Source organism: Rutidosis leptorrhynchoides, chromosome 10 (genome assembly GCF_046630445.1).
Source record: "Rutidosis leptorrhynchoides isolate AG116_Rl617_1_P2 chromosome 10, CSIRO_AGI_Rlap_v1, whole genome shotgun sequence".
NCBI lineage: Eukaryota > Viridiplantae > Streptophyta > Magnoliopsida > Asterales > Asteraceae > Rutidosis > Rutidosis leptorrhynchoides.
Window position 1 is genome coordinate 210557141 of NC_092342.1, and position 133067 is coordinate 210690207.

General features: G+C 33.6%; 3 protein-coding genes, 1 long non-coding RNA gene and 4 pseudogenes across 6 annotated transcripts; 2 read left to right on the forward strand and 6 right to left on the reverse strand.

The window, feature by feature from the left end:
* LOC139870788 (desmethylxanthohumol 6'-O-methyltransferase-like) overlaps positions 1 to 2575 on the forward strand; it is an 18986-nt pseudogene extending 16411 nt beyond the window's left edge.
* Positions 2576 to 4645: 2070 nt separating this feature from the next.
* Positions 4646 to 7401, reverse strand: LOC139873009 (peter Pan-like protein). 3 transcript variants are annotated; one of them, XM_071860933.1, is made up of 8 exons: positions 7318 to 7401; positions 7163 to 7223; positions 6609 to 6791; positions 6269 to 6499; positions 6072 to 6164; positions 5799 to 5986; positions 5375 to 5568; positions 4646 to 5057 (listed from the first exon to the last, which is right to left on the reverse strand). In XM_071860933.1, the coding sequence occupies exons 2-8, from the start codon at positions 7178 to 7180 to the stop codon at positions 4948 to 4950; spliced, it is 1017 nt and encodes a 338-aa protein (XP_071717034.1). In that variant the 5' UTR covers positions 7181 to 7223; positions 7318 to 7401; the 3' UTR covers positions 4646 to 4947. The 3 variants fall into 3 exon arrangements, with proteins under 3 accessions (XP_071717034.1, XP_071717035.1, XP_071717036.1); XM_071860934.1 differs by having other exon boundaries at positions 7314 to 7338; XM_071860935.1 differs by lacking the exon at positions 7163 to 7223 and having other exon boundaries at positions 7318 to 7345.
* A 16553-nt stretch (positions 7402 to 23954) lies between these two features.
* LOC139871809 (uncharacterized) lies at positions 23955 to 43618 on the forward strand. The gene is made up of 3 exons (XR_011766774.1): positions 23955 to 24285; positions 42915 to 43017; positions 43134 to 43618. It is a non-coding gene; the product is annotated as an uncharacterized lncRNA (long non-coding RNA).
* Positions 43619 to 45259: 1641 nt separating this feature from the next.
* Positions 45260 to 48015, reverse strand: LOC139870789 (peter Pan-like protein; annotated as a pseudogene).
* A 655-nt stretch (positions 48016 to 48670) lies between these two features.
* LOC139870790 (peter Pan-like protein) lies at positions 48671 to 50405 on the reverse strand. The gene is made up of 6 exons (XM_071858564.1): positions 50388 to 50405; positions 49754 to 49939; positions 49428 to 49658; positions 49275 to 49367; positions 49057 to 49197; positions 48671 to 48685 (listed from the first exon to the last, which is right to left on the reverse strand). Exons 1-6 carry the CDS (start codon positions 50403 to 50405, stop codon positions 48671 to 48673), a joined length of 684 nt encoding a protein of 227 aa, XP_071714665.1.
* Positions 50406 to 51030: 625 nt separating this feature from the next.
* LOC139870792 (peter Pan-like protein) lies at positions 51031 to 98423 on the reverse strand (annotated as a pseudogene).
* Positions 98424 to 98458: 35 nt separating this feature from the next.
* LOC139870793 (peter Pan-like protein) lies at positions 98459 to 100332 on the reverse strand. The gene is given in 7 exon segments (XM_071858565.1): positions 98459 to 98470; positions 98986 to 99126; positions 99204 to 99296; positions 99359 to 99589; positions 99685 to 99782; positions 99785 to 99869; positions 100315 to 100332. Coding segments are annotated over 7 exon segments (678 nt in total).
* Positions 100333 to 100367: 35 nt separating this feature from the next.
* LOC139870794 (peter Pan-like protein) lies at positions 100368 to 107059 on the reverse strand (annotated as a pseudogene).
* Between the last annotated feature and the right edge of the window lie 26008 nt (positions 107060 to 133067).

Below are 133067 nucleotides of genomic sequence, written 5' to 3' on the forward strand. Positions count from 1 at the left end.
CCTAGCTTGAATATAGTTGCTTTATACTATTACAGTTCTTACATTCAACCAATCTTTGAATCAAATATCATGTATTTGATTTGACAGTATCTGCGTGATTTTAGAAGCATTTGTTTCAAAGATGTTTGTTTAAATCTTTCAAAACGTAGTATTATATCGAATATCGTTACTTAATATTTAATTTTGTTTTAAAAAATATTTTTGTTGCAGGTTCTGAGAAGTTAAAGGATCAAGCTATGATCACAGGTTGGATATGTACTTTGTGTTGTTGGAAGTACCATCGAATTTTTTATGATATTCTAATATTGTGTTACTTCATTTATTTGCAAAGGTGGATGCCAGAAATTTAACCTGTGATGATGCTAATGTTCTCAGGTGTGCCCATGTTCTCTGTTTGTATGACTTCTAAGTGCTTTCTCAATTTTTAGCTCTTTATTTAATTTATTACTATTTTGTGTATGTGTAGATCATAATTTACATCTCTATTTTAAATTTTAAAAATGGTGTTTATGGTAACCTATCATTTTACAGTACCCCTTCCCCAATGGTGACCCAGGTATAAATAGCTACTGAAATGATCTTGCATCTTCCTAAGTTATTAGTTTATTATCCTTACTAATATATATCATTATCCCCATTATAATTATATGGAATTTTGTAGTTGTCAGGTGTGGCCCCTCCACCAATATGTAGAAATATGCTACCAAATGGTCCATTCTCAACTTCTTCAAGTGCTGATGCATCCCCAAGGTCAACTGTGAAATCTACCATCTAAGCTCCCCGAAGAAAGTTTGTAGATGAGGGGAAGCAAACAAAGGTTATTAATTTTTTACATTGTTTGCGTTCGTTTTATTTCTTTCCACATGATGTTTGTTAAAGGTGTCAATATCTACCATTTTTAAATTAGAAAGTTGGATATGGATGATGTTTTTGTCTGTAATGGGTCAAGCGTGCAAATGAAAAAAAAAAAAAAGATTTTGTGAAAGGGATTGAAAGTTGACCTAAGTTTAAATTTAATGCATACAACTGCATAAGTCTGTTTCTCAGAAACATATGTATTTGACTCGCTTATTATTCAAGTGACAAGCGCGATTCAGGCAGATCCTAACTTATAAGTAGTAGGATATTTAGAAAATTGGTTTGTTCTGTTCCCATTTACACTGACACTACTTATACTTGCCATAGAACCCGTTTCTGTTACAAGTCCGATGCTTCTTCTAGGACCAGAATTAAAAAACAATCTTGCTGATATCTGAAAAACACAAAACATGTTATAGAGAGAGCATTAAAAACATGCCCAGCATGTTAACATTAATTAAATGTGGCAAAACGAATTAAAACAAGCTTGGTCAAACGGGTCATTATTGGTTGTTTTCGTAAGTTTCGACTCATAACAGTCAAAGTTAGGATGAGCAGATGAGTGTTATTGTAGAAAATATATATATTGTTATTCATAATTATTTAACTTTTTTGTATCTTTCGCTCTTTATAAATTAGAAGTCCTTTGCATCTTCGGATGAGTAGTGTTGCAGGTAAGACTCTTGCACTAGGGCAATCGAATAAACTTAAGGTGACTTTTGACCCATTTGACATATTTCCGTTTTAGGTACATTTTTTTATTTGACCTCTTGAGGATAAAACACATGCCTGATTGACTCATTTATTAATAAAGTGTAGATGGGTCAGATGCTAACATTGTTTACTAGGAGGTTTACACTGTATATAAGTGTACGACTCTTACCATCAACAGATACAAACGGACCCAGGGCTACCATAAGTATAGTAAGTCATTTTTGTTTGTTAGTATTATTATGAGATAACGAATTGCTAATTATTGTGGTGTTGTATTATTGTTCAAGTAGGATGTTTGGTGTGGATTGCGTATATTTATTAATGATGGGTAAATATAAAATAATTAAATATATTTTTTGTGAATATTCAATGTTGAATCATGAGTAGGTATGTACCAGTTTCTATGCAGCCGATTTTTGTAGACTTTATGTCCATGAGGAATGTTTATCCAACTTTCAAAGCAACTGTGGTAAGCAATAACAGCAATATTCATCATTTGTATATAATGTATAATGCGGTAACCCATTTTGAATGTTGCAGCTTAGCTGGTAGTGTTCAAATTAGGCCGTCTTTTTGTAGTGTTACTGCAGCAACACTTTAAATTTTTTCTATACAGATTTCTGTTTCAGGTCCGTTTATGCTTTATTGTTTCAAGTTAATCACATTTTATCTCAATTTATTGTGGCAGCTTGTTATCAATCAAATCAATTCTATATTCATATTCGTTGCTTATATTTACCTGTTTAAACATATTGAAAGTGAACACTCCAATTCATTTCATCTACATCAGGTAAGAGTCTGATACTTACTAATGTCAATTGTCGAAATTAGTAATGCATTATTGAATTCGTATTTTGTTTCAATGTATGTTTTAAACGTAATCACAAAGTCTGCTGATTTGTGTGTGTGTGTGTGTGTATACAGTGGCGATTGTAAGATCAAAACCAAGTGGGGTCTTATACAATTTGATTGGTACTTTGTGAATCTTTTTTCTAAAGAATGATCTTTTACTTACAACCGTTAATTTTTAAAATATACAGGGTCATATCTTTAAATTTAGTGGTGTCCCGTACAATTTGAGTAGTGTTGTATAAAAGTCTTTTTTACACCAGTGGGTTCTTAGGACCCCACTCACAACAAGCTAAATTCGCCACTATATATATATATATATATATATATATATATATATATATATATATATATATATATATATATATATATATATATATATATATATATATATATATATATATATATATAACCAGTTAACCCCAAAAAATTTATGTCAGGTACATTACTACATAAATAACATGTTTATGAATTACCTTTATTCTCTTGAATGTATGATAGCTATTTCATTGACACGCAAGGTTTACTCTTACACTTGTGAATGGTGTATGTTTATCTGATTCTTTAATCCTTAGGAATTCATATGAAGGTCATAAATTGTGATGGAGTAACTGGATACGCCCCATAAAAGGCTTCACTAACCAATGGATGAAATATTGTTCGATGTGGCCATTAAAGCTGGAAGGTTGTCAGTTACAACTGCTACAAATTACATCTGATTCAACTTACATGTTGATGAATACTGAGAGATAATGGAAATCCGAATACTAAAACAGCATAATGTTATGACTACAACTGTCCAACGATTTAACATTCGTCACCCAACAATCAAATATTAGATGTTGTAAAGTTTGATTTTTTTTTAAGTCAATACGGTCCCCTTTATTTTGCATTTAACACATGGTATGTTGTTTTTGTATGATACGAAATTTTTATTGTCGGTTTTTTTTATATAAAGCAATACTTATATTATTGAAACAAACATACATGTGCAGCAAGCAGGCCATAACATCAGGCCCAACATATCACGAATACATCCTCAGTGTTGTATAATGTTCTATAACTTTTTTTGCTATATTGCACCTTTTATTTGGAAGTTATTTAAAGATATTGAAGTTGATCTTTACATTTTCATCATTAATTTTGAGTTTATTTTTTTGCAGACCAGAAATGAAAACACTGAAAATGTTACATTAATGTTTGTTGGCTCATTACAATAAATAACTTAATAAGAAATTTCTTTTAAGAATAAATGAAAACACTGAAAATGTTACATTAATGTTTGTTGGCTCATTACAATAAATAACTCAATAAGAAATTTCTTTTAAGAATAATCTATAAAATATTCCCGCGAATGCGCGGGTTATAAACTAGTTATTATTATAAATATCGATAAATATATCTTCCGTGTGTTGTAATTCCTTAGTTGTTAGAGATATGCTTTGTATTTACGGTTGGTACAATATTTTGTGCTTTTTCAGTTATTGACAAATAAAAAAAATTTAGATTTAATTTTTGTGGACCAATTTTTGCACATTCTCTTGTTGAGTCATGATAAGAAGATTAGTTAGCAGGATAATTCACTCTAAATGTTCTTTGCTTTTTTATGTATACTTTATATTTATATTCCTATTATTATTAATATCCTCTATCCTCTATATAAAAGGAGTGCAAATTTTGGCCCGGTTTCACCCTCTTCATGCTTATCAAATGACAAAAAAACAAAAAAATTACTAAAGTACCCCCAAACAATGTTAAACATGTCAATTTTTCATGAGTAAAAACCGTAAAATTATTATTTAATTAAAAAAAAACTTAAACAAAATTCACCCAAACTTTTAACGGTCCACATCTTTCCGTTCGCTTCGAGTTAAATTTTTTCGAAATCACCGTTCAACTCGAAATAATTTTACGAACACAACATAACTAGGTATGCGCGAAACGGACTGTTTTTAAAAAATGCTAAATATTTAGGAATATTTTTTATACATTTACATACAGGTATAATAAACAACCCAAACTAACCACATCATTTCGATGGTTCTTTTCTCCTTTTTTATGCGGTTTTTCCGACGCTAAAAACGTGGAGCCTCATTACACACATTGGGTAATAACCACGTGTTTCCAACCATAGCGGTAGCAACACGTATTTAATTCTGTAAATACATAACGTTAAATATGAATATGCAACTCGAAATGGTCCGCCACATCGCGTGAGCCGGTATTTTCCTAATTTCATTCTAACTCTAACTCTAACGACATGCGTTGTATACCAGGCATGAATTGCGGTTTACGAGAGCAAACAATCAGTTTCTTTTATCTGACCATAGAAGGAAGACTCGCTAGCTTTTATAGTGTCTAGCTTTAATAAAAAAACACTCAATTAAAATCCTGAAAGGAGCTACAAAAAAAAGAAAAAAAAAATAGTTCTGCATACCTCACTTGCTAATGCAGCGAATGAACAACATACCTATTGATTTGTATTGTGAATCTGATGATTTAAACACGAAAGATAAATATTCTACGCTAATCATCCGAGTTGTCTTCCTCACTTCCCTCGCCATCTCCTTCTGAATCATCATCATCCATGTCGTGCTCCACACTTTCTCTTACCTCTTTCTTCTCACCACTAATTCCTGCAATAAACAAAGAACATCCTGAATATTAATTAACATAGGGAAATTTGCAGATTTTTTTCATATTAATGATGCTATTGAAGATCACAAATTTATCTTAACCATAATTAGACAACTTAATAATAGTTAAGTACTACTAATATTCAACTGTATGTTGGGTAAAACGTTCTAAGTTACAAGGAACTGCTCTATTTTATTATGTTGCAATAAAAGAGAAAATTTAAAAAAAAAAAAAAAAAAAAAAAAAAACCTATTGCATAAATAACATAACATATACTAATATAGTATGTGATGTGATTAGGCAAGTAAAAAGTTACCTTGCTCACTAAAAATTACAGTGCCAGCACATAATCCATCCTCAATCTTAATAAGCTGAAGAGTCATCCTGGGTCCAATTTCTTGAATCTTCACAGCACTTTTAGTACAAGCCTTATTAATTCTACCAAGATCAGATGCTAAGTTTACGGTTGCCGCCTCATCATCTCCTTCACTTTCCGATCCATAAACGGCCCTTTTTAACAAAAATTCAATATTGCATCAGAAAAAAAAATCATCATATCAATCCAGCAGTATAATTTCCATTGAAATTGAAATCTCACTCAAGTTGATATGCACAAACAAACTATAAGAAAGATAACCACTGAGATAACTTTATTTTTAATGGATGTAAACTTCTTTACATTTTTATTTTTAGATTTTTATGCTACTTGGTACAATAACAAGCAAGAGATGGGAACGTACTTTGTGACAAAGTCGCTCACATCTTGAAGGCTTCTAAGATCGGGCACTTGATGATTTTGAACAAACTTTCTTATTCTACGGGAGACACCAACTGGCTGCAATCTAATAGAATAATGCCGAAAATCGATAACCTTTGTGTCCTTGTTGTAATTAAGTAAAACGATTCTCTGGCATGATGATAGTTTAACCTGCAATATTCGGGGTAAGATAAAAAAGATAAGATATAGATACACATACAAATATAATTAAAAATATATATAGATATACACTCACTGTATTAATGTTAATGGCGGGGAAGATGTTTTGAAACATGATAGTCATCAGCTTCAAATGTTGATCCCCGGTCCCAAAATCAGACAACACAATCTGAACAAAAAAATAAAACCTTAAATATGTAGCTAATGGTATCTAAAAAAAACAGATTTATTAAAATGATGAAAAAAAGTATGTACTTAAAATTCGGGAGTTACCAGAGGAGAGTTTTTAAATAAATCTTTTGGAACTCTGGGACCTAACTGAGAATTAGCGATATCAACAGCTAACGAGTACTCTTGAATTTTAAACGTAAGAGTGGGACCCTGTGGTGTTCGTGCAACTCTCAAATAAGGAGAGTTTCCTGTTTTTGATAACATAAGAAAATGAGTAACTCCCATTGGCCCTGCAACATTCAAGAAATCTCTAAGGTTGTTACGCTTCTTCTCCTGCAATTTAAACCACCAGAATAATAAAATACCAAGCGAACGATTTTTAAACCCAAAAAAAAAAAAAAAAAAAACAATGAGATATTAATAGATAACAGCAAGTATATACCTTTAGGTTTAAAGCGGTATACGGAAGCATCATTTTACGCAGATCGGCTTGCAATTGTTTAAGAGAACCATGTAATTTCAACCTTGAAAAAACGAAACTCCTTGGTATTTTATCACCAGTTACAGGATCGACGTTCTGTTGTGGTGGCTTCTTTGCAGGCTTCACAAACCCCATCTTCTTTTTCTGATTAAGATATATATAACTTTTTATATAATAATATAATCTACAATTATTATACGTAAATGTTATGTGACCAGAATAAGAGAGCTATGTGACCAGCACGTGATGGCTTAACAGAATAACAGAGCATCTAACAAAATTAGTTCATTACCTCAGTAACATAAAAATATAAATAGTTGACTGAATCACTGTAAAGTCTGTAATAATCAGTTTATGACATTTCACTAAGATATAATCAACTCAAATCCATTGCTATTCATGTTGATTTTTTAGTTCGATTCCGATTTATACGAATCCAGACTGAACATAATAGTAAACTAGTATCCGTGCATTTTAATGGAGAATAAAAGATTTAAGAGCTGGAAATTACTTACATTACGGAAACGAGCCATCTATGTATAGATAAATAAATAAATTGGTGCCCTAAAACTCAAACTGCACATACACACGCGACTGAGTGGTAAGTGCAAAATTTAAGAAAGATGACTATGATTTAATACAAAGTAAAACAGACAATGGACTTACAGACCTGAATTCTTGAAAAAAATGGTCTTTGTTTACGGTGGTTGAGGGTTTAGATGGAGGCTACGTGGAGAAGATGAAGAAAAGGAGGCCGCAGAGGGTTTGAAATGGTGTTTGTTCTGTTTAATTATTAAAGATGAGGCCCGACGTTTATTGTTTGGGCTGAATCCCAAAATAAATTTTTTTGGGCTGATTGGGCCGGAATCACTACAAAAATTAGCGTTTCCCTGATAAGATTTTAATTAAAAATTGGTAAAATTATTTAAGTGAGTGACGGAATTATTTTTATGAATAAATGACCTTCAAATATAAATATTACTACTAGTTTAAGTCCCACAAGCTTGCAGGTTTTTGTTATTAATTTTATTTATGTGTAATTTATCATGTTATTAATAATACATCTTTTAAATGTTTGAATGTAGTTTTACAAAAGAATATTTGATGTTTATATATAACATATAATAGTTTTATCAGCAGTGTGTTAGACGGAATAGTAAATATGTATTTTCGTAACAACAACAAAACTCAATACCACATAAGTGGTGTATGGGAGATGTGAGATGTAGACAATTCTTCCCCTATCCGAGAATAAAGACAAGTCATTTCTTCACTCAGAGTGAAAACACTCTCAAAAGTAGAGAAAGTCATCCATTTCTCTATGCGACTGATAGAGATATTGCTTCTGAGTGGACCTCCGGCCAATAAGTAGGAAAAAAATTTTGAAAAAATAAAATAAAATAAAAATAAAATTGAGACGCCATGAAAATGGAAAAATCAAATTTTCATGGATTTTAAATCCTGCCTGAAATTTACTTTGGGCTCTGAGAGTCAGTTAAGTCGCCAATAAATCGACGGACTTTTAATTTAAAAGCTACAAATTAAAAAGGTACAATTAAAAAAAAAAAAAAAATACATAATAAAAAGCTACAAATTAAAAACATATAATTTAATCTTCATCGTCGGACTTGTACTCCTTGGCGTATTTTTTGGTGAGTTTGTTACAATATTTGATTATCAAATCATATTGCTCCAGAGGAATGTTGGTACAAACCGGTTGAGATAGAAGCCTTAAACCATCAATGTGATGCCCCGTATGTAGCGACCAGACCAAATCATGTTTGACGGCGCCGACTACTTAGGTCCCGTTACGTGGTCATAAGTCTTTATCATGACGTTTGACCAAAATATGTCGCATTTATTTCATAAGTAAAAGGATGTTTCAAGTTTACAAATGTAGTTCGAAAGACTAGTTACATTACAATGTTTAACGTACGAATGAAACCTATGCGACACAATTTAAAGTAGTCAAAAGACGCTCCAACTATGCATGTATACTCGACATCCAAGCAAGTATCAAAAAGAGTGCGGAAGCATGTATCAAGTAGCTTTCAAGGACCTGAGAAAACATATAGAAAACTGTCAACGAAAACGTTGGTGAAATCATAGGTGTTTTAGTAAACGTTGCATTTGAACCACAAGATTTAATATAATATGATTATCTAAATCATTTGCATTCCAAAGTTATTTGTTTCGCGGGCACCCAATTATCAAACTTAACTGTTTTGCACCCTTTGCGTAGTGTTAGAACATACACTAGACCCGAAAATATATTTCATCCGCTAACGGTAGCGAACCGTCCGAATGAGGCTCGTCAAGCCCATGTGATCACATAATATAAGTTCACGTTTACACCCTGCAAGTGTAACTAATGATAATTGAATTGAGGCTTTTTGTTCAAACCCGTACGTGGAATGTTCGTTTCCGTACTTGTGTTCAAAGTGTAAAAGTATGTAGTATAAAAACCGTATATGTTTCTCATCCCATGATTTAAAAGTATAAAAGTTGTTGAAAGATGGGACTATGATCTCACCTTGAGTGCACGTATGAAAAGTACTTCACAAAGTAACGTGTGCGAAGAATAATGCTAGTCTGGACCTAAACAAATAGGTCGTATCAATAACGGTAAACACGATAGGTCAAAGATGTTCAATTAGTCCTATGGCTCGTTACGACTCGATTATGTAGCATGTGAAATCAAATTGTCAAGTTTCATGCAAGATACAAGTATAGAAACAAGTTAGGAAGGTTGCATAATCATTTGGTTAAGTTTGACAAAAAGTCAAACTTTGGTCGGTCAAAGTCAACGAAAAAGTCAACACGTTCGGGTCGGGTCCCGAACTATTTTTCTGAGGTTTTTAATCATATATGAGCATGTTAGAACAAGTTACATGTGAATCGGAGGTGCGTAGCATAGCAAACATTATTCAAAAATCGACAAAGTTGGACAGACCACTTTGGCGCGCCGCGCAGGTATATGGCGCGCCGCGCCATTACCTGTGCAGAGAATTCTGGCAGTTTTTAAGTTTTATGCACGAACCTAACTTCAACCAATCACCATTTATGACCCGCAAACAACCAAAGCATGTATCTTATATCATCGGAAAGGTATTTTGACAAGAAAAACAACTAAACACATTTCATCCATCACATTTACTTTTACAATAACCAAAATCACATTCAAAGTTCCTCATTAAATGCACTCAAGTTCATAAATGAAATTCGATGATTCGGCAACCAATTTATATGAATGATATGCCGTTTCGAAGGTGATCAAGCATACAATACAACCTAACACTTACAAATAACATTTCATGTCATTCAAAGCATCAAAAGTTCATTTCAAGTTCATCAAACCCTAACCCAAATCCACTAAAACCAATAATCAAGTTTATGAAGTTTTCTAAAATAACCTACACATCAAATTGAAGCTAGTGCTACTAGTAACACATTTAATACTTGCACTTTACCATAACAACAACATTTAAGCAACCAAATTACCAAATCAAACACACCAAAGTTCATATTTAAGCTAGTTACTTCAAATAACGAAATCGAGCATATAAATCATATAATCATGTTAGACTTGAGCCATAGACACTAATTAACAATTTTATAAGTTAAAAACATCAAGAACACAAAATCTAGTGATTTTAGAAAGTTACCCAAACTTGATGAAATCGGTATGGAATCGAAGAGGAAGATGAGAGGATTCCGAATATGCAATTTGTTTAGATGGATGCTTGCTCGATTTGATTTAGATGATGATTCTTGAAATTGGAGAATTTAGAGAAAATATGAAAGTAGAAGAAGAAAAGGTAAATGAAAAAGAAAAGATGGGGGTGGGGGTTGACTAGTCAAAGGCTAGTCACCTCTTTGGCATTTTGGCGAAACTAGTCCCTCAAGTTCGTTTGCGGGTGCGTGAAATACCTAGACGAGATATTTTTAAAACACGTATTAACCGGAGATGTTATAAACATATAACGGGATTTAAATAGTTAAACGGAAAAGTAAACGGAAAAAGGCGGGATGTTACATTACCTACTCCTTAAAAGAAATTTCGTCCCGAAATTTAAGTAGGCGTAGTAGTTGTTGTTTCTTCCTCGGGATCTTGCGTTTTCGGAACCGGGAATAAATGAGGGTATTTCTTTTGCATTTGATCTTGCCTTTCCCAAGTAAACTCGGGTCCCCTTTTGGCGTTCCAACGGACTTTAACAATCGGAATTCGGCTTTGTTTCAATGTCTTGACGGAGGTGTCCACAATTTCAACCGGTTTCTCCACAAAATGAAGTTTGTCATCAATAGTAAGTTCCTCGAGAGGGGTGACGATATCAGGTTCGGCAAGACACTTTTTCAAGTTAGATACATGGAAGGTAGGATGAACGGAGTTCAATTGAGGCGGAAGATCTAAACGATAAGCAACGGTTCCAATACGCTCCAAGATTTTGAAAGGACCAATATACCGCGGATTTAGCTTCCCGTGTTTCCCAAAACAGATTACACCTTTCCAAGGTGCGACTTTTAACATGACGCGGTCACCGACTTAAAATTCAAGGTCGTTGCGTCTTTTGTCGGTATAGCACTTTTGACGACTCCGGGCCGTCCGAAGCCTATCTCGGATTTGAACGATCTTTTCGGTGGTTTCGTGAGTGAGTTCAGGTCCGGTGATTTGTACGTCGCCTACTTCGGCCCAACAAAGAGGAGAACGGTATTTTCGGCCATATAATGCTTCGAATGGGGCGGCTTTTATACTCGCGTGATAACTATTGTTGTAAGAGAACTCGGTGAGAGGTAAGTGCTTGTCCCAAGCTTTTCCAAAATCAACCACGCAAGCTCGTAACATGTCCTCTAAGGTTTGAATTGTACGTTCACTTTGTCCATCGGTTTGAGGATGATATGCGGTGCTCATGTCTAAACGCGTTCCCAACGCTTCTTGCAAGGTACGCCAAAATCTAGAAACAAAACGGCCATCTCGGTCGGAGATAATCGATAAAGGTACACCGTGTCGAGCTACGATCTCCTTTATGTAAAGTTGTGCAAGTTTCTCCATTTTGTCGGTTTCTTTCATAGCGAGAAAGTGTGCGGATTTGGTGAGACGGTCAACAATAACCCAAATGGTATCATAACCGCCCGTCGTTTTTGGTAACTTGGTGATGAAGTCCATCGTTATTCTTTCCCACTTCCATTGCGGGATTTCGGGTTGTTGAAGTAACCTGGACGGTCTTTGGTGTTCGGCTTTGACTTTGGAACATGTTAAACACTTGGCAACATAAGTAGCTACGTCCCTTTTGATGTTCGGCCACCAATATTGTTCTTTAAGGTCGTGGTACATCTTATTGGCACCGGGGTGAATCGAGTATCGTGACTTATGGGCTTCATCTAAAATAAGGCTTCGTAGGTCCCCATAACTAGGCACCCAAATCCTTCCGGCGAAATATCGGAGTCCGGTCTCTCTAATTTCGAATCGAGAGATGAGAATGTTCAAGAGCTCGTGTGAAACGTTTTCATCCTTGAGAGCCTCATCTTGGGCTACCCGAATTTGGCTATTAAGGTTGGTGTGGATGGTGATGTTTAAGACTCGGACACGAAGAGGCACCGCTCTTTCTTTTCGACTTAAGGCATCGGCTACTACATTTGCCTTCCCGGGATGGTAACGAAGCTCGCAATCGTAATCGTTTAAGGTTTCAATCCACCTTCGTTGTCTCATGTTTAGTTGCTTTTGGTCGAAGATGTGTTGGAGACTTTTGTGATCGGTAAAGATAGTACTCTTGGTTCCATAAAGATAGTGTCTCCACATTTTAAGTGCAAAGACAACGGCTCCGAGTTCGAGATCATGTGTCGTGTAGTTTCGTTCATAAATTTTGAGTTGTCGAGAAGCATAAGAAATGACTTTCTTTCGTTGCATCAACACACACCCAAAACCATGTTTCGAGGCGTCGCAATACACAACAAAATCGTCATTGCCTTCGGGAAGTGACAAGATAGGAGCGGTGGTTAGCTTTGTTTTCAAGATTTAAAATGCGAATTCTTGTTCGGTCGCCCAATTGAATTTCTTTCCCTTGTGAGTTAAAGCGGTTAGAGGACGAGCAACCAAAGAGAAATCCTTGATGAATCTACGGTAGTATCCGGCGAGACCCAAGAATTGACGAATGTGAGTAGGAGTAGTGGGAGTCTCCCATTTACTAATGGCTTCGATTTTCGTTGGATCGACTTTAATACCTTGGTCACTTACAACATGACCAAGAAATTGAACTTCCTTCAACCAAAATTCACACTTGGAGAATTTGGCATAGAGTCGTTCTTGTCTTAAAAGTTCAAGCACGAGCCGGAGGTGTTCCTCGTGTTCTTCTTCGCTTTTAGAATAAACCAAAATATCATCGATGAACACGATAACGAATTTGTCAAGATACGGTTTGCACACGCGGTTCATAAGATCCATGAACACCGCCGGTGCGTTAGTGAGACCAAATGGCATTACAAGAAATTCATAGCTACCATAATGAGTTCGGAAAGCGGTTTTGGAGACATCTTCCCCCTTAACCCTTAATTGATGATAACCCGAGCGGAGATCGATTTTTGATTATACACAAGACCCTTGTAGTTGATCAAAGAGGTCATCGATGCGAGGAAGAGGATATCGATTTTTAACCGTCAATTTGTTTAGTTCACGATAATCAATGCACATTCGTAGGGATCCGTCTTTCTTTTTAACAAACAAAATCGGAGCACCTCAAGGTGAATGGCTAGGTTGGATAAAACCACGATCAAGTAGTTCTTGGATTTGACTTTGCAATTCTTGCATCTCGGATGGAGCGAGTCTATAAGGTGCACGTGCTACGGGTGCGGCCCCCGGAATAAGATCGATTTGGAATTCAACCGGTCGATGAGGTGGAAGACCCGGCAATTCGTCGGGAAATACATCGGAATAGTCACTAACAATTGGCACATCATCGATGTGCTTCTCATCGGACTCGACTTTCTTAACGTGAGCAAGGATCGCAAAACAACCCTTACGGAGTAGTTTTCTAACTTTAATGCATGAAACGAGGATGAGTCCGGTGCAACTCTTATCGCCATAGACGATCAAAGGTTCACCATTCTCGATAGGAATTCGGATTGTGTTAAGATCACAAAGGATGTGAGATTTCGTTTTGGCTAGCCAATTCATACCGATTATTACATCGAAACTTCCTAGTTCCATGGGTATCAAGTCAATTTCAAACTCATTACCCAAAATGTTTAACGTACACCCCCGGTAATATTTGTCAGCACTCAATAGTTTTTCGTTGGCCACTTCAATGGTATAAGTGGTATCTAGTGGAAGTGGTGGAGTATTAAAAGAATGAGTCAAAGTCTTGGATACAAAACTCTATCGGGACCCGAATCGAATAAACAAGTAACATAAGTGTTGTTGAGGAGAAACGTACCCGTGACTAATTCATGGTCATCTCGGGCTTCCTCGGTGTTGATGTTGAAAGCTCATCCGCGCGTGTTGGTGTTGGCTTTCTTCTTCGGACACGCATTTCTAAAATGACCCGTTTGGCCACATTCATAACAAGTACCCGATTTTGGTGCATTGGGCACCTTTTGAGCGACGGGAGCGGCACTTCTACAATCGTTGGCCACATGACCACCCCTTTGGCACCGGTGACAAAATAGATTGCTACATTCACCATAGTGGTGTTTGTGGCATTTGTTGCAAAAGGGTTTATTTCCGCCATAACTTTTCTTGGCGTCGGAGGTGAAAGGCTTTTTGGTGAAGTTGTTGTTGTAGTTGTTGCTTGATTGGGGGCTTCCCATTTTCTTTTGTTGCCGCCCGATTTATCCTCGGCCTTAGGTGCCGGAACTACGATTTCGTCAACCGTTTCGATTAATTGGCGGGCCATGTTCAAAGCTTGTTGTAGGTTAGCGGGTTTGGATGACATCACTCCTTGTTTGATGCTCTTTGAAAGACCATCCATATAGAGTTCAACCCTTTGAGATTCGGGGTTCACGAGGTTAGGACACATCAAGGATAGCTCGGCGTATCGTTGATTGTAGGCCTTGAGATCGTTTCCGACCGCCTTTAAAGTTCTTAGCTCTTGTTCGAGCTTTCGGGTTTCTTCACGAGGGAAAAATTCGACGATCATTCTCTCTCTCAAATCGGCCCAAGAGAGGGCGTGAGCTTCATCGGTACCCACCGATTGTACATATGTGTTCCACCACGTGAGGGCGATACCGGCAAAGGTGTGGGTGGAATATTTGACTTTATCTTGGTCTCGACAACCGCTTATGCTAAAAACGGCTTCCGTTTGTTCGAACCATCGAGTGAGTACAACCGGTCCCCTGGTTCCATCAAAAGTGTGAGGTTTGCACCCCATGAAGGCTTTGTAGGAGCACCCTTCGCTTGAGTTACCGGCCCCTTGATTGTTGTTGTGGTTGTTGTTATTGTTGGAGGAGTGATCGGCCATGGCCGCTTCCACGGAGGTGGCTATCATTCGTTGTAGTACTTGTTCGGGAGTCTCATGGCGTGGCACATGACGAGGAGGCATTGTTCCTTCAAAACACAAGAATACCGTTGATTAGTATTCTTAATAATACTAACCATGATATGGAAAAAGGATAGAGAGAAATTTTTCCTTGACTCGCCTTAAATTCTTTATGTCATAATGTCGGAATGTTCATATGAGTCACCGTAATATAATCCCGGAAATTATATTACCCTAATTCATATGTGCATTCGACACTAATTTATATAGTCAAGGTGGCGCGTCAATTGAATCAAGTAACGTGAGATTAAGATTGAATAAGAATTAGATATGATAGACGAGTTCGAGTATAATGCACAAGTAGTCAAGTAATTCCTACTTCAAGTCTATATGCCGGTTGTAGTCTAGACTCACCAATGTACCCTGTGACTCGGGGTCGACACCAATGAACTCTAAATCCCTACAACCAACGCTCTGATACCATCTGTAGCGACCCGATCAAATCATGTTTGACGGCGCCGACTACTTAGGTCCCGTTACGTGGTCATAAGTCTTTATCATGACGTTTGACCAAAATATGTCGCATTTATTTCATAAGTAAAAGGATGTTTCAAGTTTACAAATGTAGTTCGAAAGACTAGTTACATTACAATGTTTAACGTACGAATGAAACCTATGCGACACAATTTAAAGTAGTCAAAAGACGCTCCAACTATGTATGTATACTCGACATCCAAGCAAGTATCAAAAAGAGTGCGGAAGCATGTATCAAGTAGCTTTCAAGGACCTGAGAAAACATATAGAAAACTGTCAACGAAAACGTTGGTGAAATCATAGGTGTTTTAGTAAACGTTGCATTTGAACCACAAGATTTAATATAATATGATTATCTAAATCATTTGCATTCCAAAGTTATTTGTTTCGCGGGCACCCAATTATCAAACTTAACTGTTTTGCACCCTTTGCGTAATGTTAGAACATACACTAGACCCGAAAATATATTTCATCCGCTAACGGTAGCGAACCGTCCGAATGAGGCTCGTCAAGCCCATGTGATCACATAATATAAGTTCACGTTTACACCCTGCAAGTGTAACTAATGATAATTGAATTGAGGCTTTTTGTTCAAACCCGTACGTGGAATGTTCGTTTCCGTACTTGTGTTCAAAGTGTAAAAGTATGTAGTATAAAAACCGTATATGTTTCTCATCCCATGATTTAAAAGTATAAAAGTTGTTGAAAGATGGGACTATGATCTCACCTTGAGTGCACGTATGAAAAGTACTTCACAAAGTAACGTGTGCGAAGAATAATGCTAGTCTTGACCTAAACAAATAGGTCGTATCAATAACGGTAAACACGATAGGTCAAAGATGTTCAATTAGTCCTATGGCTCGTTACGACTCGATTATGTAGCATGTGAAATCAAATTGTCAAGTTTCATGCAAGATACAAGTATAGAAACAAGTTAGGAAGGTTGCATAATCATTTGGTTAAGTTTGACAAAAAGTCAAACTTTGGTCGGTCAAAGTCAACGAAAAAGTCAACACGTTCGGGTCGGGTCCCGAACTATTTTTCTGAGGTTTTTAATCATATATGAGCATGTTAGAACAAGTTACATGTGAATCGGAGGTGCGTAGCATAGCAAACATTATTCAAAAATCGACAAAGTTGGACAGACCACTTTGGCGCGCCGCGCAGGTATATGGCGCGTCGCGCCATTACTTGTGCAGAGAATTCTGGCAGTTTTTAAGTTTTATGCACGAACCTAACTTCAACCAGTCACCATTTATGACCCGAAAACAACCAAAGCATGTATCTTATATCATCGGAAAGGTATTTTGACAAGGAAAACAACTAAACACATTTCATCCATCACATTTACTTTTACAACAACCAAAATCACATTCAAAGTTCCTCATTAAATGCACTCAAGTTCATAAATGAAATTCGATGATTTGGCAACCAATTTATATGAATGATATGCTTTTTTGAAGGTGATCAAGCATACAATACAACCTAACACTTACAAATAACATTTCATGTCATTCAAAGCATCAAAAGTTCATTTCAAGTTCATCAAACCCTAACCCAAATCCACCAAAACCAATAATCAAGTTTATGATGTTTTCTAAAATAACCTACACATCAAATTGAAGCTAGTGCTACTAGTAACACATTTAATACTTGCACTTTACCATAACAACAACATTTAAGCAACCAAATTACCAAATCAAACACACCAAAGTTCATATTTAAGCTAGTTACTTCAAATAACGAAATCGAGCATATAAATCATATAATCATGTTAGACTTGAGCCATAGACACTAATTAACAACTTTATAAGTTAAAAACATCAAGAACACAAAATCTAGTGATTTTAGAAAGTTACCAAACTTGATGAAATCGGTATGGAATCGAAGAGGAAGATGAGAGGATTCCGAATATGCAATTTGTTTAGATGGATGCTTGCTCGATTTGATTTAGATGATGATTCTTGAAATTGGAGAATTTAGAGAAAATATGGAAGTAGAAGAAGAAAAGGGAAATGAAAAAGAAAAGATGGGGGTGGGGGTTGACTAGTCAAAGGCTAGTCACCTCTTTGGCATTTTGGCGAAACTAGTCCCTCAAGTTCGTTTGCGGGTGCGTGAAATACCTAGACGAGATATTTTTAAAACACGTATTAACCGGAGATGTTATAAACATATAACGGGATTTAAATAGTTAAACGGAAAAGTAAACGGAAAAAGGCGGGATGTTACACCGTACAAAACCATCGTGTACGAATCATCAACAACAGGATCATTACAAGGTCAAACACTATATGCGTTTTCAAAACAAGTTTGCATTCATGATAAAAGGTGACGTCATAACCAACGTCAAATGTTTTACAATCAAAAGTATGCTTCAATGAACAGAAGAAAATAGTAGTAGTACGTGACCCTTAGGTCGTTACAAATCATTGTTCAAAAGTATTAAAGTTATGAATGCAAGATAAACAGTTCATGCGGTGATAACTCTAGAGCAGCGGGTGACTACAGCAAGACTATTACACAGCGGAAGCAACCTTAAGCACCTGAGAAAAACATGCTTAAAAACGTCAACACAAAGGTTGGTGAGCTATAGTTTAAGTATAACAGTATGTAAGGTAGGCCACGAGATTTCAGTGCTACAAAGAGCGTTTCAAAACAGTATGATAAAGTATATGTTTAACCGTGGGCACTTGGTAACTAACTTAACGTTTATACCCCCTGAAAGTACACTTGGCGAGTGCGTATGTTTACGAAGTATTAAACACTCGTTAAATGCTAGCGCTACTAGCCCGAGTGGGGATGTCAAACCCTATGGATCCATATCTAAGATTCGCGTTCACCGGTTCAAAAACCAATGACTAAACGTTACCGAGCTAAAGGGAATCTTTATGCCGTTGTATAACCCACACATATATAAAGTTTAAGTACTTGTGCTTAGTATGTAAAACGTAAAATGCACATGTATTCTCAGTTCCCAAAATAGTTAAAGTAAAAAGGGATGCTATAACTCACAGTGGTAAAGTAGTGATAAAGTCGAGTCGGGAAATAAGCAAGTACGTAGGTCCGGAAAGTCCTCAACCAAAGTTAAATAGTACTAAGTCAGTAAATTGACTCAATAGGTTTAAATGTATGTAAATTAGGTCTTAAGGGCCATCATCATTCATCATCAAACATAAAGTATAAAGTAAGTTTCGTTCATGAAAAGAGTTTAAAACAATGGCTGATTCGGTCAGTCACCACGGCCTCTATACCTACTGAAATAAGGTGAGACCAGTGGCCATGGCTCCGTATATGAGTCCTCTAGTTGTGGTAAAAATTCCAGAAGCAAACTCTTCTTTGTTTGACCGTGGCGACGGTCTAAGTGCGAGTAGGTCAGAATTTTCAGCACAACTTAAAAGGACATAGTGACGATCGGAGGGCCATAAAACCTAAACCGTAACTCTGATTAAGACGAGTCCTAAATGAAACTTTATCTACTCGAATAGAGATAACTGAAAATCATCTTTACAGTAGCCTAGGTTGTACGGGTCAGACACATAAACAGTAAAACAGTAGGTTCCGGTGGTTCTTGGTACTCAATGCTTATCACGGTTCTCATCCTTGATGCATATAGCTTCAAGTGTACAACTCGTTGATGTGTTTGCATCATCTTAACCAAGGTTTCACCATCATAACAATTGTGTAAGTCTAAGACATGTAGCACAACTCAATTAAGTGTTGTATGTAGTTTGATGAACCAAAGTTACATCAAAGTCTTAGATTTAACACATACATGAACTATAAAAGTAATATTGAACTATAAACTAGAAAGTAAACTAACTAATCAAAATCTTAAGATATAAAATATAGTTCTTAGTTAGATCTTGAAGATCCAAGACCCAAAAGTCTAGATCTAAAGTTATTAAGTTAAATCTAACACAAGTGTATGAAGTTATAACTAAAGAGTTACACTTCCATGTTCTTGAACTTTCAAGTTAACTTTTGTTCAAGAAAAATGAGATCAAGATTAACTAGTAATACTTGACAAAATCACAACTTTAAAGTACATAAAATGAAGAAATAATCTAAATAAACAAGTAACAAGTCATGGTTGTTCATACTTTAAAGATTCAAACCAAAGTTTGATCCTTAAGAATGTAAACTTTAAGTTTACAAACATGAATCACAAGTATGAGTTTAACAACACATGAACTTTCATCTTTTAAAACAATAAAGGTAGAATCATAAACTAGTAAGTTTATGTTCTTGTGTGTTCTTGTAAATACAAGATAGAATGAAGAATTAAACTAAAAAGTTTGATTCTTGATAACTAGTAAGTAAGCAACAACAAATAAGTAAACAACTACAACAAGTAACAACAATCAAAGACAAGTGATGATGATGATTATGTATGTAAGTTTACGGTTTTAAAGGGAAAAGAAGAGAAGAAAAAGTCTCATGGTACTTACAAGATAGAAAGTAAAATGAGAGAAAAATGTGAAGTAAATGAAGTGTGTGAAAAGTGAGATGAGAGAAAATGAAGAAGTAATCAAAAAAAAAGTTTTGAACTCCCCTAAATGGCCTCAAGGCCGACGGTTTGTAGAGGGAGAAGGGGGAGGGATTTGTCCACAAGATCATTGCATGTAAAGACTTCAAAAGTTGGTTAAAAGATGGCCTTGCATGGGGACTAGGTGTAAGTATCATGTAACAAGTCTTTATGCACTAAACTAACTAGTTGTAACTTAATGTGATACTTGCATTTTAAGATGGGCTAAATAATCCATTAAGTGTGGTATAGTGGGCTTCTAAGTCCATTAATCAAGAGTCCATTAATAAAAGATCAAGTATGTAACAAATAATCCAACAAAAGCCCAAGTAATTAACTAGTAAACTTAGTTAATCAAAAATGATTAATAAAAATTAATCATGCATGCAAATAATATCTTAAATATTATTCGTGAAAAGTTCATGTGTCACAAAGACGTTTCGGGCATTTAAAAGTCGTTCGCGGTAACAAGTAAATGTATATAAACAATACATTCATTTAATCACAAGTATTAATAATAATTATTAATAAATAAACGTTGGAAAATCCAGGGTCGTTACAATCAAACTTCGTACGCATTTGTGCTTCTTTTCGTAACTCCTCCATAATAAGTCTTGTAGCTTGTGCCGAATCATAAAAACAAGCTTAGGCCTCGTCCGAAGAGAACCGAGAAGCCGCATCTGAAGAACTGAAACTTCGAGCACTTTGTGAACTATCACGACCTCGAGGACGACGGATAAGATCTCATCGGAACAAAGGCTCCAAATTTGGTACGTTCGTGGTCGGTGTCGGGTCGGGATCTTCAAGATTAATTGACTTGGGTTGGGAGCGTTTGTTATTGAGCCCTTCATAAGTTAAAAATACAGGACATTCTTTTAGACTGTTCCAAGCATCTTCATATACGAATGGCTTATTCGTTTGAAGCTTGAAGCCTTTTTCCGCATGTTTCATAATATCATAGTCCGACTCTCTACTTTTCCAATGAATTTTAAGCTTTTCGTAAATAGCACTGAAGATCTTTATGTATTTAGACATCTTACTCTATTTTCCCGTTAATTGATCTTGTCGGTGCGGTTCACGAGCCAAAGTGTTGTACTCCGCTCGGACGGTGGCCCAAAATATCCAGGTAGTTTGTGAGTTCCCGATAATGTTATTTTCCAGAAGCTCACGCCCAACACCCCGCTAAAATTTGACTTTGTTCATCAGACCACATAACCTTCGCCCGTTGTCCTTTTGTGTTTCTTCAACTTCTTCGTCATCAAATTGAGTTTCTTGGACCGCATCCATTTCGACGCCCCGATGAATGTTGCGCGATATCTTGAAGTAGTGAATTCCACATATCACGATCAACGCCCCGATGAATGTTGTTCGGTTGTTTGTTTTTGTTTATGTTTGAGATTTCTTTTTAATGTAGACATTTTGTGACAATGATGTAGTGTTTGTAGTGTTTGAAATATTGTTTGTAGTGTTGAAATGGAGTTGAGATTGATATGGTATATAGTATTATGAAGTAGTGTATATATAGAAAATAAATATAGTTTAAATAAAAAGTGGACACTCAGTTGCCCAATGAAGCATACCACCCAGGTTCAATTTCTGGCTATGCCAAATTGTTCAAAAAAGAAGTGTGACTAGAGGGTGCACAGCGAAATTCACCCGGTATCAGGTCTCGCGCTCGGGGGCTTGATTACCCGAGGTTTTACCTTATATGGTGGAGCCCATGTGCTTGTTCATAGGAGAGTTTCCTCGCTTACCAAAAAAAAAAAAAAAAAAGATTTTGTTGCTATCTCAACGGTTATAAAATTTATTTATTTATTTTTTAATTCAAATGATTGGGACCCACTTCGTTCTTCAAACGTTCGTTGCACAGCATAATCAACGACGGTGGTTCAACAGTGGGCTCAACCGCGCCCCGTAGCATCAGTGCCAAAGCTATGGCGGCCAACAGCAGCCACAACCACAACACCGATAAAAGTGGTCTAAACATAAACGACATAAATGAATTTTTAATGTCAAAAGCAAAATGTACAAATCTCATTCAACCTCTGATTGAAAAAACTTCTACAATAGCTGCAAATTGAATTAGTTTAGCACGACCACAGTTAGTACAAGTTGAATAACTTGAGCTTACCACATTTATTATTATTATTAGGATAAAAGAAAAAGAATATGAGCTGAGCGAATATACTTGTTATCCATTCAGCAGTTTGATAAAAAAAGATACTTGTTATTGTAGGATTAACTAGTGAAATGACCCGTGGAATCACGGGTTGCTTAAACGAAACAGTTTGATGATATATTTTAAGTATTAAGTGAATGTAGATGTTAAAGGTATTTACTTTAATGACCCGTGGAATCACAAATTCCGACTAAGAAACTTCTCGTTGTTTTTACAGAGATATTTATGTACTTAATTTAGTAGGATAAATGAACTATATTTATTCTCCCACTATTCTCTTCAAATTTTCATTACAATTATTATTTTCTTTGTCATAAAAGCCTACATTACAACATTTTATTGGGACATGTATTTCGCTTAAAAATATGTAACATAATTAATCCCGTAAAGAAAAAATGTATTTGAATAATAATAATAAAATAATTATAGTTATAATTATAATTATAATAATAAAGTTTGCCTTAAAATGAAGTATTTGTATTTTTAATAATAATAATTAGTAATGACAAATGTCTCTTAAAATTATTTAAAAAATTAAAATACAATTATTATATAAAGGTTGTACAATATGCTTCAAAATTTGTACATATGTTCATAAAATGTTTTATAAAAGATTATACAATTTGTTACAAAGTTTGTACATATGATTATAAGAGTGTATTATCATAAGGCTTGTACATAATGCTTTAAATATTGTATATATGGTCATGAGGTGTTTTATTATAAGAGTGTGCATAATGTTTCAAATATTATACATATGGTTATGAATATGTTTTATCATAAGTTTGTACATAATGCTTCATGTATTATACAATTGATATGTTAATATTATTATTAAATATAATTAATTATTTTAATAACATCAAGTGAGTCTTAAATTTTTTTTCGTTATTTTTAAATTTTGTTTAAGCTTAAATAATTCATATTTATAACATCATCATTATAGAGATTTATTAGGTATTGTAGATATATTTTTAGTAAATAATTATATTTTAATTCTAAATTAATTAAGATTAATGACATCATCCATATTTTTATAAATAGCAAGTTTTAACAAAATGAAGAGTTAAATTGTGAAATGATGACATCATAATTTTAGAGATTTAATAGAAGTTATAGATAGACGTGCAAAGTACAACACATAACTATATTGCTAAATTTATTTGAGCTTTCGGGGTTACACACATATACACCTAGACGTAAAAAAAAATGAAATATATATATATATATATGATGTATATATATTACTCAAGTAACGAAACAAATTAAAAATATTTCATTATGAATTAATTATTAATAGTTAATTAATTAGTTGGATGATTAATGAATATTAATTTATTAAAATTGAATGGAACTTGGTTTTCTTGGTAGATACGTAGAAAACTAAATCGGGGAATAGATCCTCAAGATTTTGGTATTCACCTACTTTTGTTTTTATGCGAATTTAAAAATAATTGAGATACTCCATATCTTTTTTGATATCGATTTAAAAAGTCATGGTCTATTTTTACGGAGTATATATATTAGCTTCTTGTCACTCGCTTGTGGGACTGACTAATGCAAACAAAAACCCAAAAGGTAAGAAACCTCAAAATACTCACTTGACTATCATTCTGGTGGTGGGTCACGAAAAACATTAAACAAAGAAAACCAACAACACAATTCCTTTGTTTTGTTTTTCCGATGAACATATATAGAATAATATTATATAATAATTTGATTATTATAATAAGTTACTTGAGTTTTGGACTAGCATCCATTGACGGTCGTTTGAAGTGTAGTGTGGACTATCCAAAGAGACGGTCATACTTTTGATCGTAAGTTTCTCTCCAACAATCAGTTTCTTCAGAAAAGTATAGTGTGGATTATCCAAAGAGACGGTCATACTTTTGATCGTAAGTTTCTCTCCAACAATCAGTTTCTTCAGGAAAGGTATATCGTTTACTCACTTTGTATTTATATTATTGACAATTATTATGGCCTAACTGGATCTTTGGAAAAGATTAATCATGTGCATGTTTTATTAAATAAGTGATTATTTAATCTTGTAAAATTTGTTCATAAAAATTAAAAGATTATTATTTTAACTATCCGCTGCGTTAATCTGAATTGTTAAAAGTAGACGGTTTTCCATCGGTTATTCAATCAATACCTTACAACCATCACAATCTAGTATTCGGTCAATTTCATATAACTTCACCCTGACCCACCCCACCAGTTCATGATTTACTGAATATGACTACACCATTCAACTCCATTCTGCAGTCTCTTACTTGATCTACACAAACCAAATCCTAATTACTATTATTATTTACTTTGATCAATTTATATCTAATTGAAAAAGTCATATAACCATTTTGGCCCCCAACCTACCCCATCTCACCCGTCCATTTAGTCACGTTTACTAATATGTATGGAGAAGCTTGAATTATATGCATCTTTACCTGATATGACACACCTTTTTCAGTTCTTTATTAAGGTCGTGCTTATTTTTTCTTATATTTTTTAGTAGACAATGAATTAATAGACTATGAAGTAGCTCCTCTATTATGTGCAAGATATTCTCTCAAGTCCAGGACATATATTTTAGAAGAATGAAAAGTGGCACATTGTTGAATGAATAACATTGTTTACGCGATACAACTTAAGGTAAAAAACACTATACATAATATGAGGTTTTAACCATAACATTTATGAGCTACCATAAAAAAGATATGTAAAAGACATAGATGTTTAGGTGGTAATTTCAACCCATATATAAATGCACTAATTCAGGTTATGTTTTATGCATACTAATTTTGATGCCTTAACGATTATATTGATGGAGAAATCATGTAAAGTAATTATATACATATAACTTTGAAAAATCGCATTGTCAAATTTTTTAAGAAACATCTACATTTATTTGAATTTTGCAAAAAGTAGTAAACTTATGCAGAGGCGAAGCCAGGATAGGATTTACAGATGGGGTTGGCTTAGTCGTTAATCGGATAATTACAAAAAAAAGCTACATAAACAAGCCTAACATTATATTCGATATTTGGGTATTGAGGGAGGCTTACAGTTATTTTTGCATAATAATACAAATGAAACTCGGGTCTCGATTGGGCCTTGGGGGTGGCTGAGCACCCCTCAGTCCCCCCTTGTCTCCGCCCCTGAACTTATGATCTGAATTTGTAAACTTACTAACAATGGATATAAGTTAAATAAAACCTCATTCCGTCCAAGAGCTAGATATCGGAACCTTTCCTCCATTGGCAACATTTATGGACCACCAACGATATAATCTAAAAATTTATTCAATTAATAAACATCAGTGTTTTCTAACACGATGGAATGTTGTTGAATGTTGTTGACACTATCACCTAAAGCCTTGAAAAATCTCCACAATATAGTACTTCAAATACAACCCAAAAGGAACATAACTAAATATCAATCAAAAAACACAACACAATTATAGTTCCTAAAAATACTCCGCACTTGGTATTGCATCAAATATTGCCAGCTTCAAACCAATGAATATAAAATTAAGAAAATAATAAGCTAATATTAGTGTATCATATTAGTATCATAGTAGTGAGCCTACAGCTAACCACAGTGACCCTTTACTGATTATGTATCTTATTAGTGTGGTTTTCGACCGAATATGATGCAGCCCTCCACTCTATTAGTGTATCTTATTTGTAGCTTATTAACTACAATTTGACACACCTAACCAGGATTAATTAGAAGCTGACAAACCAGCAAATAGGATTAGTTTTATACATATACTAGTTTTATGAGCCCGTGCGTTGCACGAAAGCTGTAAAAATTAGTATTCGATAACGCTAGTATTCATACTTATCAAATGTAAAATATATATACAATGGAAAAAATCCATTTATTATCAATAACATTTGTATCGAAAACTTTAGTATTAAATACTAACGCATAGATAATGAGCCCGTCCGTTAAAACAATTTTATGATTATTTGAATATGAATCTTACTTATAAATGTTACGGAAAATATTATAATCATATAAATTTAGATAATTAAGTCATATAATTAAGATAATAAAAATAATAGTTATTATTATTGTTATTATTATTATTATGTTAGGTATAAGTATTTAATTTAGATAATTATTGGAGTATTTTATTTACGTATATAATATTTATAAAATTAAGATAAGATGATTATGGACTTAATATTTACGTATATAATATTTATATTTATAATATTTGTAAGATGATTATTATTTACGTATATAAAGCATATATTTAGTTAAGGAAGAGTAATTCTGAGTTATTTTAGGGAGTTATAATTATTTAATTCAGTTTAATTAAGGAAAATAACATGTATGATTATTTAATTCAGGTTAATTAAGAAAATGACACGTAAGATTATTTAATTCAGATTAATTGAGAAATTGACACGTAAGATTATAAGCACGCGCTTTATAATAATGTATAGATATATATATATATATATATATATATATATATATATATATATATATATATATATATATATATATATATATATATATATATATATATATATATATATATATATATATATATAGGGGCGCGATCCATGGCTAAGCTTAGAACGAGTACAAACCGGATAAGCAAATGTGAACCACAAAATATCATAAAACCTCATTCACCTATAAAAAACGCGGAGGGGCAGCATGGTCATTTTACAATTTATCAAATAACAAAAGAAGCAACAGATACTGTAACTTACATACTGAAGAACGTATTAGGGTTTTTAACTGATGAATCTTTTCTTCAGATTTCTTCCTCTCAAAACCAAATCAAACAACAATCTGAATCTCTTCTTCAGCTCTTCTTCATCTCCTTAATCTCTTCTTCATCTTCTTAATCTCTTCTTCAGCTCTTCTCTCTCACTCGAATTCAACAAACAATGGCTATTTTGATGAATCTTCAATAACAATGGCGAATTTCCGATGAATGTTCGATTTACAAGGTTTTCTCTTTAATTTGTTGTTACCTTTATTATTATTATTATTATTATTATTATTATTATTATTATTATTATTATTATTATTATTATTATTATTATTATTATTATTATTATTATTATTATTATAATAATAATAATAAACTTAAAAGTTTTAAAACTTACAAAAAATTAGTGGGAAGCCTAGAGACAATCTGGGCCCCCACACCTCTAGCAATAGCAAAACCTATCCTAGTAAAAATATGAGCAGCAGCACCGGCACCAATATCTTGCGCCATCGAACTCTTCTGAACCCGCTTAAGCAAAGAAATAGCCTCCGTCTCTAATTTCCCAAGGGAAGAAAATGAGAAAGGAATGAAACCATAACCAATCGCCTGACAGCAAGATTCGTACTTGACCCGCTTCCGACGAGCCGCCTCAACCACAGCACGTCCAGGGACAAAGTCAGAAAGCCCAGACTGTGTCAAAGGAGAAGACCCTGTCAAGTCAACACAGACATCGCGACCACAATCCCAGGAATAAAGTAACACATCTGCAGGTCTGAGGGCCTTGCCGTTCCCTCCATACAACCCAATGTCAACCTCCTTTCTCGCAGAAATCCCAGATCGATAACAAACATCAACAAGGGAATCCCGAACAATATTATGTCGATGCTTAATACCCACCATACCAGCACAAGACACCGCGTGATCCCCGAAAATATCCCCAGTAAAAACCCTTGAACAGGCAGAGCATGCCGTCGAGATAGAGAACAATGGAACACCTAACCGGTAGCACAACACACATCGGTAAGTCTTTGAGTTCATCGTCTGACCCAACCCCAAAATAGGGACTGCCCTTAGCCAAGCAGAGGTGTGACCACCCTGCTGTAATTTCCATAAGGCCGATTGTCGGGGAGATAACGAAAAAGTGGATTCTGCAGAAGCGGTAACCTTTGTGAAATAAACATCTGCCAATTTCTTCATGAGTATTGGGGTAGCGACCTCACTCGGATTACCTAAAATATCAAACCCAACCGTATTATTAAACAGACCCAATGCATCTTCAAAAGCATGACCAAGACCAACAATACCCGCATGACGTAGGAGCTTGGTCTGCAACCCAGCAGACTGTAACCGAGAAGCCAGAAAAGCATAATGACGAACATCTCCCGCAGAATAAACACCAAGCCCTCCAAATGCAAATGGTAAGGTGGCAAGCCGCCACTGCCAATCACCAAACCCAGGCCCTGAAGCAGTAACAATACGCTCCAAGGAAGATCGAAGGGCTCCATCGAAAGCGCGTTGAGCCGCCTCTAATATACTAGGAGGACAAGTACGCAAGGTAAAGTAAAGTTTAGAAACTCCCGTACATGCCCTAAGCAACAACAACTCACACTGAGGATCATCAAGCTTAGCAACCTTATCCATAAGCGCAATGGACTTGGTCACCCTTAGCATCACCAGTTCACTACTAAAACCAGGATCGGAACTTGTGGGGCCCCCAGCAACTTAACACCATTTAAAGGCCGAGCAATATTAGGAGGAAAGACACCTACTTGCTGTAGTGACCCGAACTTTTCCATGTTTATATATATTAATTGAGATTGATGTTTACATGATTAAATGTTTCCAACATGTTAAGCAATCAAACTTGTTAAGACTTGATTAATTGAAATAGGTTTCATATAGACAATTGACCACCCAAGTTGACCGGTGATTCACGAACGTTAAAACTTGTAAAAAAAAACTATATGATGACATATATATGGTTATATATATAGTTAACATGATATTATGATAAGTAAACATATCATTAATTATATTAACAATGAACTACATATGTAAAAACAAGACTACTAACTTAATGATTTTGAAACGAGACATATATGTAACGTTTATCGTTGTAACGACATTTAATGTATATATATCATATTAAGAGATATTCGTACATTATAATATCATGATAATATAATAATTTAAAATCTCTTTTATTATTATAAACATTGGGTTAACAACATTTAACAAGATCGTTAACCTAAAGGTTTCAAAACAACACTTACATGTAACGACTAACGATGACTTAACGACTCAGTTAAAATGTATATACATGTAGTGTTTTAATATGTATTTATACACTTTTGAAAGACTTCAATACACTTATCAAAATACTTCTACTTAACAAAAATTCTTACAATTACATTCTCGTTCAGTTTCATCAACAATTCTACTCGTATGCACCCGTATTCGTACTCGTACAATACACAGCTTTTAGATGTATGTACTATTGGTATATACACTCCAATGATCAGCTCTTAGCAGCCCATGTGAGTCACCTAACACATGTGGGAACCATCATTTGGCAACTAGCATGAAATATCTCATAAGATTACAAAAATATGAGTAATCATTCATGACTTATTTACATGAAAACAAAATTACATATCCTTTATATCTAATCCATACACCAATGACCAAAAACACCTACAAACACTTTCATTCTTCAATTTTCTTCATCTAATTGAACTCTCTCAAGTTCTATCTTCAAGTTCTAAGTGTTCTTCATAAATTCCAAAAGTTCTAGTTTCATAAAATCAAGAATACTTTCAAGTTTGCTAGCTCACTTCCAATCTTGTAAGGTGATCATCCAACCTCAAGAAATCTTTGTTTCTTACAGTAGGTTATCATTATAATACAAGGTAATAATCATATTCAAACTTTGGTTCAATTTCTATAACTATAACAATCTTATTTCAAGTGATGATCTTACTTGAACTTGTTTTCGTGTCATGATTTTGCTTCAAGAACTTTGAGCCATCCAAGGATCCATTGAAGCTAGATCCATTTTTCTCTTTTCCAGTAGGTTCATCCAAGGAACTTAAGGTAGTAATGATGTTCATAACATCATTCGATTCATACATATAAAGCTATCTTATTCGAAGGTTTAAACTTGTAATCACTAGAACATAGTTTAGTTAATTCTAAACTTGTTCGCAAACAAAAGTTAATCCTTCTAACTTGACTTTTAAAATCAACTAAACACATGTTCTATATCTATATGATATGCTAACTTAATGATTTAAAACCTGGAAACACGAAAAACACCGTAAAACCGGATTTACGCCGTCGTAGTAACACCGCGGGCTGTTTTGGGTTAGTTAATTAAAAACTATGATAAACTTTGATTTAAAAGTTGTTATTCTGAGAAAATGATTTTTATTATGAACATGAAACTATATCCAAAAATTATGGTTAAACTCAAAGTGGAAGTATGTTTTCTAAAATGGTCATCTAGACGTCGTTCTTTCGACTGAAATGACTACCTTTACAAAAACGACTTGTAACTTATTTTTCCGACTAGAAACCTATACTTTTTTTGTTTAGATTCATAAAATAGAGTTCAATATGAAACCATAGCAATTTGATTCACTCAAAACGGATTTAAAATGAAGAAGTTATGGGTAAAACAAGATTGGATAATTTTTCTCATTTTAGCTACGTGAAAATTGGTAACAAATCTATTCCAACCATAACTTAATCAACTTGTATTATATATTATGTAATCTTGAGATACCATAGACACGTATACAATGTTTCGACCTATCATGTCGACACATCTATATATATTTCGGAACAACCATAGACACTCTATATGTGAATGTTGGAGTTAGCTATACAGGGTTGAGGTTGATTCCAAAATATATATAGTTTGAGTTGTGATCAATACTGAGATACGTATACACTGGGTCGTGGATTGATTCAAGATAATATTTATCGATTTATTTCTGTACATCTAACTGTGGACAACTAGTTGTAGGTTACTAACGAGGACAGCTGACTTAATAAACTTAAAACATCAAAATATATTAAAAGTGTTGTAAATATATTTTGAACATACTTTGATATATATATGTATATATTGTTATAGGTTCGTGAATCAACCAGTGGCCAAGTCTTACTTCCCGACGAAGTAAAAATCTGTGAAAGTGAGTTATAGTCCCACTTTTAAAATCTAATATTTTTGGGATGAGAATACATGCAGGTTTTATAAATGATTTACAAAATAGACACAAGTACGTGAAACTACATTCTATGGTTGAATTATCGAAATCGAATATGCCCCTTTTTATTAAGTCTGGTAATCTAAGAATTAGGGAACAGACACCCTAATTGACGCGAATCCTAAAGATAGATCTATTGGGCCTAACAAACCCCATCCAAAGTACCGGATGCTTTAGTACTTCGAAATTTATATCATATCCGAAGGGTGTCCCGGAATGATGGGGATATTCTTATATATGCATCTTGTTATTGTCGGTTACCAGGTGTTCACCATATGAATGATTTTTATCTCTATGTATGGGATGTGTATTGAAATATGAAATCTTGTGGTCTATTGTTACGATTTGATATATATAGGTTAAACCTATAACTCACCAACATTTTTGTTGACGTTTTAAGCATGTTTATTCTCAGGTGATTATTAAGAGCTTCCGCTGTCGCATACTTAAATAGGGACAAGATTTGGAGTCCATGCTTGTATGATATTGTGTAAAAACTGCATTCAAGAAACTTATTTTGTTGTAACATATTTGTATTGTAAACCATTATGTAATGGTCGTGTGTAAACAGGATATATTAGATTATCATTATTTGATAATCTACGTAAAGCTTTTTAAACCTTTATTGATGAAATAAAGGTTATGGTTTGTTTAAAAATGAATGCAGTCTTTGAAAAACGTCTCATATAGAGGTCAAAACCTCGCAACGAAATCAATTAATATGGAACGTTTTTAATCAATAAGAACGGGACATTTCAGTTGGTATCCGAGCGTTGGTCTTAGAGAACCAGAAAATTTGCATTAGTGTGTCTTATCGAGTTTGTTAGGATGCATTAGTGAGTCTGGACTTCGACCGTGTTTTCTTTAAAAATGATTGCTTAACATTTTTGTTGGAAACTATATATTTTTAACATATGAATATTATGTGATATATTAATCTCTTAACGTGTTTGATATTATGTGATAGATGTCTACCTCTAGAACAAGTCCCATTGACTCACCTAATAATAATGAAGAGTCAAATGTAAATTGGAATAATTTGTGGACTGATTCACAAGTTCCCGAAGAGGAACCGGAAGAAGAGTCGGAACCGGAAGAAGAATCGGAACCGGAAGAAGAATCGGAACCGGATGAAGAAATAGAACCGGTGGGGGAAATAATAAAACGGTTAAGTAAAAGAAAATCCTCAACCAACCGACCAAAGTTAATTATGGTCAATGGTGTTTCCGCCAAGGAAGCAAAATATTGGGAGGATTACCAATTCTCCGATGAATCGGATTCCGACGAGAATTCCGATGATGTTATAGAAATTACCCCAACTGAATTTAAAAAGGCAAAAGAAAATAATAAGGGAAAGGGCATAAAAATAGAGAAATCTAATTCCAACCCCGATGAACTTTATATGTATCGTCAACCCCCGAAGTCCTTAAGTTGTAACAATGACCCGGGAACCTCTAAACCACCAGGTTTTTCTAAACCAATGTGGACAACGACGGTTCGTATTAGGGGAACATCATATATCCCTAGAAACTTGGCAAAACGAACCAAAACCGAAGAAGAAGAAACGAGCGAGTCGGAATAAGATAGTTGTATTCGTGTGGTGTAATATATGGAATATAGTGTTCTTATGCTTTATGATATATGTAAAAATTGCTTGTATTAATAAGTATTTTTTTTATGAATCTAACTCTTGTCTATTTTACAGTTTAAAAATACAAAATGGATAGACAATCCAATATTTTAAGAGACCTACCCGGAGACATGATTGATGAAATCTTGTCTAGAGTCGGCCAGAATTCTTCGGCACAACTATTTAAGGCGAGATCAGTTTGTAAGACATTCGAAGAACGTTCCAAGAATGTCTTGGTTTATAAGAGACTTTCGTTTGAAAGATGGGGGATATCACATTGGGAAACCCATAAGTTACGATGTGTTTACTTTGACGCATATATTGCGGGGAACCCAAATGCTATTTTACGCAACGGGTTAAGAAATTATTTTGACTCAATATATCCGAATATTGGACTTCGTGATTTAGAAAAAGCGGCTAACATGCAACATAAAGAAGCATGTTATGCTTACGGATTAGTAATGTTCGCTTCTCACCAAAGTGAGAACAAGAACATCGGGCTACAACTATTAAACAAAACGTTTCCACAAGTGACGGAGTCGGTAATTGGGGTAAGAAATGAGGTTTTTAGATTATTACGGGACTGTTGGACATTACGTAACCCTCGTCCCTTTGATGACGTTACAACACGCTGTCTTATCAACGGCCATAACGGTTATGTTGCACAAGACCAAGGATGGGAAGTAGTCCTAGTAAAACCAGAATGCATGACTTGTTTCTGGACGTATGAATTACGTGTATTTATTGCCTTTGCTGAACGACTTGTGTACTAGCTAGAATTGTCTTCACAACTATCTTGTATCAAAGTTATTGTGTGCTATATTTCATGCTTTATGTAAAATAAGCGGTATTGTAAGTTTGTAAAATATTGTATAAAAGTTTGAACGCGAAATATTATTATAATCAGTTTTTCATATAGAATTGTAGTAGTTGAATTGTATATTAGCTACTAAGTATGAACTTAACGGGTAGGTACTACCCGAATTTAAACTTATAAAACGCTAATATGAAGAAAAAGCTTTTATAAATGAGTTCATATTATGCTACGAAATACTATTAACTACTCTTAATATTCTGTATGATTAACTTGTTCCATTTAACTATTTTGAAGGAAATGGCACCGACTACTCGACACACCGTGAATATGAATGAAGAGGAATTCCGTACTTTTCTAGCTTCAAACATAGCCGCAGTACAGGCTGCGCTACATACCAACAATAACCTTGGATCTAGCAGTACAGGAAATCGTGTAGGATGCACCTACAAAGAATTCACTGCCTGCAAACCTTTGGAATTTGATGGAACCGAAGGACCGATCGGATTGAAACGGTGGACCGAGAAGGTTGAATCGGTGTTTGCCATAAGTAAGTGTACTGAAGAGGACAAAGTGAAGTACGCTACGCATACCTTCACAGGTTCTGCGTTAACATGGTGGAATACCTATCTAGAGCAAGTGGGACAAGATGATGCGTACGCACTACCGTGGTCAGCATTCAAGCACTTGATGAACGAGAAGTACCGTCCCAGAACCGAGGTCAATAAGCTCAAGACAGAACTTAGAGGGTTACGAACCCAAGGATTTGATATTACCACGTACGAAAGACGATTCACAGAATTGTGCCTATTGTGTCCGGGAGCATTCGAAGATGAGGAAGAGAAGATCGACGCGTTTGTGAAAGGATTACCGGAAAGAATCCAAGAAGATATAAGTTCACACGAGCCCGCCTCCATACAACAGGCATGTAGAATGGCTCACAAACTAGTGAACCAGATTGAAGAAAGAATTAAAGAACAGACTGCTGAAGAGGCCAATGTGAAGCAAGTCAAAAGAAAGTGGGAGGAAAACGGTGATAAGAATCACCAATACAACAACAACAGCAATTACAACAATAATCGCAACAATTATCCCAACAATCGCAACATCAATCGCAACTACAACAAACGGCCCAACAACAACAACAACAACAACAACAACAACAGCAACTACAACAATCATCCCAACAACAATAATAACCGCAACAACAACAACAATCAGAAGCAACTATGCCAAAGGTGTGAAAAGAATCACTCGGGGTTCTGCACCAAATTTTGCAACAAGTGTAAAAGAAATGGTCATAGCGCGGCGAAGTGTGAGGTCTACGGACCAGGGGTTAATAGAACGAAAGGAACAAATGGTGTCGGAACGAGTAATGGCGGAGCAAGTAGTGTCGGAGCAAGTTATGCCAATGTAGTTTGTTATAAATGTGGAAAACCAGGCCACATTATTAGAAATTGCCCGAACCAGGAGAACACGAATGGACAAGGCCGTGGAAGAGTTTTCAATATTAATGCGGTAGAGGCACAGGAAGACCCGGAGCTTGTTACGGGTACGTTTCTTATTGACAATAAATCTGCTTACGTTTTATTTGATTCGGGTGCGGATAGAAGCTATATGAGTAGAGATTTTTGTGCTAAATTAAGTTGTCCATTGACGCCTTTGGATAGTAAATTTTTACTCGAATTAGCAAATGGTAAATTAATTTCAGCAGATAATATATGTCGGAATCGAGAAATTAAACTGGTTAGCGAAACATTTAAGATTGATTTGATACCAGTAGAGTTAGGGAGTTTTGATGTGATAATCGGTATGGACTGGTTGAAAGAAGTGAAAGCGGAGATCGTTTGTTACAAAAATGCAATTCGCATTATACGAGAAAAAGGAAAACCCTTAATGGTGTACGGAGAAAAGGGCAACACGAAGCTACATCTTATTAGTAATTTGAAGGCACAAAAACTAATAAGAAAAGGTTGCTATGCTGTTCTAGCACACGTCGAGAAAGTACAAACTGAAGAAAAGAGCATCAATGATGTTCCCATTGCAAAAGAATTTCCCGATGTATTTCCGAAAGAATTACCGGGATTACCCCCACATCGATCCGTTGAATTTCAAATAGATCTTGTACCAGGAGCTGCACCAATAGCTCGTGCTCCTTACAGACTCGCACCCAGCGAGATGAAAGAACTGCAAAGCCAATTACAAGAACTTTTAGAGCGTGGTTTCATTCGACCAAGCACATCACCGTGGGGAGCTCCTGTTTTGTTTGTCAAGAAGAAAGATGGTACATTCAGGTTGTGTATCGACTACCGAGAGTTGAACAAACTTACCATCAAGAACCGCTACCCACTACCGAGAATCGACGACTTATTTGATCAACTACAAGGCTCGTCTGTTTATTCAAAGATTGACTTACGTTCCGGGTATCATCAAATGCGGGTGAAAGAAGATGATATTCCAAAGACTGCTTTCAGAACACGTTACGGTCATTACGAGTTTATGGTCATGCCGTTTGGTTTAACTAATGCACCAGCTGTGTTCATGGACCTTATGAACCGAGTGTGTGGACCATACCTTGACAAGTTTGTCATTGTTTTCATTGATGACATACTTATTTACTCAAAGAATGACCAAGAACACGGTGAACATTTGAGAAAAGTGTTAGAAGTATTGAGGAAGGAAGAATTGTACGCTAAGTTTTCAAAGTGTGCATTTTGGTTGGAAGAAGTTCAATTCCTCGGTCACATAGTGAACAAAGAAGGTATTAAGGTGGATCCGGCAAAGATAGAAACTGTTGAAAAGTGGGAAACCCCGAAAACTCCGAAACACATACGCCAGTTTTTAGGACTAGCTGGTTACTACAGAAGGTTCATCCAAGACTTTTCCAGAATAGCAAAACCCTTGACTGCATTAACGCATAAAGGGAAGAAATTTGAATGGAATGATGAACAAGAGAAAGCGTTTCAGTTATTGAAGAAAAAGCTAACTACGGCACCTATATTGTCATTGCCTGAAGGGAATGATGATTTTGTGATTTATTGTGACGCATCAAAGCAAGGTCTCGGTTGTGTATTAATGCAACGAACGAAGGTGATTGCTTATGCGTCTAGACAATTGAAGATTCACGAACAAAATTATACGACGCATGATTTGGAATTAGGCGCGGTTGTTTTTGCATTAAAGACTTGGAGGCACTACTTATATGGGGTCAAAAGTATTATATATACCGACCACAAAAGTCTTCAACACATATTTAATCAGAAACAACTGAATATGAGGCAGCGTAGGTGGATTGAATTATTGAATGATTACGATTTTGAGATTCGTTACCACCCGGGGAAGGCAAATGTGGTAGCCGATGCCTTGAGCAGGAAGGATAGAGAACCCATTCGAGTAAAATCTATGAATATAATGATTCATAATAACATTACTACTCAAATAAAGGAGGCGCAACAAGGAGTTTTAAAAGAGGGAAATTTAAAGGATGAAATACCCAAAGGATCGGAGAAACATCTTAATATTCGGGAAGACGGAACCCGGTATAGGGCTGAAAGGATTTGGGTACCAAAATTTGGAGATATGAGAGAAATGGTACTTAGAGAAGCTCATAAAACCAGATACTCAATACATCCTGGAACGGGGAAGATGTACAAGGATCTCAAGAAACATTTTTGGTGGCCGGGTATGAAAGCCGATGTTGCTAAATACGTAGGAGAATGTTTGACGTGTTCTAAGGTCAAAGCTGAGCATCAGAAACCATCAGGTCTACTTCAACAACCCGAAATCCCGGAATGGAAATGGGAAAACATTACCATGGATTTCATCACTAAATTGCCAAGGACTGCAAGTGGTTTTGATACTATTTGGGTAATAGTTGATCGTCTCACCAAATCAGCACACTTCCTACCAATAAGAGAAGATGACAAGATGGAGAAGTTAGCACGACTGTATTTGAAGGAAGTCGTCTCCAGACATGGAATACCAATCTCTATTATCTCTGATAGGGATGGCAGATTTATTTCAAGATTCTGGCAGACATTACAGCAAGCATTAGGAACTCGTCTAGACATGAGTACTGCCTATCATCCACAAACTGATGGGCAGAGCGAAAGGACGATACAAACGCTTGAAGACATGCTACGAGCATGTGTTATTGATTTAGGAAACAGTTGGGATCGACATCTACCGTTAGCAGAATTTTCCTACAACAACAGCTACCATTCAAGCATTGAGATGGCGCCGTTTGAAGCACTTTATGGTAGAAAGTGCAGGTCTCCGATTTGTTGGAGTGAGGTGGGGGATAGACAGATTACGGGTCCGGAGATTATACAAGAAACTACCGAGAAGATCATCCAAATTCAACAACGGTTGAAAACCGCCCAAAGTCGACAAAAGAGCTACGCTGACATTAAAAGAAAAGATATAGAATTTGAAATTGGAGAGATGGTCATGCTTAAAGTTTCACCTTGGAAAGGCGTTGTTCGATTTGGTAAACGAGGGAAATTAAATCCAAGGTATATTGGACCATTCAAGATTATTGATCGTGTCGGACCAGTAGCTTACCGACTTGAGTTACCTCAACAACTCGCGGCTGTACATAACACTTTCCACGTCTCGAATTTGAAGAAATGTTTTGCTAAAGAAGATCTCACTATTCCGTTAGATGAAATCCAAATCAACGAAAAACTCCAATTCATCGAAGAACCCGTCGAAATAATGGATCGTGAGGTTAAAAGACTTAAGCAAAACAAGATACCAATTGTTAAGGTTCGATGGAATGCTCGTAGAGGACCCGAGTTCACCTGGGAGCGTGAAGATCAGATGAAGAAGAAATACCCGCATCTATTTCCAGAAGATTCGTCAACACCTTCAACAGCTTAAAATTTCGGGACGAAATTTATTTAACGGGTAGGTACTGTAGTGACCCGAACTTTTCCATGTTTATATATATTAATTGAGATTGATGTTTACATGATTAAATGTTTCCAACATGTTAAGCAATCAAACTTGTTAAGACTTGATTAATTGAAATAGGTTTCATATAGACAATTGACCACCCAAGTTGACCGGTGATTCACGAACGTTAAAACTTGTAAAAAAAAACTATATGATGACATATATATGGTTATATATATAGTTAACATGATATTATGATAAGTAAACATATCATTAATTATATTAACAATGAACTACATATGTAAAAACAAGACTACTAACTTAATGATTTTGAAACGAGACATATATGTAACGTTTATCGTTGTAACGACATTTAATGTATATATATCATATTAAGAGATATTCGTACATTATAATATCATGATAATATAATAATTTAAAATCTCTTTTATTATTATAAACATTGGGTTAACAACATTTAACAAGATCGTTAACCTAAAGGTTTCAAAACAACACTTACATGTAACGACTAACGATGACTTAACGACTCAGTTAAAATGTATATACATGTAGTGTTTTAATATGTATTTATACACTTTTGAAAGACTTCAATACACTTATCAAAATACTTCTACTTAACAAAAATTCTTACAATTACATTCTCGTTCAGTTTCATCAACAATTCTACTCGTATGCACCCGTATTCGTACTCGTACAATACACAGCTTTTAGATGTATGTACTATTGGTATATACACTCCAATGATCAGCTCTTAGCAGCCCATGTGAGTCACCTAACACATGTGGGAACCATCATTTGGCAACTAGCATGAAATATCTCATAAGATTACAAAAATATGAGTAATCATTCATGACTTATTTACATGAAAACAAAATTACATATCCTTTATATCTAATCCATACACCAATGACCAAAAACACCTACAAACACTTTCATTCTTCAATTTTCTTCATCTAATTGAACTCTCTCAAGTTCTATCTTCAAGTTCTAAGTGTTCTTCATAAATTCCAAAAGTTCTAGTTTCATAAAATCAAGAATACTTTCAAGTTTGCTAGCTCACTTCCAATCTTGTAAGGTGATCATCCAACCTCAAGAAATCTTTGTTTCTTACAGTAGGTTATCATTATAATACAAGGTAATAATCATATTCAAACTTTGGTTCAATTTCTATAACTATAACAATCTTATTTCAAGTGATGATCTTACTTGAACTTGTTTTCGTGTCATGATTTTGCTTCAAGAACTTTGAGCCATCCAAGGATCCATTGAAGCTAGATCCATTTTTCTCTTTTCCAGTAGGTTCATCCAAGGAACTTAAGGTAGTAATGATGTTCATAACATCATTCGATTCATACATATAAAGCTATCTTATTCGAAGGTTTAAACTTGTAATCACTAGAACATAGTTTAGTTAATTCTAAACTTGTTCGCAAACAAAAGTTAATCCTTCTAACTTGACTTTTAAAATCAACTAAACACATGTTCTATATCTATATGATATGCTAACTTAATGATTTAAAACCTGGAAACACGAAAAACACCGTAAAACCGGATTTACGCCGTCGTAGTAACACCGCGGGCTGTTTTGGGTTAGTTAATTAAAAACTATGATAAACTTTGATTTAAAAGTTGTTATTCTGAGAAAATGATTTTTATTATGAACATGAAACTATATCCAAAAATTATGGTTAAACTCAAAGTGGAAGTATGTTTTCTAAAATGGTCATCTAGACGTCGTTCTTTCGACTGAAATGACTACCTTTACAAAAACGACTTGTAACTTATTTTTCCGACTAGAAACCTATACTTTTTTTGTTTAGATTCATAAAATAGAGTTCAATATGAAACCATAGCAATTTGATTCACTCAAAACGGATTTAAAATGAAGAAGTTATGGGTAAAACAAGATTGGATAATTTTTCTCATTTTAGCTACGTGAAAATTGGTAACAAATCTATTCCAACCATAACTTAATCAACTTGTATTATATATTATGTAATCTTGAGATACCATAGACACGTATACAATGTTTCGACCTATCATGTCGACACATCTATATATATTTCGGAACAACCATAGACACTCTATATGTGAATGTTGGAGTTAGCTATACAGGGTTGAGGTTGATTCCAAAATATATATAGTTTGAGTTGTGATCAATACTGAGATACGTATACACTGGGTCGTGGATTGATTCAAGATAATATTTATCGATTTATTTCTGTTCATCTAACTGTGGACAACTAGTTGTAGGTTACTAACGAGGACAGCTGACTTAATAAACTTAAAACATCAAAATATATTAAAAGTGTTGTAAATATATTTTGAACATACTTTGATATATATATGTATATATTGTTATAGGTTCGTGAATCAACCAGTGGCCAAGTCTTACTTCCCGACGAAGTAAAAATCTGTGAAAGTGAGTTATAGTCCCACTTTTAAAATCTAATATTTTTGGGATGAGAATACATGCAGGTTTTATAAATGATTTACAAAATAGACACAAGTACGTGAAACTACATTCTATGGTTGAATTATCGAAATCGAATATGCCCCTTTTTATTAAGTCTGGTAATCTAAGAATTAGGGAACAGACACCCTAATTGACGCGAATCCTAAAGATAGATCTATTGGGCCTAACAAACCCCATCCAAAGTACCGGATGCTTTAGTACTTCGAAATTTATATCATATCCGAAGGGTGTCCCGGAATGATGGGGATATTCTTATATATGCATCTTGTTATTGTCGGTTACCAGGTGTTCACCATATGAATGATTTTTATCTCTATGTATGGGATGTGTATTGAAATATGAAATCTTGTGGTCTATTGTTACGATTTGATATATATAGGTTAAACCTATAACTCACCAACATTTTTGTTGACGTTTTAAGCATGTTTATTCTCAGGTGATTATTAAGAGCTTCCGCTGTCGCATACTTAAATAGGGACAAGATTTGGAGTCCATGCTTGTATGATATTGTGTAAAAACTGCATTCAAGAAACTTATTTTGTTGTAACATATTTGTATTGTAAACCATTATGTAATGGTCGTGTGTAAACAGGATATATTAGATTATCATTATTTGATAATCTACGTAAAGCTTTTTAAACCTTTATTGATGAAATAAAGGTTATGGTTTGTTTAAAAATGAATGCAGTCTTTGAAAAACGTCTCATATAGAGGTCAAAACCTCGCAACGAAATCAATTAATATGGAACGTTTTTAATCAATAAGAACGGGACATTTCACTTGCCTGCTGCGAGGGTCCTCCGTAGGCCAGAAAATTTCTGTTTTTTCAACGTTGAGATGTAGCCCAAAACGAGGCCCATCCTCCATAATCAAATGCAAAACTTTCCCCACCACCAAAGTGTCCCCAATAATAGTGCCATCATCCAAATACCACGCCTGAAGACAAACCTCAAAATTATCTCTGATTTTAGAAACCAAGGGTTGTAAGACCAAAGCAAAAAGCAGCGGACCAAGGGGATCACCCTGTTGCACCCCCTGAGAAGACCATAGTGTGTGGTTCCCATAATACAATCTGGCTGGATTATAGTAGCAAAATTCAACCCACCGAGAAATGCTCGGACAAAGGCGGCGAACTTCACGTAACATGACCGTACGATCAACTAGATTGAAGGCATTTTGAAAATCAACTAATAACATAGAGAGGCCAACATCAGAGCCACGATCCTCAATCAACCGATTCACAGCAAGAAGAATTGCCTCACCACCTGAAGAAACACCAACACCAAATTGAAGACTGAATACATCATACGATATTTCACACTGGGTGTTCGATCATTTGTCTCAATGAATGTTGTGATATGTATTATTGCTGACCTTGAGCCCCACTAGATACATTCATTTTATGAATCTGTAAGTCCCAAATCTCCTATCTTATTATTATAATAATTATTATTATTTTGAGACATTTGTGATTTGAACATTTTGTTGCTATATTCTTGTTTTGGTAGGTTGGTCATATGATTCAAGCTGAGTCCGAGGCATCAATATGCACTTCAAACTGTTCATTCTTAACTCATTGTAGATTGTTTTGCATTTAATTATATAAAATTGAAATATGGACTTATTAATATTGAGTTGTTCAAATCTTGCTCTAAATAGAGAACCATTAAAAGTTACAGTTTGTGAAACAATTAACTTGATGCTTTTTGTTTCTAAAGGTAGCAATCTTGACCCATTGTAAAAGCTTTGAAGAATCTGCCTATGCTAAGTAATGGATGCTTTTTGTTTTTCTCTGGAACTTGAAATTTTTGTTTTTACTAGGTAATTTTTTTGACTTCTTATTGTACTATTTGTTAAGAATATGCATGCATCAGGATATACATTATGTATACTTTTTATTGTGAATGTTATAGTTTCATGGTAGTTTTTGTTACTAGTTTGTGCAGGTACATAATTATGGAAAAGCAAAGTCAACGAAAGTCAATGATAGATGATATTAAAGATTCATGTTCCAAGTGTTTTAAAGTGCAAAAGACTAAAGATATTGAAGATATAGAGTTCAAAGATTGGAAGTGTACATTAAAGATGTTAAGATCAGAGATATTAAAGAAGTTATTTGGAAAAGTCAACTGCAGTCAACAGTCAAGAATTTATTGAAGAATTCGAGCTGCTGTTTGTTGAAGATGGTTCAGGTATGATTTGTGATTTTGGTACATTCTGTGTTTTTTTGCAGGGATATGATCGACATAGACTTAGGTCTAGACAATGGTATTTGTGGATGTATAGACTAAGAGGTTTTTATTTTTTAGGTCATTGATAAAATGTATAGATTTCATGTTTTTCTAGTGTAAGTCATCTATTGTTAAAGTGTTTCGGGTGGTCACTTCAAAACACCCGCCCCTTTTGTAATTTTTTTGATTTTGGTTGATATAAATTTTTTTGGGGTATTATCCCCTTTACCGAAAAAAGACCACATTCTTTTTAAAGATCAACCCATATGAGTTTGATTTTTAGATTGTAACAGATGATGTGTGATTTTTTGAAAACAATTATTATTCATAAAGAAAACATTTATCATTCATAATTCATAAGATAATAATATTCATCAAAATATTATATTTTGTATGAAAATATGATGAATGATAAAAATTATCTAATGAATGATAGAAACAATACCTTATTAATGAAAAACATATCTTACAAATGATAAAATTACCCGATGAATGATAAAAATGCCCGATGAATGATAAAAATACCCGATGAATAATAAAAGTAGCTGATGAATGATAAACGAAGAATGATAAAAGAACATGATGAATGGAAAAAATGATGAATGATAAAAAAAGCATTATGACGAATGATGAAAATCAATTCTTTGAATTGAAGTAGAAACTATTTTGTATGAAAAAATGATGAATGATAAAAAAATACTCGATGAATGATAAAAATATCTTACAAATAATAAAAATATTCAATGAATGATAAAAATACCCAATGAATAATAAAAGTAGCTGATGAATGATAAACGAAGAATGATAAAAGAACGTGATGAATGATAAAAAATACCCGATGAATGATAAAAGTACCTGACGAATGATAAAAGAACGTGATGAATGATAAAATATGAAACCGATTATTTGTATGATAACGTTAATTTGTATGATTATTTGACTGTTTTTTACTGATGAATGATGAAATACGAAACCGATTATTGATTATTTGACTGTTTTTTTATTGATGAATGATGTAATAATACACTTAATCATGATTATTTGACTGTTTGTTACTGATGAATGATGTAATAATACACTTAATACACTATGAATGATAAAAAATTAACTATGAATGGTAAAAATTCACTATGAATGGTAAAAAAAATTCACTATGAATGGTAAAAATTCACTATGAATGGTAAAAAAATACACTATGAATGATAAAAAATACACTATGAATGATAAAAAATATACTATGCATGATGAATGATAAAAATATGCTATGAATGATAAAATACACTATGAATGATAAAAAAAATACTATGAATGATAAAAAATACACTATAGGGTATGAATGATAAAAAAATAGAATGAATGATAATAAAAAACAGTATGAATGATAATAAAAAACAGTATGAATGGTAATAATGAGGTAATGAATGATAATAATTGAGATGCTGAATTATGAAAACGATTGTATGAATATAAAAATATGGTAAGAATCATAAAAAAAGCAGGTAACAAGATAAAAAAAGAGTTGTAAATTTTCTGATAGACTAAACACACAAAAATTATTGATAAAAAACAATAAAATAAAAGGCTGAACATGATGAATGATAAAAGGTATCAATGGATGATAAAAAAACACCCGAAATTAAAAAACTTGGAAATGTATTAGTAGAACAAGTACAAATTATTCTTACACAGTACTAAAAAAAAATAGAAAAAAACATTACAAACAATATGGTCTTCAAAAAAAACTGGAAAAATTTAAACATGAAAAAATTATTCTGAATCAGAATGTTCTTCTTCGAAATCCGCATCTTCATTCTCATCCTCACTTTCATCTTCTAATTCAAAATCGACAACTTTTTTTCTTGCCATGAAGCAAAGACAGTACCAATAACAGGCATAAGACAATCTGGAACCATAGGAAACCATAATTTCTGACCACCAGGACCTTCATCCTCAAGAGAAGCCAGAAAATGATTTTTACAAACTGTGCTAGTACCTATAAAAAAGTAATGCATACTTCTCTTGCCATTTGCTTCTCGTTTGGTGTCAGAAGGGCAAGATATCTGACCTGCCAAATATACGGTAGCGATTATGAATCCATGTATTAAAACCCTCACATATGTAATCATCTAGACCCGGTATGCAAATAGCTTAATATGTTAGAACACCACTGTCACAATTGTCAAAGATATGAAAACAATTTCACTAATGACACTACCACCACGCCAACCAAATTTACATGTTATAGCTTACTATGAACTCAGCAATAGCTCTTAAACAGACCAATAAAAATGATATAGATAGGATATGTTGCACAAGTCCGCTTACTTCTTTGCCATCAGGGTTTCTCATAACAATCCCATCAACAACAAGAGCCTTCCTGGCTTCAGCATATGCATATCAGGATGATCTAAAATTATATGAAAGTTACATATACTATCATTGGAGCATTTTATCAAACATCTTATATGCATCCAATCAAATACTTCCAACCAAATAAACATGTTAACTAAAATTTTCATCAAATATTGAAGTAATGCTAATACATTAACATATAATTTACTGTCAAAAATAATCAATTACAACTAATATAAACATAGCCTAGCCGTTGTACTTAGAACCAAACACAAATACAAACTAAAATCAAACAACGTGATTGTAAAGTGATTATTGAAATAAACTGCAATTTCATTGAGGATTCATATTAAAATAAACAAAATAAATATTGATTTATGCCCTAGATGATAATATATTAAATCACTTAATAATTGATACAACAAATGGAATCATCGAGTAGGATGATGGGGGTTGGGAAACGAAATAAAAATAATCGATTTTACCTTTTTTTGTTGTGGATGATCAGAATCGATTTTAAATTGGACGAAGAATGGTCGCGAAATTGATTTATGAGAAGCTCCGCCATGGATGAGAAGAAAATTAGGGTGAAGTGCAGCGTGATTTTCAGATGACTGAAAAGAATAAATTTAATTTTTAAATGACCATTATACCCCTCCGCTTTTTTCAGTTAAAATTAGACTCTCTCTTTAAAATTATGAAATGTGAGGCCCATATTCACTTATCCAGTTTGTACCCCATTTAGTGCTTATCCCTCGATTGATCCACTATATATATATATATATATATATATATATATATATATATATATATATATATATATATATATATATATATATATATATATATATATATATATCTATGGATGGATGGATGGATTTTGCACTTGATGATTTTGCACAAACTTTCTTATTTTACGAGAGACACCAACTGGCTGTAATCTAATTGAATAATGCCGAAAATCGATAAGCTTCGTGTCCTTGTTGTAATTAAGTAACACGATTCTCTGGCATGATGATAGTTTAACCTGCAATATGTCTTCCAACATTAAAAATAAAAGCTATTGATAAACATACAAACATAATATAAAAAATATACACTCACTGTATTAATGTCGATGGCAGGAAAGATGTTTTGAAAAATTATAGTCACCAGCTTCAAATGTTGCTCCCCGGTCCCAAGACCAGACAACACAATCTAAATAAAAAAGTAAAACCTTAAATGATGAAAAAAGTATGTACTTAAAATTAGGGAGTTACCAGAGGTGAGTTTTTAAACAAATCTTTCGGAACTCTTGGACGTAAAAGAGAATTAGCGATATCAACAGCTAACGAGTACTCCTGAATTTTAAACATAACAGTGGGACCCTGTGGCATTCGTGCAACTCTCAAATAAGGAGAGTTTCTTGTTTTTGATAACATAAGAAAATGAGTAACTCCCATTGGCCCTGCAACATTCAAGAAATCTCTAAGGTTGTTACGTTTCTTCTCCGACAATTAACACCACCAGATAAATAAATAACAAGCGAACGAGTTAAAAAAAACAATACATACAGTGAGATATTAATAGATAACGAGTATATATACCTTTAGGTTTAAAGCAGTATACGGAAGCATCATTTTACGCAAATCAGCTTGCAACTGTTTAAGAGAACCAAGTAATTTCAACCTTGAAAAAACAAAACTCTTGGTATTTTATCACCAGTTACAAGATCCACATTCTGTTGTGGTGGTTGCTTCTTTGCTGGCTTCACAAATCCCATCTTCTTTTTTTGATTCAAATATATATAATATTTTGTAACTTTTTATAGTATATAATCTACAATTACAATATGTAAGTATGTGTTTAAGCAAACGCACGTGCCAAATGTGTGATTACAACAGAACTAACTAAATGAAAGCTATGTGACCTGCTGACGACGGCGTAACGGAAAAAACGGAATGGACGTCTAACAGAATTAATTTGTTACTTGAGTAGTATAAATAGTTGATTGAATCACTGAAATAGTTAGCTTATGAAATGTGAATCAATTTCTCTCTAGTTTCTGTGGTAATTGTTAAACAAATCATTAAGACCAAATAAAGTTAAAACCATTGCTATTCAGGTGGATTTTTTTTAGTTCAATACATATTTATACAAATCCAGATTAACATAACAGTAAACTAGTATCCATGCATTTTAATAAAGAATAAAAGCTTTAATAGCTAAAATCACTTACATTACGGAAGCAAGCCATCTATGTATCGATAAATAAGTAAGTAACTTGGTGCCCTAAAACTCAAACTGCATATAAACATACAAGTGATTGGTAAATGCAAAAATTAAGAAAGATGAATACGATTGGATGAAAAGTAAACGTGAAAATAGAGTTACATACCTGAATTCGATGTGTCTAAGAGACGCGGCAATGAAGGATTTTGAAGGGGTTTTAAAGAGAAACGATGAACAAGGGCAGTGAGAGTTCGTTTAGAGAGTGATGGGGCTTTTAATGAGAGACGATGATTACTGGGTTTTGAAGATGTGGTGATGATGAAGTCTATCAATGACGTGCAGGTTGAAGGTTGTTGATGGTGTGCTGGATGGATCGCTAGGTTTAGATAGTGGTTCGATTGTTTCTGGGCCTCCTGTTTTGGGCCATTATTTAGGCTCATCTGTTGATAAATTAGCTAAAAATGATTTGGGTTTGAGCCCCCAAGAAAATGAGCAACTTTTAAGACTAACTAATCGAGTTTGGTTTCGTTCTATAGTTGTTTAGGTTGTAGACTTGCATAAGGTGGATATTAAGGATGCTCCCTCTTCATCGGCTTTACATCATATGGTTGTAATTGGTGGCACCTTATTTGAGAAAGCAAAGAAAGATTTCAAAGATGTTTAGGTTGAAGGAAAATTTCTTAACCCGAAGACGTCTACAAAACAAAAGAGAAAGTATAGGGTCAGGAAAGTTCTCTGGGAGAGAAGAAAAAATTTAATGTTGATGGCATGTGAGGTTTTTGTGTTTATTTTAGTAGGTGGTTGCTCGTGCTTTGTTATTAGTATTGTGGATGTAGTTTGTTTTATATTGTTGTTCGACTTTGGTGTAGGTTCTTCGCATGTTGTTGACTTTAGTGAGGCTTGTGTTGCTTTCCGCTTTTTCTCGGTTGTAGTCGTGCCTTGTGGCTTTGGTGTTGTATTCGTTTACGAGTCTTCATCATTTGGATGATGTTGCGCGAGTTCTTATATAGTTATAGTTTTTTAGAAAAAAAAAAATGAGAGTTGGATGGATGGATGGATTTTGCACTTGATGATTTCGCACAAACTTTCTTATTCTACGATAGACACCAACTGGCGGTAATCTAATTGAATAATGCGGAAAATTGATAAGCTTCGTGTCTTTGTTGTAATTAAGTAACACAATTCTCTGGCATGATGATAGTTTAACCTGCAATATGTGTTCCAACATTAAAAATAAAAGCTATTGATAAACATACAAACATAATATAAAAAATATACACTCACAGTATTAATGTCGATGGTAGGAAAGATGTTTTGAAACATTATAGTCACCAGCTTCAAATGTTGCTCCCCGGTCCCAAAACCAGACAACACAATCTAAATAAAAAAGTAAAACCTTAAATGATGAAAAAAATGTACATAAAATTAGGGAGTTACCAGAGGTGAGTTTTTAAACAAATCTTCCGAAACTCTTGGACGTAAAAGAGAATTAGCGATATCAACAGCTAACGAGTACTCCTGAATTTTAAATGTAAGAGTGGGACCCTGTGGCGTTCGTGCAACTATCAAATAAGGAGAGTTTCCTGTTTTCGATAACATAAGAAAATTAGTAACTCCCATTGGCCCTGCAACATTCAAGAAATCTCTAAGGTTGTTACGTTTCTTCTCCTGCAATTAACACCACCAGATAAATAAATAACAAGCGAACGAGTTAAAAAAACAATACATACAGTTAGATATTAATAGGTAACGGGTATATATACCTTTAGGTTTAAAGCAGTATACGGAAGCATCATATTAAGCAAATCAGCTTGCAATTGTTTAAGAGAACCAGGTAATTTCAACCTTGAAAAAACAAAACTCCATGGTATTTTATCACCAGTTACAGGATCCACATTCTGTTGTGGTGGTTGCTTCTTTGCTGGCTTCACAAATCCAATCTTCTTTTTCTGATTTAAATATATATATAATTTTTGTAACTTTTTATTTTATATAATCTACAATTACAATATGTAAGTATGAGTTTAAGCATACACACGTGCCAAATGTGCGGTTACAACAGAACTAACTAAATGAAAGCTATGTGACCTGCTGACGATGGCGTAACGAAAAAAACGGAATGGACGTCTAACAAAATTAATTTGTTACTTGAGTAGTATAAATTGTCGATTGAATCACTAAAATAGTTAGCTTATGAAATGTGAATCAATTTCTCTCTAGTTTCTGTTGTAATCGTTAAACAGATCATTAAGACCAAATAAAGCCAAAACCATTGCTATTCAGGTGGATTTTTTTCACTTCAATACCTATTTATACAAATCCTGATTAACATAACAGTAAACTAGTATCTGTGCATTTTAATAAAGAATAAAAGCTTTAATAGCTGAAATTACTTACATTACGGAAGTGAGCCATCTATGTATAGACAAATAAGTAAGTAACTCGGTGCCCTAAAACTCAAACTGTGTATAAACATACAAGTGATTGGTAAATGCAAAAATTAAGAAAGATGAATACGATTTGATGAAAAGTAAACGTGAAAATAGAGTTACATACCTGAATTCGATGTGTCTAAGAGAGGCGGCAGTGAAGTATTTTGAAGGGGTTTTAAAAAGAAACGATGAACAAGGGCAGTGAGAGTTCGTTTAGAGAGTGATGGGGCTTTTAATGAGAGACGATGATTACGGGGTTTCGACGTGTAGGTTGAAGGTTGTTGATGGTGTGCTGGATGGATCGCTAGGTTTAGATAGTGGTTCGATTGTTTCTGGGCCTCCTGTTTTGGGCCTTTATTTAGGCTAATCTGTTGACAAATTAGCTAAAAATGATTTGGGTTTAAGCCCTCAAGAAAATGAGCATCTTTTAAGACTAACTAATCGAGTTTGGTTCTGTTCCGTAGTTGTTTAGGTTGTAGACTTGCATAAGGTGGATATCAAGGATGCTCCCTATTCATCGGCTTTACATCATATGGTTGTAATTGGCGGCACCTTTTTTGAGAAAGCAAAAAAAGATTTCAAAGATGTTTAGGTTGAAGGAAAATTTCTTAACCCGAAGACGTCTACAAAAAAAAAGAGAAAGTATAGGGTCAGGAAAGTTTAGTGGGAGAGATGAGAAAATTTAATGTTGATGGCATGTGAGGTTTTTGTGTTTATTTTAGTAGGTGGTTGCTTTGTGCTTTGTTATTAGTATTGTGGCTGTTGTTTGTTTTATATTGTTGTTCAACTTTGGTGTTGGTTCTTCGTATGTTGTTGACTTTAGTGAGGCTTGTGTTGTTTTTCGCTTTTTCTCGGCTGTAGTCGTGCCTAGTTGGCTTTGACGTTGTATTTGTTTACGAGTCTTCATCATTTGAATGAAGTTGCGCGAGTTCTTATATAGTTATAGTTTTTTAGAAGAAAAAAATGAGAGTTAGATGGATGGATGGATGGATGGATGGATTTTGCACTTGATGATTTTGCACAAACTTTCTTATTCTACGAGAGACACCAACTGGCTGCAATCTAATTGAATAATGCCAAAAATCGATAAGCTTCGTGTCTTTGTTGTAATTAAGTAACACGATTCTCTAGCATGATGATAGTTTAACCTGCAATATGTGTTCCAACATTAAAAATAAAAGCTATTGATAAACATACAAATATAATATAAAAAATATACACTCACTGTATTAATGTCGATGGCAGGAAAGATGTTTTGAAACATTATAGTCACCAGCTTCAAATGTTGCTCCCCGGTCCCAAAACCTGACAACACAATCTAAATAAAAAAATAAAACCTTAAATGATGAAAAAAGTATGTACTTAAAATTAGGGAGTTACCAGAGGTGAGTTTTTAAACAAATCTTTCGGAACTCTTGGACGTAAAAGAGAATTAGCGATATCAACAGCTAATGAGTACTCCTGAATTTTAAACATAAGAGTGGGACCCTGTGGCGTTCGTGCAACTCTCAAATAAGGAGAGTTTCCTATTTTTGATAACATAAGAAAATGAGTAACTCCCATTGGCCCCGCAACATTAAAGAAATCTCTAAGGTTGTTACGTTTCTTCACCTGCAATTAACACCACCAGATAAATAAATAACAAGCGAACTAGTTAAAAAAAAAATACATACAGTGATATATTAATAGATAACGAGTGTAGTGACCCGTCATAATCCATCTGGACGAATACATTACATTTGGTTAAATCGCGAGGTAATTGACCTCTATATGATACATATTACAAACATTGCATTCGTTTTTAAAAGACAAACTTTCTATACATCGAAAGTTGACTGCATGCATACCATTTCATAATATATCCAACTATAGTTGACTTAATAATAATCTTGATGAACTCTACGACTCGAATGCAACATCTTTTGAAATATATCATGAATGACTCCAAGTAATATCTCTAAAATGAGCAAATGCACAGCGAAAGATTTCTTTCATAACTGAGAATAAACATGCTTTAAAGTCTCAACCAAAAGGTTGGTGAGTTTATTAGTTTATCGTAATCAATCATTTCCATAATTTTAATAGACCACAAGATTTCCTTTATTCATTAATCATACACTCGCAAGTGTTTAAAAATCATTCATATGGATTGAACAACTGGTAACCGACATTAACATAATGCATATAGAATATCCCCAAACAAAAATCCATCTGTATAATATAAACTCGAAGTACTAAAGCATACCATTTTCTTGTATGGGGGAGTTAGTGCCCGTAGATCTACCTTTAGGATTCGCGTCAATTAGGGTGTCTGTTCCCAAATTCTTAGGCTACCAAGCTAAAAAGGGGCATATTCGATTGCGATAATCCAACCATAGAATGTAATTTTTGAATACTTGTGTCTATTTCGACAAACATTTATAAAAGCAGTGTATGTATTCTCAGTCCCAAAAATATTTATTGCCAAAGCATTTAAAAAGGGAGCAAATGAAACTCACAATACTGTATTTTGTAGTAAAAATACATATGACGACATTGAACAAGTGCAAGGTTGGCCTCGGATTCACGAACCTATATTATTTGTTTATTCATTAATACATATAATCGTAATCGAACAAATATTTATATTATTATTAGTGATATAGTTTTTATATTAATAACTTATATATATATTTCATTATCTATTCGTTTTGTATAAAAATATTAATATAGTTAGGTTATGTATATTAAATATATTTTTGTATATATAACATTTGCTTGTTGAAACTGGTAGTCATAATAATACTTAAATAATATTTGTCATGTCAAAAATGTTAATATTGGCAATGCTTAATATTACTAATAATGATAGTAATGATATAAAATTTTAGATATGTTAATAATACTAATAGAAATGATACTAATACTAATATTAATAAATTTTATTATTTTCATAATAATACTAATAATAATAATTATAATCATTATAACAATAATAAATGATAATTTTTATCCTAATACTTATATTTGTAATAATAATAATAATAATAATTATAATACTATTAATAACAATATTGATAATTATAATAATGATGATCTTAATAATAATATTAATAATAATAACATTAATAATGATACTAGTAGTAAAAACCGACAATAATAATAATATAGTTGTAAAAATAATAATTTTTAACAATAGCAATGCTAATAATGATAATACTAATGTTATTAATAATAACATTGATAATACCTAATAATGTCATAATACTAAATAATAATAATAACAACAATATTAATAATAACAGTAATCCTAAATAATAATACATGACAATGATAATAATATTAGTAACAATAATGTTATTAATAACTATAATTACTATAATTGTAATAATACTAATAAATGATAAAAACGATGAAAATAATTATAAGACTAATAATAATAATAATAATAAAAATAAAAAGGATTTTGATATAGAAATCTACCTTTATAGCTTTTCCAGAAAAAATGTCATGAACCGGACTCGAACCCAAGACCTCCCGCTCACCCGACTCAACACCCAACCATTACGCCATTTTTGTTTTTCTGGAATAATACTAAACTAATTATTATATAAACCGTAATCCTTTTTATTCCATCTTTCTTCTTCTTCATAGATTCAATCGACCCGTGGTATTATCAGTTATAACCTCAAAACAAATCAGTTGGGTTTAAGCTTAAACAAAACAGAAATAATCTGGTGGGGTGTTTGAAATTAATTTAAATGAAAAAAATTAAATATATATATCCACAGGTCTGCTGCTGTCACGATAAATATAAAAAAATAATAATTTTGATTTTGAATTTCAAGCAGTTTTAAATTATACTTATAACATGAATTATGTTTTAAATCATTCATGTGAGCTTTCTGAATCATTAATTGTTGCATAAACATCAATATGAACTCGAATTTTAAGATGAACAATTCGTTGACTTTTAAAAACCAAAACTTTGACTTCGAAATTGGAATTGGAATTTGATATTAGGAATTGGAACTTCAAATTTTGCAGGTAGTTTGAGTAAAGGAAAACTAACAAGATTGCATTATTACATTTTGAAAATTGAATCAAATTCGAGGTTTGGCTAAAAAGTGGAAGAACAGAGGTTGCCGGTTTTGTTTCCATTTTTCTTGAGTTAATTCGATTTGATAAAAGCTAACAAGGTTTATATTTGAAAATAGTAATGGAAAAATCAAATGTTTTTCCCTAGTTACACCATAATTGAATGGTTTTATAACCCTTGTAGTCGACAGATAATTAGCTAGCCAGGAAGAAGAAAAAAATAAAAAAAAAAAATAAAAGTAGAAAAAGACTCTTAACTGAATTTGGGTTTGATGAATTGTCTTATAGCCATGAAAGATTCGATTAATTAACTTTAACAGACAGGAAACAAAAACTTAAACAGTTTGATGGTGATCAGAAACGAATTTCGTAGGGTTGTACATATTTATATAATTTATATTCATATGATTGTATTTATATTTATATATATATAACTGTGTTTATATATCTGATTATAATTCTTAAGTTTGGAAATTAACAAGTATAAATATATTAATACTTTAATAATTCTAATAATAATATTACTAATAATAATAATATTATTAATAAAGGAATTAATAATAATATGATAGTATTAATACTAATAAAAATGATAATTTTTAGTAATAATAATAATTAATAATCATAACTTTTTAATTAAAATTATAACAATAATAATAACATTAATATTAATAATACTGATATTGATATTAATATTAATAGTAATAATGAAAGTATTAGTAACATTACTGTAACATCCTCAATCGGGCCTAGCTGCAAGATTACTTATTTACCCTTAAGTTCGTGTCGATTAAATATATGTTTTAATTTTAAGTTAAAATTTATTATTAAATAATAATGTGGTTAGGACCAGTTTATGACAAGGGTCACAGAACAGGTTTGTTTATTTAATTTGGACTCCGTTTGAGTTGCCAAATGATGTGCGAAAGATATCAGATAATTGATAAATGCCCGTGTGTTGCACAGTGTGGAAATTATCCACAATTAAGTGTCTAGAGCTGGCCATTTCTCTCACTTTTCAGATTATTCCCAAACACACACCGTTCTTCATCTCCTTCACCTACTTCAAAATATAAAATCTAATCTTTGATCTAGAGCTTAAATTATTCACATCTTCTTGTTCTTTGTGATTTTGTGATCATTTTAAGGTAAGCATCACTTTGATTCATGTCTTGATTCTTGTTTAAATGGGGTTTTTGTGTTCTTGAGTAAAAGTTAGATTTTGATGCTTGAATCCTAATCTTAAGTGTTTGTTGTGTCTAATTGATGTTAGAAATATGTTTTATATAGTTTATATGATGTTTTGGGAGTGGTTTTGGTGTTAAATTTTGCAAAAATTGAGTTTTTGGGCCAAAATGGTAAAAATCAGCGAGCTGGAATGTTCTAGCAGCTCCCACACTTCTGACAGGTCACTCGTACGAGTGACCACACATTTGAGGCTCAACCACGCGGTTTAGGACTCACTCGCACGAGTGAGGTCTTGTCCGCGCGAGTGAGCACTGGTCAGTTTTTGGTAAACTTGAAAAGGCTGTAACTTTCTAACCGTAACTCCGTTTTTGATGAATAAACTATCGTTGAACTTGTCTTGAAGTTTACTATCCAATGATAAGGTTTTAAGAAGCTAGATCAAACTTTATTTTGGTCAGAATTAGGGATTTTAAGTGTATGCCTTGTTTTGCAAGCTTTTGAGTGTCGTTATGGGTTGAACTTATGATGTAGACTTATCATATAGTGATTACATGATTGTAGGTATTAATTTAGTGTATGAATTGATGTTTGATGTTGTGCTTTTGAGTTGAAACTCGTATAAATAGTTGCTGCTACTGTTCTTCATCACTCGCACGAGTGCGCCTTCACTCGTACGGTTGAGGAAGTCACCCGTGTGGTGAACTGTGCGAGTGAGTGGTGATGGAAACTTATAATATAATTATGATGATACGTACGGTTGAGATGTGACTCGTACGAGTCACTGGTCACTCGTGCGATGAACCGTACGGATCAGATTAGTCACTGTAGGATGTTTGGTCATAGACCAAACGTACGAGTAAGCTGTCACCCGTACTGTTGAGTGTTCTCAAACGTACGATTGAGAGTGTTAATGGTACGGTTGACAGACCAGTTGTTAAATGCTTAAGTGTTGGTATTTAGTGTTATTATTTTGTTGTCGGGTTGTTATCGAGACATTATAACTAACTTGTGTATATGTCTTTCTCAGGAGAAAAGGAGAAAGAGAAGGTTCAGTGATTAGGCAGCTGAACACCTTCTCATTTGCTGGTAATCAGTGAGTGAGACTAACTGGAGTATATAGTATATAGTAGCATGTTATATTATGATTGCCATGCTTGTTAGATATACTTACTGATACTGTTAGTTAGTCTGTGATGATGATTGCATGTTAGTTCATGCTTGTCTGCTAGAGCCCAGTGCGTCCCTATTGTGTGGTAGCCTCGGTAGGAGAGATCAACATGCGGGTTGGGTTCCTCTGTGGTAGCCTAGACAACCGTAGTGTATATACATGTGAATGACGCGTCCGTTGCGTGTAGATTATGTATATATATACGGTGGTGGAGGAACTTCTGGTAAGCCCCAGTCCGATCAGCTGGTGGTTAATGGTTTGGCCGAGCCACCAAAGTCTCTGTAGACGGCACTTGGGTGATGTTTGTGTGTTAGACTATGTGACATGATTAGTATAACACTTCTATATGCTATGGCCTGTAGTTAGTCGTACTCACTTAGCTTCGTGCTAATTCCCCTCCATCTCCTCCCTGCAGGTTGTAGCTTTGTAGATATTGCTTTTGGGAGAAGACGGGCATGCTAATGTTATGTTTGACAGTGTTTAACTCTGATGGAGTCTTTTATCATATGAACTGTGTTCTTTTGTAAACCGAATGTAATTACATCTCTTCCATTTAAAACATGTATTTTGTGATGTGGTCATGTGACACTGATAAAGTGTATTTGGTAATTAATAAATAAATGCTTCCGCCACGTATTTAAAAAAAAAAATAGCATTGTCACAAGTTGGTATCAGAGCTTAGTTTAGCAGCATGTGCATTGTGATCTAAATGCCATGTTCCCAAACTTAGTAGAGTCATGTCAAACATAACATGCTGGGGATGGGTTAAGCGAGTACTAGGACAGGTTATGTGTTAGTTGTTAATACTAACCTAGTTAATACTAAGACTTGGTGTGAGTGTTGTGGTAGTGCAGTAATGGCAGATAATGAAGCAAACGCTACTGGCCCTAATTGTAGTGACCCGAACTTTTCCATGTTTATATATATATATATATTAAATGAAATTATTATTTACACGATTAAGTGTTTCCAACATGTTAAGCAATCAAACTTGTTAAGACTTGATTAATTGAAATAGGTTTCATATAGACAATTGACCACCCAAGTTGACCGGTGATTCACGAATGTTAAAACTTGTAAAAACTATACAATGACATATATATGGTTATATATATAGTTAACATGATTTTATTATAAGTATGTATCTCATTAGGTATTTTAACAATGAGTTATATACATAAAAATGAGACTATTAATTTAAGAAACTCGAAAACGATATATATAACGATTATCGTTATAACAACGTCTTACTAGGTACATATGAATCATATTAAGATATTGATACACTTGGTTAATTATGTTAAATGATAAGTAAATATATTATTAAGTGTATTAACAATGAAATACACATGTAAAAATAAGACTACTAACTTAATGATTTCGAAACGAGACATATATGTAACGATTATCATTGTAACGACATTTAACTGTATATATATCATAATAAGATATATTATATATCATAATATCATGATAATATAACAATTTAACATCTCATTTGTTATAATAAATAATGGGTTAACAACATTCAACAAGATCGTTAACCTAAAGGTTTCAAAACAACATTTACATGTAACGACTAACGATGACTTAACGACTCAGTTAAAATGTATATACATGTAGTGTTTTAATATGTATTCATACACTTTTGAAAGACTTCAAGACACTTATCAAAATACTTCTACTTAACAAAAATGCTTACAATTACATCCTCGTTCAGTTTCATCAACAATTCTACTCGTATGCACCCGTATTCGTACTCGTACAATACACAGCTTTTAGATGTATGTACTATTGGTATATACACTCCAATGATCAGCTCTTAGCAGCCCATGTGAGTCACCTAACACATGTGGGAACCATCATTTGGCAACTAGCATAAAATATCTCATAAAATTACAAAAATATGAGTAATCATTCATGACTTATTTACATGAAAATAAAATTACATATCCTTTATATCTAATCCATACACCAACGACCAAAAACACCTACAAACACTTTCATTCTTCAATTTTCTTCATCTAATTGATCTCTCTCAAGTTCTATCTTCAAGTTCTAAGTGTTCTTCATAAATTCCAAAAGTTCTAGTTTCATAAAATCAAGAATACTTCCAAGATTGCAAGTTTACTTCCAAGTTTTCTAAATCCATTCCAAGTAATCATCCAAGATCAATAAACCTTTGTTACTTACAGTAGGTTATCTTTCTAATACAAGGTAATAATCATATTCAAACTTTAATTCAATTTCTATAACTATAACAATCTTATTTCGAGTGGAAATCTTACTTGAAATTGTTTTCGTGTCATGATTCTGCTTCAAGAACTTTCAAGCCATCCAATGATCCTTTGAAGCTAGATCTATTTTTCTCATTTCCAGTAGGTTTATCCAAGGAACTTGAGGTAGTAATGATGTTCATAACATCATTCTATTCATACATATAAAGCTATCTTATTCGAAGGTTTAAACTTGTAATCACTAGAACATAGTTTAGTTAATTCTAAACTTGTTCGCAAATAAAAGTTAATCCTTCTAACTTGACTTTTAAAATCAACTAAACACATGTTCTATATCTATATGATATGCTAACTTAATGATTTAAAACCTGGAAACACGAAAAACACCGTAAAACCGGATTTACGCCGTCGTAGTAACACCGCGGGCTGTTTTGGGTTAGTTAATTAAAAACTATGACAAACTTTGATTTAAAAGTTGTTATTCTGGGAAAATGATTTTTATTATGAACATGAAACTATATCAAAAAATTATGGTTAAACTCAAAGTGGAAGTATGTTTTCTAAAATGGTCATCTAGACGTCGTTCTTTCGACTGAAATGACTACCTTTACAAAAATGACTTGTAACTTATTTTTTCGACTATAAACCTATACTTTTTCTGTATAGATTCATAAAATAAAGTTCAATATGAAACCATAGCAATTTGATTCACTCAAAACGGATTTAAAATGAAGAAGTTATGGGTAAAACAAGATTGGATAATTTTTCTTATTTTAGCTACGTGAAAATTGGTAACAAATCTATTCCAACCATAACTTAATCAACTTGTATTGTATATTATGTAATCTTGAGATACCATAGACACGTATACAATGTTTCGACCTATCATGTCGACACATCTATATATATTTCGGAACAACCATAGACACTCTATATGTGAATGTTGGAGTTAGCTATACAGGGTTGAGGTTGATTCCAAAATATATATAGTTTGAGTTGTGATCAATACTGAGATACGTATACACTGGGTCGTGGATTGATTCAAGATAATATTTATCGATTTATTTCTGTACATCTAACTGTGGACAACTAGTTGTAGGTTACTAACGAGGACAGCTGACTTAATAAACTTAAAACATCAAAATATATTAAAAGTGTTGTAAATATATTTTGAACATACTTTGATATATATGTATATATTGTTATAGGTTCGTGAATCAACCAGTGGCCAAGTCTTACTTCCCGACGAAGTAAAAATCTGTGAAAGTGAGTTATAGTCCCACTTTTAAAATCTAATATTTTTGGGATGAGAATACATGCAGGTTTTATAAATGATTTACAAAATAGACACAAGTACGTGAAACTACATTATATGGGTGAATGATCGAAGCCAAATATTCTCCTTTTGCTTGGTAACCTAAGAATTAGTAAACCGATCTACTAATTGACGCGAATCCTAAAGATAGATCTATTGGGCCTAACGAACCCCATCCAAAGTACCGGATGCTTTAGTACTTCGAATTCATTTTTATCATGTCTGAAGGATTTCCCGGAATGATAGGGGATATTCTTATATGCATCTTGTTAATGTCGGTTACCAGGTGTTCAATCCATATGAATGATTTTTATCTCTATGTATGGGATGTGTATTTAAATATGAAATCTTGTGGTCTATTGTTACGATTTGATATATATAGGTTAAACCTATAACTCACCAACATTTTTGTTGACGTTTAAAGCATGTTTATTCTCAGGTGAATACTAAGAGCTTCCGCTGTTGCATACTAAAATAAGGACAAGATTTGGAGTCCATGTTTGTATGATATTGTGTAAAAACTGCATTCAAGAAACTGATTTCGATGTAACATATTTGTATTGTAAACCATTATGTAATGGTCGTGTGTAAACAGGATATTTTAGATTATCATTATTTGATAATCTACGTAAAGCTTTTTAAACCTTTATTTATGAAATAAAGGTTATGGTTTGTTTTAAAAATGAATGCAGTCTTTGAAAAACGTCTCATATAGAGGTAAAAACCTCGCAACGAAATCAATTAATGTGGAACGTTTTTAATCAATAAGAACGGGATATTTCAGTTGGTATCCGATCGTTGGTCTTAGAGAACCAGAAAATTTGCATTAGTGTGTCTTATCGAGTTTGTTAGGATGCATTAGTGAGTCTGGACTTCGACCGTGTTTTCTTTAAAAATGATTGCTTAACATTTTTGTTGGAAACTATATATTATTAACATGTATATATTATGTGATATATTAATCTCTTAACATGTTTGATATTGTGTGATAGATGTCTACCTCTAGCACAAATCCCATTGACTCACCTAATAATAACGAAGAGTCGAATATATATTGGACTGATTCACAAGTTCCCGAAGAAGAACCGGAAGAAGAATCAGAACCGGAAGAAGAATCAGAACCGGAAGAGGAGGAACCGGAGGAGGAAATAGAACCGGCGGGGGAAATAATAAAACGGTTAAGTAAAAGAAAATTCTCAATCAACCGACCAAGGTTAATTATGGTCAATGGTGTTTCCGCCAAGGAAGCAAAATATTGGGAGGATTACCAATTCTCCGATGAATCGGATTCCGACGAGAATTCCGATGATGTTATAGAAATTACCCCAACCAAATTTAAAAAGGCAAAAGAAAATAATAAGGGAAAGGGCATAAAAATAGAGAAATCTAATTCCAACCCCGATGAACTTTATATGTATCGTCAACCCCCGAAGCCCTTAAGTTGTAACAATGACCCGGGAACCTCTAAACCACCAGGTTTTTCTAAACTGTTGTGAAAACGACAGCTCGTATTAGGGGAACATCATATATCCCTAGAAACTTGGCAAAACGAACCAAAACCGAAGAAGAAGAAATGAGCGAGTCGGAATAAGATAGTTGTATTCGTGTGGTGTAATATATGTAATATAGTGTGCTTATGCTTTATGATATATGTAAAAATTGCTTGTATTAATAAATATTTTTTTTATGAATCTAACTCTTGTCTATTTTACAGTATAAAAACACAAAATGGATAGACAACCCAATATTTTAAGAGACCTACCCGGAGACATGATTGATGAAATCTTGTCTAGAGTCGGTCAGAATTCTTCGGCACAACTATTTACGGCGAAATCAGTTTGTAAGACATTCGAAGAACGTTCCAAGAATGTCTTGGTTTGTAAGAGACTTTCGTTTGAAAGATGGGGGATATCACATTGGGAAACCCATAAGTTACGATGTGTTTACTTTAACGCATATATTGCGGGGAACCCAAATGCTATTTTACGCAACGGGTTAAGAAATTATTTTGACTCAATGTATCCGAATATAGGACTTCATGATTTAGAAAAAGCGGCTAACATGCAACATAAAGAAGCATGCTATGCTTACGGGTTAGTAATGTTCGCTTATCACTAAAGTGAGAAAAAGAACATCGGACTACAACTATTAAACAAAACGTTCCCACAAGTGACGGAGTCGGTAATTGGGGTAAGAAATGAGGTTTTTAGGTTATTACGAGACTGTTGGTCATTACGTAACCCTCATCCCTTTGACGACGTTACAACACGCTGTCTTATCAACTGCCATAACGGTTATGTTCCACAAGACCAAGGATGGGAAGTAGTCCTAGTAAAACCAGAATGCATGACTTGTTTCTGGACGTATGAATTACGTGTCTTTATTGCCTTTACTGAACGACTTGTGTACTAGCTAGAATTATCTTCACAACTATCTTGTATCAAAGTTATTGTGTGCTATATTTCATGCTTTATGTAAAATAAGCGGTATTGTAAGTTTGTAAAATATTGTATAAAAGTTTGAACGCGAAATATTATTATAATCAGTTTTTCATATAGAATTGTAGTAGTTGAATTGTATATTAGCTACTAATATGAACTTAACGGGTAGGTACTACCCGAATTTAAACTTATAAAACGCTAATATGAATAAAAAGCTTTTATAAATGAGTTCATATTTTGCTACGAAATACTATTAACTACTCTTAATATTCTGTATGATTAACATGTTCCATTTGACTATTTTGAAGGAAATGGCACCGACTACTCGACACACCGTGAATATGAATGAAGAGGAATTCCGTACTTTTCTAGCTTCAAACATAGCCGCAGTACAGGCTGCGCTACATACCAACAATAACCTTGGATCTAGCAGTACAGGAAATCGTGTAGGATGCACCTACAAAGAATTCACTGCCTGCAAACCTTTGGAATTTGATGGAACCGAAGGACCGATCGGATTGAAACGGTGGATCGAGAAGGTCGAATCGGTGTTTGCCATAAGTAAGTGTACTGAAGAGGACAAAGTGAAGTACGCTACGCATACCTTCACAGGTTCTGCGTTAACATGGTGGAATACCTATCTAGAGCAAGTGGGACAAGATGATGCGTACGCACTACCGTGGTCAGCATTCAAGCACTTGATGAACGAGAAGTACCGTCCCAGAACCGAGGTCAATAAGCTTAAGACAGAACTTAGAGGGTTACGAACCCAAGGATTTTATATTACCACGTACAAAAGACGATTCACAGAATTGTGCCTATTGTGTCCGGGAGCGTTCGAAGATGAGGAAGAGAAGATCGACGCGTTTGTGAAAGGATTACCGGAAAGAATCCAAGAAGATATAAGTTCACACGAGCCCTCCTCCATACAACAGGCATGTAGAATGGCTCACAAACTAGTGAACCAGATTGAGGAAAGAATTAAAGAACAGACGGCTGAAGAGGCCAATGTGAAGCAAGTCAAAAGAAAGTGGAAGGAAAACGGTGATAAGAATCACCAATACAACAACAACAACAATTACAATAATAATCGCAACAATTATCCCAACAATCGCAACATCAATCGCAACTACAACAAACGGCCCAACAACAACAACAACAACAACAACAACAACAACTACAACAATCATCCCAACAACAATAACAACCGCAACAACAACAACAATCAGAAGCAGCTATGCCAAAGGTGTGAAAAGTATCACTCGGGGTTCTGCACCAAATTTTGCAACAAGTGTAAAAGAAATGGTCATAGCGCAGCGAAGTGTGAGGTCTACGGACCAGGGGTTAACAGAACGAAAGGAACAAATGGTGTCGGAACAAGTAATGGCGGAGCAAGTAGTGTCGGAGCAAGTTATGCCAATGTAGTTTGTTATAAATGTGGAAAACCAGGCCACATTATTAGAAATTGCCCGAACCAGGAGAACACGAATGGACAAGGCCGCGGAAGAGTTTTCAATATTAATGCGGCAGAGGCACAGGAAGACCCGGAGCTTGTTACGGGTACGTTTCTTATTGACAATAAATCTGCTTACGTTTTATTTGATTCGGGTGCGGATAGAAGCTATATGAGTAGAGATTTTTGTGCTAAATTAAGTTGTCCATTGATGCCGTTGGATAGTAAATTTTTACTCGAATTAGCAAACAGTAAATTAATTTTAGCAGATAATATATGCCGGAATCGAGAAATTAAACTGGGTAGTGAAATATTTAAGATTGATTTGATACCAGTAGAGTTAGGGAGTTTTGATATAATAGTTGGCATGGACTGGCTGAAGAAGGTGAAAGCAGAGATCGTATGTTATAAAAATGCAATTCGCATTGTACGAGAAGAAGGAGAACCCTTAATGGTGTACGGAGAAAAGGGCAACATGAAGCTACATCTTATTAGTAATTTGAAGGCACAAAAACTAATAAGAAAAGGTTGCTATGCTGTTCTAGCACACGTCGAGAAAGTACAAACTGAAGAAAAGAGCATCAATGATGTTCCCGTCGCAAAAGAATTTCCCGATGTATTTCCGAAAGAATTACCGGGACTACCTCCACATCGATCTGTTGAATTTCAAATAAATCTTGTACCAGGAGCTGCACCAATAGCTCGTGTCCTTATAGACTCGCACCCAACGAGATGAAAGAACTGCAAAGCCAACTGCAAGAACTATTAGAACGTAGTTTCATTCGACCAAGCTCATCACCATGGGGAGCTCCTGTTTTGTTTGTCAAGAAGAAGGATGGTACATTTAGGTTGTGTATTGACTACAGAGAGTTGAACAAACTTACCATCAAAAACCGTTATCCACTGCCGAGAATTGACGACTTATTTGATCAACTACAAGGCTCGTCGGTTTATTCGAAGATCGATTTACGTTCTGGATATCATCAAATGCGAGTAAAGGAGGATGATATTCCACAAACTACTTTTAGGACGCGTTATGGTCATTACGAGTTTATGGTTATGCCGTTTGGATTGACTAATGCACCAGCTGTGTTCATGGACCTTGTGAACCGAGTGTGTGGGCCATATCTTGACAAGTTTGTCATTGTTTTCATCGATGACATACTTATTTACTCAAAGAATGATCAAGAGCACGAAGAACATTTGAGAAAAGTACTAGAAGTATTGAGGAAAGAAAAACTGTACGCTAAGTTTTCAAAGTGTGCATTTTGGTTGGAAGAAGTTCAATTCCTCGGTCACATAGTGAACAAAGAAGGTATCCAGGTGGACCCGGTAAAGATCGAAACCGTTGAAAAGTGGGAAACCCCAAAAACTCCGAAGCATATACGTCAATTTTTAGGATTGGCTGGTTACTACAGAAGATTCATCCAAGATTTCTCCAAAATAGCAAAACCCTTGACTGCATTAACGCATAAAGGGAAGAAATTTGAATGGAAGGATGAACAAGAGAAGGCATTTCAATTATTGAAGAAAAAGCTAACTACGACACCTATATTGTCATTGCCTGAAGGGAATGATGATTTTGTGATTTATTGTGACGCATCAAAGCAAGGTCTCGGTTGTGTATTAATGCAACGGACGAAGGTGATTGCTTATGTGTCTAGACAATTGAAGATTCACGAGCAAAATTATATGACGCATGATTTGGAATTAGGCGCGGTTGTTTTTGCATTAAAGACTTGGAGGCACTACTTATATGGGGTCAAAAGTATTATATATACCGACCACAAAAGTCTTCAACACATATTTAATCAGAAACAACTGAATATGAGGCAGCGTAGGTGGATTGAATTGTTGAATGATTACGACTTTGAGATTCGTTACCACCCGGGGAAGGAAAATGTGGTAGCCGACGCCTTAAGCAGAAAGGACAGAGAACCCATTCGAGTAAAATTTATGAATATAATGATTCACACTAACCTTACTACTCAAATAAAGGAGGCGCAACAAGGAGTTTTAAAAGAGGGAAATTTAAAGGATGAAATACCCAAAGGATCGGAGAAGCATCTTAATATTCGGGAAGACGGAACCCGGTATAGGGCTGAAAGAATTTGGGTACCAAAATTTGGAGATATGAGAGAAATGGTACTTAGAGAAGCTCATAAAACCAGATACTCAATACATCCTGGAACGGGGAAGATGTACAAGGATCTTAAGAAACATTTTTGGTGGCCAGGTATGAAAGCCGATATTGCTAAATATGTAGGAGAATGTTTGACGTGTTCTAAGGTCATAGCTGAACATTAGAAACAATCAGGTCTACTACAACAACCTGAAATCCCGGAATGGAAATGGGAAAACATTACCATGGATTTCATTACTAAATTGCCAAGGACTGCAAGTGGTTATGATACTATTTGGGTAATAGTTGATCGTCTCACCAAGTCAGCACACTTCCTGCCAATAAGAGAAGATGAAAAGATGGAGAAGTTAGCATGACTGTATTTGAAGGAAGTCGTCTCCAGACATGAAATACCAATCTCTATTATCTCTGATAGGGATGGCAGATTTATTTCAAGATTCTGGCAGACATTACAGCAAGCATTGGGAACTCATCTAGACATGAGTACTGCCTATCATCCACAAACTGATGAGCAGAGCGAAAGGATGATATAAACGCTTGAAGACATGCTACGAGCTTGTGTTATTGATTTCGGAAACAGTTGGGATCGACATCTACCATTAGCAGAATTTTCCTACAACAACAGCTACCATTCAAGCATTGAGATGGTGCCGTTTGAAGCACTTTATGGTAGAAAGTGCAGGTCTCCAATTTGTTAGAGTGAAGTGGGGGATAGACAGATTACGGGTCCGAAGATAATACAAGAAACTACCGAGAAAATCATCCAAATTCAACAAAGATTGAAAACCGCCCAGAGTCGACAAAAGAGCTACGCGGACAGTAAAAGAAAAGATATAGAGTTTGAAATTAGAGAAATGGTCATGCTTAAGGTTTCACCTTGGAAAGGCGTTGTTCGATTTGGTAAACGGGGGAAACTAAATCCAAGGTACATTGGACCATTCAAGATTATAGATCGTGTCGGACCAGTAGCTTACCAACTGGAGCTACCTCAACAACTCGCGGTAGTACATAACACTTTCCACGTCTCAAATTTGAAGAAATGTTTTGCTAAAGAAGATCTCACTATTCCGTTGGACGAAATCCAAATCAATGAAAAACTTCAATTCATTGAAGAACCCGTCGAAATAATGGATCGTGAGGTTAAGAGACTTAAACAAAACAAGATACCAATTGTTAAGGTTCGATGGAATGCTCGTAGAGGACCCGAGTTCACCTGGGAGCTTGAAGATCAGATGAAGAAGAAATACCCGCATTTATTTCCAGAAGATACGTCAACACCTCCAACTGCTTAAAATTTCGGGACGAAATTTATTTAACGGGTAGGTACTGTAGTGACCCGAACTTTTCCATGTTTATATATATATATATTAAATGAAATTGTTGTTTACATGATTAAGTGTTTCCAACATGTTAAGCAATCAAACTTGTTAAGACTTGATTAATTGAAATAGGTTTCATATAGACAATTGACCACCCAAGTTGACCGGTGATTCACGAACGTTAAAACTTGTAAAAACTATACGATGACATATATATGGTTATATATATAGTTAACATGATTTTATTATAGGTATGTATCTCATTAGGTATTTTAACAATGAGTTATATACATAAAAATGAGACTATTAATTTAAGAAACTCGAAAACGATATATATAACGATTATCGTTATAACAACGTCTTACTAGGTACATATGAATCATATTAAGATATTGATACACTTGGTTAATTATGTTAAATGATAAGTAAATATTTTATTAAGTGTATTAACAATGAAATACATATGTAAAAATAAGACTACTAACTTAATGATTTCGAAACGAGACATATATGTAACGATTATCGTTGTAACGACATTTAACTGTATATATATCATACTAAGATATATTATATATCATAATATCATGATAATATAACAATTTAACATCTCATTTGTTATAATAAATAATGGGTTAACAACATTCAACAAGATCGTTAACCTAAAGGTTTCAAAACAACATTTACATGTAACGACTAACGATGACTTAACGACTCAGTTAAAATGTATATACATGTAGTGTTTTACTATGTATTCATACACTTTTGAAAGACTTCAAGACAATTATCAAAATACTTCTACTTAACAAAAATTCTTACAATTACATCCTCGTTCAGTTTCATCAACAATTCTACTCGTATGCACCCGTATTCGTACTCGTACAATACACAGCTTTTAGATGTATGTACTATTGGTATATACACTACAATGATCAGCTCTTAGCAGCCCATGTGAGTCACCTAACACATGTGGGAACCATCATTTGGCAACTAGCATAAAATATCTCATAAAATTACAAAAATATGAGTAATCATTCATGACTTATTTACATGAAAACAAAATTACATATCCTTTATATCTAATCCATACACCAACGACCAAAAACACCTACAAACACTTTCATTCTTCAATTTTCTTCATCTTATTGATCTCTCTCAAGTTCTATCTTCAAGTTCTAAGTGTTCTTCATAAATTCCAAAAGTTCTAGTTTCATAAAATCAAGAATACTTCCAAGATTGCAAGTTTACTTCCAAGTTTTCTAAATCCATTCCAAGTAATCATCCAAGATCAATAAACCTTTGTTACTTATAGTAGGTTATCTTTCTAATAAAAGGTAATAATCATATTCAAACTTTAATTCAATTTCTATAACTATAACAATCTTATTTCGAGTGGAAATCTTACTTGAAATTGTTTTCGTGTCATGATTCTGCTTCAAGAACTTTCAAGCCATCCAATGATCCTTTAAAGCTAGATCTATTTTTCTCATTTCCAGTAGGTTTATCCAAGGAACTTGAGGTAGTAATGATGTTCATAACATCATTCTATTCATACATATAAAGCTATCTTATTCGAAGGTTTAAACTTGTAATCACTAGAACATAGTTTAGTTAATTCTAAACTTGTTCGCAAATAAAAGTTAATCCTTATAACTTGACTTTTAAAATCAACTAAACACATGTTCTATATCTATATTATATGCTAACTTAATGATTTAAAACCTGGAAACACGAAAAACACCGTAAAACCGGATTTACGCCGTCGTAGTAACACCGCGGGCTGTTTTGGGTTAGTTAATTAAAAACTATGATAAACTTTGATTTAAAAGTTGTTATTCTGGGAAAATGATTTTTATTATGAACATGAAACTATATCCAAAAATTATGGTTAAACTCAAAGTGGAAGTATGTTTTCTAAAATGGTCATCTAGACGTCGTTCTTTCGACTGAAATGACTACCTTTACAAAAATGACTTGTAACTTATTTTTCCAACTATAAACCTATACTTTTTCTGTTTAGATTCATAAAATAGAGTTCAATATGAAACCATAGCAATTTGATTCACTCAAAACGGATTTAAAATGAAGAAGTTATGGGTAAAACAAGATTGGATAATTTTTCTTATTTTAGCTACGTGAAAATTGGTAACAAATCTATTCCAACCATAACTTAATCAACTTGTATTGTATATTATGTAATCTTGAGATACCATAGACACGTATACAATGTTTCGACCTATCATGTCGACACATCTATATATATTTCGGAACAACCATAGACACTCTATATGTGAATGTTGGAGTTAGCTATACAGGGTTGAGGTTGATTCCAAAATATATATAGTTTGAGTTGTGATCAATACTGAGATACGTATACACTGGGTCGTGGATTGATTCAAGATAATATTTATCGATTTATTTCTGTACATCTAACTGTGGACAACTAGTTGTAGGTTACTAACGAGGACAGCTGACTTAATAAACTTAAAACATCAAAATATATTAAAAGTGTTGTAAATATATTTTGAACATACTTTGATATATATGTATATATTGTTATAGGTTCGTGAATTAACCAGTGGCCAAGTCTTACTTCCCGACGAAGTAAAAATCTGTGAAAGTGAGTTATAGTCCCACTTTTAAAATCTAATATTTTTGGGATGAGAATACATGCAGGTTTTATAAATGATTTACAAAATAGACACAAGTACATGAAACTACATTATATGGGTGAATGATCAAAGCCGAATATGCCCCTTTTGCTTGGTAACCTAAGAATTAGTAAACCGATCTACTAATTGACGCGAATCCTAAAGATAGATCTATTGGGCCTAACGAACCCCATCCAAAGTACCGGATGCTTTAGTACTTCGAATTCGTTTTTATCATGTCTGAAGGATTTTCTGGAATGATAGGGGATATTCTTATATGCATCTTGTTAATGTCGGTTACCAGGTGTTCAATCCATATGAATGATTTTTATCTCTATGTATGGGATGTGTATTGAAATATGAAATCTTGTGGTCTATTGTTACGATTTGATATATATATGTTAAACCTATAACTCACCAACATTTTTGTTGACGTTTAAAGCATGTTTATTCTCAGGTGAATACTAAGAGCTTCCGCTGTTGCATACTAAAATAAGGACAAGATTTGGAGTCCATGTTTGTATGATATTGTGTAAAAACTGCATTCAAGAAACTGATTTCGATGTAACATATTTGTATTGTAAACTATTATGTAATGGTCGTGTGTAAACAGGATATTTTAGATTATCATTATTTGATAATCTACGTATTGTTTTAAAAATGAATGCAGTCTTTGAAAAATGTCTCATATAGAGGTCAAAACCTCGCAACGAAATCAATTAGTATGGAACGTTTTTAATCAATAAGAACGGGACATTTCAATAATGTCCCTGGAACTGGTATCTTCAGAGCTCCCGATGAAGATGGGCATGTGTCATCGGAAGAGGAAACCTCCCAAGAAATTATAAATCTTCAAAGTCAATTACTATCAGCTCAGGAGAAAATTAAAGAATTAGAACAAGAACGGGCGCAATGGCACCCTAATACCACTGCTCCGAACACAACTTTTCCTTCAAACCCTTATAATCAAGCCGGTGGCAGTTCCCAATCACAGATTCCTCAAACCACCTATCAAAACCTCCAAATGCCATTTCCATTTAACCAGGCATTTCCAAACCAAATGATGTACCCATTTCAAGTTCTCGAGACGAAAAAGAAGTGTACCTATAAACAGTTTCTTGATTGCAAACCTCCAGAATATCATGGTCACACAAACCCTACAATGACCCTTAATTGGCTGAGAGAAGTGGATAGAGCATTAGAAGCCTGTTTTTGTGAACCTGAGTCTAGAGTGTTGTTCGCTAGTAGACTTTTGAAAGGTGAGGCGATGGAATGGTGGGACTCTATTACATCATATTTGCCCAAGGAACATATTAGCCAAATAATCTGGGAACAGTTTGCTGCTAAAGTTTGTGAGCACTACTGTTCTGAATATGAAATGGAAAGGTTGAAAACCGAGTTTCTGAATATGAGAATGACAGAAAGTATGACTATTGATGAGGTTTTCAGAGATTTTACATCGAAGTTAAGGTTTGTTCAGCAATGGGTACCAACTGAGAAGGATAAGATCCAGAATTTTATGCGAGTGATAAAGTCAGAATACAGAACCGTTGCAAGATTTGCAACAACCTTGGCACAAGTTCACGAGATGGCTAAGATTACTGAAGGTGATGTAATTGCAGCGAAAAGAGAAAGTTCAAAAAGTGGATCTTTTGGGGGAAAATTAGAAAGTCAATCGGGTGGGCAGTCAACTCAGCAGTCGAGTAAGCAATCCGATTTTCGTGGTAAAAAGTCAGGCGGGTTTAAATAGAAAAGTAAGTCTGGTATGAGTGGATCGGGTTCAAGTCAGTCTGGGTGGTGTAATGTTTGCAAGTCGACCCATGTAGGTCCGTGTTCTCTAATGACCAGAAGGTGTTTGAAATGTGGAGTGTTAGGTCATGAATCAACAGCTTGTTCTTTTAAGTCTAATGTTTGTTAGAGTTGCCATCAGGAGGGGCATAGATCTACAAATTGTCCATCTGCATTAAGAGCCGGTTCTGGGGCAGGGTCAGGGGCGAGGTCAGCAACTTCTGGGGGATCTTCTGCTTCTACTGCTAGGCAGAAGAAAAAGAATCCTCCAACAGCAGAGGCGAGGGCGTTTCAGATGACGGTAGATGCTGCAACCGCTACCGATGACATCATTACCGGTATGTTCTTGGTTAATTCCTTGCCAGCTCGTGTGTTGTTTGATTCAGGAGCGAATCGATCTTTTATGTCCTTTGGCTTCTGTAATAAGTTGAAGTTGCCTGTTAGGATATTAGATGCGCCTTTGGGAATAGAAGTAGCTGATGGTAAAATGGTTCCATGCACATCATCTCTATCTGGAGTTACCATCGAAATCGACGGCCATTCCTTCCCTTTAACCTGTTTGTTGATGCCTATACCTTGCTTTGATGTAGTCATAGGCATGAATTGGTTAAGAACTAATAGGGCTAATATTAAGTGTGATAAGAATATGATTTCTTTTCGTTTGGTTGATGGATCCCGAGTGATAGCTAGGGGAGAGCGCAGTGGATTTAACTTTCCTATGGTTTCCCTAATGAAAGCTCAGAAGTCGATATTGAAAGGGTGTGATTCATTCTTAGCTTACGTGATTGATGTTAAGAAAGAAAAGAAGTAGGTGATCGATATCCCTGTTGTGTCAGAATTTCCCGAAGTATTTCCAGATGATTTACCAGGGTTACCTCCAGTACGTGAAGTAGAGTATAAAATTGATTTGGTTCCAGGTGCTACACCAGTTGCAAAAGCTCCTTACAGATTAGCTCCGTCAGAAATCCGAGAAATGATGTCTCAAATTCAGGAACTGTTAGCTAAGGGGTTTATTTGACCAAGTTCTTCACCGTGGGGTGCTCCTGTGTTGTTTATGAAAAAGAAAGATGGGTCGCTTAGAATGTGTATAGATTACCGCGATTTGAATAAGAGAACAATCAAGAATAAGTATCCTTTACCAAGAATAGATGATGCTTCTTACTTTTCAAAGATTGATTTACGTTCAGGGTACCATCAGGTACGTGTTGCAGAGACCGACATATCGAAAACAGCGTTTAGAACTAGATATGGTCATTATGAATTTTTAGTTATGCCATTCGGGTTAACCAACGTGCCAGCAGTGTTTATGGATTTAATGAACAGGGTGTGTCGTCAGTATCTTGACAAGTTTGTGATTGTCTTCATAGATGATATCTTGATATATTCGAAAACCGAGAAGGATCATGCTACACATCTGATGTTAGTGTTAGAACTTCTTAAACAGAAACAGTTGTACGCTAAGTTCTCCAAATGTGAATTCTGGTTGCGGGAAGTGCAGTTTCTGGGTCATGTAATTTGTGAACAGGGTATTAAAGTAGATCAGTCTAAGATAGAGGCTGTAATGAATTGGAACTCACCAAAAACGCTGACAGAAATTAAGAGTTTTCTGGGTTTAGCAGGTTATTACCGCAGATTTATCAAAGACTTTTCTAAAATAGCACGCCCATTAAATAAGGTAACCAGAAAAGCAGGCCCATCAAAGATTTATCAAGCGCCGGTTTTAGCTTTACCAGAGGGAACAGAAGATTTTGTGGTTTACTGTGATGCGTCACGTGCAGGTATGGGTTGTGTTTTGATGCAAAGAAATAAAGTTATAGCGTATGCTTCACGACAGTTGAAGAATTATGAACGAAATTACCCTACTCATGATTTAGAGTTAACTGCAGTTGTGTTTGCTTTGAAGCTTTAGAGACACTATTTGTATGGTACACATTGTGAAATCTATACAGATCATAAGAGTCTTCAATATAACTTTTCGCAGAAAGAATTAAATATGCGTCAACGTCGATGTTTAGAATTAATTAAAGACTACGATTGTGAGATTAAGTACCATCCGGGTAAAGCAAATGTTGTCGCAGATGCTCTGAGTCGAAATAAAACCGTCGAAAATGTCAGATTTATGAGAATTGAGATAGTTTCAGACTTGATCGATCGTTTGAAAACCGTTCAGTTAGCAGCTTTGAATGATGAAAACCTAAAGACTGAGCAAATGACTAAAAGAAAATTTGACCTATGCAATGATTCTAGAGGATTAAAGACCTATAATGACTGTATTTGGGTGCCTTTGCTTGGAGATTTGAGGGATTTAATCCTTACAGAAGCACATAAATCTAGACTGACAGTGCATCCAGGCAGTACAAAGATGTACAGAGATTTGAAAACACTGTATTGGTGGCCGACAATGAAGACAGATGTTGCAAGTTTCGTCGAAAAGTGTCATATATGTGCGCAAGTTAAAGCAGAACATCAGAAGCCGTATGGGTCTCTACGACAGTTAGAAATTCCTCAGTGGAAATGGGACCATATAACGATGGATTTTGTAACCAAGTTACCCCGAACCCAGAAAGGTCACGACATGATCTGGGTGATAGTGGATCGTCTAACTAAGAGTGCTCACTTCTTAGCTACTCGTGAAACCGCTTCGCTGCGTGATTTAGCAGAATTGTACTTGAAAGAAATCGTTAGTCGACATGGTGTACCGTTGTCAATAGTTTCTGACAGAGATACTAGGTTTGTATCGAACTTCTGGAACAATTTACAACAGAATTTGGGTATACGTGTGAATCTGAGTACAGCATATCATCCACAGACAGACGATCAGAGTGAACGAACGATTCAAACATTAGAAGACATGTTGAGGGCATGTATCTTAGAATATGGTGGTTCTTGGGATTCACATCTTCCGTTAATAGAGTTTGCTTACAACAATTCCTATCATTCGAGTATCGGAATGCCGCCGTATGAAATGTTGTACGATCGCAAGTGCAGAACTCCTACGTGTTGGTTAGAAGCAGGTGAGAAACAATTTGCAGGTCCCGAAATTGTTCAGATAACTGCAAAAAAGGTTGAAATTGCACGTGAGAAGTTAAAAGCAGTCAGAGACCGACAAAAGATGTATGCTGATCCGCGCAGACGTCTGGTGATATTTAATGTAGGTGATCGTGTATATCTGAAGGTATCACCGTGGAAGGGGGTTATCAAATTTGGTAAACGTGGTAAGCTAGCACCAAGATTTATTGGGCCATTTCCGATCAAAGAAATTCTGAATGATCAAACTGTTGTTTTAGATCTTCCTTCAGAGTTAGCAGGAATTCACAACACATTCAATGTGTGCTATCCGAGAAAGTGCAAAGTAGATGATGAAAATCAGATTCTTCCATTGAAAGACTTGAAAGTGGATTTGAGCAAGAAACTAGTGGAAGAGCCGGTTAGAATAGTAGACAGGAAGGTCACAAAGTTAAGAAAGAAACAGATTCCAATGGTGCTAGTGGAATGGCGGCACAGTATAGGTTCTAACTGGACGTGGGAAATCGAGGAGTTAATGAGGGCGCGCTATCCCTAGTTGTTTGACCTTGACCAGATTTCGAGGACGGAATCTTCTTAAGGGGGTAGATTTGTAACATCCTCAATCGGGCCTAGCTGTAAGATTACTTATTTACCCTTAAGATCGTGTTGATTAAATATATGTTTTAATTTTAAGTTAATATTTATTATTAAATAATAATGTGGTTAGGACCAGTTTGTGACAAGGGTCATAGAACAGGTTTGTTTATTTAATTTGGACTTCGTTTGGGTTGCCAAATGATGTACGAAAGATATCAGATAACTGATAAATACCCGTGTGTTGCACAGTGTGGAAATTATCTACAATTAAGTGTCTAGAGCTGGCCATTTCTCTCACTTTCCAGATTATTCCCAAACACACACCATTCTTCATCTCCTTCACCTACTTCAAACCCTAAAATCTAATCTTTGATCTAGAGCTTAAATTATTCACATCTTCTTGTTCTTTGTGATTTTGTGATCATTTTAAGGTAAGCATCACTTTGATTCATGTCTTGATTCTTGCTTAAATGGGGTTTTTGTGTTCTTGAGTAAAAGTTAGATTTTGATGCTTGAATCCTAATCTTAAGTGTTTTTTGTGCCTAATTGATGTTAGAAATATGTTTTATATAGTTTATATGATGTTTTGGGAGTGATTTTGGTGTTAAATCTTGCAAAAATCGAGTTTTTGGGCCAAAATGGCAAAAATCAGCGAGCTGGAATGTTCTAACAGCTCCCACACATTTGACAGGTCACTCGTACAAGTGACCACGCGTTTGAGGCTCAACCACATGGTTGAGGACTCACTCGCACGAGTGAGGTCTTGTCCGCGCGAGTGAGCACTGGTCAGTTTTTGGTAAACTTGAAAAGGCTGTAACTTTCTAACCGTAACTCCATTTTCGATGAATAAACTATTGTTGGACTCGTATTGAAGTTTACTATCCAATGATATGGTTTTAAGAAGCTAGATCAAAATTTATTTTGGTCAAAATTAGGGATTTTTAAGTGTATACCTTGTTGTACACGCTTTTGAGTGTCGTTATGGGTTGAACTTATGATGTAGACTTATCATATATTGATTACATGATTGTAGGTATTAATTTAGTATATGAATTGATATTTGATGTTGTGCTTTTGGGTTGAAACTTGTATAAATAGTTGCTGCTACTGTTCTTCATCACTCCCACGAGTGAGCCTTCACTCGTACGGTTGAGGTAGTCACCCGTGTGGTGAACCGTGCGAATTGATATTTGATGTTGTGCTTTTGGGTTGAAACTTGTATAAATAGTTGCTGCTACTGTTCTTCATCACTCCCACGAGTGAGCCTTCACTCGTACGGTTGAGGTAGTCACCCGTGTGGTGAACAGTGCGAGTGAGTGGTGATGGAAACTTATGATTTAATTATGATGATATGTACGATTGAGATGTGACTCGTATGAGTCACTGGTCACTCGTGCGATGAACCGTACGGATTAGATTAGTCACTCGTGCGGTAAAGTGTATTTGGTAATTAATAAATAAATGCTTCCGCCACGTATATAAAAAAAAATTATTAGCGGTGTCACAATTACTATAGCAACTATATTTCCAACTTGCATTCAATATATTAATATTACATATTAATTATGTATATTTTATTAATTATGTATATAATGTTTAATAGTTAAACTTTTTTATATATTCCAATATACATATCATAATATTTATTTATAGAAATCATATACATTTATATATATATAGTTTTATTTTAACAATCTCTTTATTACCTTGTATATTATTTTACATGTTCAATTCTAATGATTAAATTATATTTTATTATTTCAATATATTATATATACTTTTACTTATATATATATATATATATATATATATATATATATATATATATATATATATATATATATATATATATATATATATATATATATATATATATATATATATATATATATATATATATGCATATTTATTTATACACCATTGTTCGTAAATCATCAGGCACAGTCCAAAGGTAAATGATTACATGAAAATAGTTTACAAATTTTTAATATTCAACATTACAGACTTTGTTTATCGTGTCGAAAATCAATTAAGAATAAGTTTAAATTTGGTCGGAATTTTCTGGGTCGTCACAGTACCTTCCCGTTAAAGAAATTTCGTCCCGAAATTTGATCGTGGTTGTCATGGTTAACAATAAGAATGTTTTCCTGACGAATATGAGTTGAAAATTAGAGTTTTATCACCAATGAATAATATGGATAAACAATTCGATTGCTCGAAGCGTACGAGTGAAGCAATCACTAAATAGTGAAATGAGAAAAGTAAAGATTTGACTTAACTTTTGACGTAGTCACGTTTGATTTCCGGAATTTAAGGAATTTAGAGATAATCTTCAAAATCTATATAAGATTTGATTCTTCGGTAATTAAGAAAATTAGAATCTTCCTGGATTAATTGCGAGGATCTGTTTCGATTGCTCTGTCGGATATTTCACTATAGATCCACTCCCTTCGCTTTATATTTTGGAGATCTATACTTTTGTTTTTTTCCCGACTTTAAGTCAAGCGAATAATGGTCCAGAATTCGTAGGTACGAAGTTTCGAATGAACATGACTAATGTTCTAAGAGAGAGATTGTAATAGCACGATCTTGATTGGTTAAATTACCAGAATTCAAAAGAAAAAGATAGAATTATCAGGAAAATATGTTCTCGATATATTTAGAGATTAGGTAGAATGTAAGAGTCGTGTAACATGGTACATGATGACGTTATAGTCTATGAATCATCATGTTTCATTAGAACTCAGCATGACTTACTGTAATATAATTTCGTTGATCAAGTGTCATTATATTATGCTAACTCATGCTTCAGTTCCCAACACTACTTCAAAATCATTCATAATTCAAACTCAAATTTTTCAGAATTTTAGAAACTAAAACAGTTTCTTTTATGATGTAATACGGATAACGCGGAGAGATAAATGATTTCAGATAAGAATAGTTATGAAAATATTTCAGAAATATCGAGGATATTCATAATGAAAGATACGATGATATCTCAGAATTTTTAATATCGATGAATGATGAAGAATATTTATCCACAAGAGTTTAGAGTCAGGAGTAAGGTATTCATTAATGACTTCAGCAGATACTGAATCATTTGGATTCTTTGAAGGCAGGTTTAGTCCTTGTGATTTGTACATAGCCTCCTTCATGGTTTGCTCAATTCGATTTTCAGTATCAAAACTTTTGAGCTTTTTCAGTATGTCGCTCTTTATTATCAAACTTTTGACTATTTAAACAGTCTTCAATTTTCGCTGTTTCATCAGCTTTTTCAAAATTCAGAAAACTAATTCGTAGACTTAGAGTGCTGTTCAGAGTTTTAGAATGAGAGATCATAATTCTAAGAGATAAATGTTATATGTATAAATAACTTTTGATGTAGAAACGCTGCAAGATTCAAAATACTGATTGCTGATTTCTCGATACTTGGTATGGCAATTCTCGTTACAAGATGCCTATGAGTTCATGATAAGACTTCAATAGATAAATATAGTGATTTGTCAAAGAGATTTAAGCCAAGGAGCAACGAGGTTACTGATACGTCTGCTGGTAATATGGTGGAATATAAAAGGTTTTCCGTTAACAATAAAAGAGCATGCATATATATCAAGGTTATAATTAGGTTGTTTCGAACGAAAAGTCGAAGTTGACTTGCTGGAGCAGTGACAAAACTGGCTGATTTGAAAAAGAATTGCAATGTTATTTTTGGTAATAGCCATGCCGAAGGAACTAGCACAGATACGTGTTAAACGTTTACTCAGTTTCCGAGAGTTTTTCAGGTGTATAACTATATGCATTAATCTTTTCTTCCATAGATGAAGTGCGGTTGGTTCATCCTTTCGATTGAGGTGTTTTCAAGATTCATAAAAGATTTGAACGCAGATTGGAATTATCAAGATACAATTGAGGTTTAAGATGAAATCAAGTGGCAAACTTGAAGAATTGTTTAGTTTCATATGTTATAATCAATATTTTAATTCATTTTAATTGTCCAATGTTGGTAGTCCACAGTTAGTAATTCAATAATTCATATGTAGTTTAATATATAATATTCGAATTAATTAATACGTATCGTGACCCATTGTATATATGTCTCAGACTCGATCACAACTCAAAGTAAATATATTATTTTAGAATCAACCTCAACCCTGTATAGCTAACTCGAACATTACTGCATATAGAGTGTCTATGGTTATTCCAAATAATATATATAGATGCGTCGATATGATATGTCAAAACCTTGTATACATGTCCCGATATTTAAAATGCGTAAATAACAGTATTTAAATGACGATAAATAAAGTGCGTAAAATAAATAACAGAAATTAAATGACGATAAATAAAATTGCGAGAATTAAAATTGCGATAAATAAATTGCGATAAATAAATGTAATAAGGAATTAACAGTTAGCTAGGAACAGTTAGCTAGGAATAGTTAGCGGGATTCTTAAAAAAATTTATCATAATTAATTTGTTTGTTTCTAACAAATTTTATTTTGTCCAATGTTTTCTTCATTATGCCACTTGTTGGATTCTGATGGATCAAGATCAAAATAGGAAATTGAATAAAAATGGTTATTCTGCGGTGAACGGATACGTATATCGGTGGATGTAAGTAGGATAGTAAATTATTGTTGAATCAGATTTGAAGAATGTACAGTGTAACTTATTAATGTGAAATCTAAATATTCCTCGGGTATTACCTACCCGTTAAAATATTTTCACCATTAACGGTTTGTACAAAAGAATTTTTAATTACAATCTTTATGAAAACATATATACATATATATTTTCTTCGGATGTAATCATGGATTTAATGAGTCAATATGATATTAAACTCATTTGATTTATCGTTAGAACAAGAATATATAATCTCTAAAACATTAGAGATTACATAATCATCGTGTCGAACGAAGATAAGTGATGTAGAACGATACGTAGGATGAAGATAATCGATGCAGGACAAGATGTAGAATGAAAATTATGCTCGAGGTATAGATTGCGATGTTGAGGCATGTGATGTTGAAACTTGGGTTATTGGTGGTACTGGTGTTGATGTTGTTGCTGAAGCTGGTAAGTTTTTGCACCATATTCTCCAAATTGATTACTCAAGCGCGAAGTTTGTTGACTTCTTCTATTATTCCAGAATGATTGTCGGTCGGAACAAGTGGATGAATGAGATCTAGAATTGTAGATATTACGTAATTTGCGAGCTATCCTGGAAATGAGGGTGAAAATGGTGTTTCGGACTGGTTCATCGGTAAGTGCTTAAGGTTCATCGCCAAGAGATGAATTTGGTTGATGGAAAGGATCGCCTTCTTCTCGTCTCCATTGATTAAGTAGGCTATGAACTCATCCCCAATTCATCCAGAATTGATGATGGATGATTGGTTGATTCATTACGGTCACACTACTTTCAGAGCTCGAGTGAAACTCCATATCGGAATAGCTGTCGGAATCCGAAGAACATGAACTAGTGGCGAGTTCCATTTCGTAAGATTGAATAAAGAATTTTTGATATGAAATGATTTCCGGCTATCGGGTGGTATTCTAATTATATAGAATATCTATATATATATAGAACAAAAGATTTCGTAGATTTGTGGAACATGTCAGGCAAAATTTACAGTAACAGATACGCTAAGATATGAATTAGCAGATACGCTAAGATATGAATTTTGTCTATACACTATTCATGCAATCAATGCAGTAAGATGTGTCTAGACTAAGAATGATAAGCAAGTGATTCCCTAAGAATGATAAGCAGGTAATTTTTGACACGAAATGATAAGCAAAACTTTTGACATGCAGACACGATCGAAGTCCAGACTCACTAATGCATCTAAATAACTATCAATTAGACACACTAATGCAAGACCTGATTCGCTAAGGCCACCGCTCTGATACCACCTGTAGTGACCCGTCCTAATCCATCTGGATGAATACATTACATTTGGTTACATCGCGAGGTAATTGACCTCTATATGATACATTTTACAAACATTGCATTCACTTTTAAAAAACAAACTTTCTTTACATCGAAATTTGATGGCATGCATACCATTTCATAATATATCCAACTATAGTTGACTTAATAATAATCTTGATGAACTCAACGACTCGAATGCAACGTCTTTTGAAATATGTCATGAATGACTCCAAGTAATATCTCTAAAATGAGCAAATGCACAGCTGAAGATTTCTTTCATACCTGAGAATAAACATGCTTTAAAGTGTCAACCAAAAGGTTGGTGAGTTTATTAGTTTATCGTAATCAATCATTTCCATAATTTTAATAGACCACAAGATTTCCTTTATTCAATAATCATACACTCGCAAGTGTTTAAAAATCATTCATATGGATTGAACACCTGGTAACCGACATTAACATAATGCATATAGAATATCCCCAAACAGAAATCCATCTGTATAATATAAACTCGAAGTACTAAAGCATACCATTTTCCAGTATGGAGGGAGTTAGTGCCCGTAGATCTACCTTTAGGATTCACGTCAATTAGGGTGTCTGTAACGACCCTGGTTTTTCCAACGTTATTTATTAATAATTATTATTATTAATACGCTTGATTAAACGAATGTATGTTATTACATTTACATGTTGCTTTAATTGCCCGTACTTGAACTTTAAATGCCCGAAACGTCTTTGTGACACCCGGAACTTGCACGAATAATATTTTTAGATATTATTTACATTCATGATTAATTTTATTAATCATTTTAATTAACTAAGGCCTTTAGTTAGTTACTTGGGCTTAAGATGGACTTTTATTGGATTACTTGCTAACTACTTGCAACTTGGGCCTTTTAAGTGTTAATGGACTAGTGTAAGCCCACCCTACTTATAATATGGATTAATCTAGCCCATGTTTACATGTAAGTATGATACTTGAACTTAAACTAGATGGTTAGCTTGGAAATGGAATCTAGTTGCCATAATCCCCATGAACACCATCTTATTATCCAACTTTATGAGCTTTACCTTGCTAATAACCTTAGAACAACTCTCTCCCCCCTCCTTTTGCTGCTGCAGCCGTGAGGTACCATGGATGGGGAGGTATTTTTGGCTTTCAAATTTTGATAACTTGGCTACTAGTTCTCTCACACTTCATTCATTCCAAACACACTTGATTTTCTCTCAACTTTTTCCTCTCTTTTTCTCTCTAGTTCTTGTAAGTAACTTGACTTTTTCTCTTCCTTTCTTCTTGCTAAAACCGAATTTAAACATCACATAATCATCATCATCTTTTGTTGTTTGTTACTTAATCTTGTTGTAGTTTAATTACTTGTAGATTACTAAGTTGTTTACTTACTTACTTACTTGTCTTTCTTTACATGTTTCAAGAATCAACTCTTTAGTTTGATTCTTCACTTATATCTTGTATTTATCAAGAACATCCAAGAACATAATCTATCTAGTTATGTTCTACATATTTTGTTTCAAAAGATTTAAAGTTTATAATCTTTATAATTGTTACTTGTGTTCTTGTTTGTTGTATGTTACTAGAATACCACCTTCATGGTTGGTTTAGGCTTATCATTCATTTTCTTTATTTCTTATTGTTAGTTGCTTACTACACATTTGAACAAGGACATGAAACCAACAAGAGCTTACACTTTGGTGCAAGTATCATGGATCCAACACTTGGTTGTGATCTTTCTTAGTGTTCATGAACTTGTTCATAAACTTACATGTAACCTTGGTCATGATTACTAGTTAATCTTGATCTTATATTTCTTGGATCTAACTTGTTAGTTCAAGAACAACACTTTAAACTCTCTAACTTGTGTTGATTTGACTTAAGAACTATAAATCTAGGCTTTGAGTCTTGAATCTTCAAGACCTAACTAAGAACTATGTTCTACAAGCTAAGATCTTGCTTACTTAAGTTCAATTCAAGTTTGTAACTTATTATTGTTTTAAAAGTTCATGTGTGTGCTAGATCTAAGACTTTGATGTAACCTTGGTTCATCAAACATTATACAACTCTTAAGTGAGTTGATCTACATGTCTTAGACTCACACTTGTGTTGCTAGTGTCTAAACTTAGTTAGAATTACTTTCATTGTTCATGTGTGAGTAGATCTAGGACTTGATGTAACCTTGGTTCATCAAATTCATGTCTTAGACTTGCACTAAGGTTATGATGGATAAATCTTGGTTAAGATGATGTATACACATCCATGAGTTGTGCACTTGAAGCTAGACGCATCAAGGATGAGAACCATGATGAGCATCCAACACCAAGATCACCGGAACCCTTGAAAACCCACTGCATTCTGTCCAAAAGTTTCTGACCTACTGCTTCTGGAACAGACCAGTAGACCTGGGCTGTTCTAACCTTGATTTTTAGATAGAACTTTTCGAGTAGATAACTTTTCATATAGGACTCGTCTTAATCCGAGTTACGGTTTAGGATTTATGGCCTCCGATCGTTACCATGTCCTTTAACGTTGTGCAGAAATTTCTGACCTACTCGCACTTAGACCGTCGCCACGGTCAAACCAAGACGAGTTTGCTTCTGTAAATTTTACCACACTTAAGGGACTCATAGAAGGAGCCATGACCACTGGTCTCACCTTAATTCAGTAAGGGTAGAGGCCGTGGTGACTGACCGAAGTCAGCCTTTGTTTTAAACGACTTTCATAAACGAGTCTTACTTGTTACCTTTTGTTTAATGATGATTGATGATGACCCTTATGACCTTAATTACGTACTTGTAAACCTTTTGAGACAACTTATTGACTTAGTGCTATTTGACTTAGGTTGAGGACGTTTGGACCGTTACTTGCACACCATTTTCCCGACTACTACCTTACCATTACTACTAATCATTGTGAGTTATAGCATTCCCTTTTTACTTTAAATTATTTTGGGAACTGAGAATACATGCGGATTTTATGTTTTACATACTAGGCGCGAGTACTTAAACTTTATATATGTGTGGGTTATATAACGGCAGAAACATTCCCTTTAGCTCGGTAACGTTTAATCATTGGTTTTTGAACCGTGAACGCGAATCTTAGATATGGATCCATAGGGTTTGACATCCCCACTCGGGCTAGTAGCGCTAGCATTTAACGAGTGTTTAATACTTCGAGGTTATACGCACTTGCCAAGTGCACTTTAAGGGGGTACATTAAACGTTAAGTTAGTTACCGGGTGCCCACGGTTAAACATATACTTTTACATACTTTTGAAACGCTTATTGTAGCACTGAAATCTCGTGGCCTACTTACGTTGCTGTTATACTTAAACTATAGCTCACCAACCTTTGTGTTGACCTTTTTAAGCATGTATTTTCTCAGGTGCTTGAAGTCGTTTCCGCTATCTTACTAGTCGTGCTGTAGAACCCGCTGCCTAGAGTTGTTATCGCATGACTACTTATGTTGCATTCAAACTTTTTACTTATGAACTTATGTTATGTAACGACCATTATGGTCACGTACACTTATTTAATGCTTCTACTTAGCGAAGCATACTTTTGATTTGTAAAACAATTGACGTATGTTATGACGTCACTTTTATTTATGAATGTAAACTCTGTTTTGAAAACGCATATAGTACTTAACCTTGTAATGATCCTGTTGATGATGGTCCGTACATGATGATTTAGTACGGGGCGTCACATTTGGTATCAGAGCATTGGTTGTAGGGAATTAGGATGCATTAGTGAGTCTAAGACCGACCCGAGTAGGATTCACTAATAGGGCTAATCTACAACTTGTTAGTTTACTTGTTTCCGCTGAACTTACTGCATGCTGCTGCTTACTGTTACTGCTATATGCCGTATGCTACTACATGATTTCACTACTGCATGCTATTACTTGCTTTCGATTTCATGCTAGTTTCGTACGATTACTGATATTGCCATGCTACTTATTGTTATACATGATTTAAACTGTTGGCCTATTATTTGCTTGCTTTATGACATACTGACATGAAAAATTTATTTTTCCTTGTTCAGATGTCGGACGTTCCACCTACTGACATCCCGAGCGGCTCAGGCCCCGTTGTTCCTCCCACTGCTGCACCTGTTGCTGCTGCTGCTGCTGCTGCTGACATTCCGGCCCCGACACCTACTGGCGACCCCGGCGCCTCTAGTTCTGGAGCTAGCTCTAGTGTGCCTATCCCGGCGTCTTCTTCCAGACCCCTGAGGCAACTGGCTCGCATTGGTGGCATGGAGATCCCCGCGGAGTTCGGGGAAGGACCCTTCCGTAATCACTGGCGCACACCTTGCCGACGCACTGCCGACGGCCGCTTAGCCGTGATTACGCCAGGCCGACACCGACAGATGTTGGCCGCTTTCGGATATGTTGAGCCACCCGCGCCACCACCGCATGATTCAGACGACGGTTCTTCCATCGATGCTTCTTCAGACGACACCTCATCTGACGACTCCAGTGATGAGGAGGATCCCGCTGACCGACCGATTCAGGCACCTTCTACCCCGCCGAAGAAGCGGTATCGCTTCGCTGGCATAATTCCTGGTCGTACTGTCACTGACGCTTATGGTCGGCGTCGTAGGATCACTGCTCGTAAACGGCTGGTGCCGTACCCCGCCGACCCACTGATATTACCATCTCCACCCAGAGCCGGACCATCCACTTCAGCACCACCGGCTCCACCTGCACCGCCAGCACCACCTGCCCCACCATCTTCCTCTAATGAGGAAATGAGGCGGGAGATTGAGATTCTCCAGACTCGAGTTACTGAGCTCGAGGAGCAGTTGGCTCATGTTTTGGACATCTTGTACCCACCATCGCCGTAGGACTTTGTACTAGATTCTGTATTGTAATCTCTTTTGTAATTTCATATTTCACTTATGTAATGTACGAACTTATTGTAATGTATGAACTTATTATCATTAATGAATGGAATTTGTGTTGCTTACTTCTTGCGCAAGTGTTCTATTTACGTTATCATCTCATGGTTTTGTGGTACCTATATCTGCTTGCGTTATTTAATCAACATGTGTTGTGCTGTTTTCATGTTGGTTGTTATATAATGTACTATTATTATTTGCATAATGGATTTTGACTTGAGTCAAAATGTTTGTATAGAACATCATGGCCAACGGGAGATCTATCCCCACCGCGGCACAAATTGAGGAAATGATTAACGAGCGAGTCGCTGCTGCACTAGCTGAAAGACAACCCCAAGCTTCACCACCACCGCCTGTCAATCCACCTGTCGTTCGAGATGGGTGTACTTACAAGGAATTTCAAAACTGCAAGCCACACTACTTCAATGGCACTGAGGGACCCGTCGGTCTCACCAGATGGTTCGAAAAGTTGGAATCGGTATTCAGGGTTAGCAATTGTTCTGAGGCTAACAAAACGAAATTTGCATCTTGCACGCTGTCTGATGGCGCGCTCACATGGTGGAATACCATGGCCCAAGCGAAAGGAATTGATGAGGCGTATGCTACGCCTTGGGAAGAATTTAAATGTGCTATGATCGAGGAATACTGTCCGAGAACCGAGATTCAAAAGATGGAAATCGAATTTATGCAATTGAAAACCGTAGGGAACGACCTTAACAGCTACAACCGTAGGTTTTTGGAATTGGCTCTTATGTGTCCAACCATGGTCACCCCCGAATTTAAGCGTTTGGAGAAATACTTCTCGGGACTTCCTAAGTCCATCAAGGGTAATGTTACCTCATCCAAGCCACCAAGTGTTCCCGAAGCAATGCGCATGGCGCATACTCTCTTGAATCAAATCATCCTTGACGAGCCGGAGAAGGCTAAGTTCGAAACCGTTAGTGGTGAAAAGAGGAAATGGGACAACAACCACAACAACAACAGGGGTAGGAACTATGATCAAAACCCGGCAAAACGACATGAAGGGTTCAGGCAAAACAACAACATACACAACAACAACACCAACCCCAACAACAACAACCGCACCAATCCGAACTACAAAGGAACCTTACCACAATGCAATAGGTGCTACAAGCACCACACTGGGTATTGCAATGTTATCTGTGAGAAGTGCCAACGATCTGGACATGTTGGCAAGGATTGCAAGGTTACCACTTTGAACGTGAAGCCAAACCACAACAACAATGGGCCTAAGAAGTGTTATGAATGTGGAAAGATGGGCCATTTCAGAAACGAGTGTCCTAACAAGCGTAAGGATGGCGGACCACCACGTGCTAGAGCCTTCAATGTTAATGCAAGGGACGCTCGCGACAACCCCGACTTGGTGACAGGTATATTCAAGATCAACAATCTTTTAGCTTCTGTCCTATTTGATACTGGTGCCGATAGGAGCTATGTGTGTAGACATTTTTGTGATAAGTTAGATTGGTCGTTAGTTCCTTTGAAGGAAAGTATGCTTGTCGAGGTCGCCAATGGAAAACTTGAAAAGGTTGACCATATTAGTCGTGGAGCTATTATCAACATAGCTGGTGCAGATTTCGAAATTGATTTGATACCTATCAAACTGGGAAGTTTTGACGCGATCGTCGGTATGGATTGGTTGAGCAAGATAAAGGCCGATGTTATCTGTGGAGATAAAGCACTTCGCATACCACAAGGAGATGGCGAACCACTGGTTATCTATGGAGAGAGATGTACCTCGAAGTTGAACCTCATTAGTTGCGTGAAAGCGTAAAAGATTATGAAGAAGGGACGCTTTGCTGTCCTAGCACATGTGAAAGCGGTAGAAACTGAAATGAAGAACGTGAACGACGTTCGAATTGTGAACGAATTTTCTGATGTCTTCCCAGAGGAATTTCCTGGATTACCGCCGCAGAGAGCAGTAGAGTTTCAGATTGACTTAGTGCCAGGAGCTGCACCTGTAGCTCGCGCACCTTATAGACTCGCACCTTCCGAGATGCAAGAATTACAGAGTCAACTACAAGAGCTATTAGATCGAGGGTTTATCCAACCAAGCTTCTCGCCTTGGGGCGCACCTGTGTTGTTTGTAAAGAAGAAGGATGGATCCTTCCGTATGTGTATCGACTACCGTGAACTCAACAAATTGACTATCAAGAATCGATATCCTCTTCCTCGAATTGATGATCTTTTTGATCAACTACAAGGATCGAGCGTTTATTCAAAGATCGATTTGCGATCCGGATATCACCAGCTGAGGGTGAAGGAAAGTGACGTGATGAAAACTGCATTCAGGACCCGTTATGGTCATTATGAGTTCCTCGTGATGCCATTCGGTTTGACAAATGCACCTGCCGTGTTCATGGATCTCATGAATCGTGTCTGCAAGCCTTACTTGGATAAGTTTGTTATCGTCTTCATAGATGATATCCTCATCTACTCTAAGAGCGAAGAAGAACATGAGCAACACCTTCGGCTAGTGCTTGAACTCTTAAGACAAGAGCAACTTTACGCCAAATTCTCCAAGTGCGAATTTTGGTTGAAGGAAGTACAGTTTTTGGGTCATGTTGTGAGCGACCAGGGTATCAAAGTTGATCCCGCCAAGATTGAAGCCATCAGCAAGTGGGAGACCCCCACTACTCCAACGCATATTCGCCAATTTCTAGGTCTCGCCGGTTATTATCGAAGGTTTATCGAAGGATTTTCTCTGATTGCGCGTCCTTTGACCGCACTGACTCACAAGGGCAAGAAGTTCATTTGGGAACCCACACACGAATCAGCATTCCAAACTTTGAAGAAGAAGTTAACCTCCGCACCTATCCTATCACTTCCTGAAGGCAGTGACGACTTTGTTGTTTATTGCGATGCATCGAAGAGTGGTTTTGGTTGTGTACTGATGCAACGATCAAAGGTTATTGCCTATGCCTCCCGCCAATTGAAGATTCACGAGCGGAACTACACTACACATGATCTTGAACTTGGAGCCGTTGTCTTTGCACTCAAATTGTGGAGACATTATTTGTATGGAACTAAGAGCACTATCTTCACCGATCACAAGAGTCTCCAGCACATCTTCGATCAGAAGCAATTGAATATGAGACAGCGTCGATGGATCGAGACGCTCAACGACTACGATTGTGAACTCCGTTATCACCCTGGCAAGGCCAATGTTGTAGCTGACGCTTTAAGCCGAAAGGAGAGGACGGCACCTCTCCGTGTTAGGGCTCTGAACATCACCATCCACTCGAACCTCAACAACCAGATCAGAGTAGCCCAAGTTGAGGCTCTCAAGGAGGAGAACATATCTCACGAGCATTTGAACATACTTGTCTCTCGATTCGAGGTTAGAGAGTCTGGACTCCGATGTTATGCCGGAAGAATTTGGGTACCTTACTATGGAGATCTACGAAGCCTGATACTTGATGAAGCACACAAATCAAGATATTCGATTCACCCCGGTGCAGGTAAGATGTACCACGACCTTAAAGAACAGTATTGGTGGCCGAATCTTAAGAAGGACGTTGTGACTTATGTTGGTAAGTGTTTGACTTGCTCGAAGGTTAAAGCCGAGCATCAGAGACCTTCTGGGTTACTTCAACAGCCGGAAATCCCACAATGGAAGTGGGAAAGGATCACAATGGATTTCATTACTAAGCTGCCGAAGACGGTGGGCGGATGCGATACTATTTGGGTTATTGTTGACCGCCTCACCAAATCTGCACACTTCCTAGCGATGAAGGAAACTGATACAATGGAAAGACTTGCTCAGCTGTACATCAAAGAGGTTGTATCTCGTCATGGTGTACCTTTATCAATCATCTCCGATCGCGATCCCCGTTTTGCTTCCAGATTTTGGCGTTCTTTGCAAGAAGCCATGGGAACTCGTCTTGACATGAGTACTGCTTATCATCCTCAGACTGACGGGCAAAATGAACGAACGATTCAGACCTTGGAGGACATGCTGCGTGCATGTGTCATTGATTTTGGAAAGGCCTGGGAAAGGCATTTGCCACTCGCCGAATTCTCGTACAACAACAGTTATCACTCAAGCATTAATGCTGCCCCTTTTGAAGCATTGTATGGTCGTAAGTGCCGATCTCCTATTTGTTGGGCCGAAGTAGGCGAAAAGCAAATCACCGGACCCGAGGTAGTTCACGAAACTACGGAGAAGATTGCTCAGATCCAAGCTAGACTTAAGACTGCCCGTGATCGCCAAAAGAGCTATGCCGATCTTAAACGGAAAGACTTTGAATTTAATGTTGGTGATCGTGTAATGTTGAAGGTTGCACCTTGGAAGGGTGTGATCCGTTTTGGAAAACGTGGAAAGTTGAACCCACGATACATTGGTCCTTTCGAGATCTTGGAACGTGTTGGACCAGTTGCATACCGTTTGGATCTACCAGCACAATTGAGCTCAGTTCATCCTACCTTCCATGTGTCAAACTTGAAGAAGTGTCTTGCTGCACCCGAACTCATCATACCATTGGAAGAACTTACTATCGATGACAAACTCCACTTTGTGGAGGAACCTGTTGAGATTATGGATCGTGAGATCAAAACTTTGAAACGCAACAAGATTCCGATTGTACGAGTACGATGGAATGCCAAACGAGGACCTGAGTTTACTTGGGAACGAGAGGATCAAATGATGCGGAAATATCCTCATCTTTTCCCGACTCCTCCATCTACTTCAGCTTAAATTTCGGGACGAAATTTTCTTTAACAGGTGGGTAATGTAACGACCCTGGTTTTTCCAACGTTATTTATTAATAATTATTATTATTAATACGCTTGATTAAACGAATGTATGTTATTACATTTACATGTTGCTTTAATTGCCCGTACTTGAACTTTAAATGCCTGAAACGTCTTTGTGACACCCGGAACTTGCACGAATAATATTTTTAGATATTATTTACATTCATGATTAATTTTATTAATCATTTTAATTAACTAAGGCCTTTAGTTAGTTACTTGGGCTTAAGATGGACTTTTATTGGATTACTTGCTAACTACTTGCAACTTGGGCCTTTTAAGTGTTAATGGACTAGTGTAAGCCCACCCTACTTATAATATGGATTAATCTAGCCCATGTTTACATGTAAGTATGATACTTGAACTTAAACTAGATGGTTAGCTTGGAAATGGAATCTAGTTGCCATAATCCCCATGAACACCATCTTATTATCCAACTTTATGAGCTTTACCATGCTAATAACCTTAGAACAACTCTCTCCCCCCTCCTTTTGCTGCTGCAGCCGTGAGGTACCATGGATGGGGAGGTATTTTTGGCTTTCAAATTTTGATAACTTGGCTACTAGTTCTCTCACACTTCATTCATTCCAAACACACTTGATTTTCTCTCAACTTTTTCCTCTCTTTTTCTCTCTAGTTCTTGTAAGTAACTTGACTTTGTCTCTTCCTTTCTTCTTGCTAAAACCGAATTTAAACATCACATAATCATCATCATCTTTTGTTGTTTGTTACTTAATCTTGTTGTAGTTTAATTACTTGTAGATTACTAAGTTGTTTACTTACTTACTTACTTGTCTTTCTTTACATGTTTCAAGAATCAACTCTTTAGTTTGATTCTTCACTTATATCTTGTATTTATCAAGAACATCCAAGAACATAATCTATCTAGTTATGTTCTACATATTTTGTTTCAAAAGATTTAAAGTTTATAATCTTTATAATTGTTACTTGTGTTCTTGTTTGTTGTATGTTACTAGAATACCACCTTCATGGTTGGTTTAGGCTTATCATTCATTTTCTTTATTTCTTATTGTTAGTTGCTTACTACACATTTGAACAAGGACATGAAACCAACAAGAGCTTACACTTTGGTGCAAGTATCATGGATCCAACACTTGGTTGTGATCTTTCTTAGTGTTCATGAACTTGTTCATAAACTTACATGTAACCTTGGTCATGATTACTAGTTAATCTTGATCTTATATTTCTTGGATCTAACTTGTTAGTTCAAGAACAACACTTTAAACTCTCTAACTTGTGTTGATTTGACTTAAGAACTATAAATCTAGACTTTGAGTCTTGAATCTTCAAGACCTAACTAAGAACTATGTTCTACAAGCTAAGATCTTGCTTACTTAAGTTCAATTCAAGTTTGTAACTTATTATTGTTTTAAAAGTTCATGTGTGTGCTAGATCTAAGACTTTGATGTAACCTTGGTTCATAAAACATTATACAACTCTTAAGTGAGTTGATCTACATGTCTTAGACTCACACTTGTGTTGCTAGTGTCTAAACTTAGTTAGAATTACTTTCATTGTTCATGTGTGAGTAGATCTAGGACTTGATGTAACCTTGGTTCATCAAATTCATGTCTTAGACTTGCACTAAGGTTATGATGGACAAATCTTGGTTAAGATGATGTATACACATCCATGAGTTGTGCACTTGAAGCTAGACGCATCAAGGATGAGAACCATGATGAGCATCCAACACCAAGATCACCGGAACCCTTGAAAACCCACTGCATTCTGTCCAAAAGTTTCTGACCTACTGCTTCTGGAACAGACCAGTAGACCTGGGCTGTTCTAACCTTGATTTTTAGATAGAACTTTTCGAGTAGATAACTTTTCATATAGGACTCGTCTTAATCCGAGTTACGGTTTAGGATTTATGGCCTCCGATCGTTACCATGTCCTTTAACGTTGTGCAGAAATTTCTGACCTACTCGCACTTAGACCGTCGCCACGGTCAAACCAAGACGAGTTTGCTTCTGTAAATTTTACCACACTTAAGGGACTCATAGACGGAGCCATGACCACTGGTCTCACCTTAATTCAGTAAGGGTAGAGGCCGTGGTGACTGACCGAAGTCAGCCTTTGTTTTAAACGACTTTCATAAACGAGTCTTACTTGTTACCTTTTGTTTAATGATGATTGATGATGACCCTTATGACCTTAATTACGTACTTGTAAACCTTTTGAGACGACTTATTGACTTAGTGCTATTTGACTTAGGTTGAGGACGTTTGGACCGTTACTTGCACACCATTTTCCCGACTACTACCTTACCATTACTACTAATCATTGTGAGTTATAGCATTCCCTTTTTACTTTAACTTATTTTGGGAACTGAGAATACATGCGGATTTTATGTTTTACATACTAGGCGCGAGTACTTAAACTTTATATATGTGTGGGTTATATAACGGCAGAAACATTCCCTTTAGCTCGGTAACGTTTAATCATTGGTTTTTGAACCGTGAACGCGAATCTTAGATATGGATCCATAGGGTTTGACATCCCCACTCGGGCTAGTAGCGCTAGCATTTAACGAGTGTTTAATACTTCGAGGTTATACGCACTTGCCAAGTGCACTTTAAGGGGGTACATTAAACGTTAAGTTAGTTACCGGGTGCCCACGGTTAAACATATACTTTTACATACTTTTGAAACGCTTATTGTAGCACTGAAATCTCGTGGCCTACTTACGTTGCTGTTATACTTAAACTATAGCTCACCAACCTTTGTGTTGACCTTTTTAAGCATGTATTTTCTCAGGTGCTTGAAGTCGTTTCCGCTATCTTACTAGTCGTGCTGTAGAACCCGCTGCCTAGAGTTGTTATCGCATGACTACTTATGTTGCATTCAAACTTTTTACTTATGAACTTATGTTATGTAACGACCATTATGGTCACGTACACTTATTTAATGCTTCTACTTAGCGAAGCATACTTTTGATTTGTAAAACAATTGACGTATGTTATGACGTCACTTTTATTTATGAATGTAAACTCTGTTTTGAAAACGCATATAGTACTTAACCTTGTAATGATCCTGTTGATGATGGTCCGTACATGATGATTTAGTACGGGGCGTCACAGTGTCTGTTCCCTAATTCTTAGGCTACCAAGCTAAAAAGGAGCATATCCGATTTCAATAATCCAACCATAGAATGTAATTTTTAAATACTTGTGTCTATTTCGTCAAATATTTATAAAAGCAGTGCATGTATTCTCAGTCCCAAAAATATATATTGCAAAAGCATTTAAAAAGGGTGCAAATGAAACTCACAATACTGTATTTTGTAGTAAAAATACATATGACGACATTGAACAAGTGCAAGGTTGGCCTTGGATTCACGAACCTATATTATTTGTATATTCATTAATACATATAATCGTAATCGAACAAATATTTATATTATTTTTAGTGATATAGTTTTTATATTAATAACTTATATATATTTCATTATCTATTCATTTTGTATAAAAGTATTAATATAGTTAGGTTATGTATATTAAATATATTTTTGTATATATAACATTTGCTTGTTGAAACTGGTAGTCATAATAATACTTAAATAATATTTGTCATGTCAAAAATGTTAATATTGGTAATGCTTAATATTACTAATAATGATAGTAATGATATTAAAATTTTAGATATGTTAATAATACTAATAGAAATGATACTAATACTAATATTAATAAATTTTATTATTTTCATAATAATACTAATAATAATAATTATTATCATTATAACAATAATAAATGATAATTTTTATCCTAATACTTATATGTGTAATAATAATAATACTAATTATAATACTATTAATAAAAATATTGATAATTATAATAATGATGATCTTAATAATAATAACATTAATAATGATACTAGTAGTAAAAACCGACAATAATAATAATATAGTTGTAAAAATAATAATTTTTAATAATAGCAATGCTAATAATGATAATACTAATGTTATTAATAATAACATTGATAATACCTAATAATATCATAATACTAAATAATAATAATAATAACAATATTAATAATAACAGTAATCCAAAATAATAATACATGACAATGATAATAATATTAGTAACAACAATGTTATTAATAACTATAATTACTATAATTGTAATAATAATAATAAATGATAAAAACAATGATAATAATTATAAGACTAATAATAATAACAATAATAAAAATAAAAAGGATTTTGATATAGAAATCTACCTTCTATAGCTTTTCCAGAAAAAAAATGTCATGAACCGGACTCGAACCCAAGACCTACCGCTCACCCGACTCAACACCCAACCATTACGCCATTTTTGTTTTTCTGGAATAATACTAAACTAATTATTATATAAACCGTAATCCTTTTTATTCCATCTTCCTTCTTCTTCATAGATTCAATCGACCCGTGGTATTATCAGTTATAACCTCAAAACAAATCAATTGGGTTTAAGCTTAAACAAAACAGAAATAATCTGGTGGGGTGTTTGAAATTAATTGAAAAAAAAAAAATTAAATATATATATACACAGGTCTGCTGCTGTCACGATAAATATATAAAAAAAATAATTTTGATTTTGAATTTCAAGCAGTTTTAAATTATACTTATAACATGAATTATGTTTTAAATAATTCATGTGAGCTTTCTGAATCATTAATTGTTCCATAAACATCAATATGAACTCCAATTTTAAGATGAACAATTCGTTGACTTTTAAAAACCAAAACTTTGACTTCGAAATTGGAATTTGATATTAGGAATTGGAACTTCAAATTTTGCAGGTAGTTTGAGTAAAGGAAAACTAACAAGATTGCATTATTACATTTTGAAAATTGAATCAAATTCGAGGTTTGGCTAAAAAGTGGAAGAACAGATGTTGCCGGTTTTGTTTCCATTTTTCTTGAGTTAATTCGATTTGAAAAAAGCTAACAATGTTTATATTTGAAAATAGTAATGGAAAAATCAAATGTTTTTGCCTAGTTACACCATAATTGAATGGTTTTATAACCCTTGTAGTTGACAGATAATTAGCTAGCCAGGAAGAAAAAAATAATAAAAAAAATAAAAGTAGAAAAAGACTCTCTACTGAATTTGGGTTTGATGAATTATCTTATAACCATGAAAGATTCGATTAATTAACTTTAACAGACAGGAAACAAAAACTTAAACAGTTTGATGGTGATCAGAAACGAATTTCGTAGGGTTATACATATTTATATAATTTATATTCATATGATTGTGTTTATATATCTGATTATAATTCTTAATTTTAGATATTAACAAGTATAAATATATTAATACTATTAATAATACTAATAATAATATTACTAATAATAATAATATTATTGATAAAGGAATTAATAATAATATGATAGTATTAATACTAATAAAAATGATAATTTTTAGTAATAATAATAATTAATAATCATAACTTTTTAATTAAAATTATAACAATAATAATAACATTAATATTAATAATGCTGATATTGATATTAATATTAATAGTAATAATGAAAGTATTAGTAACATTACTATAACAACTATATTTCTAACTTGCATTTAATATATTAATATTACATATGATTAATTATGTATACAACGTGTAATAGTTAAACTTTTTTATATATTCAAATATACATATCATAATATTTATTTATAGAAATCATATACATTTATATATATATATGTAGTTTTATTTTAACAATCTCTTTATTACCTTGTATATTATTTTACATGTTCAATTCTAATGATTAAATTATATTTTATTATTTTAATTTATTATATATATATATATATATATATATATATATATATATATATATATATATATATATATATATATATATATATATATATATATATATATATATATATATATATATATATATGCATATTTATTTAGACACCATTGTTCGTGAATCGTCGGGCACAGTCCAAAGGTAAATGATTACATGAAAATAGTTTACAAATTTTTAATTTTCAACATTACAGACTTTGTTTATCGTGTCGAAAATCAATTAAGAATAAGTTTAAATTTGGTCGGAAATTTCCAGGTCGTAACAGTACCTACCCGTTAAAGAAATTTCGTCCCGAAATTTGATCGTGGTTGTCATGGTTAACAATAAGAATGTTTTCCTGACGAATATGAGTTGAAAATTAGAGTTTTATCACCAATGAATAATATGGATAAATAATTCGATTGCTCGAAGCGTACGAGTGAAGCTATCACTAAATAGTGAAATGAGAAAAGTAAAGATTTGACTTAACTTTTGACGTAGTCACGTTTGATTTCCGGAATTTAAGGAATTTAGAGATAATCTTCGAAATCTATATAAGATTTGATTCTTCGGTAATTAAGGAAATCAGAATCTTCCTAGATTAATTGTGATGATCTGTTTCGATTGCTCTATCAGATATTTCACTATAGATCCACTCCCTTCGCTTTATATTTTGGAGATCCATACTTTTGTTTTCTTTTCCCGACTTTAAGTCAAGCGAATAATGGTCCAGAATTCGTAGGTACGAAGTTTTGAATGAACATGACTAATGTTCTAAGAGAGAGATTGTAATAGCACGATCTTAATTGGTTAAATTACCAAAATTCAAAAGAAAAAGATAGAATTATCAGGAAAATATGTTCTCGATATATTTAGAGATTAGGTAGAATGTAAGAGTCGTGTAACATGGCACATGATGACGTTATAGTCTGTGAATCATCATGTTTCATTAGAACTCAGCATGACTTACTGCAATAGTTAGCTTATGAAATGTGAATCAATTTCTCTCTAGTTTCTGTTGTAATCGTTAAACAAATCATTAAGACTAAATAAAGCCAAAACCATTGCTATTCAGGTGGATTTTTTTAGTTCAATACCTATTTATACAAATCTAGATTAACATAACAGTAAACTAGTATCCGTGCATTTTAATAAAGAATAAAAGCTTTAATAGCTGAAATTACTTACATTACGAAAGCGAGCCATCTATGTATAGATAAATAAGTAAGTAACTCGATGCCCTAAAACTCAAACTGCATATAAATATACAAGTGATTGGTAAATGCAAAAATTAAGAAAGATGAATACGATTTGATGAAAAGTAAACGTGAAAATAGAGTTACATACCTGAATTCGATGTGTCTAAGAGAGGCGGCAGTGAAGGATTTTGAAGGGGTTTATAAAAAGAAACGATGAACAAGGGTAGTGAGAGTTTGTTTAGAGAGTGATGGCATGTGAGGTTTTTGTGTTTATTTTAGTAGGTGGTTGCTTTGTGCTTTGTTATTAGTATTGTGGTTGTAGTTTCTTTTATATTGTTGTTCAGCTTTGGTGTAGGTTCTTCGCATGTTGTTGACTTTAGTGAGGCTTGTGTTGTTTTTCGCTTTTTCTCGGTTGTAGTCGTGCCTTGTTGGCTTTGGTGTTGTATCCGTTTACGAGTCTTCATCATTTGGATGAAGTTGCGCGAATTCTTATATAGTTATAGTCTTTTAGAAGAAAAAAAATGAGAGTTGGATGGATGGATGGGTGGATGGATAGATGGATTTTGCACTTGATGATTTTGCACAAACTTTCTTATTCTACGAGAGATACCAACTGGCTGCAATCTAATTGAATAATGCCGAAAATCGATAAGCTTCGTGTCCTTGTTGTAATTAAGTAACACGATTCTCTGGCATGATGATAGTTTAACCTGCAATATGTGTTCCAACATTAAAAATAAAAGCTATTGATAAACATACAAACATAATATAAAAAATATACACTCACTGTATTAATGTCGATGGCAGGAAAGATGTTTTGAAACATTATAGTGACCAGCTTCAAATGTTGCTCCTCGGTCCCAAAACCAGACAACACAATCTAAATAAAAAAGTAAAACCTTAAATGATGAAAAAAGTATGTACTTAAAATTAGGGAGTTACCAGAGGTGAGTTTTTAAACAAATCTTTCGAAACTCTTGGACGTAAAAGAGAATTAGCGATATCAACAGCTAATGAGTACTCCTGAATTTTAAACGTAAGAGTGGGACCCTGTGGCGTTCGTGCAACTCTCAAATAAGGAGAGTTTCCTATTTTTGATAACATAAGAAAATGAGTAACTCCCATTGGCCCTGCAACATTCAAGAAATCTCTAAGGTTGTTACGTTTCTTCTCCTGCAATTAACACCACCAGATAAATAAATAACAAGCAAACGAGTTAAAAAAACAATACATATAGTGAGATATTAATAGATAACGAGTATATATACCTTTAGGTTTAAAGCAGTATACGGAAGCATCATTTTACGCAAATCAGCTTGCAATTGTTTAAGAGAACCAGGTAATTTCAACCTTGAAAAAACAAAACTCTTGGTATTTTATCACCAGTTACAGGATCCACATTCTGTTGTGGTGGTTGCTTCTTTGCTGGCTTCACAAATCCCATCTTCTTTTTCTGATTCAAATATATATAATATTTTGTAACTTTTTATATTATATAATCTACAATTACAATATGTAAGTATGAGTTTAAGCAAACGCACGTGCCAATGTGTGATTACAACAGAACTAACTAAATGAAAGCTATGTGACCTGCTGACGACGGTGTAACGGAAAAAATGGAATGGACGTCTAACAGAATTAATTTGTTACTTGAGTAGTATAAATAGTCGATTGAATCACTGAAATAGTTAGCTTATGAAATGTGAATCAATTTCTCTCTAGTTTCTGTTGTAATCGTTAAACAAATCATTAAGACCAAATAAAGCCAAAACCATTGCTATTCAGGTGGATTTTTTTAGTTCAATACCTATTTATACAAATCCAGATTAACATAACAGTAAACTAGTATCCGTGCATTTTAATAAAGAATAAAAGCTTTAATAGCTGAAATTACTTACATTACGGAAGCGAGCCATCTATGTATAGATAAATAAGTAAGTAACTCGGTGCCCTAAAACTCAAACTGCATATAAACATACAAGTGATTGGTAAATGCAAAAATTAAGAAAGATGAATACGATTTGATGAAAAGTAAACGTGAAAATAGAGTTACATACCTGAATTCGATGTGTCTAAGATGAAATGCCCCATTCATATCGATTATAAACGTTACATAATAATTAATTTCATTGCGAGGTATTTGACCTCTATATGATACATTTTGAAAACATTACATTCATTTTTAAAAGACAAACTTTCATTACATCGAAAGTTAACAGGCATGCATACCATTTCATAATATATCAAACTATCAATGACTTAATAATAATCTTGTTGAACTCAACGACTCGAATGCAACGTCTTTTGAAATATGTCATGAATGACTCCAAGTAATATCTCTAAAATGAGCAAATGCACAACGCAAGATTTATTTCATACCTGAGAATAAACATGTTTAAAAGTGTCAACCAAAAGGTTGGCGAGTTCATAGGTTTATCATAAACAATAAAATTTATCATTTTGATAGACCATAAGATTTAAATGTGCATGGTACAAATGGGCCCGAATCCTATACCCACCTGTAATGTACATGCAATCTCTTTTAAATACAGTACACCTTTCTCGTGTACGAAACCATTTTTCATAAATCTTAGTAACTGTACACATATCTCGTGTATAAAATATCATACACATAACCTGTGTATAAAAATCAATCTCTCGATACATAACATTCACTTTGCTTTCTTTGCTTGGCTTAGTAACCGACCTTAACATATAATACGCATCAATAATATCCCCAAAACAGAATATCTCGTCTGTATAATATATAAACCTCGAAGTACTAAACACCACGCCCACTAGCTCTTCCGTCTCGTGAACATTCCGGGTGGGGGTGTTAAACCCTGTAGCTACCTTTAGGATTCGCGTGAATTAGGGGCTATATCCGTTTCTTAATTCTTAGGTTACCAAGCTATAATAATCAAGGGGAAATATTCACATAAATTAGTGGTAATTATAACATCCAACTAATTCTATAATAATCAACAGAACTTCTGCTTGTATAATAATTCATTCGAGGAATGTTTTGCTTGTGTCTATCTCGTCAAATATTTATAAAAACATCTCATGTATTCTCAGTCCAAAATATAGATTTCAAAGACATTTAATAAAACAGTTGTAAAGCAGTTATAAAACAGCGCATGTATTCTCAGTCCCAAAATGTAAAGAGTAAAAGGGAATTAAATGAACTCACAATACAATATTTTGTTGTAAAAATATTCATACGACTGAACTGAACAATGCAGGGTTGGCCTCGGATTCACGAACCTATATCAATTATATTTCTATTAAAACATATAATAGAAATATCGTAATTTCATTTATGAATATATATGTTATTTATATATATTTTATAGTTATATAAGATTTATACTAGATTCTATTTAAAAATATATACTTTATTTCATATCTTAAATCATATGTTATATATATATATATATATATATATATATATATATATATATATATATATATATATATATATATTTTGTATATGTATATAAAGTGATTAATATATCTATATTAATATATATATATATATATATATATATATATATATATATATATATATATATATATATATATATATATGTATTTAGTATTATATTAAAATACCTAATTTGTTGTATGTAACTTTTTATATAAGTAATGTTAATATGATTTATATATAGTTATATGGAATACTAATATAATTGTAGTATATGTAATAATTATGTTTTATGTATAAAATATTTATTTATTTAAAAATGATAGTTTTGATATTAATGATTTACTAATAATAATAATAATAATAATAATAATAATAATAATAATAATAATAATAATAATAACTTTATTAAAAATGATAATATTAATAATAATAATGATATTGTTAATAATGATACTTTTGTTTAATAATAATAATAATAATAATAATAATAATAATAATAATAATAATAATAATAATAATAATAATAATAATAATAATACTAATAGTTACAAAAGTGTTACTAATACTAATATTAATGAAAATAATGATAACTTGTATTATTTTCATAATAATAATAATAATACTAATAATTCTAATCATAATAATAATAATAATAATAATAATACAACTATTAGAGATAATAATAATAATATTCATGCTTGTATTTATAATCATAATAAATGAAAATTTTATCATAATACTTATATTAGTAATAATAATATTTATAATTAATATTCATAATACTTAATAATAATAATAATTCTAATCTAATACTTAATGATAATAATAATGATAACAATAATGATAAGTGTAATAATAACAATAATAATAATCATAATAACAATAATAATAATAATAATAATAATAATAAAATTCCTTAAAAATAAAGACTACCTTTATAAAAAGCCATTTAAAAAAATTTGCACTAAGCCGGGCTCGAACCCGTGACCTCTCGATAACACAAAAGTACCCTAGACCATTACTCCATATCCATTTATCTGGAATTCTATGCAAAGAAAATGTATATAACCCGTATTTATGTTGGTTCATCTTCTCCCTTTTAAAATTGGAAATCGACCATAGGTTTATCATTCACCAAAAAAATTTTAGATACTTCAAAGTAATAATAACAAATAAATATCCAGTGTTTATATTAATTGAAAACAAAAAAATATAAAAAAAAATATCATAACAGCCTTCTGTTCATCGCAGGCTTTCTTAAAAAAAAATTGATTTCGAATTTTATAAAGATTTGGACAATTATTACAACATGAAACACGTTCTAAATTATCTATAGAAACTATTGGAATCATTTATTTAACTTAAATCATAACATAAACTTAGAATTCATTCAAGAACAAATGTTTGACTTTTGCATTTAAAAAACTTTGACTTAGAAATTCGAGTTCGTTAAGATGATTTGGAATTTGATATTTTGCAGAAAGTTTAAGTAAATGATTTCAAACACAACTGCAATTTTAGATTTTGAAAATTTATTTGATTTCGAGCTATGGTTAATCCCTGTCAAGAACATTAAGAACAATAAATCAAACTTTGAATCTTAGAGCATTTTGGATATTGATTTCTACATGAATTGTGTAGTAAATCACTTCTAGAAACTTTTCAAACCATCAATTGAACGTTAAACATTAAAACGAACTCGAATTTGATCTTTGTTCATATGTTTAACTTTTTGAAAAATAAGCTTTGACTCGTAAATTCGAAATTAATAGAAAGAATTAGGAGTTGAAAACTTACAGATAGTTAAAATGGATCATTCCTAACAGAACTGCATATCTAGATTTTTAAGTTGTGTTTGAATTTGAGTTTTGATTAAAAAGTATAAGAACAGAGGGTGTCGAGTTGATTTTTGTTTCAATTATAAATGCAAAGGTTGTTATATATAATGAAAGTTTATGTTCTTGATTCTTGATTGACATGGTCGTGTAAAAAATTCGACAGAAATAAATTCCATTACAGTATTGATGGATATGGTTAACAATTTCGTACGTTTATTGATTTATATAATTAATATATTAATAATAATAATAATAATAATAATAATAAATAATAATACTGATTACCTTATATATATATATATATATACATATACATATATATCTCTATTTATATTTGTATATCTCTGTTTTTGTATATTTATTTATTTATTTTTATTGATTATAATTAATCTTAATATTAAATATAACTATAATAATAATACTCTTAATGTTATAATATTACAAATTTATAATAATATAATAGTAATAATAATATTACTAATGATAATGATAATAATTACCATTAAATGTATAACAATAATATTGTCAATAACAATAATACTAATATTATTAATAATAACAATAATATTAATAATAATAATACTTTATCAATCTATATATATTAAGTTCATATCTATAGATTATTAATAACACTAATATTGATACTAATATTGAAAGTAATAACAATATTATTATAACAACTATAAATTTTTACTTGTAATTACATTTAATAAATATTACAATTTTGTATTATTATGTGATAACATTTATTGTATATTTATTATTTATATATTTGACATATATTATAATGTAATAATTCTTAATAACAATCATATATAAATATAGATAATAATATATATATATATATATATATATATATATATATATATATATATATATATATATATATATATATATATATCCATTTTATTAGTAACCTAATTATTCTATTTATTATTTTACATTTTTAATTCTATTTGATAAAAGGGTTTTGTATTCAATCAAGATATTATATATATACTTATTTTTATATTTATTTATTTTTTATTTTTTATTTTTTTATTTACACAATTGTTCGTGGTCAGGAGTAGTTAAAGGGTAAACGAATTCATGTAAATAGTTTCAAACATTTTGAGACTCAACTTTACAGATTTTGCTTATCGTGTCGAAACTATATAAAGATTAAGTTTAAATTTGATCGAAAATTTCCGGGTTATCACATAAGAGAGGCGGCAGTGAAGGATTTTGAAGGGGTTTTAAAGAGAAACGATGAACAAGGGCAGTGAGAGTTCGTTTAGAGAGTGATGGAGCTTTTAATGAGAGACGATGATTACGGGGTTTTGAAGATGTCGTGATGATGAAGTCGATCAACGACGTGCAGGTTGAAGGTTGTTGATGGTGTGCTGGATGGATCGCTAGTTTTAGATAGTGGTTCGATTATTTCTGGGCCTCCTATTTTGGGCCTTTATTTAGGCTCATCTGTTGATAAATTAGCTAAAAATGATTTGGGTTTGAACCCCCCAAGAAAATGAGCATCTTTTAAGACTAACTAATCCAGTTTGGTTCTGTTCTGTAGTTGTTTAGGTTGTAGACTTGCATAAGGTGGATATCAAGGATGCTCCATCTTCATCGGCTTTACATCATATGGTTGTAACTGGCGGTACCTTTTTTGAGAAAGCAAAGAAAGATTTCAAAGATGTTTAGGTTGAAGGAAAATTTCTTAACCCGAAGATGTATACAAAACAAAAGAGAAAGTATAGGGTCAGGAAAGTTCACTGGGAGAGATGAGAAAATTTAATGTTAATGGCATGTGAGGTTTTTGTGTTTATTTTAGTAGGTGGTTGCTTTGTGCTTTGTTATTAGTATTGTGGCTGTAGTTTGTTTTATATTGTTGTTCGGCTTTGGTGTAGGTTCTTCACATGTTGTTGACTTTAGTGAGGCTTGTGTTGTTTACCGCTTTTTCTTGGTTGTAGTCGTGCCTTGTGGCTTTGGTGTTGTATTTGTTTACGAGTCTTCATCATTTGGTTGAAGTTGCACAAGTTCTTATATAGTTATAGTTTTTTAGAAGAAAAAAAAATGAGAGTTGGATGGATGGATGGTTGGATGAATGGATGGATGAATAGATGGATGAATGGATTTTGCACTTGATGATTTTGCACATACTTTCTTATTCTACGAGAGACACCAACTGGCTGCAATCTAATTGAATAATGCCTAAAATCGATAAGCTTCGTGTCCTTGTTGTAATTAAGTAACACGATTCTCTGGCATGATGATAGTTTAACCTGCAATATGTGTTCCAACATTAAAAATAAAGCTATTGATAAACATACAAACATAATATAAAAAATATACACTCACTGTATTATTGTCGATGGCAGGAAATATGAAAAAAAGTATGTACTTAAAATTAGGAAGTTAACAGAGGTGAGTTTTTAAACAAATCTTTCAGAACTCTTGGACGTAAAAGAGAATTAGAGATATCAACAGCTAACGAGTACTCCTGAATTTTAAACGTAACAGTGGGACCCTGTGGCGTTCGTGCAACTCTCAAATAAGGAGAGTTTCCTGTTTTTGATAACATAAGAAAATGAGTAACTCCCATTGGCCCTGCAACATTCAAGAAATCTCGAAGGTTGTTACGTTTCTTCTCCTGCAATTAACACCACCAGATAAATAAATAACAAGCGAACGAGTTAAAAAAACAATACATACAGTGAGATATTAATAGATAACGAGTATATATACCTTTAGGTTTAAAGCAGTATACGGAAGCATCATTTTACGCAAATCAGCTTGCAATTGTTTAAGAGAACCAGGTAATTTCAACCTTGAAAAACAAAACTCTTGGTATTTTATCACCAGTTAAAAGATCCACATTCTGTTGTGGTGGTTGCTTCTTTGCTGGCTTCACAAATCCCATCTTCTTTTTCTGATTCAAATATATATAATATTTTGTAACTTTTTATAGTATATAATCTACAATTACAATATGTAAGTATGAGTTTAAGCAAACGCACGTGCAAAATGTTTGATTACAACAGAACTAACTAAATGAAAGCTATGTGACCTGCTGACGACGGCGTAACGGAAAAAATGGAATGGACGTCTAACAGAATTAATTTGTTACTTGAGTAGTATAAATAGTCGATTGAATCACTGAAATAGTTAGCTTATGAAATGTGAATCAATTTCTCTCTAGTTTCTGTTGTAATCGTTAAACTAATCATTAAGACCAAATAAAGTTAAAACCATTACTATTCAGGTGGATTTTTTTAGTTCAATACATATTTATACAAATCCAGATTAACATAACAGTAAACTAATATCCATGCATTTTAATAAAGAATAAAAGCTTTAATAGCTGAAATCACTTACATTACGGAAGCAAACCATCTATGTATCGATAAATAAGTAAGTAACTCGGTGCCCTAAAACTCAAACTGCATATAAACATACAAGTGATTGGTAAATGCAAAAATTAAGAAAGATGAATACAATTGGATGAAAAGTAAACGTGAAAATAGAGTTACATACCTGAATTCGATGTGTCTAAGAGAGGCGGCAAGGAAGGATTTTGAAGGGGTTTTAAAGAGAAACGATGAACAAGGGCAGTGAGAGTTCGTTTAGAGAGTGATTGGGCTTTTAATGAGAGACAATGATTACGTGGTTTTGAAGATGTTGTGATGATGAAGTCGATCAACGACGTGCAGGTTGAAGGTTGTTGATGGTGTGATGGATGGATCGCTAGGTTTAGATAGTGGTTCGATTGTTTCTGGGCCTCCTGTTTTGGGCCTTTATTTAGGCTCATCTGTTGATAAATTAGCTAAAAATGATTTGGGTTTGAGCCCCCAAGAAAATGAGCTTCTTTTAAGACTAACTAATCGAGTTTGGTTCCGTTCCGTAGTTGTTTAGGTTGTAGACTTGCATAAGGTGGATATCAAGTGTAAGACCCAAAACCCAAATGTACAAGGTGCATAAATGTCTATTAATCAAACTGAGTTAAACAGAAGCTGACAGACTGTGTTTGAGCTTGTGCGCGCAGCGCACTGCGCGCCGCGCACTATACATGGTGACAGCTTCTTTCTTTTTATTTAAAGTTAAATGAGGGGCATACTGGTCTTTTCACTTGGGGGTCGGTTTTAGGCCACAAAATGGCAGATTGGTGGACTCTTTCAAGTCCACAACCTTATCTTATTCTCTCATCTTCAACCTCCAACCCTAGAGTGAGAAAGTGCTTAGAGAGAGAAAGCTCGATTTGGAGGAGAAGGAGTTGGATTCTCACCAAAGCCCGGGTATTAAAGTTGTTCATCTCATTCACGGCTACGTTGTGGTAGTATTGGTAAGTTCTAACTCCGAGTTTTCATAGTTTGATTTAGTGTTTATAATTGGGGTTTTGATTTGGGTGTTCTTGAGTAAACCCACTAGTGGATAATTGGGTGATTGAGCTAGTAAGTGGTGTTGATAACCATTGTTGGTGGGTTTTGGGTTGGATGATGAAATTGATTAGTTGATAATCATGTTCGGGTGTTAATATCACTAGTTAACTTAGGTTATAAGTGATTAATTGTGTAAGCTTGCAAAATGGGTGTTTTGACTTGAGATTAGGTCAAAATGGGTTTTGTGTAAATTGATACAAGTAATATGTTTTGATGATGAAACCTTGAGTAAAATGAGTTGTTGGAACATAATCACTAGTCGATTGTGATTATGGGGGTTTTCGTGTGAGATTTGACTTAGTCAAAGTGGAAGTAAGTGCTAATGGGTCGAAATTTGCACTTATGGTGTTTTGGGCATAAGCTAGAGTGTTTAGCTTATTTGTTTGTGAATTACTTAGGTGATTTGCATTTGGACGTTTAGGAGCTCAAGCGGGATTGCTTTTCAAGTGATTGAGGTGAGTGGAATATTTATACGTTTATGTATATAATTTAGTTGCTTGTGCGCGGCGTGGTAAGTGACATCCGTTAGGATTCACTTTTTGGGGACCACAATTGGGTGGGAAAATATAGTGAGTGATATCCGTATGGATAGCTCTTCGTTGGCTATATTTGGTTGCGATATGTGGTGAGTGATATCCGGAAGGAATAACTCTTTGTCGACCACGATTGGAGGTGAGGCATGTGACGAGTGATTAATGCTTGACCTATCACTCTTCGTCGGTCACATGTGTATGTTTGGTTATGTGGCAAGTGATTAACGTTTGACCTATCGCTTTTCATCGGCCACATATGTGTGTTGGGGTAAATGGTGAGTGTTATCCGTTTGGGGATCTGCTCTTCGTTGGCCACTTATCGTAGGATATTAAGCGGTTTCACTTTTCGTCGGCCATCCTTGTGATTGAGGTAAGTGTTAACGTTTCGGTTGCACTTTTCGTCGGCCTCATGGTGCGTATTGGTGAGTGGTTAACGTATTTGACCTACCGCTCTTCGTCGGCCACGTACGCGTTGCGATGGGTGGTGAGTGGTTAACGTATTTGACCTACCGCTCTTCGTCAGCCACCATCGAGTCGAATGTCGACATTGTGTATGTTAGGAGGTGTAAGTTTCACTAGCATTGTACGTATTTTGTTTTTGGCACGTATTATTGTTAAGATCTCTATGCTAATGGTGTTGACTTGTTGTACATACGATTATACGTTTATTGCAGTTTGCTAATGATTATTGTGTTGCTTGTATAGGTGTATACAAGTGATTGAATTATGTATGTATGCGTATAAATATTGCATTCACTAAGCATTAGCTTACCCTCTCGTTGTTTACATTTTTAGGTTCGGAGGCGGACGTGGCAAGGGTATGCTCGGGATTAGATGATTTCCCCTTTTGATGCTTGCTTGGATTACTTTTGGTGTCGACTTAGGATTGGGTAGTTTATCCCCAAACATCATGCTCGTAGTTGTGTTTGAAACTTAAACTCATGTAGTTAAAAACTTGTATTTTGTACGAAAGTCGTAAAACGGCCGATGTGGGCCCGGTTTCGTAAAACTTGTTTTATTATTGAAACGTGTTAGTTTTACATATTATAAAATGTTGTGAAAAGCGTTTAGCCTAAAAGTGTCGGGAAGTGTGAGATCTTTTAACGAAAATTGGATATTTTGGACAGCGGGCTGCCAGACCCTGTGCGCGCGCACACAAGGAGCTGCGCGCCGCGCACCCTACCTTTAATAAAAAAAAATTTATTTCGCGTATTTCGATTGGATAACGGGTTGGGTTGTTACAAGTGGTAACAGAGCATGGTCTAAGGGATTTAGGTGACTTGAGATATGCGCCTAGACTTAGACTTTTTATGTGCGCTTATTTGTTGCGGGACTTGTAGGATTACGTGTCGGTTCGGGTTTTAGTTAGTGCCTTAGAGAATAGGTGAACTAACTATGTATTGATTACATTGTTACTAATCATGTTATTTTGTGTTGAACGTCTAGCGAGATAGTTGTTGTATTCATGAGCTCGGCATGGCGTGTGAGCGTAATAATATATCGCGACCATTATTACGGTTGCAAGCCAAGTCATGCAAGTGATGTACAACAAGTATTGAACTAGATGGGATGTACAAACAGTGGCATAATTATATGATTGTGAATATTGATCGTGGCAGTATATGTAATTTATTCGTGTTGCGTTCCTAACCGCGTTCATTTCTTAGAATGAAGACGAGGAACGGACATTATAATGGTGATCAAGGCGAGGACTCCGAGTTCACGGCCAAGGTTGAGGCCATCTTTGAGCGTCAAAAGGCGAAGTTTCTAGAGGATGTTAAAAAGATGTTCTTAGATACGATTGACGAGCAAGTAGTCAATCTAGTCAAGGAACAAGTTAAGGTTGTTCTTCGCGAGGATAGTGTGGGAAGACGAGACTTTTACTACAAAAACTTCAAGGATGCTCAACCTCCCACTTTTGAGGGAGAACGAGACCCACTCAAGAGTGCTCGATGGATCTCCGATATGGAGGGGGCCTTTCGCACTAGTGAGTGCCCTCTCGATAAGAAGACGAGGTATGGTTGTAGTATGTTAAGGGGTGATGCCAAGTTATGGTAGGATGCAAAAATCTAACTCTATGGTGAGGAACAATGTATGGAGTTCACATGGGACGAGTTTAAGGCGGAATTTTTCAAGGAATATCGGACTTCGGACAATCTTTCTAAGCTTAAAGACGCGTTGCGTGCTTTGAGACAAGGGTCAATGGATTTAAACACTCTCAAATCCATTTTCTTATCGAAGACCCAATTTTGCCCGGAGTATGTCGGGAATGATCATATGTTGAAGGAAGACTTTTACCAAACTTTAAATGACCACTACCAAGAGAAGATTAGTAGGAACACGGTGAAAACTTTTGACGAACTATTTGACATGGCGAAGGGTTTTGAGACGATTGTCCTAAAGAAGAGTGGTTCCGATGTTAGCAAGCGAAAGTCCGAAACTACGATGCTTCCGAACAAAAAGAGTAAGAGTGTTTTCGAGGGTATCGGAAGCGTGAAGAAGAGTGGTACCGGTGGTTTTATACCCACGTGTTATAATTGCGGACAATGGGGTCATTTTTCGCGCGAATGTATGAATGCAAAGTCTAACAAGGTTACATATTTTAATTGTCGAAAGGAGGGACGCCGAAAGTCGGCGTGTCCGGAACACGTTGGTGATGCATGAGAATCTGGCGACGATGTTCAGGTACTTTTTGATATTTCTTTTGAAATGTACTTATGATTTTGTTTAATGCATTTTGTGTTAATGCGTAGTCTGATGAGGGGTAGCGTTCCTTATCGAATTACCCTATGATGATGGTCGGATTGACGGGCGAAAGGCGTAAGACTTGGTGCTTCCAAGCATTCCTTAGTGTTGGGCGAAAGATTTTACCAAGCCATGGAAATGGACTTTGGTGTTGTTTTTGGTCGCGCGTAGTCGCTTTTCTGTCGTAATTGATGAAACATGAGTTTTGTCAGGTACGGATGACTTAAGGTCACTTAGGTATTGTGATGGGTGACATCGGATGAATGGAACCCTCGAGGTCGAGCTTTTTGGTCTCGATGAATGTTGATAGTGGAGTCTATGTGACGCGATGTCAGGTGCCTCTTTCATACCTGCAAGCGTAATGTTCGACTCTGACGGCGTTGTGGTTACATTGTACTTAGGGTACCAGAGAGAAACCCTTAGGTACATGAGTGACTAGGTGGAACTTTAACAAGCTATGGCAATCGGAGAACTGCAAGAATAAAGTTTGTGTAATTTGTGATGAACTCTTCGTTCGAAGTAATTATGGATAGGTTAAGATCCTTTGTATGCTCAAGGTTGGAGCAAGATGTGGTAATGGGTCGTGTGAACCCAATGGTTAGAAAAGTCTACCTTTGGTAGCATTGTACGTTTGTACAAGGTGCGTGTTGTGTTGGCTTTTTGTCGTTGCTTAAATGACGCCAATGGGTGACAGTGAGCGTCAATTTCTAGTGTGCAAAATGAATTCTTGGGAATTCGGGTACTACGACCGATGGTTAGATTGGTCACGTATTTTGGAATGTGGTAATTATCGCGGGATGTTGTTACCACGACGATGTGGTTATGGAACGTAGTTTCAAGTGGGGGAGTTACACTCCCACACGAGGAGGTTTTAGTGTGAAATTTTGGATAATGCTCATGGTAGATCCGGAGACTAGTGTCGGGACCTAGATTGGTCAATTTGTGGTAAAGTAGAATTTTGGTTAAATTGTATTTATTGGTTTGAATGTGAAATACTACTTGAGGTGGTAATGAGGTTGAGCTCATTAAGAGACAAATGGGCGGGATCGTTGAGCAAGGTAGGGTCCCGTAATCGAGGGATGGTATGCCTATTTCTCTTTTAGAGAAATGTATTCTTGAACCTATGCGTGATATAGGTTATGATTTGCACGATCGTGTTAGCGATGTTTGTGCATACGTATGGTTCGTGTGCGGGAGGTTCCAAGTTGAGTGGAATGATTCTAAGTATACGTATATACTTAGTTTGTTTGTATGTATTGTGGCAAGTGCTATCCAATTGCGAGGATTCACTTTTCGTTGGCCACGGTTGAGGTGTGATAAGTAGTAAGTGTTATCCGTTAGGATTCACTTTTCGTCGGCTACTTATTGTTGTGTGGAATGCATTTTCCGTTAGGAATCGCTTTTGTTTGGCCATGTGTGAGGAGAGTTAAGTGTGATCCGTAAGGATGCACTTTTTGTCAACCTCTTGTTGCGTAGTGGTAAGTGGTTAACGTTTGATCTACCGCTTTTCGTCTGCCACGTACGCGTGATGATGTGGGGCAAGTGGTATCCAATCGTGAGGATTCACTTTTCGTCAGCTCCATTGTGTTGTTTGTTGGCCATTTCTTTGGTGTGTTGTTACTTTAGCGATGTACATGATAAAGGTACACTAAAGGGATTGCTAACTCGGTACGAGATTTTGGAATGTTAGCATGTGTTTGTCATACGGTCGAGGCGTGAGTTCGTTCTGGTTTGGGAATGAAATGAGACTTAGTGCTCGGTTTGGTAGATTTGGTAAATCACGGATGATGATTTAAATTGGAAGGGTAACTTCTGAGTTAAGTCGCCTAAAGGAATTGTGTGAAATCTTCGGATTTGTGGAAATTGTTGTGGACATCAAGTTTGGACGTATGTCGAAGGACCATAGAGCGTGGGTCCTGTTGTTCGTTGGCGAGGATCACAGGGACGTGATCCAATTTAAGTGGGGGAGAGTTGTAAGACCCAAAACCCAAGTGTACAGGGTGCATAAATGTCGATTAATCAAACTGAGTTAAACAGAAGCTGACAGACTGTGTTTGAGCTTGTGCGAGCAGCGCACAAGTAGTGGTGTGCGCTGCGCACTATACCTGGCGACAGCTTCTTGCTTTTTATTTTAAGTTAAATGAGGGGCATACTGGTCTTTTCACTTGGGGGTTGGTTTTAGGCCACAAAATGGCAGATTGGTGGACTCTTTCAAGTCCGCAACCTTATCTTCATTCTCTCATCTTCAACCTCCAACCCTAGAGTGAGAAAGAGCTTAGAGAGAGAAAGCTCGATTTGGAGGAGAAGGAGTTGGATTCTCACCAAAGCTCTGGTATTAAAGTTGTTCATCTCGTTCACGGCTACGTTGTGGTAGTATTGGTAAGTTCTAACTCTGAGTTTTCATAGTTTAATTTAGTGTTCATAATTGAGATTTTGATTTGGGTGTTCTTGAGTAAACCCACTAGTGGATAATTGGGTGATTGAGCTAGTAAATGGTGTTGATAACTATTGTTGGTGGGTTTTTGGGTTGGATGATGAAATTGATTAGTTGATAATCATTTTCGAGTGTTAATATCACTAGTTAACTTAGGTTATAAGTGATTAATTGTGTAAGCTTGCAAAATGGGTGTTTTGACTTGAGATTAGGTCAAAATGGGTTTTGTGTAAATTGATACAAGTAATATGTTTTGATGACGAAACCTTGAGTAAAATGAGTTGTTGGAACATAATCACTAGTCGATTGTGATTATAGGGGTTTTCGTGTGAGATTTGACTTAGTCAAAGTGGAAGTAAGTGCTAATGGGTCGAAATTTGCACTTATGGTGTTTTGGGCATAAGCTAGAGTGTTTAGCTTATTTGTTTGTGAATTACTTAGGTGATTTGCATTTGGACGTTTAGGAGCTCAAGCGGGATTGCTTTTCAAGTGATCGAGGTGAGTGGAATATTTATACGTTTATGTATATAATTTAGTTACTTGTGTGCGGCGTGGTAAGTGACATCCGTTAGGATTCACTTTTCGGGGACCACAATTGGGTGGGAAAATATAGTGAGTGATATCCGTATGGATAGCTCTTCGTTGGCTATATTTGGTTGCGATATGTGGTGAGTGATATCCGGAAGGAATAACTCTTTGTCGACCACGATTGGAGGTGAGGCATGCGACGAGTGATTAATGCTTGACCTATCACTCTTCGTCGGTCACATGTGTGACGACCCGGAAAATTTCGACTAATTTTAAATCGAACTCTCGATACGATTTAATATTTTTGACGCGATATAAAAAGTCTGATAGGTTGAGTCTCAAAAATTTTGAACTGTTTCATATAATTCAATTGACATTCGATTATTCCCGACGATTCACGAACCATTATTTGTAAAAAAAGTGTTTATACATATAAATATAAATATAAATATATGTATATATAATAACTTAAAATAATAATATACGATATAATTAAATTGTTATTTAAATACATACATATATATATATATATATATATATATATATATATATATATATATATATATATATATATATATATATATATATTGTATATTAAATATAATTATTTAATGATTGTAATACTCGTTGGACGTTTCGATTATTATTTAGAGAAGTTTAATTCGAACTTATGTGATTTTAAAATAAACGATGATCCGAAAATGAGTTATATGAATCATAGGCCTATTAAAAAAATACATTTAGAAGCTAAATAATAAGTTTTAACGCTTTTTATATTTTACCTAGGATCGAGCGATGACAGTTGAGGTAGTTAATTTTTATTTAATAATTTTAAACAATTAATTATACGAGAATGACTTAAATAAATAAAGACATTTAAATTAAAATTTTAGGATATTTCGGAGGACTTTTATTCGCCACTAATTAAACACGAAATCCGGTCCACGAAAGGAATAGTAGACGACGGCTAAGAATTCACACGTTTATATTTTAAATTATATTATAATATTATAATATTATATAATTATATTCGATTGAATCTGTTAATTGATTGAAAAGAAAAGTAATTTGTTTGCTACTGTGCCTAATTGATAATTTGAGATTTTGTGCTTCACTTAAATTCATCCACGATTCTTGTACATATATATTAATTATTATAATTATGATATTTATATTATGCCTCTTGACTTAAGCTAGTGTCTTTTTCTCCCCACTTACAATCTTACGAATATATAGATATAGACAATGCATATATGAAAAATCACCACCACTTTCACTCTTGAATATCAAACACCACTTGTATTACAACTAATCAAACCACTTTCTGTCTCCTATCTTTTTCCTTCTATCTCTTTCTTCTATTTATTCATTTCATCTTTTCTTTATATATATAGATTGATTGATACACTAACACATACACATAGAGATATATATCACACTTGTTCTTCTTCCCTCCCTTCCTTCTATTTCTGTCGACACATAGCAACCCCCAGGCCACCTTCCTCCTGCAACTGTCATCACCACCATGACCAAACCTTTCACCACCTTTTATATCCGCACACCATCACCTCTATATATAGATATATACACGCGAATATACATAAACATCCTACAATCGCCTTCAAACACCATGAAATCACCATCACTGATCAACCAACCGTCCGCTACTTGCTGCACCGTTTATCCTGTTCGAAATAAAACCAAACCATCACTTTTATTTTTCTGTCATGAACAATCAACCGCCACCACCTGCAATGTTTTATTTTTTTCGGTTTATCTCTGATCACCCTAACAAATATCACCACCGTAAGGAACTGTGACTGTTACTGCAGATGTTTACTCTTTTTAAACGAATTAACACACCCATTGAAACCTTTCATCTTCTGTTCCTATCCCCTTGTACAAATACAGCAACACACCATCGAAAGCCTCCCTCAAAACCTGCTATAAATTCGTTGTCTTTTGTTCATATTGCTGTTCAAACAGTAACTGCTACTGTACTGTTTTGTTTCTGTCGAACCAACATAAACACAACATACTTTTGGGCTTCGTAGATCCATTTAAGGAGACAAAGGGACTAGGCTATAATGGATGTTATTATTAGGGTTTAGATAATTTAATAATATTGGACCGGATCAATAACAAGGTAAACAATTCTGATGATTCTATTAATTGTTCGATGGTAATTGATTATTAGGAACAAGTTGGTGATGATAAAAAGAATGATGATTAATGGATGATGAAAAGATAATTAAGATAATGATAATTAGGATCATGATAATGATGATGATAGAGTGATAATGGTGATGATATACGATCATGAAAAAGATGATGATGATGATATAGGATAATCACGAGGATGTGATTATGGAGATGATTAGGAATACACGACAACGACAATGATGAACAAGATGTTTGAGTTGTTGGGTCAAAACCCATTTCATGTTTCTGTTAAAAAACGAGAAGAAGAAGGAGAAAGAAAAATAGGATAAATATATTTAAGGCATTGGTTATATCAGAAAAACAGAAGTGGACGGATGGTGAGGAGTGTGTGTTATACGAGAGGTCTCAGGTTCAAAACTAGACCTAGGCGACTGAATTTTTTTTTATAAAAGCTGGGCTCTTGTGACTGCTTGAGCCTGTTGGGTTGTTTTCCTTGGGCCACTTAAACTTGCAACTTGGGCCTTTTAAACTTTCCTAGTTGTGCTCCAAAAATCAAATCAGGCTTTCACTAAATTGGGTCGTGATCATTGTTATCAGATTGGGCTGAACAGTTTTCGGTTCAAGTAAATTAAGTTCGTTATATAAATCAGAAAAACTGAATTGGATTGTTGGTTAAGGGGTGTTGATGGTGAGCGAGAGGTCGCGGGTTTAAACCCGGACTTGGACATTTTTTAGGACTACTTCTTTGAGGTAGTTTACTTATTACTCATTATTATTATTATTATTATTATTATTATTATTATTATTATTATTATTATTATTATTATTATTGTTATTATTATTATTATTATTATTATTATTATTATTATTATTATTATTATTATTATTATTATTCTTATTATTATTATTATTATTATTATTATTATTATTATTATTATTATTATTATTATTATTATTATTATTATTATTATTATTAATATTAAAATGTTAAGGTTAGGTTTAAAAATAAAATTAAGGATTAAGTTTATGATTTAAAATAGGTTAATGATATGATTATGATTATTAAGAAAAAGTATCATTAAGTTTACGATAAATACTTAGTATTATTTTTGAAAATTATTAATATTATTATTATTAAAGCTATTATTATTATTATTATTAAGTATCATTATTATTATTATTAGAATTATCATTATTTTTATCATTATTATTTTATTATTCCTATTATTATTATTATTTTTAACATTAATATTATTATTTTTACATTATTATTATCATTTTTATTATTACTAGTATCATTATTATTTTTATAAAAACCATATTATTATTATTATTATTATTATTATTATTATTATCAATATTACTACTAATATTATTATCATTACTACAATAAAAATTACTCATATAGAAATATACTTAACTAAACTATAGTAACATTTTTATTTATTTAAAGTATATAAAATAAATACATTTAATTAAGTTATTAATGAAACACATAATTTATTAAAATAACGAGTATATCACTAATAATATATAAATTTGTTCGATTACCATTATATGTGTTAATATAGGTTCGTGAATCCGAGGCCAACCCTGCATTGTTCAGTTCCGTCGTATGCATATTTTTACTACAAAATATCGTATCGTGAGTTCATTTGCTCCCTTTTACTCTTTACATTTTTGGGACTGAGAATACATGCACTGTTTTTACAACTGCTTTACTAAATGCCTTTGAAATCTATATTTTTGGACTGAGATGCTTTTATAAATGTTTGACGAGATAGACACAAGCAAAACATTCCTCGAATGAATTATTATGCAGACAGAAGTTCTGTGGATCATTATTGAATTAGTTGGACGTGATAATTGCCACTAATTGTTGTGAATATTTTCCCTTGATTATTATTGCTTGGTAAGCTAAGAATTAGAAACGGGTATGGCCCTAATTCACGCGAATCATAAAGGTAGCTACCGGGTTTAACACCTCCACCCAGAATGTTCACTAGACGAAAGAGCTAGTGGGCATGGTGTTTAGTACTTCGAAGTTTATATATTATACAGACGAGATGTTCTATTTTGGAGATATTATTGATGCGCATTATATGTTAAGGTCGGTTACCATGTTGAGCAATGAAATCAAAATGAATGTTATGTATCGAGAGAATGATTTTTATACACAGGTTATGTGTATTAGTTTTGTGCACGAGATATGTGTACGATTATTAAAAATCGCGAGGCAACCTAAGGGGGAGACAAGGATACGAACCTACTCTGCCTAGCATTATGAAAAATGGTTTTGTACACGAGATATGTGTACTGTATTTAAATCTTGTGGTCTATCAAAATGATGAATTTTATTGTTTATGTTAAACCTATAAACTCACCAATCTTTTGGTTGACACTTTTAAAACATGTTTATTCTCAGGTCTGAAAGAAATCTTCCGCTGTGCATTCGCTCATTTTTAAAGATATTACATGGAGTCGTTCATGGCATATAGAGGTCAGTACCTCGCAATGGGACCAGCTGTTGAAGACTTCGTCCAGGTGGATTAGGACGGGTCACTACAGGTGGTATCAGAGCTGGTTTAAGCTGTTTAATCTGTGACAAACTCGAAATTTTCGACCAAATTTAAACTTTATCTTTACATTAATCCGACACGATAAGCAAAGATTGTTAAGTTAAATCTCAAGAATTTTAAACTGTGTTCATACATTCATTTAACCTCGACCAAATTTCGACGATTCACGAACCATCATACAATTTAATATGAATATGTATATGTATGTATGTGTATATATATTATAACTTGAGAACGTTAACAAAGTATTAAACGTATAATACTTTAAGTGAACATATTTGTTTTAATATGATTATCGATGGAATTAGAAGATAATATCAAATGAATGATTTATCAGATACAATGTATGAATATGAGTCTCTATTGAGAGGTCCACTTTGACTTAGGAAACTTTTCGTTTTAACAATATTCGGAAAGATGGTAAAGTGATTTACATATAAGAACAAAGTGTCAATTAATGGGAACTAGACAAGAGTTAGTGGAGATTCCTATTTGATTTTAAATTCATGCTTTACAACATTTCCCTCGTGATTTTAATAAGATAACTATTTTAACTTTCATCTTAAAGTTGGAACGTGGAATTTAAATTACTTAGACGTTGGATATCGACATTTTACATTAAGATGATTTCATACGTTTATCTAACCTTTGGACTTTATATCACGTTTCACCAACAAACGTTAATTTAAAGACTTGAAACCTATTAAGAGTATATTTAATCTTGCTTTTCTAAAACGTTTTACGATATAACAACTTCTACTATTATAATCTTTTTAGTGAAATGATTCTTAAATATATTTAGTTTTGGAAAACAAAGTTTTCATATTTATTTAATATTGTTTCAAACGTACAAAAATATTTTGATTTAAGAAGAACTTTATTATTAAAACGTTTTATAAGATAATTTGTTCATAAGTTTAAAAGCATTTAATTAAAGCTTTGTATTATAAATTACATATATATATATATATATATATATATATATATATATATATATATATATATATATATATATATATATTGTTTCAACAACATAAACATGATACGAAATAATATTTTTCTACTATCTAAACGATTCCAAAATAAACTTGAAAATATAATTAGTTTTAAAAAACTAAATATTGTATATATATATATATATATATATATATATATATATATATATATATATATATATATATATATATATATATTTTACAAGCTATGAAATATAATATAAAACGTTTAATCTAAAATAATATATTTTGATAACCAATGAGAAGTTGATTTATAGAAGTAAATGATCAAAACACTCAAATGAATAAGTTATATTTTGAGTGGGATAGTTTTTCATTGATTTGAGTCTTGTCATATATAAAGGTACATTACACGAAATATAAAATACCAGTTTTCTAAGCGTACGAGGCATCATTTGAAAAACCAAAACCGGGACTTTAGTCGAGTGTTAACGTACGAGACATCGGAATTAAATTTATAATTTAACTATGCACATAAATATAATATATATAATTATATAAATTAAATAAATATATAATATTATATATTAAAACTATCGGCAGCCTTGAAATCATTGAGGGTGAGCTGGATTCAGGAAGCTCGCGACCTCGGAGCTTTTGGCCTTTGTCTCTTCACAATCGCGGAGCTGAGGTCCACCAATCGGGTCTATAAAACTCGATCGAATTCACCTCTGCACACACACATATATCATACTCCGTATTATTTATATTAAATTTATTTTTATTATTATTATTATTATTATTATTATTATTATTATTATTATTATTATTATTATTGTTGTTGTTATAAAATCTTATTATTATTAGTATTATACATAAAATACTACGACGAGGTCATGAGCGAGCTATTTCAAAACGGGTTTTTTTGAGCGGGATAGAGCTAAGGAAATTATGGGTTATAGCTATGGAGGTTATGTGTAATGTTCATGGGTATGCTCGCGAGGTCAATCTAGTGTTTATCATCTCCGTTGCGTTTACGTACCTTTCCTGCAATATTGAATCTTAATATTGATACGTGAGCACTCATAACTTAACTTTTATATATTAATAGTGTATCCCCGACTAGTGCCCGAGTATATAGGGTTATGCATGCTTGTATTTTTGATATTGCCACTAGATAGGTTATGTTGAATCCTGAATTAGTTACATATGCGGTTGAGATAAGGTATAAGATATGAATGTCGTTGGAAAGCTAGCGAAAAATTAAGAACTTTTCATTTAGATATCGAATGGTTTCGATGAACATATTAGAAGTTATAGTCAATTGAATTTTTGTATTATTATTAAAAATGATTATTATTATCGTCGTTATTATCGTCGTTATAGTTTTTATCTAATTATTATTATTATTATCATTAAAATAGTTATTAGTATTATCGTTAAATATTATCATAGTATTTATTATTATTAGTATTATTGTAATTAAAACTAATATTAGAAACATCTAATTATTTTAATTACTATTATTATTATCATTGTTATGAACACGATATAAAATACGACTAAAAGCTATTAAAAAATTGATTGAGAAATAATGAGTATGAGTATCATGATGAAATTAAAATATTGTAAGACATTAAATTAAGAGAAAAATATCGGTTTTATTATTTTTATCATTTTTATTATTATTAAAAGTATTATTAATATTAAATTATCATTTTACAAAAATTATCATTTTTAATAGAAATATCATTGTTATTATAAGATATCATTATTATTATCATTTTAGTTCTATTATTAATAAAAATTATCATTTTATCATAATTAGTATCATTTTTAATAAATATAAATATTGTTATTTTTATTAGTAGAATAATAATAATTATTATTACAAAATAATACAACTTTTATTTATTATTATCAATATTATTTTATCAAAAAAATATGTGATACAAAAATATTTTACTACACGTAATATAATTACATTAATAATACCTATCATTATATTTTTATGATATTAAAATGAACTTTATAAATTTTATTACTTAAAATATATAAAAGTATATTTTTATCATATATAAATTTTAAATATTAATTTTTATTAACAAATGACTTTTATTATTTACTCTAATAAAATATGTTTAAAATATTCAAAAATATAAAATAACTATATTTAAACTATATAATAATCATGGAAATCATTTTGAGTCAAATTGACTTTTGTTGACTTCTGCATATTAGTCTCGAGCATTAGGATTGTGATACACTATGACCTGACCTAAATTGTTAGACAGATTTTGACCAACATATAAATATATATAATTAATATAGGTTCGTGAATTCGAGGCCAACCTTGCACTTGTTCAATGTCATCATATGTATTTTTACTACAAAATACAGTATTGTGAGTTTCATTTGCTCCCTTTTTAAATGCTTTTTCAATATATATTTTTGGGACTGAGAATACATGCGCTACTTTTATAACTGTTTTACGAAATAGACACAAGTAATCGAAACTACATTCTATGGTTGAATTATCGAAATCGAATATGCCCTTTTTATCATGTCCGAAGTTGTCCCGAAATGATGGCGAATTTATCATGTCCGAAGTTGTCCCGGAATGATGGCGAATTTATCATGTCCGAAGTTGTCCCGGAATGATGTGAATATTCTATATGCATCTTGTTAAGGTCGATTACCAGGTGTTCAATCCATATGAATGCTTTTTGTCTCTATGTATGGGACGTATATTTATGATAAATGAAAATGAAAATCTTGTGGTCTATTAAAATTATGGAAATGATCGATTATGATAAACTAATGAACTCACCAACCTTTTAGTTGACACTTTAAAGCATGTTTATTCTCAGGTATTAAGGAAATCTTCCACTGTGCATTTGCTCATTTTAAAGATATTACTTAGAGTCCTTCATGGCATATTTCAAAAGATGTTGCGTTCAGTTCATTGAGCCCAATAGAGATTATTATTAAGTAAATGACAGATTAGGTCATTTATAGGTTGAATATTATAAAATGGTATGCATATCTATCAACTTTTGATGTAATGAAAGTTTGTCTTTTAAAAACGAATGCAATGATTGTAAAATGTATCATATAGAGGTCAAATACCTCGCAATGTAACCATATGTTATTGTATTCGTCCTTATAGATTTGGATGGGTCGCTTCATGTGGTATCAGAGCGGTAGTCTTAGCGAACCAGGTCTGCATTAGTGTGTATAACTGATAGTCGTTAGGATGCATTAGTGAGTCTGGACTTCGACCGTGTCTGTATGTCAAAAGTTTTGCTTATCATTTTTGTCGGAAATTACCTGCTTATCATTCTTAGTCTAGACACGTCTTACTGCATTGATTGCATGAATAGTGTATAGACAAAATTCATATCTTATCGTATCTGCTAAATCATATCTTATCGTATCCATTACTGTAAACTTTGCCTGACATATTCCGTAAATTCCTCCGTAAATCTACGAAATCTTTTGATCTATATATATAGATATTCTACGTAAATAAAATACCACCCGATAGCCGGAAAATCATTTTGTATTGAAAAATCCTTTATCCAATCGTATGAAATGGAATTCGTCATCAGTTCAAATCCCTCGGATTCTAAAATGGAATCCCACTCAAGCTCCGAAAGCAATGTGACCGGAATAGATCAACCAATCAGCCATCATCTATTATGGATGAATTGGGGATGGGTTCGTAGTCTCCTCAATCATTGGAGACAAGAAGAAGGTGATCCCTTCCATCCACCACATTGTCCTCTTGGCGAAGAACCAAAAGCACTTACCGGCGAACCTGTCCGAAACACCATTTTCTCTCTCATTTCTAGAGTATCTCGTCACGATTATATACTACATCAAATTCTAGATTTTATTTATCCGCTCGTCCGAACCGACAGTTACCCCGGTGTAATAGAAGAAGTCAACGAGCTTCGCGCTCGGTTAGTGGCTTTGGAGAATATGGTACAAAGGTTACAAATACCAGCAGCAGCACCAGCAGCATAATCAGTATCACCAACATCAACGCCAATAGTACCATTACGACCCCCAACCACAACTGCATCGTAAACCTCAACTTTACAATCTGTCCCACGAGCACCAATGTCATACGCTCTGTATATACCAAGGAATACCAACAACAAGAAACAATGAAGTGTTGATTCATAACTTCATTGGAGAAACATTCTACGGCGATTATGTAGTCTCTAAAGTCTTAGAGATTATCTATTCTAGCCCTAACCATAAATCAGTTGAGTGAACCAAAATGATAGGAGGAAGGGTAGAAACCCTGATAAGAATGGTGTTTGATTTACAAGCTAGACTTGTTTTACCAACAGCATCAACAGTACCGTAGCATCACCAACACATTCAGTGCCGTCAGCATCATCAGATTCAGCAGCACCTATAACATCACAAACTCCGCCAGTTCAAGAATCTCTGCGGACATTATCACGAATCAACAACGAGTATATTGTATCAACGAGTTATGAAGTATTAACTCATTTCCACCGAAAGATTTATATGTATATCCTATATATATAAATTTTTAAACCATAATAAATCTTTCCGTACTAAGCTATTATGTGTGAATCTTAACTACTCGGTTAGTTCATATTACGAATATGCAATGATGTACGTCCTTCGTCCACAACTTAACCATCGTTAATTACAATCTCTGTCTCAATTCAATAAATCCCAGTTCATAATAAATCAAGTGTATTATTCGAATATATGTTTGATTTTACACTTTTATCATCGATGTACTCGAAACTTTTCAAAGAACATCATTCGTACCTTACGAAGTTCACAAGAATTTCACGAAAACCAATATCATGCATCAACAAATAACAAAGTATTGATTCATAATATCATTGAAGAAATACTTATGTGATTTCTAAAGTTTTAGGGATTACTTAATTCTAGTTTCAACCGTAAATCAAATGAGTTTAACTCATTAAATCTATGTTACATCTAAAGAAAATATATACATATATTTTCATAAAGACTGTAATAAAATTCTTTTGTACAAAATATTAATTGTGAAACGGGTAGGTAATACCCGAGAGATATATAAATTCACAATTTATATGTTACATTCTTCGAATCTGATTTTACAATCATCAACTATACTCACTATTTTTTCAACAAAATACATTCTTTCATAAAAATCTAAACAACCATACCCATTCAAATTCAATTACATATTCTAATTTTGAAATCGCAGAATTCAATTCGAGATATAACCGGTATCATCACTCTTAGATTCCTACATCCTTCTAAGCTATACTTTGACTTCAAAACTGTGCTAGAACATCATCTGTATGTTAACAATTACAATCTGTGTTCAAATCCCTCAAAATTTCTGAAGACACTTCAAACAATGAACAATCGAGATGATGATCCAACCACATGTTACCCACAGTTATGTACATGAAAAACCCGCGAAACCAAAGTCATAGTTTAACACGTATCCGTGTCAGACCCATTGGCATTTATTAGCTAAAATAAATTTTCGATCTCTTTTCAAAATAGACGATTTTGTCACATCTCCAGCAAGACAACTTCGACATTTTAGTCGAAACAGTCTTATTATACCCTCGATATATACGTTTCCCTTTTCGCCATCGTTACCGGGGAACTGTTTATGTTCCACCACAATTGCGATAAACTTACCAACAATTTCACTGATCTAGGATTTTCCGAAAAATCATTATATCGAAACCCCATCATTTACTCATCCGCACCTTGTAACAAGAATTGCCATACCAATTATTGAGAATCAGCAATCAGTATTTTGAAATCTCGCAGCATGTCTACATCAACAGTTATATATACATATAACGTTTATCTCCTGGACTTACATATTTCGAATGTGAAGTTTTTGAAAAACACCCTGAACTGCGAACTAGTTCTCGAAATGCTGATGAAGCAGCAAAAACTATAAATGACCTTAACAGTAAAAAGTTTGATGATAAAGAGTAGTGCGGTGGCAAAGCTCAGAAAAAGAGAAGATTTGGTACAGAAAAACGGATTGAGCGAACCATGAAGGAGGCGGTAGATAAATCACAAGGATGAAATCTATCTTCAAAGAATCTAAATAATTCTGTGTCTGCTGAAGTCATTATCGAATACCTTGATCCTGACTCTAAACCCTTGCGGACAATATTCTTCATCATCCTCTGATATTAGAAATTCTAAGATATCATCGTATCTTTCATTATAAATATCCTTCATATTTCTGAAGATATTTCCATAATTATTCTTATCTGAAATCATTTACCTCTTCGCGCTGTCTGTATTACATCATAAAAGAAACTATTTTAGTTTCTAAATTCTGAAACTTTCGAGTTTAAAATAGGAATATTTTTGAAGTAGTGTTGGGAACTGAAGCATGAGTTAGTATAATATAATGACACTTGATCAACGTGATTATATTACAGTAAGTCATGCTGAGTTTCTAAATGGAACATGATGATTCACAGATCATAACGTCATCATGTGCCATGTTACATGACTCTTGTATTCTACTTAACCTCTAAACATATCAAGAAAATATTTTTCTTGATGATTCGTTCTTTTCCGATGTATTCTGGTAATTTGAGAAACCAAGATCGTGCCATTACAATTTCCTTCTTAGAACATTAACCATGTTCATTCCGAAATCCATACCTACGAATTCTGGACCATTATTCGCTTGACTTGAAGTCGGGAAGAGGAGACAAAAGTATGGAACTCTTGAATATAAAAGAAAATATAAAGCTCGACAACAACACATAAATTACAAACCGTGTATATCAATACGTATTGCCACGTAAAGGTACGGGAGAATTAAAAAACTATAACCCCAAGGTAATAGTAAAAATAAATAAAATCCTCCGGCGGTAAATGAAAGAGAAGAATGACAGATATGAAGGTTGGGAGTATATCGAGAACCAGAACTGGATGGAGCATATTGACGAATGCTTTAAAGTATGAATTGGGGGAGAAAGAATAAAAGGTGAGTTGTAAGGAAACGAAGGGGGTGGATTTATAGTAAAATATCCGACAGAGGAATCAAAACAGATGGTCGCATTTAAAGCGGATCCTAATTTTTTTGATTACTGAAGAATCAAATCTTATTACGAAGATTTTCTCCAAATCCCTTGAACTCTGGAAAATCAATCCTATCTACGTCAAAAGATATGACGAAACTACACTTACTTATTTCACTCTTTTGTAATAACTTCACTCGCACTCTTCACAGAAATCGAATTATTTTATCTATATTACTCAATGATGATAAAACTTTAATTTCCAGCCCATATGTGTCACAAATACGTACTTATTGTCAGCCATGACCATTCCAAACAAATTTTGGGACGAAATTTCTTTAACGGGTAGGTACTGTGACAACCCGAAAATTTCCGACCAAATTTAAACTTTATCTTTACATTATTCCGACACGATAAGCAAAGATTGTTAAGTTAAATCTCAAGAATTTTAAACTGTGTTCATACATTCATTTAACCCCGACCAAATTTTGACGATTCACGAACCATCATACAATTTAATATGAATATGTATAGGTATATGTATGTATGTGTATATATATTATAACTTGAGAACGTTAACAAAGTATTAAACGTATAATACTTTAAGTGATCATATTTGTTTTAATATGATTATCGATGGAATTAGAAGATAATATCAAATGATTGATTTATCAGATATATTGTATGAATATAAGTCTCTGTTGAGAGGTCCACTTTGACTTAGGAAACTTTTCTTTTTAACAATATTCGGAAAGATGGTAAAGAGATTTACATATAAGAACAAAGTGTCAATTAACGAGAACTAGACAAGAGTTAGTGGAGATTCCTATTTGATTTTCAATTCATGCTTTACAACATTTCCCGCGTGATTTTAATAAGATAACTATTTTAACTTTCATCTTAAAGTTAGAACGTGGAATGTAAATAACTTAGACGTTGGATATCGACATTTTACATTAAGATGATTTCATACGTTTATCTAACCTTTGGACTTTATATCACGTTTCACCAACAAACGTTAATTTAAAGACCTGAAACCTATTAAGAGTATATTTAATCTTGCTTTTCTAAAACGTTTTACGATATAACAACTTCTACTATTATAATCTTTTTAGTGAAATGATTCTTAAATATATTTAGTTTTGGAAAACAAAGTTTTCATATTTATTTAATATTGTTTCAAACGTACAAAAATATTTTGGTTTAAGAAGAACTTTATTATTAAAACGTTTTATATGATAATTTGTTCATAAGTTTTAAAGAATTTAATTAAAGTTTTGTATTATAAATTATATATATATATATATATATATATACATATATATATATATATATATATATATATATATATATATATATATATGTATATATTGTTTCAACAACGTAAACATGATACGACATAATATTTTTCTACTATCTAAACGATTCCAAAATAAACTTGAAAATATAATTAGTTTTGAAAAACTAAATATTGTATTATTAAATAAATACTTCAACTATATAGGAACAAATTTATTTTTTTAAAAATAAAGATATATGTATATTTTACAAGCGATGAAATATAATATAAAACGTTTGATCTAAAATAATATATTTTGATAACCGATGAGAAGTTGATTTATAGAAGTAAATGATCAAAACACTCAAATGAATAAGTTATATTTTTAGTGGGATAGTTTTTCATTGATTTGAGTCTTGTCATATATAAAGGTACATTACACGAAATATAAAATACCAGTTTTCTAAGCGTACGAGGCATCATTTGAAAAACTGAAATCGAGACTTTAGTCGAGTGTTAACGTACGAGACATCAGAATTAAATTTATAATTTAACTATGCACATAAATATAATATAATATATATATAATTATATAAATTAAATAAATATTTAATATTATATATTAAAACTATCAGCATCCTTGAAATCATTGAGGGTGAGCTGGATTCAGGAAGCTCGCGATCGCGGAGCTTTTGGCCTTTGTCTCTTCGCAATCGCGGAGCTGAGGTCCACCAAACGGGTCTATAAAACTCGATCGAATTCACCTCTGCACACACACATATATCATACTCCGTATTATTTATATTAAATTTATTATTATTATTATTATTATTATTATTATTATTATTATTATTATTATTATTGTTATAAAATCTTATTATTATTAGTATTATACATAAAATACTACGACGAGGTCATGAGCGAGCTATTTCAAAACGGATTTTTATGAGCGGGATAGAGCTAAGGAAATTATGGGTTATAGCTATGGAGGTTATGGGTAATGTTCATGGGTATGCTCGCGAGGTCAATCTAGTGTTTATCATCTCCATTGCGTTTATGTACCTTTCCTGCAATATTGAATCTCAATATTGATACGTGAACACTCATAACTTAACTTTTATATATTAATAGTGTATCCCCGACTAGTGCTCGAGTATATAGGGTTATGCATGCTTGTATTTTTGATATTGTCACTAGATAGGTTATGTTGAATCCTGAATTAGTTACATATGCGGTTGAGATAAGGTATAAGATATGCATGTCGTTGGAAAGCTAGCGAAAAATTAAGATCTTTTCATTTAGATATCTAATGGTTTCGATGAACGGATTAGAAGTTATTGTCAATTGAATTTTTGTATTATTATTAAAAATGATTATTATTATCGTCGTTATTATCGTCGTTATAGTTTTTATCTAATTATTATTACTATTATTATTATTATTATTATTATTATTATTATTATTATTATTATTATTATTATTATTATTATTATTATTATTATTATTATTATCATTAAAATAGTTATTAGTATTATCGTTAAATATTATCATAGTATTTATTATTATTAGTATTATTGTAATTAAAACTAATATTAGAAACATCTAATTATTTTGATTACTATTATTATAATTATCATGAACGCGATATAAAAGACGACTAAAAGCTATTAACAAATTGATTGAGAAATAATGAGTATGAGTATTATGATGAAATTAAAATATTGTAAGACATTAAATTAAGAGTAAAATATCGATTTTATTATTTTTATCATTTTTATTGTTATTAAAAGTTTTATTAATATTAAAATTATCATTTTACAAAAATTATCATTTTTAATAGAAATATCATTGTTATTATAAGATATCATTATTATTATCATTTTAGTTCTATTATTAATAAAAATTATCATTTTATCATAATTAGTATCATTTTAATAAATATAAATATTGTTATTTTTATTAGTAGAATAATAATAATTATTATTACAAAATAATACAACTTTTATTTATTATTGTCATTATCAATATTATTTTATCAAATAAATATGTGATACAAAAATATTTTACTACACGTAATATAATTACATTAATAATACCTATCATTATATTTTTATGATATTAAAATGAACTTTATAAATTTTATTACTTAAAATATATAAAAGTATATTTTTATCATATATAAATTTTAAATATAATTTTTTATTAACAAATGACTTTTATTATTTACTCTAATAAAATCTGTTAAAAATATTTAAAAATATAAAATGACTATATTTAAACTATATAATAATCATGGAAATCATTTTGAGTCAAATTGACTTTTGTTGACTTCTACATATTAGTCTCGAGCATTAGAATTGTGATACACTATGACCTGACCTAAATTGTTAGACAGATATTGACCAACATATAAATATATATAATTAACATAGGTTCGTGAATTCGAGGCCAACCTTGCACTTGCTCAATGTCGTCATATGTATTTTTACTACAAAATACAGTATTGTGAGTTTCATTTGCTCCCTTCTTAAATGCTTTTGTGATAATGCTAAAAACGAACACATATTTCATAGCATTATCCTTCAAGAAAGACAAGCTTTTAGTTGCAATTGTTCTATTTACAAGTGATATTCGTTTAAATAATAAAAGGTGAAGACAAAAGACAGATTCGATGATTTGAAGACTCAAATGACCAAAATGCTAAAAAGTACAAAGTACAATCCAAGTGGTTCAATTTATTGATAAGAAACGTCTAAAAGTTACAAGAGTACGAGCCGCGAAATGCAAAGTACAAGATATTAAATCGTACGAAAGGACATTCGAAAATCCAGAACCGGGACATGAACCAACTATCAACGCGCGACACAACGGACCTAAAATTACATGTCAACGATGCACAAGAATATAATATAATATATATATAATTATATAAAATTATATATATTATATTATATATTAAATAAATACGAGCAGCCCACGTTTAAAATGCAATGTGACCAGGAGATGGCTGCCATGCAATCGCATGGCGTGGTAGCCTTAAACCCATGCGATCGCATGGCTCACTGTAGCTGGCCAGGTTCTATAAAAAGGTAGTTTGCTCGACGTTTAATATATTCCTTTTTCTAATCTCTTACTCTCTCAATATATATATATATATATATATATATATATATATATATATATATATATATATATATATATATATATATATATATATATATATATATATATATATATATATATATATATATATATATATATATATATATATATATATATTTATAATTTTAATTTTAATTTAAGATTAATAATAATAAGGTTATGGTAGCGAATGTTGTAAGTTTGTAAGTCGAAATTCTGTCCGTGTAACACTATGCGATTAATACTCATTGTAAGTTATGTTCAGCCTTTTTAAATTAATGTCTCGTAGCTAAGTTATTATTATGTTTATTTAAGCCGAAGTAATCGTGATGTTGGACTAAATATTAAGACGGGGTAATTGGGCTTTGTACCATAATTGGGGTTTGGACAAAAGACCGACACTTGTGGAAATTGGACTATGGGCTATTAATGGGCTTTATATTTGTTTAATTGAATGATAGTTCGTTAATTTAATATAAAGATTTACAATTGGACGTACCTATAAATAACCACATACACTCGATCGGACACGATGGGCGGGATATTTATAAGTACTAATAATCGTTCATTTAATCGGACATGGGAATGGATTAATAGTCAATGGACTCATTAAAACAGGGGTGGATTACATAGAAGGACACTTGGTGTAATTGTTAATAAAGTATTAAAACCTTATTACAGTTTAAGTCCCCAATTAGTTGAAATATTTGACTTCGGGTATAAGGATAATTTGACGAGGACACTCGCACTTTATATTTATGACTGATGGACTGTTATGGACAAAAACCAGATAGACATATCGAATAATCCAGGACAAAGGACAATTAACCCATGGCAATAAACTAAAATCAACACGTCAAACATCATGATTACGGAAGTTTAAATAAGCGTAATTCCTTTATTTTATATCTTATCGCACTTTTAATTATCGTACTTTTTCATTATTGCAATTTTATTTATCGTCATTTTATTTATCGCACTTTAAATTATCGCACTTTTATTATCGTCATTTACTTTACGCTTTAAATTAAGTTATATTTATTTTTAATATTTTACATTAGGTTTTAATTGCGACTTAAGACATAAAATCGACAAACCGGTCACTAAACGGTAAAAACCTCCCTTTTTATAATAATAATAATACTACTTATATATATATATATATATATATATATATATATATATATATATATATATATATATACAATTATAGTTTTAAAAATATAGCGTTAAACTTGGCTAGCTCCCTGCGGAAAAAAACCGGACTTACTAAAAACTACACTACTTTATGATTAGGTACACTGCCTATAGTGTTGTAGCAAGGTTTAGGTATATCCACTCTATAAATAAATAAATAACTTGTGTAAAATTGTATCGTATTTAATAGTATTTCGTAATAAAAATATAACTATTTCGTATACACCTCGCATAACATCATTTTGCAATATATATTTTTTGGACTGAGAAAAAAGTAATCGAAACTACATTCTATGGTTGAATTATCAAAATAGAATATGCCCTTTTTATCATGTCCGAAGTTGTCCCGGAATGA

What these genes read in the sequence shown, in the direction of transcription:
- LOC139870790 (XM_071858564.1), bottom strand. An exon ending in TGTTTAAAAACTCACCTCTG is followed by an intron (nt 49,368 to 49,427) that starts GTAACTCCCTAA and finishes TTTTTTATTTAG; the next exon opens with ATTGTGTTGTCTGGTTTTGG. An exon ending in CTACCATCGACATTAATACT is followed by an intron (nt 49,198 to 49,274) that starts GTGAGTGTATAT and finishes CACATATTGCAG; the next exon opens with GTTAAACTATCATCATGCCA.
- LOC139873009 (XM_071860933.1), bottom strand. An exon ending in ATACCGCTTTAAACCTAAAG is followed by an intron (nt 6,500 to 6,608) that starts GTATATACTTGC and finishes TTTAAATTGCAG; the next exon opens with GAGAAGAAGCGTAACAACCT. An exon ending in TATTTAAAAACTCTCCTCTG is followed by an intron (nt 6,165 to 6,268) that starts GTAACTCCCGAA and finishes TTTTTTGTTCAG; the next exon opens with ATTGTGTTGTCTGATTTTGG.